The sequence below is a fragment of the Pelophylax lessonae genome (assembly GCF_965119305.1).
Source record: "Pelophylax lessonae genome assembly, chromosome: 1".
Lineage (NCBI taxonomy): Eukaryota > Metazoa > Chordata > Amphibia > Anura > Ranidae > Pelophylax > Pelophylax lessonae.
Window position 1 is genome coordinate 43,628,116 of NC_138768.1, and position 144,179 is coordinate 43,772,294.

Sequence of the window (144,179 nt, forward strand, 5' to 3'; positions counted from 1 at the left end):
TTTACATTTAGGGACACAAGGGACCCATTTGTAAAATGTAATTCTATAAAAAATAACCTCAAAATATCTTGCCGACTACGGCGAACTATGTTTTGCCTGATAAAAACTGTATTTGTTCACTATTATTACTCTTCCCAGAGGTTCCTATGCTTTATGCACAAATGTATAAATGGCAAAACTCCAAAAATTCCATAAAAAGATAATTGCATATGTTTGGCAATGCTGGTGGCCGTGAGAAAACCAGGTGCTGCTGTACTGTCTAATGTTTGCCTGACTCCATACATTTTTAAACCTTGTCCAAAATTCCAGGACGGTTTCACTTGACTTCTGCTTACAGGTGATTGCTGTGGCAAGTGAAGGATATAGACTAGCAATGGGGGCACCAGGGGCATACGAGGGTGGACATCCCGAATGACCCAGATGGGATTTTTCTGTATTTGAGCAGAATCTCTGTTTCTCCACGGCGTGGAGACCTGGAGCTTCTTTGCCTTTCAGGTTACTTTTCGGCCTTTTTGTCCTCTTGTCTGTTTTATTAATCTCTGTCCAGATTGCTAAATTATCGACCCACGGGTCTGTATATGTATATCCACCCGATACCCGGGTGACACACGCTTTGCATGTCTCCCCCCGGTTCAGGTGGGGGGATGTTCTTAGACTGACTTTTCCCCATTCCCAAGGATATCACAAATATCTCTCCCTGACAGAGAATACGTACAGATTATAAAGCTTTCTTTTCTGTGATATACCTGATTCTTAATATCTTCTAGGCTAAAACCTTTAATACATTTCACATAACAATGTATATTAATTCTTAATACTCTAACTTAAGGTAGACCGTTCTTCTACCTTAATTTACTTCCAGGAATATTACTCACCAAATATTCCTGGCCATTTACATAACAAGACAATAAACAAATACCAATATTCTCTCACTCAATAAGACATGTCTCTATGATTTACACATTCACATAATTGCTTGTTACCATGGTAACCCTTTATGGTTTCAAAACCCTCCTTCAAGCCACTGATGTATATAAATTAAACCCATATACTTTTGGACTCGGGTGTCCCTTTTAGGACAAAAAGAAAAAAAACCCTTTCCGAGTCTTGACCAATACCTCCCGGGTACAGTGGCTATCAAGAAAGTTTTCCTACCATTATAGACAAACAATACAAATTATCTTATACTTCTATGCGACAGAGGAGGAAAGCTTAAAGATTTTTCAGACACAAAACGAGCAATTTCTCTAACACTTCTTAAGTCTCCCTGAGACTAAAAATATTTCCCTGAAATATTTCAATTATGGGTCTGTTGCGTGTGTTCCCGGAACACACCAACCCCCTTGGTTCACTTTGATATGATTTTAGTCAGTGTCCCGCCCCGGAGCCACACTACAATCGGCTGTATAGAAAAGGATTTTTCTACTTACCGAATGAGCGTGGTTGTCCGCGAGGGATGACTTTCATATCCCGGCATACGAGCCCCCAGCTGTTAGTTACTGGGATCCCTGATCCCAATGATAGTCCCGGACCATCATTAACTTCTTTTGCTCGCTTTGTGTCTGACAGGCCTGGGAGAGTGGTTTCTGGAAATAACACAGACGGAGACAGATGTATAGTGAAACCAAGCTCTCAGTTTATTATAGGCTCGTTGCGGCTTATATAGTAAAGATAAAGGCATATAATCATAGGTATAGGGCACTTGTTACGTTCTTATTGGTTAAACAGCTTCAGGAGACAAAAGGTCACCTTGGGGAATAATACCATATAGGACATATATCTCGTGTGACTAGAATCACCTGACACAGCCTTATCGCGAACTGCAGAAATTTTCCATGGTACGTAGGCACTTTTCATATCTTGTGTAACTAAGGTCACATACACACAAACACACAGCTTATAATACATTAATGCATACAAAATGGGGTAGGGACATACAAAATGGAGGACACATAGAATTTGATATCTCCCCATCTCCCACATGATCCTTTTGGAATAAAAAGTTTCTCCGGACTGCTGTGCAAGATCCTTGGTGTGCTGGCGAGTATGTATGTAGCACTGCTCCCATGAGAGCTGCTGAGAACGAATTCCCCTGGGTTACCCATGGCAAACAGTCTGTAAAATATCCTCACTTTACACTTGGCTCAGTCAATGAACAGTCCAGGGGATTTGGTTTTTTGTTGTTTTTTTTTTTTTATAGTGAGATGGGAGAAGAGATGAGTGGGATACTCCAACTAGGAACTATGCCCAACTTGAGGACAACTATCTATAGTGTATGCGGCAAGGCCGCTGCTTCACTTTTGCAGCTGAGCTGAAGATCTAAATGGTGAACTGTACTTTAAGCCTCTCTTCAGGGTCTAACTTGGCACCCCCTTTCTTACTCTCCGTGTGCGCTGACTCTTGTCCACTGACTTTCCCTGGAGTGGTCCCCTTCCTCGGCAGACCATTGGCAAGCTCTCTGGTACTCATGGACACTGTTTGTCCTATGGACAGAGTCTCCCACCTCAGCTGTAGATCTCTGCAGTTCATCCAGAGTGATCATGGGCCTCTTGGCTGCATCTCTGATCAGTCTTCTCCTTGTATGAGCTGAAAGTTTAGAGGGACGGCCAGGTCTTCGTAGATTTGCAGTGGTCTGATACTCCTTCCATTTCAATATTATCGCTTGCACAGTGCTCCTTGGGATGTTTAAAGCTTGGGAAATCTTTTTGTATCCAAATCCGGCTTTAAACTTCTCAACAACAGTATCTCGGACCTGCCTGGTGTGTTCCTTGTTCTTCATGATGCTCTCTGCGCTTTAAATGGACCTCTGAGACTATCACAGTGCAGGTGCATTTATACGGAGACTTGATTACACACAGGTGGATTCTATTTATCATCATTAGTCATTTAGGTCAACATTGGATCATTCAGAGATCCTCACTGAACTTCTGGAGAGAGTTTGCTGCACTGAAAGTAAAGGGGCTGAATAATTTTGCATGCCCAATTTTTCAGTTTTTTATTTGTTAACAAAGTTTGAAATATCCAATAAATTTCGTTGCACTTCATGATTGTATCCCACTTGTTGATTCTTCACAAAAAATAACAGTTTTATATCTTTATGTTTGAAGCCTGAAATGTGGCAAAAGGTCGCAAAGTTCAAGGGGGCCGAATACTTTCGCAAGGCACTGTATTTATATATTGTAATTACTTTTTGTAGACTGATGCTGACACATAAAGGCATTGATCCTGAAGAAGCAGGATTGCTGGGAAACGCGTCATTCCATCACAGCAACTGGAAGCAAAATAGATTTGTCTCAATCAAAGATAGTAGACAACTACTAATGGATTTCTTATTTGTATTTATGTTTTCATTGTATAATAAAGATGTTCATTTATTTTTTATAAATTCTATTTTTATTTACATTTCAAAAGTACAACAGTTACAACAAAAGGGCAGCAGCAAACAGCAAAAAAAAAAAAGGAACTAAATTAAAAATTATACATATTAAACAGCAGGACTCTATTGTCACTGTTCCACTGCAAGTACCGGCTCGTACCGGCTCGGCTCTACTCGGCCCTTCTTGGCCCGGTTTGCTTTTCCACTGCTGGTACCGCATGGTACGGTGTTGGAACGGTTCGCTACGGTACGGTATAGGTTTGCTTTTCCACTAAAGTAGTACTAAAGTTAAGTGGGTGGGATAACAACGGGGTGGGTGGGATTCTCTGACCAATCAGTGGCTAGTAGTGACTGCATGCAAAGGATTGTGGGATATGGTACCAGTTTGGTACCTGTTGGAACCACAATCGAGTAGGTACTGTCTTTTCAGAGCCGTACCGTACCGTTCGGTTCCATGCAGTGGAAAAGCAAACCTATACCGTACCGTACCGAACCGTTCCGACCCTATACCATGCGGTACCAGCAGTGGAAAAGCACAAAAGCGTGCCGAACCATTACGGTTCCATGCAGTGGAAAAGCGCCATTATTGCTCCAAAAATACAGTCTCAGATTTGGTGCCTCAGCTACCAATAGTAGGTGTCAAGAAACCTTGTTGGAAAATGTAAGCAGGAAGCAACCATACATTAAACACAAGCAATTGGATCAACTATAAAAGAACATTCTATGCATTAAGATAAAAAAACCTTCTGGGTGTAGCAGCCGCCCCAGCACCCCCCTAAAACTTTCCTGAGCCGCATCTCTTTCCAGTGATGTCCTCGAGTCCCTTGGCTGTCCAAGACTATCTCTCCTGATTGGCTGAGACACAGCTGCGGCACCATTGGCTCCCGTGGCTGTCAATCAAAGTCAGTTAGCCAATCAGGGCCGAAGCCGGAAGGCACCTCCGTGTCTGAATGGATATATAGAGCAGCTTGGCTCGGGTGCCCCCATAGCAGGCTACTTGCTGTGGGGGAAACTCGACAGGAGGGAGGGGCCAGGAGCACCGAAGAGGGACCCGAGAAGAGGAGGATCTGGGCTACTCTGTGCAAAACCAACTGCACAGAGGAGGTAAGTATAACTTGTGTGTTATTTAAAAAAACGAGACTTTACAATCACTTTAAAGAATATGAAAACCCAACATTTCATATTCCTAATATGTTCCTGATATACCATGCACTTGTATTAAAAAGTATCCTATTCCCTTTTTTTGCTTCCTTTGTGTGAAACTCCTGCCAGTCCCTCTGCTTTCCTATTAAAAACTGACCACACTAAACAGGAGAACACATCATGGTCAGTTCTCTAGCTGTGCTGGTAAATTAGCTTGCTCTCCTCCAATGATCAGACTGGTGCTGACACCTCCCCCCCCCCCCTTCACAGCCCTCATTCACTGAGAAGATCGGTGTGCTGCTGTTTCTTCTTCCCTAGCTCTTATACAGCTGGAAACAGAGGGATCGTAATCACTTATATAAAAAAAAGAGGGGAAAAATGTTTATAAGGTTTTTTTTATATACCTACAGTATGCACACAAATGTTTTGGTTTTCATTTCTATTTTAAACTGAATGGGTTGTATTACAAAGTGAGGGTTTACATATACGTTAAATTCCCTAAAGGTCTCCTCTCTTTGCCCATAATTCTGTGGGGGTTCGGAGAAAGTACAATGCATACTTGGTGCACAATACCACCCCATAGTAATGTGTTCTCAGCATATTTGTAGAATCACAGACCCGACTCTGAGAGCCCAAAGGAAGCTCAGCATTCCCATATTCTGGGGGCTGTGATATATGTTTGGGGGGGGGGGGTGTTATTTTTGATTTTCTTGTAAACTCTCCTGAGAAGAATTATCCCCATGCAATGTGTTTTTGTAATTGGATAATAAAATGATTTGAAGGCACAATTTTCGACTTTTTGAGAAATGCAGAGGGACCGTTTCCTCTTTTCACAGGATGATCTAGTGTTGGTCCTCTGTTGCGGAAAAGCAACACACTCTCTTTTAATTAAGAGCCCTCACAGCAAAGGTGAAAACTTCAATTAGAAAGCTGAAACTGAACAGAATATAAATAGAAGTGTAACCCCGGAACGCTCAGCGGAGGCATTGTGTGCGCAACAGGCAAAGAAGAAAAAGAAAATAAATGTGCTACCCTAATACATTAGAGAACTTATAAAGAAAGTATTTTGTCAACTCTTTATTTTATTGTGTTCACCGCATGTCCATTGAAAAATGAACAGAGCTCATTCTAGAACTGATGAAAGGGAATCTTAACCACTTCTGGAACGGAAGGATTTGCCCCCTTAATGACCAGGCCATTTTTTGAGATTCGGCACTGCATTACTTTAACGGGCAATTGCGCGGTCGTGCGATGCTGTACCCAAATAAAATTGATGTCCTTTTTTTCCCACAAATAGCGCTTTCTTTTGGTGGTATTTGATCACCTCTGCGATTTTTTTATTTTTTTTTGCACTATAACCAAAAAGAATTTGAGACAATTCTGAAAAAAAAAACAATGTTTTTCACTTTCTGCTATTTAACATTCCCAAATAAATAAATAAATAAAAATCAAATTTTTTCATCATTTTAGGCCAATTTGTATTCAGCTACATATGTATGGCAAATTTATGGTTTAAATGTAAACGAAATTGAATAAGAAAATTGTATGACGTATGGCCAGCTTAACCACTTGCCGACCGCCGCACGCCGATCTACGTCGGCGGTCAGCCCCTCACAGGCAAAGTGACGTAGGGCTACGTCACTAGCTTGTGAGGGTCTAGGGAGCAAGCGCGCGCTGCCGGAGGCGCGCTCCCGCTCCCGCGTGGTCACGGACCCCCCCGCGCGTGTGACCGGCGGACCCGATGTCCACCGGCCACTCTGCGATCGGCGGGGGAGAGGGAGAAAGTCAGGCAGCTTGTGTAAACAAGCTGCCTGTCATTCTCCCCTCTGTATGAGAGCTGATCATATGGATCTACTATGTAGATCCGTTGATCACTCTGCATACAGCTGAAGCCACAGCCAATCACAGTAAGAATCATGCCCCTAGGGACACACACAGCCCCTCCCTCTCAAATAAAGTTAACCCCTTCACTACCAGTGTATTTTTACAGTAACAGTGCATATGTATAGCACTGATTACTGTAGAAATGTCACTGGTAACCCCAAAAGTGTAAAAAATGTCAGTCAAGGGTCCGATCTGTCCACCCCAATGTCGCAGTACCGCAAAAAAAATCGCAGATCGCCGCTATTACGCGTTAAAAAAAAAAAACAACAAAAATGACAAAAATCTTTCCCTTAGTCAGTAAACGCAATAACTTTTGCGCAAACCAATCAAAATACGCTTTTTGCGATTTTTTTTACCAAACATAGGTAGCATAAAACAAATTGGCCGAAAATGTTAAAAAATTTTGATTTTTACATTTTTTTTGGGGGGAATTTCATATAAAGAAAAGGGAAAAATATTGCTATTTTTGCAAAATTGACGCTCTTTTTTGGTTTATAGCGCGTGATCAAAAAATTGCACAGGTGATCAAATACCGCCAAAAGAAAGCTCTGTTTGTGGGAAAAAAAGGACGCCAAATTCGTTTAGGTACAGCGTCGCACGACCGCGCAATTGTCCGTTAAAGTCACGCAGTGCCGAATCGCAAAATACCCCCTGGTCGTTTAGCAGCCAAATCCTCCGGGGCTTAAGTGGTTAAGACAGATAAGTCCTGGAGGTGACATGCACCTAATTGGACTTAAACCGTTAGTAAACTGCTGTGTGTGTATGTGTGTTTTTTTTTTTTTACAATCTGCAAGGTAAAGCCATAATGTGCTAGTATGCATCGCATGTAAAAATGACCGGAAAACGAAGCCCCCAGAGCCGTGCTGTCACCTCTGAGAGGGCTTCCATCTTCCCCCGGTCTTCCTTCCGAGTTCGCCTGAAGGGATAGTGCCTTAACCACTTTACCACCGGAGCATTTTACTGTCTTACGTCTGGGCCACTTTTTGCGATTCGGCGCTGTGCGAATTTAACTGACAATTGCGCGGTCGTGCGACGCCGTACCCAAACGAAATTTACGTCCTTTTTTCCCCCACAAACAGAGCTTTCTTTTGGTGGTATTTGATCAGCTGTGTGATTTTTACTTTTTGCGCTATAAACAAAAAAAGAGCGTTTATTTTGAAAAAATAACAATATTTTTAACATTTTTTTATATGAAATTCCCCCCAAAAAAGATGTAAAAACCAATTTTTTTTTTAAATTTTTGGCCAATTTGTTTTATGCTACCTATGTTTGGTAAAAAAAATCACAATAAGCGTATTTTGATTGGTTTGTGCAAAAGTTATTGCGTTTACTAAGAGAAAGATTTCTGTCATTTTTAGTGTTTTTTTTTTTAACGCGTAATGGCGGCGATCTGCGATTTTTTTTGCGGGACTGCTACATTTCGGCGGACAGATCGGACCCTTGACTGACATTTTTGACACTTTTGGGGGTACCAGTGACATTACTACAGTAATCAGTGCTATATATATGCACTGTTACTGTAAAAATGACACTGGCAGGGAAGGGGTTCATTTTATTGGAGAGGGAGGTGTTAATGTATGCCTGGTGCTTACTGACGTGTGTGGGGGGAGGTGACTGAGTGACACAGGGACAGATCGCAGGTTCAGCTATGCTGAACCCTGCAATCTGTCACTGTTTGTCACTTAGGAGATCCGCCCGCTCTGTTTACACAAGCGGGCGGATCTCCAGACTCGATTCCCCGACGATCGGGGAAGAGCGGCGGTGATCACCGCCGCTCCTCCCCTGGCCCGACTCCCGCTGTGACTGAAAACAGCGGGAGCGAGCCTCTGGCGATGCGTGAACGCCGCCCACAAGGGGAGGAGTCCAGCGATGTAGGTCTACGTCGCTGGACGGAATCGAGCCACTTTGCCGCAGTACAGTCCCAGTGACTGGTTGGCAAGTGGTTAAATGTAAAGGAAATTGAATAAGAAAATTGTATGACGTATGGCCAGCTTAAGACAGATAAGTCCTGGAGGTGACATGCACCTAATTGGACTTAAACCGTTAGTAAACTGCTGTGTGTGTATGTGTGTGTTATTTTTTTTTACAATATGCAAGGTAAAGCCATAATGTGCTAGTATGCATCGCATGTAAAAGTGACCGGAAAACGAAGCCCCCAGTGCCGTGCTGTCACCTCTGAGAGGGCTTCCATCTTCCCGCGGTCTTCCTTCTGGGTTCGCGGGCTCCTGAAGCCAGGTGGGTTGGTAGTGCCTGAAGGGGTGGTGCTGGGATCAGTAGCCACAGAAGGAGGTTCCTGCCTGTAAAGGGGCATTGCTTTATCTAACTGAGTGATTGTCAGGTACTCTCAGTGTTCCAGCTGGGTTCTGCATGCAAGTGAGTGCTGAAGGGAGAAGTGGAGCTGTATATAGAGACTGTATATAGGAAAAGTTGTCCCTGAAATCTGTTGTTGGAGTCAAATGTCCACCCCATAATCTCCCATCCCTACCCAAGTTATTACCCTCAATAAAACAAACAAACAAAGAAAAAACAATGTCACAAACTGTTCTATGACTTAAGTGTGCCATTGAAGATTTGGTGTGCCTGGCTGTACAGGATGGGGGATCCCATTCTACTTGCAGCTTCTTAGTGCCGGTTCACACTGATGCGCTTGCGATTGTAATGCGAATTTGCGGTGCGAGTTTACCTTGCGTTTTTCCATAGTACAGCGCGATTGCAATGCGAATCGCATTGCGTATAATCATGTTAATTAGCTCAGGTGCGATTTTTGCTCCAGCCAATCCAAATGAAATGGGTGTTAACTTCCGGTGGACTTCCTGGTCTTTATGAGGAGAGTACACCGTGGAGTGTGAGCTGTGGTTTTGTTTGGAGATTACGTTGTGGAGAGTGTGCTGTATTTTGGTGTATTGCCACTATGTTTCATTTGCCTTTGGTCATGGCAGCAGTTGCTACTGCCACTGCTGCAGTCTTGATCAATAAGGACAGGAGGAGGAGAAGGATGAGGATGATGATGATGAGAAGACGAAGGTATTGGGTTCATCCCATAATTTCAAACAGGGAAGAGAGAGGTCAGTTCAATGTCCTCTATCATGATCTCCGGCAACATGAAGAGAAGTTTTTCAACTATACTCGGATGTCTGTTAATAGGTTAGTATGTGAGAGGGAGTCTCTCCTTCTTCTTCTCTCTTTTTGCTGCTTCCCTCTATATCTCTTTTTTCCCCATCTCTCTTTTTCCTCTCTCTCTGTTTTCACCTATATCTACCCCCGAATCATTCCTGAAGCTCCCCACGCCCCCCTTTTGCTTGCCACTTACGTGTGTTGTGTTTTTTTTTAGTTTTGACGAATTACTTGGGCTGCTCTTTTCACGTTTGGAGCGTCAGAACACCACCTTCCGGAACAGTGTTGTGCCTGCTGAAAGATTGCTTGTTACATTACGGTAAGTGTGATATATTTTGTGAAAATTCTTGTATTTTTTTTCTCCATAGTTAGCAATACAGTGAATGCAGACAGATATGATGGCAAAGTTGACTTCAAAAAAAGTTTTTATTTTTTTTTTATTTTGTTGCATGTAACAAGAACAAAGGAACAAAATCCAGAAAAATTAGGTCAAAAAAGACAACTTAGATCAACGTGGCAATACAGTGGCAAGTGTACTATAGATCCAAAAAATTTGGTGAACTCTCCAGATCAAGTGGTGTTGAAGAGCCTGAGGGTGTATGATCCACGGTGTTGGGATATAGCCATGGCACAAGCGGGGATGGAGTTCTATGTGACGGTCCACTTGGGGGCCTATATTGTGGATAGGGTGGAGGTATTTTTGGGGAAAATGCACTAGATTGTGATGGTGGTGGTGGTCTGCTGGAGGGGGGGAAATGGGAAGAAGTGGAGACATCCGGTGTTCTAGTGTGGGGGGGGATTACAGAGGGAATTGGGGAAGGAATAGGATATGGGATTTGGGATCTAGGGGTCTCATGGATGCTCCGATATTGGTCAAAACTTGACGGATAAGGGTTTGTTGGAATGGCAGAATGACTGGGTGTGAAATGAGGGGACCATGGAGTGTCTTGCGGTAACTGTCGTGGTACAGAGAACGAATGTATGCAGTTTTGTACCGCCATTCTCATGTCGAAATACCTTTCAGACGGGACCTCTTTGAGAAGAGGCACCAAGCTATGAGCAAATAGTGTGTGAGGACATTTATGTGCATCTAGTTGCTGGCTGATGCCTGACATAATGTCCACTAAGTGCTTTGTCTGCTCGTCTTCCGCCTCAGCAGTTGCCCTGCTGACTCTCCTCCTGTGGGATGTAGAGCCTCGACTTTGAGGCCTGGTGGAAGGCGTGGAAACGTCAGTTTCCTCAAACTCCTGTTCTGGTTCTTGAGCGGATCCTGACTCATCCAAACTCTGTGACTCGTTAGGAATATTTGAACTACTATTCGAACATGCAAAAGCGACGCCTTCTTCCTCATCAACTTGAGCTGCATGTTCCTCCTCCTCCCCTTCCTCCTGCACATTCTCCACCTCGTCCCAACTTGCTTGTGTGCTGCAATGACAAACATGAAACAACTTTTCATCATCCGCTCCAATATATAATTTGAATGATAGGTGGGGATTGGAAGGTGAGGGGTTTGGGGGTGGGGTGAAGAGGGAGGGGGAAGGAAGGATGGGTTAATAGTGAAAGAGAATTTGACAATAAACTTACTTCCGCATTTCTAGAACCGGTAGCAGAAAATCCAGACATCTGGCAAAGGCATAGGGACGCTTAGGGGGGGCACCGGATCCACTTCTCGCCTCACGTTCAAGTCTCTTGTACCTTTGCAGGGTATCCTTGAGGCTACGCCATCTTGTTCGTATTAGTAATTCTGGAAGAGAAAAACATGACTAATAATAACTTTCTGTTTTTTATTTCAGGTACCTTGGAACTGGTAATTCTTTTGCAAGCCTGCATTACGAGTTCAAATTGGGGAAATCTACTGTGAGCACAATTGTTCGTGATACCTGTATTGCCATCTGGGAGGTCCTAAGAGATGTGGTGATGAGAAAACCAACCAAAGAGGAGTGGATCTCTGTAGCTGATCTTTTTTGGCAACGCTGCAACTTCCCTAACTGTGTCGGTGCTATAGATGGCAAGCACATTAGGATTGTGAGACCAGTTGGTAGCGGCACCAAATATTTCAATTACAAAAAATATTTTTCTTTGGTTTTGCTGGCAGTGGCGGATGCAAACTACTCATTCACCTACATAGATGTTGGTTCATATGGGAGCAGTTCCGACTCCAGTATTTTTTCCCACTCCAGTTTTGGAAAAATGCTGCGTGAAAAAAGCCTGGACCTCCCACATGAACGACCACTGCCTGGAACATCTCAGCAAAGCCTCCCATTTGTTTTTGTTGGTGATGAGGCTTTTGCACTTTCGGAACACCTGCTTCGCCCGTATGCTAATCGCTCACTGACTGTTGAAAAGAGAGTGTTTAACTACAGGCTCACAAGAGCGCGCAGAGTTGTGGAGTGCAGTTTTGGTATTCTGGCAAATAAGTGGCGCTTTCTACACACGCCACTGACTCTAACCACGGATAACGCCATAATTGCCGTCAAAGCTGCCTGTGTACTCCACAACTTTGTAAGATCGCGAGATGGATACCTCTTCGAGGACTCCCTGATGGATGATATGGAAGGCGCAGAGTGGATCCACACCAGGGGAAACTACAGAGGGGCCAACATCAGGGAGAATTTCACTGACTATTTTATGAGTCCTGCTGGTCAAGTGCCATGGCAGCTTGATTCCATACAATAAAGAGTATTAATTAATTTTTACTGTACTTTGTTTCAATAAATAAACTATTGTTCAAATGTTCAACATTGCGTAATGCATTTCTTTTCGTCTGTGGTTACATACTGAGCATGCATTGTCTTCCACAGGGCCCCCCATAGATCCCCATTTAAAACTTGGCCCCCCCACATAGATCCCCATTTAAAACTTGGCCCCCCCACATAGATCCCCATTTAAAACATGGCCCCCCCCCACATAGATCCCCATTTAAAACTTGGCCCCCCCACATAGATCCCCATTTAAAACTTGGCCCCCCCACATAGATCCCCATTTAAAACATGGCCCCCCCACATAGATCCCCATTTAAAACTTGGCCCCCCCACATAGATCCCCATTTAAAACTTGGCCCCCCCACATAGATCCCCTTAAACATGCCCCCCCCATAGGAGAATATATACACATACCTTTCTTTTTGCGCTCTTGAGTTGTGAATCCACTCCAGTCCTCATACAGGCTTGCACAAATTTCTTCCCACCCTCTTTTCTTCATAGCGTTGTTTTTGTACTCTGCAGTACGACTGTCCCATATATATGGCCTGGAACGGACAAGCCTGATCAGCTCCTCATTGTCGATCCCAACACGTTTGGGTGCCATGTTTGTTGATGAAGATGTTTGTGGATGTCACATGCAGGCTCGGGACAGGAAATAGGGGGGTGTAGCTGTCGGGACAAACTATACACATATTCGCACATATCTGAACTGTACATGCGAGTTCAGAGCGATTTACATTGATGTCTATGGAGACTAAATTCACAACGCAGCACTGTAAACTCGCACAAGACCCTTTTTTTCATCGCATCACATTCGCATCTAGATCGCAACGCATAGATGTGAACGACCGTCACGAATGCAATGTATTTTTAAGTGCATGCGATTGGAGACTTTTTAGAACGCAAAGCATTCGCAGTACAAGCGCATCAGTGTGAACCGGCACTTAGAGGTGTGCTATAGAAGTATTTCCAGCTTTCCAGAACAGCAATCAGAAATACAAACAAAGTAATGATAACATTAGTCGAAAATACACCATCACAGTAGTAGCGCTATGTTCTAAGTTCATGCAGGTGGTGATAAACCACTTCAAAGAATAAAGTGAGTGACAGTTCAAAGTGATGAATCATATGTTGAAACAATGCTTGCATGTTCCACCTAGGTGCCACTTCCATCACACCGCATGAATAAACACCCCCTTTAGAATTGCACTCACGAGCAGGAGGCCATTAATGAGCCTTGTACCATATATCACAGGCAGAGACTCCAAACAAAATCCTCTGGTCAGCAGAAGGCCATTAATGAGCCCTGTACCAAATATCACAGGTAGTGATGGACGAACATCGGCCGGGGCGGTTCGCGAACGCCAGCCGCAAATTTTCTCAAAAGTCCGCTAACCACGAGTTTGGGCCCCATTGACTTTAATGGGAGGCGAACTTTAAAAAATTTAGGTCATATTTGCAGCCACAGAAGACATACTAGCTGTGCACAAATAGTCCCAGCACATGGACAATGTCATAACAGAAGTATTGCAATTGAAAAAGTTGCCCTAAATTTTTTTTATTTTTTTTTTTACAGCAAAAAATATATATATTTTTTTCATAAATCGGCCAGAACTGACAGCAGCCGGTAAATACATTGTCTAATACATATAGGGTCCATTCACATTCGACAGAGCGATTTGTGTGTGACTGCAGCCGATCTCTAACTGCCCCTAAAGCAACCACTGGATACCTGCCCCTATAGTAAAGAGACTGTAATAGACCCTAAAATGACTTAGGAGCATTTTAAATGACTTTGGTGGACATTGACAAAGCGATTTGTGTGTGACTGCAGCCAATCTCTAACTGCCCCTACAGCAACCACAGGATACCTCTCCCTAAGCTCTAAAGATACTAGACCTATACCGAAATGCCAGCCCTCAAAAGGACTTTTGTGGACATTGACTGAGCGATTCGTGACTGCAGCCAGCCGATCTCTAACTGCCCCTAAAGCAACCACTGGATACCTTTCCCTAAGCTCAAAAGATACTAGTAGACCTATACCAAAAAATACCAGCTCTGAAAAGGACTTTTGTGGATCTTCACAACGCTATATGTGCCTAGCAAACTCTCCCTGACGAGCACAGCAGACCTCTCCCTACACTGGCAGAAAGCGGAATGTGAAATGGACGCCAGATCGGGTCTATTTATAGGGTAGGAGGACTGTCCATGTGCTGGAATGTTTCAATTGGCTGTCCCATTCCACCTGACGGCTGTGTCACGGTCAAAGTTCTCCCCAATGTAAACAAATATGGCCGTCGCGAACGACGCCATGTGTCCGAAAATTTGGCAGGTAGCGAACAAGCAAAATTTGCCGTGAACCGACCGCCGGGCGAACCGCAAGGCCATCTCTAATCACAGGCAGGGACTCCAACCCAAATCCTCTCGTCAGCAGAAGGCCATTAATGAGCCTTGTACCATATATCACAGGCAGGGACTCCAACCAAAATCCTCTCCTCTTGTCAGTATTAGGGGAGCGCACATACAAGGGGTAAAGACGACATCACATAGTGTGACTCCGTTTCAAACATTTATTGAATCACCAAAGTTAAAAAAAAACACTCACATTTCACAAGATGATAAGGGCATGTAAATGATAATAGAACGAGGCTGTCAGTGCGGGCTATTACACTGCTGTTAGGCAGTGACAACCGGGTGATGCCTCACTAGACGGCCGAAGAAGATGTTGATGACGAAACGCATCCGGGGCATGACCACGTGAACTCTGTGCTGCGAGCGCTGTCTAGTGCAGCATCACCCGGTGAGTGCAGTTCTAAAGGGGGTGTTTATTTATGCGGTGTGGTGGAAGTGGCACCTAGTTGGAACATCTGAGAATTGTTTCAACATATGATTCATCACTTTGAACTGTCACTCACTTTATTCTTTGAAGTGGTTTATCACCACCTGCATGAACTTAGAACATAGCGCTACTACTGTGTGTACAGTATTTTGGTCTTCGACTAATGTTATCATTACTTTGTTTGTATATCAGAATTTGTTTATAGTAGCAGCTGGGTATTCATTACAACACTCTTCCATAGGCGCTGGGTGAATTTTATAAATTTTATTTATATTTTCTTGTGTATTAAAGCAATCAGAAACCCTCATACAGTCGGGGTGTATATACTGTAGACCCACTCTTATGGTATTGGGAACTAATCCTGGATGTCACCTCTGTGACTGCCAACGAGAAGAGGGAATTCCGGTGTCTACCAAGGCTCAGGCTGCAGCTAACTGTGGACCAGAAGTCATGTGGGCTGTGACCTGGATGTGATGTCACAAACTGGCAGAAACACTTCTAGGGAAAGCTGCTGGAAGGGTAAATTGCTGGATGTCCCTGCCAGCCCACTTGCTGGGGATTGACTAAGGACCTCATAAACATGGCAAACAGCTCCTCCTAATCTCCACCCACTATGTCTAGAACATTCTCCAGCGTCCCAGAAAACAAGGGGAGGCACCAGAGAGGCTGCTAGGATGAGTCACAAAACCCTGACCCAGATTCGTAGCTCAGGCTTAGCCCTGAACTAAATTTAAAATTTCCTACAATAACAGCTATACTAACAACCTAGCACACTAGAGGGTGCTACATTTCTTTTAACCTTTTTATGTGCAATGTATTGATTATACCATTTGGATAAATAAACTTTGTTTTTTATTGCTATGCCTGATGTTCTTATGATCTTGGAGATAACATGTGGGGCCCCTGAATAACTTTGTTTCATTGATACCCACAGCAGGTCGCACACCCGGTGCATTTTATGTGGCACTAGAAATGCAAATGAAACGTGGGTTTTTCCGCACCAAGTTTTACTGTAAATGGGCCCTAACAGTTCAATTTTTTGTTTACATTTTATGAAAACCTTTGTATATCATTAATTCTTGGACCTTAGAAGAAGGAGGGGGTAGGCCCCAGAAGCTTGTCCTGAAAATTATACTGTGGGTTCAAGAAAAAAAAATGTCATGGACAATACTCAACTGGTAATACACAGAGAAATTCCATAACTGCAGTTGGAGCAAAACCTATTCCCAGCATTTGCAATGTGCCGGTGAATGCTTTCAGCCCCATCAAAGGCTATGTGAATCTTTATTTAATCCTCTTGTATTGGAAACATTATTTTGTGATGTCATAGTGTGAGGACAGCACAGTCCCCCCATCTCTGCACTTTGTTCTCCAGTGACTGTATGCAAATATACCCCGTCTCTGGTGAAAATCCAATTTTCAGCTCATCTGCTTATATAAAATAGTTGAATCAGAAAAGCAGAGGTAGTCGGGCGACATAAAATGCAGAAAATGAAAAGGAAAGAAAAAAAAATTAAAGATCTGACCCAGAACTCTTCAATCCCGTAACAGCGCCGTAAACACAGCCGCTGAATAAGGAAATTAAAATTGATTTGCTATCGTACCATATCATATTGTGACACATAAAAAGAAAGTATTTTGTTTACCGCCTCTAAGATTATTGTGTCTGCCAAGTGCCTGTCTAAAAATAAGATTCATTGGCTTTATCATGGAATTCCAAGATAGAAAAAAATAATCCCAGCCGCTTACTTAAACAGAAAAGGAGAGAGAATTAATAATAGTAGATGGTGCTTTGTTATTCTGCGCCAGAACGGAGAGTGGGAAATAAAATAAATAATTATACTATCTAAACATATAACCGAATATCGTAATTGGCAAACTTTGTTATTGAACAAGCAATTCCAGAGCAAACAAAATTGATCAGTTAGCTCCGGTTCACACATCTGCGACTTATAATGCGATTTGCGATACATAGGGATTTATTAAAACTGGGGAGTGCAAAATCTAGTACAGCTCTGCATAGAAACCAATCAGCTTCTAACTTCAGCTTGTCAAAAAAAAACTGGATTGATTTCTATGCAGAGCTGCACCAGATTTTGCACTCTCCAGTTTTAGTAAATCAACCCCATAAAGTCGCATTACAATCCAAAATATATTAATATCGATAGTTGCCCTCTTAATCAATGGGACTCAAGCCATTTCAACATAAAAAAAAAGGTTCCTGCACCACTTTTCTGCAACTTTGTAGCGACTTGAGTGCCATGGACTGTAATGGTTAATCAAAAATATTGCAAGAAAGTTGCATGACTTTGGGGTTGCGGCAGTGTAAACCAGCCTTAAAGCCCAACTGAACTTTAAAGTAGAATTCCAGGTTTTAATTCACTTTAAATAGTTCATTTGGGCAAAGCTAGTCCGGCAATGGTAGGGGTGACTTCCCATCTGCTGCTGGAATAAATTAGAGTCGGGCTGAGTACTCCTCTGCCATTCAGGAGGCGCCTTGTATTTTTTTCAGTGAATACAAGGCTTACCCTGATGGGATAAAGTTGAAATTGTGACATCATTTAGCCATCTCTACACCTTGGCCAATCAGAGGAAGCAATTTTTTTTCTTGTGATCTCTTAGACTGGCTGTCACAGGGATCACATGGCCAGGAACATCACTTATTGGTTCCTGGCCAATTGTTTAACCCGTCTATTGACATAACTCTCATCAGGCCTGGGTTTCTTATCTCTGCTCTTTTATGGCACTTTTCCACTGCAAGTACCGGCTCGGCTCCACTTGGCCCTGCTTGGCCCGGTTTGGTTTTCCACTGCATGGTACGGTGTTGGAACAGTTCGGTACGGTTTGGTACGGTTTGCTTTTCCACTAAAGTAGTACTAAAGTAAGAGGGTGGGATAACAACGATTCTCTGACCAATCAGTGGCTAGTAGTGACAAACAGTCAAGGCTGCATGCAAAGGATTGTGGGATATTGTACCAGTACGGCCCTCTTGGCACCACAACGGAGGTGGTTCTGCTTATGGTACTGTTTAGAGAGCCGTACCGTTCGGTTCCATGTAGTGGAAAAGCGCCGCCATACCATACCGAACCATTCCTACACCGTACCATGCTGTACCGTGCAGTGGAAAAGCACAAAAGCGAGCCGAACCGTTTTGTTCCATGCAGTGGAAAAGCACCTTTAGTAGTAAGAATTTTGCTCCTGGAAATTCAAGCTGCATTGGTGCCAAGACCATAACCCCCCCCCCCCACCCCTCCGTCGATTCTGAAGTTAAGAGCAGGAGGAGAAATGTCCTTCCCCTTTGGTTCTATGGAAGCACCATGAGTTGACTACTGCTGCTCAAAGTCTGAGTTTCTGCAAGAACTGTCCTATGTATCATAAACAATTGATTTTTTCTTAAAATACTGTGTTTTTTCATCTTGTTTTTCCAATGCCATTGAACCCCCCCCCCCCACCCCCTTTAGTCAGCTACTTACAGTCTACATGCACTTGCTCCACTGTAAGCTGCTCATCATTGCTCTGGACAGGCTTGTTTGATAGTGGCAATGGTGGACTGTGTCTGCACAGTGTATGTCTTCAACAGGTGTTAATGTGAGAGGGGGACAAAGGAGGAGAACAACTAGGAGATGGCTGTTGCTCTATAACAGGAATGGCATGAACAGGGGCCTTCAAGAAAGGGCTGGAGCAAGAAAGGGCTGAAGTCTACCTGACTACCCTGTCATGTAGGCATAGGACCTACATGGCAGGATAGAAGGGGTGCTAGGTACAGTATGTAAAGGGTTATTGAATGGTGTAAAGCAGGGGTAATGAATTAAAATTCAAGGAGGTCCGGTCTGTAAAATTTTCTGTGGGCCGAGGTCCGAATCTGAAGTCTGTGCTATGACTCAGAAAGATGGGCAAAACAAAAACGTGTCCATCAGCGTTGCTCTTAACATAAAATATGCCCATTTGAGTGCCCCTTAACATAAAATGTGTCCATCAGCGTGACCCTTAGCATAAAATTTGCCCATCAGCGTGACCCTTAACATAAAATAAGGGGCACGCTGATGGGCACATTTTATGTTAGGGGGCACTCTGATGGGCACATTTTGTTAGGGGGCACTCTGATGGGCAAAACAAAACGTGTCCATCAGTGTTGCTCTTCACATAAAATATGCCCATTAGAGTGCCCCTTAACATAAAATGTGCCCATCAGAGTGCCCCCTAACATAAAATGTGCCCATCAGCGTGACCCTTAGCATAAAATTTGCCCATCAGCGTGCCCCCTAGCATAAAATGTGCCCATCGGCGTGACCCTTAGCATAAAATTTGCCCATCAGCGTACCCCCTAGCATAAAATGTGCCCATCAGCGTGACCCTTAGCATAAAATGTGCCCATCAGCGTGCCCCTTAACATAAAATATGCCCATCAGCGTGACCCTTAACATAAAATAAGGGGAACGCTGATGGGCACATTTTATGTTAGGGGGCACGCTGATGGGCACATTTTATGTTAGGGGGCACTCTGATGGGCACATTTTGTTAGGGGGCACTCTGATGGGCAAAACAAAACGTGTCCATCAGTGTTGCTCTTAACATAAAATATGCCCATTAGAGTGCCCCATAACATAAAATGTGCCCATCAGAGTGCCCCCTAACATAAAATGTGCCCATCAGCGTGACCCTTAGCATAAAATTTGCCCATCAGCGTACCCCCTAGCATAAAATGTGCCCATCAGCGTGACCCTTAGCATAAAATGTGCCCATTATCGTGCCCCTTAACATAAAATATGCCCATCAGCGTGACCCTTAACATAAAATAAGGGGAACGCTGATGGGCACATTTTATGTTAGGGGGCACGCTGATGGGCATATTTTATGTTAGGGGGCATTCTGATGGGAACATTTTATGTTAAGGGGCACGCTGATGGGCAAAACAAAAATGTGTCCATCAGCGTTGCTCTTAACATAAAATATGCCCATTAGAGTGCCCCTTAACATAAAATATGCCCATTAGAGTGCCCCTTAACATAAAATTTGCCCATGAGCGTGACCCTTAACATAAAATAAGGCGCACGCTGATGGGCACATTTTATGTTAGGGGGCACTCTAATAGGCATATTTTATTTTATGGGGCACTCTAATGGACACAAATGTGTGCCCCTTAACAAAATATGCCCATCAGTCTGCATTTTATAAAAATGTGCCCCACATACCTTTTGGAGAGGAAAATGCGGGAGCCAGGAGCAGCGAACATCAGGGGGGCAGGGCGTGCATGTGATGTCACGCCCCAGCTCACGGATAGGCTGAGTGTGAGAGTCAGGAGCCGCAGTTAGGAGCAGGGGGGCGGGGCCCGCATGTGACGTCACAGCCCAACTCGCGGCTGGCTAGGAGGGAGCCGAAGAAAGAAGCAGGGGGCGGGGCGCACACACGGAATGTCACTGGTTGCTGGGACACCCGCGGTCCCAGCAAACCAATGCCTACTTACAGTGGCGGCCTGACGGGTACGGGCGGAAGCATCGTGCGGGCCGCTCCTGGACCGCGGGCCGCCATTTAGTGACGGCTGGTGTAAAGAATAGGGCATTTACCTGATTGGATGGGCTGTGTCCTAGTGAAGAAGGGCTACAGAGATGGTCATTGTCCTCTATTTCTTTTATCACTACCAGCATTCAAGCCCTGAAAAAGTTTTGAGTTATGAGCCTCTGAAATGCATTTGATTTTACCTTCTGATCTTTGGATTATTTAAATCTACATTGGGTTTATTAGAAGTTTATGGTGCTCTTATCCTATTTTCTTTGGACTACTCCCGTAATCCATAGAGATACCAAATCTGATATAGAGCTGTTTTTTGAACTTTTCTTACATTTTGGGTCATGAAGGGCTTCAAAGATCGTCTGAGAGGAGGGATGAAGCATCTTTAATCTGAGTTTTGGCTGGTTTTGGGTCATCTACCCATCCAAACCCTAAATTGCTTTGGGCTATATCTACATGTCTGTGAGTCAGGTCAGCCTGTTGGCAATTTGTAAGGTCGTTAAAATTGGTAATTTTGGTTAAGATTTTAAATAGATAGGGGTTCGTCTGGCTTTCCTTCACTGTAGTCCAGGGGCAAAGACCTGGTGTGTAGCGCTACCTCCACTAGGGCCCCTGAGTTGTATCCCAGGTTCTTCTCCCACTGGTAGACACGAGCAGTTCGTTTAGTTCCTGATCGAAAATCTGACAATTTTTGGTTATTTACAAACGTAACAAATTTTACTGAATCCGAAATACCGAAACAAAATTCAGCCGAAATCAAATTTGTAATTTAATTTGAAATAGAAGTTGAAAATGAATAGAATAAAATGGAACAGAGAATAAAGGAACCGAACAGAAAATAATTAAATAGAATAGAATAGAAAAAACAATTGAATAGAATAAAATAGAAACAATATAACAGTCTTCCGAAATTCAAATTTTGAATAGATTATATTAGAATAGAATATTATAGAATATAGAAGAATAGAACTGAAAATATGAAACTAGAATTTTAAAAAACAATAGGATAGAAGAGAATAAAATAGAAAGAATATAACCATCTTCCGAAATTAAAATTTCAAATGGAATACAGTCGAATTTGAATGCCAATTCGAATGCCAATTTAAATTTTCCGAATTCGGTTGAATTTAATTCAATTAGATTTGTAAATTGAATTCAATTCAACCGAATTTGGAAACTTTGAATCTAATTTGAAAAAGAATAAACTAAACAAATTGAATTCCGAAAACAAATTTAACTAAATAAAATTATTTAAACAAGGAATCGAAACAAAATTAATTTTTCGTTCTTCCCACTAGTGCAGTAACAGCCAGGCAAACAGCAACTTTCACTCCCTATTGCAGAATAACTTGCATGGGTTTAGGGAAGCTGAAGGATTCTCCAGAACACTGAAAAGGAATGTGAAGACACTTTTCCTTTTGCAGCTACTTCTTAACACAGGCCTTTGAGCAGTAGGATGTGAAAGGCACAGCACTGGGACAGCATTAGCAATGTTCCAGGCCAGGCATGCTTTAAACTTGGTGTGCCAGGGGTTAAAAGCAGTAACAGACACTAGGATCCCTCTCACAGGTCTGTACTCCCAGTGTCTTTGGGGCTTGGATACCTCCCTTCAGACAGTCTCCTCTGTGAAACTTCCAGACTGGATCCCCCCATAGAACCCCTCTCTCTTGGCTCCAAAAGGAATTTGTCGTAGAATAGGCCCCCCCCAGCTATGCACAGTTTGGACCTCGATGAGACAAGAAGATTATTCCGATGGACTGCCAGGAAGGGCAGCAGCCCTTCTGGCTGGGAACCTCTCCGTATGGGGAAGAGCCCTTCTCTCAAAAGCCATAATCTGGGCACCTTCCCCGAGAGGGATTGGCTGGAGTTGCATAAATATTTAGACTGGTCGTCTGATTCTCCCACTCACTATATTCTGGAAGCCCCCAGTAGACAGGGGGAAGCAATCAAATTTGCAGCCTGCGGAGCCCAGAACAGACCAAAGCAATTACATGCTGCTCTGCTGATTACAGCACTAAATTTGCCAACCCTTACTAGCAGCCTATCCAGGAGGAAGGCTAAAGATGTAAATAGGATGCAGCAATGGTCATTTTGTCCCTGGGAGAAATTGTTCTGCAGATATTAAAATGTGTGTTCTAGTTTGAAGTGCCATTAAGGAACTTTCACCCAGCTTTTTGTTGAATTTATTATTTTTTTTTCTGTTTCGATCACTTTTATTAACTTTTTCTTCCAAACAACAAAAAGAAAGAAGGAACAGGATTAAAAATAGTAACATATATATAAACAATATTTCCACAGTTATTCGCTGGGTTAAAACAGTTTGAACAAGGATACTCTGCAGCATCAAATAATAGCAATATATGTGTATTAGATAATGGTTAACTTTCCTGAATTGGGATCAAGACATATGTGTTGGGTTAGGCCATGATCTGGATCGTCCTCCCGCCCGAGCACCCCTATTGGGACCTAACTGTGCTGTTGGGCTGGGGTGATGTCTCCGACATTGCACCAAGTGATATACGTTAATCAAAAAGATGTGAGCTTAAGAAGCTAAGGAGAGATACTCAAAGATTCGCGGAAGTATCGTTCGTACCAGTTAAACCAGGGGGACCATGTAAGGTTGCTAGAATGAGCTCTACCCTGTAAAGATGCGTACATTTGTTCATAGGAACCATGTGTATGTAACAGGGCGATCACGCTGTCAATGGTGATTGGGTCAGACGATTTCCATCGGCGTGTGATCATTAGCCTGGTTGCTAGAAGGATATGAGTGGTTACAATGCGTTGACTTTTGGGGATCTTGTTAACCCCTATACTTAAGAGGGCTAATGCAGGTGAGAGTGACAGAGGTGCCTGTGACCTCTTGTATTAAGGAGAATACTGCTGTCCAGAGTGTGGTTAGATGTGGACAATCCCAAGGATGTGGAGAAGGGTGTCTTGATTTTCGCAATTCCTCTAGCAGAGAGGGGAATTGGGAAGGTTGAATTTGTGGGACAGCGATGGTGTGATATGCCATCGGAGGGTAAGTTTTCAGATCAATTCCCATAAATTGGCAGAGCGAGTTGCTTAGTATCTAAGTGATAGAGCCAATTGCCATTGGTGATCATCAAATGTTTCGTTAAAGTCCCTTTCCCATTTTACCATCTGGGGTGTTTTATGAAAGGAGATTTTGTTTTTTAATAGATGGTAGAATAGGGTAATACCCTTGCCATTGACTTGTTGAATTGATTTTTATGATGTGTTCCTGGAAGTAGTAACAATAAGCTGCTATGGTCATTAAATTATATTCAAATGTAGTCTGTTTGGGAAGAGAATTGTGCAGGTGTGACAATATTTATGGTTTGTCAAGCAGTAGAGTAACCAACTCCATCTAAAATATATTAGTCATGACAGAATCATCAAGTACTATTTTAAAGTTTAACTCCAGACATCTGCTGAATATCTACCAAAGAATTAATATTTCAGTCCATCCAGTCTTGAGATTTATGCAGCTCTGCTACACAGTTTAGTCCTGTCTGATTTTTCTCTGTGGCTGTTAGGTAACACTTACAGATCTTCTCCCCCCCCCCCACAGCCCCCCCCTCCAGTGTTGCCAACCGTCCGTATATTCACGGACAGCCCGTAAAATCGGGGCACTTTTCTCCTGCCCGTAAATGCCCGTAGCAGGAAAAAAGTGCCCGTTAAAACTATGGCTGCGGCGATACAATCAGACTGCGCATGCGCGGCGTGCGCCTTGGTCTCGTCGCCGGAGTCCGGACACTCTCATCAGTCAGTCTCTGAGTCTCGTCATCATCTCCTCCTCCCCGCCTGACCGCCTCCGCCTGTGCCCTGCCCATGGCCCACCCAGAATGTTCCCGCCACTGCCGCCGCGGCCAGCCTGAGCCTATCCACGGTGAGAGTAGCTGTGTTAGAGAGGAGGACACTCATGGAACTTGTGAGATTGAGAAGGGGGCAGACCGGGCCGGCAGAGCCAGAGAAGGACAGTGCCTGTGGGGATTAAAGGGTACAGGCAGGATATTGGGAATGACAGTGCCTGTGGAACTTGTTAGAAGGGGGCAGACACGGCAGAGCCAGAGAAGGACAGTGCCTGTGGGGACTAAAGGGGACAGGGAAATTGGGAATGACAGTGCCTGTGGGGACTAAAGGGGACAGGGAATGACAGTGCCGTGCCTGTGGGGACTAAAGGGGACAGGGAAATTGGGAATGACAGTGCCTGTGGGGACTAAAGGGGACAGGGAATGACAGTGCCGTGCCTGTGGGGACTAAAGGGGACAGTGAAATTGGGAATGACAGTGCCTGTGGGGACTAAAGGGACAGGGAATGACAGTGCCTGTGGGGACTAAAGGGGACAGGGGATGACAGTGCCTGTGGGGACTAAAGGGGACAGGGAATGACAGTGCCTGTGGGGACTAAAGGGGACAGGGAAATTGGGAATGACAGTGCCTGTGGGGACTAAAGGGGACAGGGAATGACAGTGCCTGTGGGGACTAAAGGGGACAGGGAAATTGGGAATGACATTGCCTGTGGGGACTAAAGGGGACAGGGAATGACAGTGCCTGTGGGGGCTGAAGGGGACAGGGAATGACAGTGCTGTGGGGGCTGAAGGGGACAGGGAATGACAGTGCTGTGGGGGCTGAAGGGGACAGGGAATGACAGTGCTGTGGGGGCTGAAGGGGACAGGGAATGACAGTGCTGTGGGGGCTGATTCTGAAGGGGACACAGAAGGACAGTACTATGGGGTCTGAAGGGGGCACAGAAGGACAGTACTATGGGGTCTGAAGGGGGCACAGAAGGACAGTACTATAAGGGCTGAAGGGGGAACAGAAGGACAGTGCTGTAGAGGGTATATAAAGGTGGGCAGAGGAGGACTCTGCTGTGGGAGGGTGATGTAAAAAGTGGCAGAGGTGGACACTGATGTGGAGGGTGAAGGGGGGCAGATTAGGACACTACTGTTGGGGGGGGAATGGGGGGTGTCTGCTGCCTCTAAATACCTACTGTACCATGTCCGCGGAGCCTCTGACCATCTCCTGTAGAACACCCGCAGTTTGACCTCCTCCGGTATGATGTCCACAGCATCTGACCACCTCCCGTATCATTTCCGCTGCCTCTGACCACCCTCAGGTAAGTGACAGCGCTGCCAGGCCAGGCTAAGGGGGGGTCACTGATGCAAGGGCTGGGTGAATACAATAATGTAAGGGGGAACTGATATAAAGGTTTCCCCCTTATAGCAGGGAATCCCCCCCTTACCTTAGTGTAATTAATCTGTGGAAGGTGGTCTCTGGTCACCAGAGTCCACCCCCCCATCAGAGTTCCTGATATTCCTCTCTACATCAGAGTCTGCAGGATTCTCCCCTTACAGTGCAAAGGGGGAACTCTGCGGACCCTGATGTAAAAGGGAACTCTGATGTAAAGGGGAATGTAGTGGACTCTGATATAAGGCGGTTTCTGGTCACCAGAGCACCCACTTAAATCAGAGTTCCCCCTTAAATCAAGATCTGCAGCATTCCTCTTTACGTCAGAGTTACACTGTAAGGGAATCCTGCACACTCTGATATATGGGGGAACGCTGTGCTGGCTGGGTTATATTAACCTGATATTCATGTAAATGGAGAAATATGGTTTTTGACTTTTGTTTAACCTAAACACATTGCTAATAGCACTATCTACATGTTTATAGTTTAAGTATTGATATTTGCACGGTTTAGCACTGAAAACAGCCTGTTTATGTACATTTTTGCAATGCCAGTAAAAAATTTGTGCCGTCCGTAAATTTTGGACGTTCTGCCAGTAAATTTCCCTCCGGGAGGTTGGCAACACTGCCCCCCTCCCCCCCGTGTGTGTGGTTGGACAATGAAAGGTGAAGCAGCACACTGATGAGTTCTTCTTCCAAGCAACCTACTCTAATGACCCCTATTAGCACATGAGCACTGCAGAACTTACCGTATATACTTGAGTATAAGCTGACCCGAATATAGGCTGAGGCACCCTTATTTTGCCAAAAAAAACTGGGACAACTTATTGACTCAAGTATAAGCCTAGGGTGGGAAATGCAGCAGCTACTGGACCCAACTGAACCACCACGAGACCCAAAACAGGGGTGCAGGGGCTGCGGACATGGTACAGGAGATGCAGGGCTGTGGGCATGGTACAGGAGATGGTACAGGAGATGGTACAGGAGATGGAACAGGCATGGTACAGGCATGGTACAGGAGATGGTACAGGAAATGGTACAGGCATTACACAGGAGATGATTCAGGCATGGCACAGGAGATGGTACAGGCATTGCACAGATGGTACAGGCATGGCACAGGATAATCTTCCTTACCATGCCTGCAGTGTGAACCACTGTGCGATCCGATCCTGATGTGGCTGGAAAAAAGGGTCATGTGCGTGTTTGGTGCGGATACAGTGCGAATTCAGCCATACAAAGTGTATGGCTGAATTCGCATCCGCACCTCCGATCGCATGTAATGAAGGAGCAGTGCGCTCCGAATTACATGCGATCGGCGCACTCGCAAAAGTATGAACCGGCCCTTAAGGTAAAACCAATTTTAAAGTGATACTAAAGTCTTGGTTTTTTTATTTAAAATACCAAACATGTCATACTTACCTGCTCTGTGCAGTGGGTTTGCCAAGATTCTCTTCTTTTTGGGTCCCTCACCAGTGCTCCTGGCCCCTCTCTCCTGCCGAGTGTCACCACAGCAAGCAGCTTGCTATAGGGGCACCTGGGCCAAGCCGCAGCTCTGTGTGTCAATTCAGACAATGAGCCACAGTTAGACTCTCTTCTCTCTCTTCTGATTGGCTGACTTTAATTGACTCAGCCAATCAGGAGGGAGAGTACCAAATGGCCAAGGAACTCTTGCACATCGCTGGATCAAGATGGGGCTCAGACAAGTAATAGGGGGGCTGCTGCAAACTGAATGTTTTACATCCTAATGCATAGAATGCATTAAGATAAAAAACCTTCTGCCTTTAGGATCACTTTAATGCCTAAGCACAATTTTGCAACTTTGACATGTCTTAGTAAAAACCATATATATCGTCACAACTACTTTGTGCATTCAGCTGCATTATACTGCATTTTTTTTTTCAGGACAAATTGGGCTTTTATTTGGTGGTAAATGGTAATGGATATCTCCTTTTTTTTTCTATTATCAAAGGAAAACTGGCCCAAAATAGTAAAAAAAAAATCTTTTTTTTTTTTAATTTAAGCTGTATATTTCTTGCTTCTACCATAACCTACCAACAAAGAACAACCCAAAATAAATTCTCTTGCTTCTGAAGATCGCAGCGATACTACATGTGTGTATGTTAGTTGTTTCTACCCGTAGTACAGCCCAAAAACAATAGTGCACATTTTTCTTTATCCTACCTAAAACACACTGACACTAATATTAGTTAAAAAAAAAATCCTGTAAAAAAAAAACTGACCCTGACCTTCGACCCTGACCTTTTCTTTTTTGTATTTAAATTTTTGAGTTATTATTTTATTTTTTAACACACACTTTTTTTGTATCCATCTGTGGTCCTGATGAAGCTTGCCACGAAACGCGTTGACCTTTATCCCGACTAGTCCTCTGCTGAACATCTTTATATCATAACATGTATTGTATATTGACAATGGCTTTACCCCATGTTGTGTATACTATGAATCTTTATTGAGGGCATCACCCCCTCGATCTTTTAACCTTTCGGTGTTTATTTACACCGTTGTTTTAAGAATGAATTAATAAAATGAAAAAACTTTTTTATTCAATTTACTGTCTATCCAATGATGTGCCCCTAAAGTCCGCATTCTAGGTCAGCCTTCGCTAGACCCCCCTTTTTTGAAAAAAAAAATCCTGTCAAAAAAAAACTGACCCTGACCTTTGACCCTGACGTTTTCTTTTGTTATTTACATTTTTGTGTTATTGTTTTGTTTTATTTTTTAACACACACTTTTTTTAGGAGGGAGGGGGAGAAAACACAGGGGCCGGCTTCATAGTGACTGATCACTGTGATAGTCAGAGGCTCACGGTGAGGCCCTGGCTGGAAGGGAGTCGTGTGGCGCACTCCCAGCTCAAAGGGAGATACGCAAATATGAGGCCCACAAAAAAACCCAGTCTAGTGGGGCCGCATATTTGTGTTAGATTGGTGTGAAGGGGTTAACAATTATACAGTAGCATCTGTTTTAGACTTGGTGTTCTTAGATTCAAGTCCTGGTGCCAGAAATCCTACCCCATCAATAAGGGTTAATCCAATATTTTATTATCATTTTTTTCTTGTAATAAAAAAAAAAAAAAAGAACAGTAAAAGTTAATGATGAAATGAAACTTCAGCGTAAGCCGCTATGAACACGATTTATTAAAACTAATAAATAACCCATATGAACCCATAAGCCACTCGAGCTACTATATTTATTTTTGCGAGCCTTCGGAGATAAGGAGATTTTGATATTTAATTGCGATGGAGAAAAGCTGCCTCTCCCAGCCTGGAAGTAATTAAGTCAAGTATTACAATTTTATTTTATGTTTTTTTATGTAAAGCAAATCGAATCTAGCCAGAATAAGCCTCAATAAAGCAAATCATTTGCACCAGAGAAAACACAACAGAAATCGTTATGGCTTATTCTCTTGAAGGTTGTAACAAGAATTGTACTTTTAGAAAAGTTCTCTTTGGTGTCTCGTATATTTAAAAAGGAACAATAGTCTGGAGTGAGAAAACTTATACATTTACGCTTTGGACCTATTAGAGCCATTTTTCATTTTTTTTTTTTAAACACATGTTAAAATGCACATTTTAGACCTGAATATTACAAAAAAAAAAAAATATACAGTATATCATATATAATTTGAGGAAGCACAACCCTATGGAACAAACTGGTAGTAGTTGCGATTTTTTATTCACACGATAATTGCACAATTGTTTATCAAATCTATATTTTCAGTAAATAATACACTCCAGTTAAATTTTAGTGTGGACTAAGTTTAGACATTAATGGCTGTGTGTTGAGTTATGTTGAGGGGACAGCAAATTTACACTGTTATACAAGCTGTACACTCACTACTTTACATTGTAGCAAAGTGTCATTTCTTCAGAAATAGAAAAGACATAATAAAATATTTAGAAAAATGCGATGGGTGTACTCACTTTTGTGAGATACTGTATGTGATTGAGGAAGGTTTTAAAATAAACTTTTTTAAATGTTTTTTTAATTTATTTTATTAAATTTAAACTTTTAAAACTTTTTTTTTTCCAACGTTATTTCTATCGCAATGGTTTTGATAGGCAGTTGACAGGTTCTTTATTAGTTTAGACCCCTAATGTCACCTCTTCATTTATTTGAAGCTGGCTGAGTACAGACTGTCCTTAATCAGCTTCTTTCCCAGTTATGAGGCTCTGAACCTAGAGGTAATCAGAACTGAGTGCTTCCGGGTTCATTCTTAAAGTGATTGTAAATTCTTGTTTTAAAAAAACAAAACAAATAACAAACATGTTATTCTTACCTCCTTTTTGCAGTTGGTTTTGCACAGAGTGGCCCAAATCCTCCTCTTCTCGGGTCCCTCTTTGCTTCTCCTGTCCCCTCCCTTCTGCTGAGTGCCGATACAGCAAGCAGCTTGCTATGGGGGTAACCAAGCCGAGTTGAAGCTCTGTGTGTCCATTCAGACACGGAGTTGCCGTTCAGCCCTGCCCCCTCTCTCTCCTGATTGGCTCACTGACTTTGATTGACCGTCGCAGGAGCCAATGGCATGGCTGTGGTGTCTAAGTCAATCAGGAGGGAGAGTCCCAGTCGCTGAGAGACTCGTGGACATCGCTAGACAGAGAGGGGGCCCAGCTAAGTATTAAGGGGTGCTGGGGAGGCTGCTACACACAGAAGGCTTTTTATCTTAACGCATAGAATGCATTAAGATAAAAAAAAACTTCTGACTTTACAACCCCTTTAATCAGCAAATGGAAGTTTATTAAAGCGGAGTTCCGGCCTCAAAAACAACTTTGGCCCATCCGCTTGCTGAAAATCACCTAAAAAAGAATTGGATAATCCTGATTTTTTATTTTCATTTACTTACCTTGTTTTTGAAGAAAAAATACTTACCTTCCTTCCACTTCCTCCCTCTGCGGCCGTGGTCCGCGCTGTCTCTTCCTGCTTGCATTGACTCCTGGGAGCTGAATGTCATCTCTCCCAGGAGTCAATGCGCCTGCACCGGCCCCGCTCGTCACTTCCGGTGCAGGCGCATCATTCCCTGCTAAACAGCTTCTGGGCTTCTCTTTCATGTGCCTTGGGTTTTTTAATAAATGGCCACCTTGGTGGAACACTGGAAGACTAAGAACAGTCTCTATTATATCTGCATGCTTTATTGGCTTACCAGCTGAGGTCAAAAAGGTTACAAGCTTTCAAAAATATGACCAAAATCATGTCAATGTAAATGTTAACTCTTTAAAATTCACAGGCCTTTGCCAAAACCATCAGCTGCTTGTGCTTAGAACTTTATATTTAATGCTTCTGCATTCCTTTTGTTTATTTATTTATATATTGCTGTTACTACTGCATACCCAGTTACAGGCTTACCCTCTCCTGTGTATAAACATGATCCATATGCATAAAAGGGTCTCATCAGGGCTTTAGAGAGGAGCCTTTTTGGCAGGGCTCAACGATTCAGATTCTGCCATCATCAGCTCAAAACAGTCATGGGGGGTAAACTGGCTTCAATACATTGCACCTGTTTTATCCAGCAGCTCCTTGCAGGCTGCGGCCTGCACACAGCTGAGGATCCTTTTATCACTGGGTCAAGCTGGCAAGAGACATATGCTACACACTGGATTAATGGGCACTTTATCTGAAACTGAACACTGAAATTTTAACTCAACACAGCATCACTAACAACTTAGTGTTTTTTTTTTTTTTTTAAAACGACTTCCCTTTTCCTTTGAAGCCAGGCAGGAAACCACTCCCACCCCTGCTACTGTTATTCAGTAAACCTTTCGGACTGCTTCTGATGAGACATGCGGACACAGGTTAGCTGAATACCTTATTTACTGTCTATCTTCTGGGGGAGAGGGGGTGGTTGCAATTCTTTGCTCTAATGTCCTGTCTTTACACTATTTGTAGTAGGTCACTTTTTATACGCCCATAATGACAGGAAGTAATGTACTTTTATCTTTCAAACAAATATCCTCTAAAAACTTTGTCCCAAATTTCAAAAATCTGATCAGAGGTTCCCCTTTGGTTATGGAGGATGCCCCTAAAATACCACTTAAATACCATATTTGATGAAAAGTTAATCTATTTTAAAACTTTTGGCTCAGTGCCAATAGGGTTCAATGGTCACGTTAATTGCAGTAACCCTTAATGTCCAAAAATTAATTCTATAACTATTATAGGAGCAAAGATAATTACGTTTGAACCCCTTTGGCAAGCAGCCAATTTTCAAAATTTTCACCAAAGATTCCCTGTTTCAAGGGCAACATATTATTTTTCATCTTAGTTTTCATTTAATACAAAATAACCCCAAAAATATCATACGCCGTTCATTTATCAGATAAAGAAACAATCTTTTCTCCGTGCTTACAAACTCTGAGAAATACTTCCTCTTTTTATACCGAAGACACAGCCTGCTTCATACATCTGTCACTTAAGAAATTTAAAGGGCACTGCTCATCCTTACTTTCTTCTTATGAATACAAGATTTGCTGTGTTTTCTCATGAAACAATTCAACACACCCCAACTCATTTACAATACATCCATACTCATTCAACTTCATACTCTCCTGCTTCCATATTCTGCAACTGATTTTAAGTTTGTTCTTGCCAAATCTGTTTCATACATTTTACAAAAAATCTGCCAAATCCTAGTATCAAAGGTACCTTCTTGTCTTATCCTACAACTAGGATTATTAGCTGTCCAACTACAGAACTTTTTGATTGGCTGTGTAGCCCACTCACCATGCTTCCGAAGCATGTAATCTAAGGCGGTGGTCCTTGTGACCTTTTTTAATCGACCCCTGGTCAGTATCTATGGAAACCCAGTTCCTTATTTCACTGTTATCCAAAAAATAGAATAACTGCTTATAACTTTCCAAGTCCCTGACCTGGACTTCGGCCCTAAGCCGGTATCCTATAACTTCCAAGTCCCTGACCTGGACTTCGGCCCTAAGCCGGTAACCTATAACTTCCAAGTCCCTGACCTGGACTTCGGCCCTAAGCCGGTAACCTATAACTTCCAAGTCCCTGACCTGGACTTCGGCCCTAAGCCAGTAACCTATAACTTCCAAGTCCCTGACCTGGACTTCGGCCCTAAGCCAGTAACCTATAACTTCCAAGTCCCTGGCTACTGGAATTCCCAGCCGTTGTTGAGAGCTCCCGCCTCTCCCCTGCAGACACCACTCGCTGACAAAGGGGATCATGTGACCGGATAAAATGGGACTAAAAATAAGTAGGTATACACTTCTTTTTTAGAGGATATGGTGGATAGGTAGCAGGAGAGGGGAGGGAATATTTTTAAGAATTCTTAATGTTAGGCTGGAGTTGGCCTGATATCATTTTTCTATTGTGGCAATGTTCTGGTAAAACCTTTTGCCATGTTCCTCACTGACTGTACCTAGAGAAAGAAGTCCAAGTGTGAATACGGAAAATTAATCTTGTGACGTATTGTACTTCATGGACTTCATACTTCATGGTATGCTGTAAGAAATTTATCTCCTAGCTAAATGTAGTTTGGTGCACTGTAGTTGCGAAGAAAATTCTCAACAACATCAATGAAAGCTTTCCAGCTATTTTTTTGTCCTCACTAACAGATCTTTGAACCACTAGTCACTGATAATTTGTCTGATCTGTGGACCAACAAAAATGGCTTCACTAATCTTGCCATCATTATTCTTTGAAACATCTGTATTGGATAACGAAAATCTTCACCTTCCTTGTTTATCGCTTTCACAAAAAATGTTGCATGTGAAGCTGTGGCACAAATATCTTTGTTGGGTCAAAAAGTGGTTCATGTGGCACATTTTTCTGTACTGGAACCAAATTCTTTCAGAATGGCCATTTATTATTAATATAATGTAAACCATTTTTGACAGCTGTCCAATTTGCATATGTAACAATAGTACTTGGTATACCCGAGCCACATTCCAAGCAGTAGAGCCACTACTGTTAGATCTCCAAAGATATTCCCGCTGTACTTGGTATACTGGATATGCTTCAACTCTTCCATTTTTTTATGTTTCTTTCATGTGTTCAGCATAGCAAACAGGTATTAAAAATTGCAAAAAACAAACATTTCTATAAAACAGTATGTGATAGGTTAAATTAAAGGTTATGTTCATGATTAGCAGGCAGAAATTTATAAGATGCACCAAAACGTTTTCAGTAAGCAAAATATTTGTTGCCTGGTGTTATTTAGAGTTCTAGGGATGACCCCTAAATGTACAACTTCTATTTCTTACTGCACTCTTACGCCATCTGCATGAAATGGCGATCTGGCTGACAATCTAACTCCCTTATGCCCAGATTTAGACATTAAAGCCAAATTCCATTATTACAGCTCTGTATTCAATACCTAAATTTGCCTCTTGCAGTCCATAATACAGTAGAGTTCAGGCAGAAGCAGCACAAGGAGTCAATCAGGTATTCTGCAATGGAAGGAGCATGCTGAGAACAGGAGAGAGTAGAGTGAGAGTGTTAGAGCGTTGAGTTCATTAGTCTGCTGCTTCTCCTTTCACTGCCCAATTATAAGTAGGGGGGTCAGGAGATTACTTGTAAGTGAAAAGGCAGCATACAAAAATTAAGTCTCTTGCCCTGCCAGACTGGGATGTGCTATGTGGCAGGGATTTGTAAATCTGCAGGCTGGATAGACAATACAAATTCTTCGGCAGAAAACGCTCCCATATTGTGGGTAATAACCTGTTTGCCTAGAGTCCAGCTTTAATTTTTATGGCCGCTATTATGAATTTTCTGTCTGGATCCCTTAATTGCCGTATTGAAATTCCTCACTCACATCAGTTTGTGCAATGAGTATCATCATGAATTCATAAGTAAACCTCAGGTGGACGATATTATTTGGAATGCGCACATTTCTATTACAATAGTTTGCTTTGATTCCTCCCGGCTACTGATTCACATTTTTTTATTTATTTAATGTGATTTGTTCTATTAGGGTGTAATCAGGCCGAGCACCTGTGTCTCCACGCGCTAAAATTCTAAACACCAGCGCCGGTTTATCATAACGTGCGCACGGCCCAATACCCTTTGGATCATCCACCACATTATTCTACGTCAGGCAGAGCGAGGGTGACTGATGGGCTCTTTGTCGGAATAATCCATGTTACTTGGCTGGAAACACATCAGTCTGCCAAGCTATAAATATTACCTGGCTGTAAATTCCGTCATCTGAGCTAATTGGTCTTTGGATTGCCGTGGTGAGGTGTGCGCTATTAATGGTAATTCCTCACGGGAGATTACAGATGTAGGTGCGAGGAAAAAAAAAGTTAACTCACCGAGGAAAAAAATGTCATTTTGATGCAAAAAAGGAAATGAGGAAAATAATTGAAAGCCTCCGATGGACTGAATCATCGCTGAATGGCGTAACTTGAGTTTGGACCCCTGTAGATGGCAATATTCTCAGATCAGTATGATACCATTATGATCCAGATTTGTTTATTGCGTGGTTTACCTCCGATTTGCACATTTAATGTCTGGTTTCTACAAACAAATGTGTATCAGGGGGTCTATTAAGCTTCATTCTTTTGACATTAAACTGTAAGTATGAAGGAGAGACCGGTGTATGATCATAGGTCTTGGGGAAAATTCCTGGACTCATGGCGAACTGTCCCAAGTTGGAGTTTGGTCTGTGAGGCCAAGTCATTGCGTTTTGAAAGCAAGTTGGGACAAGGTCCATTAGCACCCAAGGCAAAAACTGGATTTTTGACTTACCGTAAAATCCTTTTCTCTTAAGTTGATTGACAGACGCAGTTCTCTCTGATCCATATCAGTAGGGTAATACTGCCCCCTACAGGAGTAGGACACTAGGCAGAAAAAAGTTCTGGCTACGCTTATGGACAGTCCCGGAGGGTACACCCTCTCTCTTTCTGGATAGGATGTCAGCTTTGTATCAAAGCAGTGTCAGAAAAGTAACACCAACCCAACTCAAAATAGAGGGGCGGTGTCACGTACCTGATCCGAGGCCGAGATCAGGTACTGAAGGGCAGGTAGACCGGAAGCAAGTCTATGAGCCAAGCCGAGGTCAGATAACTGGAGAGCCAAACTGGAGCAGGGATGGTCAGACTAAGCCAAGGGTCAAAGCCAGGAGAGAGAGCAGACAGGTCAGGAACAAGCCGGGTCAAATTGGAATCCAGGAAGTAGCAACGCTCAGGACACAGGAGGAGCTGAAGACAACCCAGCAATTTGATGGGCTGAGCAGAGTCCTTTTATAGGCCAATGAATGTGTCTATGGCCTGAGTCCATTGCGGCCATGGGAAGTACTGGCAAAGTTGCCAGTTGCAGCACAGCCATTTCTCTGACAATGAGTCTATGACCTGAGTCCATTTCAGCCATTGGAAGTACTGGCGGAGTTGTCAGTTGCAGCATGGCCATTTCTCTGACAGGCGGGCACTGCGTCCATCAATGAACTTAAGAGAAAAGGATTTTACGGTAAGTCAAAAATCCAGTTTTCTCTATCGTTCATTGACGGATGCAGTTCTCTCTGATCCCTATCAGTAGGGCTGTCCCATAGCAGTGCCATAAAATGAGGGGTGGGAACAGCAGAAACGAACAAGTCCCCAAGGCCAAACATAGCCGACCAGGCAACATAGGACTCATCAGAACCAAAGATGAGGCCCACCTGAAACAAACAGTAAACACCCTCAAGGAAGGTCAAAAGCCCTCCAAACAGCAGCCAGCAAAAAACCTTGCGACCGAAAAGAGGCATCTGCAGATGCCAACACATCCACCTTATAAAACGTGGTAAAGGTGTGAAAAGACTACCAGGTAGCCGTCTTGCAACCCTTAGCACAGATGCCTACAAGCGAAAAGCCCAGGAAGCACTAGTAGAACTCGCCAAAACAGGGAAAGGTAGGACCTGACCCTTAATTGAATAAATCTGCACCACCGTCTGTCTGATCCATCCTGGAATAGACACAGTAGACGCAGACAGTCCCATTCTCGCGCCATCCGTAAGTACAGAGAGCAAGCCTGACTCTAAACAGAGTAAGCAATGCATATTCCTTAGGATTTGAGGGCTCAGGACACAAGATGGGAATACATAGAAACCACCTTCGGAGGGAAGGACGGATGCGGACGAAGTACCACTTGGCCCCATGATCAAAATATAGGGAGAATGACAGGACAATGTTGCCAGTGCCGACACCTGCACGCAGAGTGACAGCACCCATGAAGGCCACCTTCTGTTATAAGGTAGGCAGGGGATACTCTCGAATACTCACAAACAGAGGGTCTAAAAGAACTGACTGCACCAAATCAAGGTCTCAAGTGGGTGACGGAGGTCGCACCAGAAGTACCAAGTGTCGCACCCCCTGGAAGAAGTCACACACCAGGGAACAAGCAGCCAACGGCCTTTGGAAGAAATTTGCCAAAGCCAAAACCTGACCCTTGACAGGACTCAAGGCCAACTTGTGATCAACTTCCCGTTTAAGGAAGCCAAGATCCGGGCCACCGAGTAAGAGCGAGGGGGAGCCCAAGCAATATTGGACTGTCTCCTTTGATGAACATAAATCACCCTAGAAGTCGCTTCCCACACTTCAAGCAGGGTGAGAATCACTGAAGCAGCCAAATCCCTGACCTTCAGCACCTGGCATTCAACAGCCAAGTCAGCAAAGTCAGAGACCATAAAGTCGGATGGGAGATGGGCCCTGGAGACAATAACTCCTCCCTGAGAGGAATTCTCCAAGGAGCGTCTGCGGCTAGCCTGACCAGGCTGGCATACCAAGCTCAGTGAGGCCAGTCCAGAGCCACGAGAAAGACCGGAATCCCTTCCACCTTGATCCAGCGATAAATTCTCGGCAGCAACTTGGGAGGAGGAAAGGCAGACCGCAGCTGATACTGACCTTGGCCCATCCGTGAGCACGCACACTCGACCAAGCCGCTGGCAGTCGTGCGCAGGTGACCATGCTAAACTCCACGGCATTGGTCAAGTTGAACTTAGCGAATGTTCTTGCCCATGACAGAACCCATGGTGCCACCATTGCACCCACCAGAGGTTCCTGAGAGTGGGCCACAAACCGCTGCACTATCCTGTAGATGCAACGCCAACAGGTCCACATCTGGATTGCCCCCAATGAAGGCACAACTGCTGAAACACCTCTGGATGAAGGGACCATTCCCTTGCATTCAAGGCCTATCGACTGAGTCAACCCACCCGCCAAGGTTTCCACACCTGGAAAGGGAACAGCGGAAGAGCTGTAACAAGGCACACTGCCCAACAAAGAATTGACACTTCCAAGGCCGCAAGGACACCCTTGGTGCCCCTTTGGCGAAAGACATGCACCAGGCAGCTGCAGATGCCTGATCCAGTGAACCAGGCAATGCCGGATAGCTCTCAGCCCCAGGACATTGATCGGTAACCTGGATCCTCAAGGGACAATACTCCCGAAGCAGAGAACCTGCCAAGGACTCCTCCCCACCCGGACAGGCTTGCATCCACAGGGATAATTGTTCAGGAAAAAGACACAGGCTACAACAAAATGGTGGCCCTGTGCGGTAATCGTGGTAATCGGGACCCACAGGGGGACCCCCAAACTCCCATCCACACCATCCTCTGCAGAAAACCCCACCAAACCCCACCAAGGCCCCCCGCATGATCGGTCAAGCACCGCAGACGGAGCACTTCCCCGGCCACCCATGGGGCCCGCACACAAGGCCCCAGCCTCGGGTAGGCCCAAACCGCCCCCCACGTGGGAGGGGATAGGGGTGGTGGTGGAGAGGAGGAGGGGTCACAACAGGACAGAGGGAAACCCAGAAGTATGAGGGTCCGACCATCCCAGGGAAAGGGCCCGCCTCAACCCCAAAATCCGCCAGTGAAGGGGGGGTATGTTTACTCACCATACCGGGAACACAGGCGGGCGCCATCTCCTGACAGGACCCCATGCCACCAGAGTAGGGGGGCTGTCAGCCAAACAGGAATGCTGCGACATAAGCCTAGACCCTGTCGTGTGCGTCCTGGCGAGACGTTTAACTCACGGGGCCAGTCCCCATCCAGTGGGACTATGTGGACCCAGTGCAGAGCTACGGTCTGCACACGCTCACTGGCCAGACTGGGGGGACCACTGGATATGGGGGTCCAGTCTGTCGCCCAGTCCGGCATAATTGCTTGAAGATCTCACAGGAAAATAAGTTCCGGAGAAAAAAAGGCTAGCTAAAAAAATCTACACAAAAAAATAAATACTTTATATGCCAGGACCAGAGATCCCAGCAAGGAACTAGGTCCTTACTCCTGACTAGGCAGATTTAAACTGACATCCTATGCAGGAAGAGAGAGGGTGTACCCCATAGGCATAGCCAGAACTTTTTTCTGCCTGGTGTCCTACTCCTGTAGGGGGCAGTATTACCCTACTGATATGGATCAGAGAGAACTGCTTCTGTCAATGAACAATAGAGAAAATGTAAATGATTTTTTCGCCTACCCCCCAGCCTGGCTCCGAACATAAGGTAGTCACCTGTCTGGGTTTATTGGTCTCATATTGGAGAGGAGTACAGCCAATAAACCCCAGTCACAAAATACAACCACTCCACTTCCCCTGCTCCTCAGCAATATCTTTTTTTTTTTTTTTTTTTTTTTTTAAGGTGTAACACCTAATAGTACATACTTTACATTATATTAAATGCTATACTTTTTAAAATTTTGGATAGAATGTTGAAGAGCTAGAATCGTTGTTAGGTTTTTACTACTGTCTTAGTTTTTACTACTGTTTTTACTACTGTGGGGAGCTCTCTCCTACTATTGGCCCTGTTGACTTGCCACCTTCACACAATGTGATGGAAAATTCCAAATTTTTGGTTGTTACAGGAACAGGGGTCAGAGAAAATCTCTCCTTGGGGAATTTTGTTATGCAAAAATAAAATAAAAATGTCAACCCCAAGATTTTTTAACTAGCTTTTAGAGTAAGGTGTAAATGGTCCTGTTGGCTTGCCACCATCATACAATGTGATGGAAAATTCCAAATTTTTGGTTGTTACAGGAACAGGGGTCAGAGATAATCTCTCCTTGGGGAATTTTGTTATGCAAAAATAAAATAAAAATGTCAACCCCCACATTTTTTAACTAGCTTTTAGAGTAAGGTGTAAATGAAAGGGCTTTGCACAGCGCAGACAAAACCGGTTCTGCAGGAACCGGCCTGAGATTCGAATGGTAATGGGCAGGCTAAATGTACAAAGTTGATCAATCAACCAGCCAGCCTGATTCTCTTGCGATTATTTCTAGCGGCTGCAATAGCCAGTAGCGAAAATCACTGTCTTCACCCGGGTGCGGGTAACTTCCCCCGCCTGCCCCCGCCTCTCCGCCGGGAGAAGACAATTGCTGATTCCCCTGTCAGCACTGCTTGTGTTAGTGGAGGAATCATGCAAATTTCTTTCCTGCAACCCATGTTTGCAGGAAAGAAATTTGCACTGTATATGGGAAAGAAATTTGCACTGTGTATGGCCTCTCTTACAAAATCATGGGCTCTGAGACCTGAAAAAATATGACTCCTTTTGGGGTAAGCGCTACAGACAGGACAGGAGGGGCGGTGTGAAAACCTGTCCTAGGCTTCATGAATGTTAATACTTTCATTTACATGCCTGAAGGTGTAAATTGTCAAAAACACCATGGTAGATATGTGTTAATGACCCCCACCCCTGTTCAGTGATGGTTATTCCTATTAGATGTAGATGGTCTCTTCCATGGCCCTTGTGAACCAGTTGTCTTCTCGGTCCAAAATGTGCTCCTCACTGTCCTCAAAAGATGTTTTTTTTCTTAAATGTGGAATGCAAATTTTGGAAAGAGAAGACAACTGGTTTACAAAGGCAGTGGAATAGACCATCTACATCTAACAGGAACAACCATCATTGAACAAGGGTGGGGGTCTTCGACACCATCTGTCTTTTAGATATAATGCCTTTTTAACATCTTTAACCCAGAGTTTTGATACTAATTCTGTTTAGGATCTAAAAACAGTATTTTACGCAAAAAGTCAAACATAACAAACATGCTATCAAGTTATGTTTTGTGAGTTTGTGCCAAGCATTTCCGCAAATAAATTCCTAGTCAACGTACTTTACTTATCACCATTGATTGACACAAGCTAAAATGTTGGGTGGACTTTAAGCAAGTCAAAAGTAGCAGAAAGTTCTTCTTGATCATTAGTAAGATTTCTTTAAAAACTCTTTCCCGTCTCCCCGCTCACGTGTCAGAGACTTAAAAGCTGTGTCAGCCCTTCAAAGCGCCCTGCTTTCCTATATATTCATAAATACATGGATTGTACATGATAGAGATTTCGTGACTACCTAATGCCTTTTCATCTCTAAGCAGCTGAAGCTTTGTCCTCGCTTTCACCCCTCTTCAAATGTGCCAAGGAAAAAAAAAAATATCAAGGCACATCGAAAATATTTTGACATTTACGATCGGGCCATCGCTGCAAACGCCGCCATGCAGAGTTTGTTAGTCGCCCACTGGAAAATAAAGAAAAGTAGCTCGCTTGAGTACCAGAAGGATGCTTTAATGACACAGCGGCTGGAACAAATGAAGGCTTGCTGGTAGTACACATAGATTGTTGTCGCCGTGGCAACAGGTTCAGCAACAACGCAGCCCTGACCTTCTCCTAATCCGCTGTAAATCTTTACAAAGCCGTATTAATTTTCACTTCTATTGAAACTCCTGCTTTATACGGATGCGCTGCCTGTGACAAAGTCATTAAAGTGCAAACATCAATTTTATTTTATTCTCCAAAAGACGCTTTGATGGTGCGAAGGAGGAACATTGATGTTTGACGGTGGGCCTGCCAGGATACCTTCTGGTGCTGTGTCACGAGTTTCCATTGATGCAAAGGTGATCAGATGACCCCGCTTTCTGGGGACAGCCCCTGATTTTAAGTGGGAAAAAAATGCTCCTAATTTCATCCCCAGTTACAAAAATGGGTCCCTGATTTCTTTTTAATGTTAAAAATGGTGTCCCCGGCCTGGGTGGCTGCAGTATAATCTATTTAATGTGGTTCTAAAGGTTTTTTTTTATCTTAAAATAAAAAAACCTTCTGTGTGCAGCAGCCCCCCTCAGCTCCCCCAATACTTAACTGAGCCCCATCTTGATCCAGGGATGTTGCACGAGAGACTCGGATGTCCTGGACTCTCCCCATTGTTTGGCTGAGCCATTGGCGACCACTGCTGTGAATCAAATTCAGTGAGCCAATGAGGAGAGAGGGACCAGGGCTAAACCATGGCTCCATGTCTGAATGGACACAGGGAGCTGCAGCTCAGCCCGGGTGCCACCATAGCGAGCTGCTTGCTGTGGGGGAACTTGGCAGAAAGGAGAGGCCAGGAGCACTGGCATGGGACTCGAGAAGAGAAAGATCTAGGCTGCTCTGTGAAAAAACACTACACAGAGCTGGTAAGTATAACATGTTTGTTATTTTTAAACAAAACCAAAAAAATGAGACTTTAGTGTCACTTAATGGAACATTTCTGTAATTGGCCTAGAGCAAGAGGAAGGAGGGGAAGGGTGTTTCTGCCCCTGGCTGTTTCCAGGATTATTGATGATGTCACATGCCAATAATACGTGGTCTTCCCAGCCCCTCACCTGTACAGCTGCACCTAACCATGAGCAAAGTAGGCTCAGGTGTTTTTAAACCATACACATTTTTTGTTAGGCATATGCAGCACCCTCTGGTGTGTGCTACTAGTGGTGAGAGTAGGAAAAACATAGCTGGCTCTGGGTTAGACCTGAGTCATTACATCTGGGCCAGGGTTACTAAAGGCCCGGGCTGGATGACTTATCCTGGCAGCTCTCTGGTGCCCCCCTGTTTTTAGGACAGTGGAGAATGTTCTAGAACTAGTGGGTGGATGCTAGGAGGGGCTGCCATAAATAGTTATAGGCCCAGAAGTAGGCCTGTCAGGGGACTGGGAAACTCATAAATAGATATAGGCCAGGGAGCTGGATGGAAGATGGAGATGCACACTGCAAAGGGAAGCTGTGGGTGGCCCTTTGGGGGACCCCTTACAGGGTGGGGGTTGCCTCGGGCTGGGTCTCAGGAGGCTGACCTAAAAGGATCCAACCACCGGAGGCAGTTGGAGGTATTCAAGCCGGAGAGGCAGTGGAGAGAGCAAGGAGAGACTGTGAAATTCTTTCAGCTCCAGTACCTGCTCTCTATATAGTTCTTTGCCTCCATTCCATTAATCCTGAACCTGACTTGACAATGAGGCATATACAGCCCCTAAACGAGTAGCCACATCCACATAATCAGAGTGTGTTGTCACCCGCCCAGCCGGACCCGGAACTTCCAGCCCTCACTTCGAACAGCTCGCGTTCAAGCATGGTCAACTCTATGGCCGCCTGTCATTGAGCAGCTTCCTGGCGCAGCTCTGCAAACAACAGTCACTTCTGTAGTGAACTTCGGGCCGTTTCCCTGCCAAACTTTGCTGAACAATTGGTGGATGTATAGTTTACATGCTGATTAAATTACCCTACCTCATGCAGCGAGTGCACACATTTTTATGACATTTTTTTCATTAATAAACAGCTGCATTTAGATGGTGGTGCCCTCTCGCTTTTATTTATTGTTACTAAACCATACCCCTTTATGCCCCTCCCACATTTAGCACAATTGGACCACACGCAAATTTTGATGTGGTGCATTTTTTGCACTAGGCAGGTGGTGGGGCTTAGCACTTCTAGTAAAGTAACTAAATTCACATAAAGTGGAACTATAGCTTCCTATCCATGAAAGTCTTGGTGCCCAACTTGTGGCCAGGGGGCCTCGTGCAGCCCTTTGGCATTTTTTCTGTTGCCCTCAGGAAGTCAGATTTACATGCAACAGTACCTGTCTATATGCAACATTATATGACATACCATTATGTTCAATCACAAGGAACAGGCTAGGTCAGTATAGGGGTGGGCTAGGGTAGTATTTAGGCAGGCTAGGGTAGTATATAGATAGGTTAGGGTAGTATATGGACAGGCTAGGGTAGTATATAGACAGACTAGGGTAGTATATGGACAGGCTAGGGCACTATAGGGGCAGGCTAGGGTAGTATATAGACAGGCTAGGGCAGTATAATGGTGGGCTAGGGTAGTATAGGGTGTGTTGGATAGTGCTTCCCCCCATGGACACAACCTTGACTTTGTGACCAGTGGGGGAAACGAGTTTTGTGTTTTCTGCTGCCCATAATTCCCAACTCTGTTCCTGTTCACCTGGGAGTTTTGGATATTCCTGCCCATCTTTGTGTGTTCCAGCTACTCCTGTTACATTCTCAAAAATATGGCATAAAACTGAAATATAATTTTTAAGATGGATTGCCCCTTTAATTTTGGGAAAGCAGATTTCTCACCTCTTTTCTTGGTAAAACGTATGTGAAATAACAAGGAAAAATATCATCTTGTGAGGTAAGGTGAAACATGACCACAGGCATCAGTGAGTCACCGCCGCATGATCTAAAATACCTGCATGTTGTTTATTTCTGTATACTAATTAATGCCAAAAAAAGATACTTAAGACAGATAGAGAGACAGACAGACAGATAGATACTGTAGATATGTAGAAAAACATAGACAGACAAACAGAAAAATAGACAGTAGAGTTGGTCCCGAAATTTGGAGGACATTTAATTCAGACTGAATAGCATGAATTTAATGTCCCATGCCATATTTCAGTGTGATTTTGCCAGTTCAGCAGCTTATGCTTGTGCATCTTTACCTACTGCTCTAGTTACCTTGCCATCCCAAGGCTCCTGCCACATTAGTCATACCATACTATTCGAAGCACATGTTTTAGAATTAGTGGCTTATGCTACTTCTTACACTTACACTTCTCTTTGCCAAACTCCTATTGCTTCTGTCAAAGCCAAAGCAGCCCACATTCCCTCCCCAAACCCATGGGAATACATTTTTCCCCCAGATAATTCACCATTAATCTGCTTTCAGGCCTTCCGGAGATGCTTTTTTACTGATTTCCCTAGATTTCCCTAATATTTTATTTTTTTTGGCCCTATCATCTTGTTAGGCAGGTCTGCCCATTCTCCACAATTTTGTGTCAAGTGCAGCTCTGTAATAAGTATTATTGGAACCTGGTTTCTGATTACTTCAATTGGACCTCTGGTTTGGAAATTGTGAATTTCTGCAAATGATCAAACTTTTCAGAAGTTTGCCCATGATAGATAGATAGATGGATGGATAGATAGATAGATAGATAGATAGATAGATAGATAGATAGATAGATAGATAGATAGATAGATAGATAGATAGATAGATAGATAGATAGATAGATAGATAGATAGATAGATAGATAGATAGATAGATAGATAGATAGATAGAAGATACACCTGTAGGAATGTAAATTGCACAAAATAATTCTGTAAATACTGTGCTGTGTAGTGGAGGATTACTTCCACTATTTCAATTGTTGAGGCCCACTTGGGTAATCTATGTGGAGTCCCCTTGCTTGGAATTCCTAGGGTTCTCCTGACAGAGGAGAGCAAACCAGTCTGACATAATGGAGATCTCAATGCCCTATACCAACTCCTTTTATCTTGATCTTTTCTTTTCAACAGACCCCACCATACCCCAGTGCAAAGGGTTGTTTCTGGCATACGCTCCCATGTACACTAGTTTTAGGAAAGGAGTAGTCCATACCAGAAAGGCATCCCAGGAATTTACTGAATAAGCAGTGAAACATACAAGGGGCGATGACACACAGCTTCAAGGTAGCAAGTAGAGTACAGAGGAAAAAAGAGGCCTTTACCTGAGAGTGGTGTCCCAAAGTTAAGAATCCCCAAACAAGATTGCAAAGTCTTTCCACACCACCCAGCTTCTCTCAAGGGTGAACCACCATGGTAAAAGCCTTGTCACTATATTGTTAGCTATGGTGGCCCAACACCACGAAGAATGCAAAAGACTATTGACCACCCTCCTAGCTTCCCCAATCTTCTACTGTCAAGAACTGGGTCTGAACCTATGGACTCTGCTTTGTCTGACGATGTTTCTTCTTGCTGAGCCACCTTTGCCTTAACCCCTGTTTTTCCATAAACCTTGAATTCTTTGCTCCTCCCATTAACTTCCTGATTTAAGCCATGCCTCTGCACTTCCTGTTTGCCATATTATTGTGATCTCTCCAGCCAGTATATTGCTCTTGTCATTCCTGCTGCCATCCATATCTTTACTACCACTTTTTGCTGACCTTTGGCTTGTTTCTCAACTATGTTTCTGCTTGATCCCAACCTGCAACCACTCTTTACTGACCTTTGGCTTGTTTACTGACTAAGCTTCTGCTTATCCCTGCCTGCTATAAGTGCAACTGGACCCCAGCTTGCTCACCTCCTGGTGGGGCCATTCTGAGGACCAAGACCTGGTACTAACATGCAGCAAAACCCATTTTCACCATCCGGAGCTCTGGTGAACCTCGGTTGGTACTTAGACTCAACACCTAAGCTGAACCGGTGTTTTCTGCCAGGGTGCTTCTGTACTCATCCAGCTGGTCTGTGGGTGATTCTCTACTGCTATAGCTACTGGCCTCCAAACCTACTTCCCATGGTGCCCCTCTAGCAGGACAGGGCCACCAGTTAATCCCAGTCACTCCTAGAGTAAAAGCTAACCCTCCTCCTATGGGAACATCTAGTGGCCATCCGAGACCATAGGTCACATTCGTGCCCCTACACTAACAGCATGTTTTTGAATATTTAGATATATACATTTGATGGCATTATGTAATTTATGCTTTTGATTACAATAAAGTGTGAAACAAACTGACATTTAGAGAGTTTGTTTGAGCTGAAATGATGAACTTCCTATCAATTGTTTAGGGTCAAAGGCACCATGACCACCAGATAGTTAGGAAAGACACTGGCAAACTTTGTCATATGACTTATGAAAACAGGATTTTATTCAAACATAATGCCCAATAATAGTTCAGTCATTATCAGAAGATGAGCATAGGACGGGACTATGACAAAAGAATGGCTGACCAGGTCACCTGATTTGTCTCCCACGGCTGCGATATGATTGTCAAATGCGCTGTTAGAAATGATCGCCCGGCTCAGAATATTGGAGAGCTAATCAAGTGATCCAGCCTGAAAGAACATTTCTCAGAAAGCCATCAAACGCCTTTTCATTTCATTGCATAACAGAATAGATTGATGTATCTCTGCAAATGGAAGCCATACCTTTTATTAGCTTCCACTGAATAAACTGAATGAAACGCTTTCAAATCATTTTGAATTGCAGTCATTTATCCTAGGTACTGTATGTTGTTATTTTGCGAAGCTCAGTCAGTAACTATATATTACCTATGGGTGTTTTCTTTTCCGACAGTATCGAGATTGATAGTCTTTATGTAGTTGCCTTCCTCTTACACAGCAAGAGTTATCTGCTTGTATAGTTTAGGGCAGTGGTCTCCAAACTGCGGCCCTGGGGCAGGATGCAGCCTTTTGCCTGCCTTTATCTGGCCCATAAGGCATATTTCCTGCCACTGACACCAACAATGGGGCACTATTCCCTCAATGGCAGCAATGATGGGTCAAACTTCCTTCCACTGACAACAAAAATAGGACACTATTTCTCACAATTTCTCCCCCTATTTCTCCCCCTAATACCAAAGATTGAGCAATGTTTATTCCAACTGGGCACAGTCCTGCCCCCTAAATGAAGGACACTAAACTGGTCTAGGGGTAACAAACAAAGTGAAACACTCACTCCCACAGGCTTCCTCCCATGGGCGTAGGAACCGGGGGGGGACGGGGGGGACACATCCCCCCCAGGAAATAATGCGGGGGGGACAGGTATGGTGAAATCCCCCCCAGTTTAGTGGGGTTTACGACCCAGAAAGGCGCCAATTGGCTGCCTTCTGGGGGGCGTAACCTGGGCGCAGGAAAGAGCGCTTGTCCACCCCCACCTTCGTGATGTCCTGGCTGTGATTGGTCCAGTCTCCAGCCTGCACCAATCATCATCCAGGACATCCGATCGCTGACGTCGCAATGGGGGCGGTGCCGGTGCATGCGTCAGTCACTCACCGTCACCGCCGCTCACCGCCGCTCACCTTCCCGCCGGTTCCCGCCGCAGAGAAGAGGAGAGGCCGCTCGCCGGTTCCCACCGCAGAAGAGGACGAGGGAGAAGCCGCTCACCTTCCCACCACCGCCGATAGCCGAGCCGCCGCCGCCAGGTCTCTGCATTGATTGGGGGACAATACTGTGGCACTCTGTAATCATTGGGGTACAATGCTGACTGTGGCACTCTGCAATCATTGGGGTACAATGCTGTGGCACTCTGCAATCATTGGGGTACAATGCTGTGGGCACTCTGCAGTGATTGGGGACAATGCTGTGGCCCTCTGCAGTAATTGGGGACAATGCTGTGGTGCTCTGCAGTGATTGGGGACAATGCTGTGGCACTCTGCATTGAAAGGGGCTCGCGCGCTGAACTCTGCATTGATGGGGGCACGGAAAAGCATATACCTGGCGAGTAAAAATGCTGTCCCCCCCAGATTTGTGTGGGTTCCTACACCCTTGCTTCCTCCACATCATGCAACTGGTCCCAAAAGGTTGCTTCTCTTTAAGGTTTGTCTGGTCAAGGCCCCATCAATGTCATCATCACATACAATGCAAGAACATCAAGGGTCGATCTACAGAGTAGTACATCCACTGCTAGGGGAATGAGGAATAGGTAAGAAATTCTTCTTATTCCTTTCCCCCTAGACAAGGGGTAGGCAACCTTGACTCTCCAGCTGTTGTAGAACTGCAAGTCCCATAAGGCACTGCAAGACTCTGACAGCCACAGGCATGCCCCCCCCCCTCCCCAAGGCAGAGGCATGATGGGATTTGTAGTTTCAGCACAGCTGGAGAGCCAAGGTTGCCTACCCCTGCCCTAGACTAATAGGCATACCTCTCAATTTTCTGGGATGGGAATGAGAGACACCTATTAGCAAAAGTATATAGGCATAGGACACATCCCCTGCCACGCCCCCCCCCCCCCTTTAAAGTAGAAAGGAGAATTGTACAAAAAAAGAAAAAATTAGTTAAACCCATAAGTGCTTTTCTACCTACTCCTATTATTTCTTCATATTGGCTTCTGAAATTTACAAATGCAGCAATTTAGAAATTGGATGAAAGGGTTTAGAACTGTAAAACACCTTTGATCAATAAAAAGTGCATTTTATATACAAATATACAGACTTGTATAAAGTACTCGAAATTTCTACTTGAGTAAAAGTACAAGTGCTCGATCAAAAAATTACTTGAGTAGAAGTGGAAGTGCTCGCAGAAAAGGTTACTTAAGTAGAAGTACTAAAGTATTCAACATTTTTTTTACTTAAGTATTGCAAGTAGTTTTTTCAAAAAATTTGCTACTTAAGTACTAAAAGTAAAAAGTACCAGTAGTTTTGAAAAAAAATTTCTACTCAAGTACTGAAAGTAGAAGTACAAGTACTGTGTTATGTAGTTATTAAAGAAAGAAGTCAAAAGTATGAACATCATATTGTTTTTATTATTTCAAATGATTTATTCAAATGATTAACCTGTGTTTGTTAGTAGTTTCTTGATGCACTTTAAGCGCTGTAGCACCATTTATTTGTTTGTTTCATATTTTCTTTTTATTGGAAAGATTTGGTATAGCAGCTTTTATTATACACAGCCTTTATTTTCGTATGCGCTGATTTACAAATGACATTATACACATTTTTTTGAGCGTTATGCAACCTGCCATCTACTGTTCTGGCAGTGGTAATTTTTTTAAAAGTAACGAGTAACTATGCAGCACAAAAAAAAAATACTTGAGTAGAAGTATCGAAATCATCGAAAAAATGTAGTGAAGTAAAAGTAGAAGTAGGAGAAAAAAATTCTACTCTAGGAAAGTACAGATACCGCATTTCGGTACTTAAGTACAGTACTTAAGTAGTTCTACTTCGTTACTATACATCTCTGCAAATATATAGATCAGACCAAAATGAGGGACAATTGAGGAAGTAAGAGGGACAGAGGGACTTTGTTCCGAATGAGGGACAGTCCCTCAAAATCAGGGAAAGTTGGGAGCTATGCTGATAGGGGGCAACTAAATCAGACAACAAGAGGTAAGTACTTTGGATGTACGATTGGTGAAGGAACACAGAGCCGGTTCCAGTCAATATAATTGTAAAAGACTCTATGCAACTCCACAAATCATTTGTGTCAGGTTCTTACATCACCTTCTGCCATCCAGATCCACATTTGCATAACATTTTGAAGCCCTCCTGAAGGGGACCCTTTAGAAACCCAAAAAATTCCTTTTCTATTGAATAATGTGAATAATAAATGATATTCACACTCACATTAATCCTGTACTTCTGACATGGTGATCCAAGAGCCTCAGAGTGGTCCTTATGTACCCAAGAGATGCCTCTTTAACCACTTAAGCCCCGGAAGATTTTACCCCCATTCCGACCAGGGGGTATTTTGCGATTCGGCACTGCGTGACTTTAACGGACAATTGCGAGGTCGTGCGACGCTGTACCTAAACGAATTTGGCGTCCTTTTTTTCCCACAAACAGAGCTTTCTTTTGGTGGTATTTGATCACCTGTGCGATTTTTTGATCACGCGCTATAAACAAAAAAAGAGCGTCAATTTTGCAAAAATAGCAATATTTTTCACATTTTTTTATATGAAATTCCCCCCAAAAAAATGTAAAAATCAAAATTATTTAACATTTTCGGCCAATTTGTTTTATGCTACATATGTTTGGTAAAAAAAATCGCAAAAAGCGTATTTTGATTGGTTTGCGCAAAAGTTATCGCGTTTACTAACAAAGGGAAAGATTTTTGTCATTTTTGTTGTTTTTTTTTTTAATGCGTAATGGCGGCGATCTGCGATTTTTTTTGCGGTACTGCGACATTGGGGCGGACAGATCGGACCCTTGACTGACATTTGTGACACTTTTGGGGTTACCAGTGACATTTCTACAGTAATCAGTGCTATACATATGCACTGTTACTGTAAAAATACACTGGTTGTGAAGGGGTTAACTTTATTTGGGAGGGAGGGGCTGTGTGACAACTACCTAACAGCCCAGTGCTCACACAGCTCTCCACATAGCACAGGACCACCGCCGGGGTCCTCTGTTGATCACATTTTATTTAGCTTCACTGTGATGATCCTTCCTGACAACGCACAGGCTGATGTGGGACTTTGGATTTTATACATGTAAGTTACTACATTAAAGTTATTGTTGTTCACTTTATCCCTGGTGACCTGGCGCCCTTGTGTTCTTCTTTTTCAGGACAAATAGAGAGGATGAATCTCCCTAATTGGGGCATAGACAGAAATAAAAACCTTACAGGTATTCTAATTCCTCTCCTCTTTTTTCAAAACTAAGAAAAAAGTTTTGCCTTTAGTTATACTTTAAGTAAGATATGTCCCTTGTGCTGCTGTGTCATCCTTTTGCCGAAATCTTCCTGCTCTGATATTCACCCCCCACTCGTGCTGCTGTAATCTTTTGGTACGGTGGGGGGTAATAGGACTAAGGAGTTGTGACAGGCACTCATAAAGAATGCCTCACTTTGCCTGCCCTTGCCTCTCAGCTCCTTCATTCAGAGAAGCCGTTACTACAGCCTCTATGAATGAAACACAATCTATGAATTGAGGGGGCTGACCTATCAATCATCAACCTATCTTCTATTCTTAGACTGTTTCATTCTTGGAGTCTGTAGCAATGGCTTCTATTAATGGAGCAGCAGGGTGGAAATGGTGGGCATAGTTGGCACTCTTAATGAGGATCAGTCAAACCCCCTTGGTTCTATGAACCATTGCCACACTAGAATATTATGGCACAGGGCCAGATTAACGTAGGGGCTATTGGAGCTGCAGCTCCAGGCCCCTACCTTAATATAGGCCCCGGGTTGGTCATATTCACTGTTACCGCTCTTCTGTCACTTGTAAACACAGAAGTCTGGCTTCTATGCTCGCTTCCCCAGGCAGCACCCTCAGAACCTCCCCACACAGCGTGAAGGCCGGACAAGGAGGGACAGTTGGCGATGCATGGATGTGGTTATGGGCTTCAGAGACAGCATCCCATGTTGAATTAGGCATGCATGGCTGCACCCTTCCTCCTCTGGGTGCATGCCAAGGCACGGCCCTTAAGGCCCTTCAAAATCCTCAGCACCAAGCCCATGATGCTCTTAATCCGGCCCTGTTATGGCAGCAGGGGCATCAGGGGAGGAAGATTTTGGCAAAAGGATGCAGCAGCACAAGGGACACATCTCACTGAAGGTAAGTAATACCCCTGTGCTGATTTTATATATTTTTTTATAGGTAAACTTAGCCTTTAACCACTTGCGTACTAAGCACTTATACCCCTCCCTGACCAGGCCAATTTTCAGCTGTCAGTGCTATTGCACTTTGAATGAAAATTGCATGGTCATGCAACACTACTCATACTGTATATAATTTTTATGTTTTTTTTTTTTTTAGACAGATAGAGCTTTTTTTTTTTTTTTTTTTTTTTTTTGGTGGTATGTAATCACCACTGTTTTTTTTTTGCTAAACAAACAAAAAAAGATAGAACATTTTGAAAACAAAAACCCAACCTTTTTTGGTTTCTGTTATAAAATTTTGCAAATAAGTAACTTTTCTCCTTCACTGATGTGCACTGATGGGCACTCATAGGCGACACTGATGGGCACCGATGAGGCTGCACTGATCATCAGGGCACTAATGATCAGTGCGCTAATGATCTGTGTACATGTCCCCTGTCAGAATTGCCAGTTAATGGCTCTCCTCCCCTCACGCTGTGGCAGCGCATGAGAAAGGGAGAGACGATAACCGGCATCCCTGTTTACATTGTCATCAGCTGTGATTGGACGCAGCTGATCATGTGGTAAAGAGCTGCTGTGATTGGCCTTTTACCACGATCTGTGATTGACTGTGTCTGAAGGACCTAGTGATCACAGAGCACATCAGATGCGTGTCCCTGGGGGCACGTGAGGGATGTGGTTCCAGGAGGACATCCATGGACGCCCTCCCAGAACAACAGAGCCACGCTGTAGCCGTCTTTTGGCTATAGTGCATTAAGGAAGTGGTTAGGGAGACCCATGCAGGGCAAAATAACAATGTCTCTGCAAAGAGCCCCCTATACTCTCTCTGTACCTGCACTTCTTTCTTCTTAACAGCTGGCACTGAAATGACTGGAGTCAGTGATTCAGCAAAGTGGTGATTTCACTCCCCTGGTCATTTCATAGTGCTCAGACCTAGTAATTGTCTGCTAAATACCAAAAGTACTGTCCCAAATATGGAGGAGCATGTGACCTCATATGTTGTAAGTGCTGGGTATGGTGGCTGGCTGAAGAAAAGGAAGGAGCATTGAGGACCTCTAGTAAGATAAGCATAAGGGGATTGGGGGTTGCCCTCTGCAGTGACATTGTAACATTACCTTGCATTGGCAAATTCTCTCCTAACCTTAACCCCAACTCCTTGACATAACCCTCTTCAGTTCACGTCTTCATCAAAAGCATCAGCACCAAAATGTATGAGCAATGAGATCTCCCTGGGGACAGTGTCATATAATACGGTGTGTGTGCGTTTCAATGACAGCTCCCATACATTAGTGAAGGATTTGCATGACAACCTTGACAGACTCCATAAAATAAAACAGCTAATTAAACATCTGGCACCAAGTTTCCATCACTTCTGTGAATGTCACAGTTATTACCGTTCCTACAAGGAGAACCATATATTGCGTGCAACCGAGGTGTCAGGACATAACGTTTGAAGAAGCCTCAGATAAAATACTGTATGGGCCTCTAAAGATGGAATGTTTTAATCATCACTTCTCTTCCTTTGGCTAGGTGTATTCCTACTTCTGCTGTATACTCTGACTTGTGAAATTAAAGGGGAGCTATCAACATAGGAAAAACATTTTCATATAGTATCATACTGTAGCTGCTTCAGAGTATCTGTGTGTCTTTCTAATCTACATTTACATTTTGGCACCTTGGGGTGCCTTCTGGGTTCTTCAGAATTGCCTTGGCAAAATGCCTAAAAAAAGGGACAGCGAGTAGAACAAGCCTGTGTTTCTGTTACACAAAGCCACATGTTTTATTGTGTAGCATTACAACCTTGGGCACTGTCTGGAACAGCCATTGGTATCCAACAACTGATGATGTCATTGGTTTATAAGGAGTTTGTTGGTGCCTGCATTATTGTTTGTCTCGTCCCAACCTCTCTCCATTAGCATTGGCATCACATTAGCTCAGTAAGGGAGTCAGTACCAGTGTGCAGGGCCGGTGCTCGACTATTTTGCGCCCTAGGCAAGACTAGCTACTTGAACCCCCCCCCCCCCAAAAAAAAAATACTGTACACATTGCCCCTCTTCCTGCGCATAATGCCCCCCCCCTTTAACCCTACACTGCCCTTCCTGTATACACTGCCCTCTTTAATCCTACACCTCCCTTCCTTTACACACTGCCCCCCCCTCCCTGCACACACACTTCCCCCTTTAACACTACACCCCCTTCCTGCTCACACTGCCCTCCTTTACCACTATACCCCCTTCCTGCACACACTGCCTCCATTAACGCTATACCCCCTTCCTGCACACACTGCCCCCCTTTAACGCTATACCCCCTTCCTGCACACACTGCCCCCATTAACGCTATACCCCCTTCCTGCACACACTGCCTCCATTAACGCTATACCCCCTTCCTGCACACACTGCCCCCCTTTAATGCTATACCCCCTTCCTGCACACACTGCCCCCATTAACGCTATACCCCCTTCCTGCACACACTGCCCTCCTTTAACGCTATACCCCCTTCCTGCACACACTGCCCTCCTTTAACGCTATACCCCCTTCCTGCACACACTGCCCTCCTTTAACGCTATACCCCCTTCCTGCACACACTGCCCTCCTTTAACGCTATACCCCCTTCCTGCACACACTGCCCTCCTTTAACGCTATACCCCCTTCCTGCACACACTGCCCCCCTTTAACGCTATACCCCCTTCCTGCACACACTGCCCCCCTTTAACACTACACCACCTTCCTGCACACACTGCCCCCCTTTAACGCTATACCCTCTTCCTGCACACACTGCCTCCCTTTAACGCTATACCCCCTTCCTGCACACACTGCCCCCCTTTAACACTACACCACCTTCCTGCACACACTGCCCCCCTTTAACACTACACCCCTCTTCCTGCACATACTGCCCCCCTTCAATGCTACAACCCCTTTAACCCTACACCCCCCTTCCTGCAACACTTCCCCCCTTTAACACTACACCCCCCTTCCTGTACACACTGCCTCCACTTCTAGAGGTGACATCCACCGGGGATGAGGAGGTGACAGGAGAGGAATGTGGCACTGGCCATGGCTGCGCCCCAAGGTGGCAGTGCACCCTAGGCGGCTGCCTAGTTCGCCTAGCGGTAGCTCCGGCCCTGCCAGTGTGCAAAGGTGTATTTGCTTTGTAAGAATAAATCACCTCTAATGTTGAGTGTCCTACATGAGTGGATGTTGCTGCACTATGTAAAACTATTAGTTTAGGTTTTTACATTTTAGAATGGGGTGCCTCAAGATTGTGCAGAATTTTAAAGGGTACCTTGCCTGAAAAAAGGTTGAGTAACACTGCTTTACTGTTTTATAGTTAATAGTTTATAGTATAACCACCACACCTCCATAAGCTTGTTGGACATCTCATACTAATTTCATGGACCTCCCCTGCTTTGAGAAGATTTTCCACAAGATTTCAGGAGGTGACTATAGGAATTTGTGTCAATTCAGCCAAACAAAAAAATTGTGAGGTTACATACTGATGATCGTAGAGATGACCTGGCTCACAGCCAGAAGTATAATTCATCCCATAGGTGTTCAGTATAGTTGAGGTCAGGTACTCATGTTGGATGAGAAGACCTGGCTCACAATCTGCATTCCAGTTCTTCCCAAAGATGATCAGTAAGGTTGGGGTCAGTCACTGTTGTTGCAGGAGAGGACCTAGCTCACAATTGGCATTCCAGTTCTTCCCAAAGGTGTTCAAAAGGGTTTGGGTCAGGTTCTAATGTTGGATGAGAAGGAATTCCAATTCTTCCCAAAAGTGCTCAGTAGGGTTTGTGGTCAGAGCTCTGTGCAGGATAATTGAGTTATTCCACTGAGACTTATCAAACCATGTCTTTTTGGAGCTGGCTTGTGTACAGGGGCACAGTCAGGGCTACTGATAAGGCAGTACAATGGAACCTGTTGTACTGGGCCCAAGCCCCATTAGCTAAACAGGGGGGTTCAGGGCAACTGATTTTGCTTCTGCCTAAATTAATAAATGCATTTTACTAGACCACATCCCCACTCCTCCTTGCTTACCAGAGCTTTTATCAGGTCAACTGGAGGTGGGAGCAGAAGAGGGACTTTTTTCGATTTTGGGATGTAGACAGATAAAGTCAGTGCCTCTGTTCCACTGCATCCCATGGGTGGGGTGTAGGAGTGGTTGGGGGGGCTCTGCCAGGAAGTCTGTACGGGGCCCCATTATTTCTAACAGCGGCCCTGGGCACAGTCATGGTGGAACAGAAAAGAGTCTTCCCCAAACTGTCGCCACAAGGTTGGAAGAACATAATTGTTAAAAATAACCTTTCAGGGCAGTAATATTAAATCTGATAATACATGTTCCATGTCAATTATCTTCATCATTTCTTCATCACAAAGTAAATGATTTTTACAAAGTTATAGTGCTGCAGTCTGATCACTGGGGGAAGAGGAGACTGAGGAAATGCTTCCCCCTGCTTGCAGCAGATTGATGACATAATTTCAATCTAAGTAAAGTCATTGATTTGAGCTTAAGGATGGCTTTTAATCATTAAAGTTGCTGAAAGGTCAATTTTATGGTTAAAGGACCACCATGATAAAAAATATTGTTTTCTGCTATCTGTAAGGTGTTGTAATGATCATATTTAATATATGATTTACTTTTTTCACTTCTTGTGTTTATCATTTTGCAGACCAGGATGTCCAGCAAAGGTGACAGGTACACAGTTGGGACAAACCATAGAACACTGCCTGCAGTGTTTAGAATGTTCCATTTTAATATCCATTTGTCTAAGAACTGGAAAGCCCCTTTTCACGTGGGCATTCCAATCAGGTCCCCATGACAGTTTTTCAGGCGGACCTAATCGTAAGCTCCATGTAGGTCTATGGGCAGGTGGATATAAACAATAATGGGTTTGTTTACATCTGCTTGCCTTCATGTCTATCCAAGTCCTGAAAAAAAAATGTGAAAGGGCTGCATCCTTTTCCATTTATTCTGGACGGAAATGTGATGGATTGGAGATATTCTGATGTAACTGGATGCAAGCCTATTTACATCTGGATGCCCATAATGCTAATGGAGCTCAACCCCTTAGCGCCAGCTGGTCCTGGCCCATTAAGAGATTTCAGATGCCGGGAGGCGTGGCGGGGTTTCTGATCATGTGACCTGTGTGATTGGCTAAGTAGAGATTGGAAGCTTTCTGTTAGTTGCCAGTAACTGTAGCAGGGCATGCACTCTTGCCACAGCTCTGTTTATCTTTAGGTATGCATATATGCAACCTTTCTGCATTAAGGCCCACCTGCCAAGAGGCTGCATACATGCGTACAGTCGGCGGGAAGGAGTTAAACTTTGGATGGACACGGATGTCACAAAAGTGATATCTGCCCCATCCTGCTCTGAATCTGATCTGATCTGTTCACAAATTCCCTGCAGAATGGATTTAGAAATGCCCATGTGAAAAGGGTCTAAGACCTTCTTGCCCATGTAGCGCTACCCCCGAAGCAGCAGCTGTAATTTTACTTGGTTCTTCCCCAGAGTTAGTGAAGAGGCAGCCAGGCACACAGCAATAGTCCATCCTGTCCTTTTACCATTTTTATTGCTAATCAACTTGGATAGGGCGGAGGGTAGTTTGGGATACTCCAGATTTATTGAATATTTGCAAGAGGACACTTCACTTTCCTAAGTCGCTCTAAACAGTCTTCATACGGGATCAAGTACAGATGGCAAACTGAGTCCCTTCTTTTAGAAGTTATCCCAGGCAAGAATACTACTGACCTCTCCACCCTGGAGATTCAGCACACAGGCACAAGAACCTTGCGCCCAGGTCAGTACTCATAATGTCACAGGATCACTGGATGCCTCCTTCCAATATGCACCAGACAATCTTCAGTGAGGGATAGGTTAATGCTCACAATGCCACAAGACAGTCAGACTCCTAACCTCCACCGGGCAATCTTCAGTTCAGTTCTCAAGTCCTCAGAAAAAAGGTTCCCTTGACTAGCTTCAAAGGTGGATTATTGGGAGTACCCCCCCCCCCCCCCAAAAGGGGCCACAGCTGGGATCTTGATGATTAATAGCTGGAACAGAGGTGTAACCACAACTTTAAGGGCCCTGTTACAATAAACCATGAAGGGCCCCCCCAATGACCCCATCCTGGAGCCCTTTCTCATGTTCTGCAGTGGGCTCCCTCCTGCCGTCTTGAGGCCCCATATGGTGGTGGAACACCAGGGCCCAGTTACAAGTGTGACCTTTGACACCCTAGTTGTTCTGTCACTCACCTTACTTATACTAGGGGGCATTTTGGAGGATGTAAGGGAGCACTCTGGAAGATATAAGGTTTAGTGGCAGTGGTGAAATCCATGGCAGAGGGAAGGTGGTGGGGGATTGGATCAGTAGCGGAGGAATTGGATTAGAGGCAGAGGGATGGTGTTGGGATCAGTGGCAGAGGGATGGTGATGGGGGATGGGATTAGTGGCAGAGGGATGGTGGTTGGGGGTGGGATCAGTGGCAGAGGGATGATGGTGGGGGATGGGATCAGTGGCAGAGGGATGGTGATGGGGGGATGGGATTAGTGGCAGAGGGGTGGTGGTGGGGGATGGAATCAGTGGCAGAGGGATGGTGGTGGGGGGATGGGAGCAGTGTCAGAGGGGTGGTGGTGGGGGATGGGATCAGTGGCAGAGGGATGGTGATGGGATTAGTGGCAGAGGGATGGTGGTGGGGGGATGGGATCAGTGTCAGAGGGGTGGTGGTGGGGGATGGGATTAGTAGCAGAGGGATGGTGGTGGGGGGATGGGATCAGTGTCAGAGGGGTGGTGGTGGGGGATGGAATCAGTGGCAGAGGGATGGTGGTGGGGGGATGGGAGCAGTGTCAGAGGGGTGGTGGTGGGGGATGGGATCAGTGGCAGAGGGATGATGGTGGGGGATGGGATGGTCCCATTGGCACTCACCTGTTCTCTGTGTCAGTCGATCCCCTCCTTGCTCTCAGTCTGGACTTACAATGCCTCCAGTAGCAGCTCTCCCAACATGGGGACTCTTCCCTTCTGCTCACAAGGGGAAGGGCTCCTCCCTCTTCATTGAACTGGGCCATCAGCTGATCAGCTGACTCTCTCCTCCAGTCCAGTTTCCTCCTCCCAACGTGAATCTGCTTGGAGGAATGGGTGGAGCGCTGTGCCAGTAACAGTGAGTGAACATTAAGGCATAGTGTATACCGTCTTGACTGACATAAACGCTGCCTGTAATTAGCGGTGGCTGGTGGTGCACCCCCCCTCACAGTGTACCACTATGTACAGGACCTAGAGTCCCAAACATGGCCTAGAAGCGGCGGCAGCGGACGCCCCCCCGACAGTGGTGAAACGCCAGGGCCTGGTCGCAAGTGCAACTGCTGTGACCCAGGTGGTTCCTCCTCTGAGCTGGATTGAGAATAGCTTCTATAGATAGGGGTAGCCATCTCCCACCCAGACTAGTGGATTCCCTCCAACAGGGAGAAGAACCCTTCAGCTCTAAATCTCAGGCTATTTATATGCCTCTCCAGACACTTTCTGGGCACCCCTGCCCAGGTATTGGCTGGAGAGGCATATAAATAATGAATTCAGGCTGCCAATTTGCCTTGCTCAACCCTTCATGTTCCAGGAGCCTCTGGAAGGCAGGGGAGAGCAATCAAACCTGCAAAAAAGACTTGTAAAGCATACAAGAACCGCCAGCGCTCAGAGCTACAATGAGAGCAGAAAAAGTATATATAGTTCATATAGTTCATACAATTCATTGTAAGGGATGATCAAAGGCAGGTGAACGTCAAGCTCTAGGAGCTCCTGACAAATAGACCTGGGACAGAGCACTCATAAGCATGCAAATGAAGAAGAGTAGGGTGTCAGATAAAATAAGGATACACTCACCACTTTAATGTGTAGCTCACTTACATGTAAAATAATTGTATAAATCTCCAGTGGCTGAGACGGAAGGTGCACAGTAGAGCAAAAAGCAGTCTGGAGGGACCAATAATTGGCTGCAGGGACATTGATAAATGCTCGCTGAGATGGAAGTGAGCAGTGGCATTTATAGCCCTTGTTCAGACCATGTACTGGAAGCCGTGACATGTAGAGGAGACGCAATACGTTTCTGAGTCCCCACCTCCTTTTTCAAGCTGACACTCCCCAAGAGGGTTGGCAGAACGAGATACAATAGACACCACAAGCAACCGAATAAAAGCTGCCGATTGACAACTAAGTCCAAAATAAAAACAAATGAAGTATACACAAGAGTAAATATATATATATATATATATATATATTTATTAGGGTTTAACCAATTATTGGCAAGGCCGATATATCAAGGGCGATATGCACTTTCCCCGATATATCGGAATCTGCCCCAGAAGTTACCGATATTGCCGAAATTGTTGTGATGTCATTGCGTATGTTGCGCCATGCGCCTCTGGGCACTGGAACAGCTTCTGCCTTCGTCTGGGAGTCGGGACAGTGAGTGTACAGTGTGTACAGTGCATACAGTGTGTTTACAGCCACCATACAAACACCTACCTACAGCTGTCCAGTGCCAGCCAGCCACCCACATACCCACAGGCCTGTACCAGCCAGCCACAGGCCCTGCCTGTACCAGCTAGCCAGCCACAGGCCCTGGGCCTGTACCAGCCACCCACCACACAGGGTGCTAGACAGTCACCCACCACAGTCTGCCAGCCAGCCACCCACCACAGGGTGCCAGCCACCCACCCATCCACCAACAAAAGGGTGCAAGCCAGCCAGCCACCCACCACAGGGTGCCAGCCAGACAGCCACCCACCCACCACAGGGTGCCAGCCACCCACCAAGGGGTGCCAGCCAGCCACCCACCAAATGGTGACAGCCAGCCAGCCACCCCCGACAGGGTGCCAGCCAGTCAGCCACCCACCACAGGGTGCCAGTCAGACACCCAACCACCAAAGGGTGCCAGCCAGCCACCCACCAAAGGGTACCAGCCAACTAGCCACCCACCACAGGGTGCCAGCCAGCCACCCACCCACCCACCAAAGGGTGCCAGCTAGCCAGCCACCCACCACAGCAGGGTGCCAGCCAGCCACCCACCCACCACCACAGGGTGCCAGCCAGTCACCCACCCACAAAAGGGTGCCAGCCAGCTAGCCACCCACCACAGGGTGCCAGCCAGCCACCCACCAAAGGGTGCCAACCAGCCACCCACCACAGGGTGCCAGCCAGCCAGTCACCCACCAAAGGGTGCCAGCCAGCCAGCCAGCAACCCACCAAAGGGTGCCAACCACTCATCCCCACAGGGTGCCAGCCAGACAGTTTTTTTAAGCCTATATTCAATTTCAGTAGTTTCAAATTTCAATGGAGATGGATGCAGATAGAAAAATTAAAAGTGTGGTCTGGGACTATTTCTCATCTTCATCTCCAGGAAAAGCAGCAGCAGCGTGCAACACATGCACAAACAATGTAAGCATGGGATCAATAACTGCAAAAACCAAAAATACGTCAAATCTTTTGGCCCATCTAAGAGTTCATCATGTTGAATTATATCATGCAGCACAGAAAAAACAAAATGAATCACAAGGTGAAACATCACTATCCCAGGCAACAATAACAGATATGTTTCAGAAAAAACAAAAAAAACAGGTGTCTTAAATTGGATGGATGTTCCCAACTGCTGGACAGAGTAATCACAGAGTAAATTGTATAAATCTCCAGTGGCTGAGACGGAAGGTGCACAGTAGAGCAAAAAGCAGTCTGGAGGGACCAATAATTGGCTGCAGGGACATTGATAAATGCTCGCTGAGATGGAAGTGAGCAGTGGCATTTATAGCCCTTGTTCAGACCATGTACTGGAAGCCGTGACATGTAGAGGAGACGCAATACGTTTCTGAGTCCCCACCTCCTTTTTCAAGCTGACACTCCCCAAGAGGGTTGGCAGAACGAGATACAATAGACACCACAAGCAACCGAATAAAAGCTGCCGATTGACAACTAAGTCCAAAATAAAAACAAATGAAGTATACACAAGAGTAAATATATATATATATATATATATATATATATATATATATATATATATATATTTATTAGGGTTTAACCAATTATTGGCAAGGCCGATATATCAAGGGCGATATGCACTTTCCCCGTTATATCGGAATCTGCCCCAGAAGTTACCGATATTGCCGAAATTGTTGTGATGTCATTGCGTATGTTGCGCCATGCGCCTCTGGGCACTGGAACAGCTTCTGCCTTCGTCTGGGAGTCGGGACAGTGAGTGTACAGTGTGTACAGTGCATACAGTGTGTTTACAGCCACCATACAAACACCTACCTACAGCTGTCCAGTGCCAGCCAGCCACCCACATACCCACAGGCCTGTACCAGCCAGCCACAGGCCCTGCCTGTACCAGCTAGCCAGCCACAGGCCCTGGGCCTGTACCAGCCACCCACCACACAGGGTGCTAGACAGTCACCCACCACAGTCTGCCAGCCAGCCACCCACCACAGGGTGCCAGCCACCCACCCATCCACCAACAAAAGGGTGCAAGCCAGCCAGCCACCCACCACAGGGTGCCAGCCAGACAGCCACCCACCCACCACAGGGTGCCAGCCACCCACCAAGGGGTGCCAGCCAGCCACCCACCAAATGGTGACAGCCAGCCAGCCACCCCCGACAGGGTGCCAGCCAGTCAGCCACCCACCACAGGGTGCCAGTCAGACACCCAACCACCAAAGGGTGCCAGCCAGCCACCCACCAAAGGGTACCAGCCAACTAGCCACCCACCACAGGGTGCCAGCCAGCCACCCACCCACCCACCCACCAAAGGGTGCCAGCTAGCCAGCCACCCACCACAGCAGGGTGCCAGCCAGCCACCCACCCACCACCACAGGGTGCCAGCCAGTCACCCACCCACAAAAGGGTGCCAGCCAGCTAGCCACCCACCACAGGGTGCCAGCCAGCCACCCACCAAAGGGTGCCAACCAGCCACCCACCACAGGGTGCCAGCCAGCCAGTCACCCACCAAAGGGTGCCAGCCAGCCAGCCAGCAACCCACCAAAGGGTGCCAACCACTCATCCCCACAGGGTGCCAGCCAGACAGTTTTTTTAAGCCTATATTCAATTTCAGTAGTTTCAAATTTCAATGGAGATGGATGCAGATAGAAAAATTAAAAGTGTGGTCTGGGACTATTTCTCATCTTCATCTCCAGGAAAAGCAGCAGCAGCGTGCAACACATGCACAAACAATGTAAGCATGGGATCAATAACTGCAAAAACCAAAAATACGTCAAATCTTTTGGCCCATCTAAGAGTTCATCATGTTGAATTATATCATGCAGCACAGAAAAAACAAAATGAATCACAAGGTGAAACATCACTATCCCAGGCAACAATAACAGATATGTTTCAGAAAAAACAAAAAAAACAGGTGTCTTAAATTGGATGGATGTTCCCAACTGCTGGACAGATTAATCACAGAGATGATGGTCACTGATAATCAGCCATTTACAATGGTGTCTGACTCTGGATTTAAGAGGTTGATGTCCATAGTTGAGCAAAGGTACACACTGAAGAGTGACAAGTATAATTGAATGTATTGGCCAAGGCAAAACAATGGCTGACAGAAAATATTCAACAGGAAGTGCAGGAGGTTCCTGCCGAAAAGAAAAGTCAAGAAGAGCAGGTTTCTAATGTGGAAGAGCAGGATGCTTCAAAAAGAGAAAAATGTCCAAAAAGACAACGGACAGAAGAGAAACTTTATCGTGGTCAAATAGATACCATGTTCAGTGTTTTATTGGGGCCTCATGCAGAGGAATCTTCTGATTGGAGTAAGTGGACTACTGCTGCAGTAGTGCGCCACTCACTGCTGCAATAATTACAGTAGTGCAGTAGTGATTTAAAATTATTGCAGTGCGTGAGTACTACTGCAGCAGTAGTCCACTGACTCCAATCCACTGTCTAGCTTTTTTTCTAGCAGTTTTTCACTGACTGTAGTTAGTGATTTAAAATCATTGCAGTGAGTGCACTACTGCAGCAGTAGTTCACTGACTCCTCCAATCCACTGTCTAGCTGTTTGTTGTTGTCTAGCTTTTTTTCTAGCACTTTAATTTGCACTGACTGCAGTAGTGATTTAAAATCATTGCAGTGAGTGCACTAATGCAGCGGTAGTCCACTAACTCCAATCCACTGTCTAGCTGTTTGTCTAGCTTTTTTTCTAGCAGTTTTGCACTTACTGCACTGCAGTAGTGATTTAAAATGATTGCAGTGAGTGAATGCACTACTGCAGCAGTTTATGCATCATTCACAATCAGATTATGTGAAACTGATGTCCCTGCAAGTGCGGTTTTCCTATCAGTTTTCATGCAGTTAAGGTGTGAAGAACGAGCCCTTAATGTTAAAAATGTTAATAAACAAACATTAACATGTTAAGTAACAGATTTGTGTCGAAAATTGTGTTTATTTTGCAAAACTTTAAATGTTCAAAATATCGGCCCATATCAAAATATCGGCCCATATCGGTATGCAATGAGAAATAATGCATTCATGTAATGAAACAATCATTAATCCATGAATGGTTCAACTACCAATAAGCAATAATGATGAAAGCATGTTTATAATTTAGTGCCTCATAAAGTGAAAATACTAAATATACTATATAATGGTATTAATTTCCAGTTCCTCATTGAGACCCCCTGGGTGCTAAGGTGTTGAGAGTTTTTATCCAGAAGGTCTCTCTGGAGCAGTCTCTGGATTCTCTTTGCTGCTGAATCACAGGTAGGAATGGACTCGACCATCCAAACTCTTAAACCCTCAGTGGACTCATTGTGTGGGATATTGTCTGGGGACACTGTGTTCTTCCTTGCCGTCTTCAATAAACCTCCTTTGCTCCTCAAAACGAGCCCTCACGGTACGAACCATACGACCCACGTTAAGGAGACCCACAGGTGCAGGACAGGAAGTCGACCATGAATGCTGTGAAACAGGTAAATGACACATTTTGCACCTGATATTCTTGCACTGATACATGCCAGTGAGTTTGCAAAAAGTGGTAAGATAAGAAGGGATACGGACCGAATGATGCTACTAGAGGCAACAATTTTTTTGATTATTGCGTGCTTTTCTGTAAACTCTCCTGAGCCTGTCAGCAAGAACTGGACCTAATTTAGGATCTTGTAGAAAGATGCCCCAGAGTCATCTGATAATATTCTCCATTTGTTTATGTTTTGTGTGATATTAGGGGGATTAATTTGACCCCAGAACTAACAGTGGATGGTACAGTATGTGACTATTTTTAGAGATAACCCACTGGCAATCCTGGTAGGCACTGGTAACCAAATCCAAGTCATTGCCTTTACCAAGAAATCTGTCTTTGAGAACCTGTCCCTGCTGAGCATAGTTTATATCCAAGGTACAGTTCTTTCCCAACCTACAAAACTGTCCCCTTGGGGATATAGTTAATCTATTTCCGATGGTGACAGCTATCAAAATGCAGGTATTAGTTAACAGTGGAAGGTTTGAAATCTGTCTTAGATGTTTCTCTTACATGTAGATATGACCATCCACATGTAAAAGTTCTAGGTCCAGAAATACTATGAACTCGGGACTCTATACGTGGGTAAAAGAAAGACCCAATTGATTACTATTGCAATAGTCAACAAATGTGGTGATGGATGATGAAGGATCATTCTAAATGACTATCTATATACCTCCCATAAAAGACGATGTGAGCAGCAAAAGGGTTATCCCTACCAATGCACGACTACTCCCACCAACCCATGGACAGGTTTGCAGACAGAGCGGGAAGGCAGTGGGAGCCTTCATAGGGAGTAGAGTGTTTTTGGGTTTTATTGGGCATATTGATTGACGAAAGATCTACTTTGGGGGACATTTATTTTATTTTTTAAAGGACTTGCCAAAAAATTTCTTTTTTTGCACTACGCTTTTTTTTTGGTGAATGAGTAGGGATATTATGTGCCTCATGCTAAATCACATGGGGGAGGGGGGGCAGGTTCTGAGGGCCCACTTGTTAAACGGGGCTTCCAGATTCTGATAAGCCCCCCACTCACAGACCCCCACAACCACCGGCCAGGGTTGCGGGGAAGAGGCCCTTGTCCTTATCAACATGGAGATACAGTGCTTTGGGGCAGGGGGGTTCTGCCTCCCCCCCCCACCCAAAGCACCCCCATATTGAGGGCATGTGACATGGTATGATTCGGGGGGGGGGGGAGATGCTCGTTCGTCCTTTCCTCATTCCTGGCCTGCTGGGCTGCATGCTTGGATAAGGGTCTAGTATTGATGTTGGGAGGAACCCCAAACCTTTTTTTTTTTTTATTAGGCATTGGGTTCCCCTTAAAATCCAAACCAGACACAAAGGGCCTGGTATGAATGGGGGGGACACTGTTTTTTTTTTTTCTGCATGTTTATTGCCGGCAGTTTTTTGTTTACATTTCATCTGTCAGTGGGGAAGCCCACTGACAGATGATGACTCATTGGTTGTTAAGGGTGCAGTGCAGGGCCAGATTAACGTAGGGGCTATTGGAGCTGCAGCTCCAGGCCCCTACCTTTATATAGGCCCCGGGTTGGCCATATTCACTGTTACCGCTCTTCTGTCACTTGTAAACACAGAAGTCTGGCTTCTATGCTCGCTTCCCCAGGCAGCTCCCTCAGAACCTCCCCACACAGCACGAAGGCCGGACAAGGAGGGACAGTTGCCGATGCATGGATGTGTTTATGGGCTTCAGAGACATCATCCCATGTTGAATTAGGCATGCATGGCTGCACCCTTCCTCCTCTGGGTGCATGCCAAGGCACGGCCCTTAAGGCCCTTCAAAATCCTCAGCACCAAGCCCATGATGCTCTTAATCCGGCCCTGGTGCAGTGGTCAGCTTCCTGGGCCGCTCCCTAACAACCAACTATTCTTCAAACAGCATTCGAACCGGTCGATCATTTTTTGACCCACCTGAGATTGAATCATCCCGAAAATTAGGAATTTGTTAGAATATTAATAAAGGAAACAAAACTAAACAAAACTAAATGCATTCCAAAACGAATCAACAAAACAAATTTAGTAACATAACGAATCTATCAGAAACTAAACACATTTTTCCATTCTGAACATGTCTAAGAACAAAGTAAGAACAGCGTTGTCACCCTCTTACTTGAAAGCGAAAAGTCAACAGATCTACTGATAGGATTAACAGGTAGAGATGGCCTTGCGGTTCGCGGCAAATTTTGCTTGTTCGCTACCCGCCAAATTTTCGGACACATGGCGTCGTTCGTGGCGGCCATATTTGTTTACATTGGGGAGAACTTTGACCCATGACACAGCCGTCAGGTGGAACGGGACAGCCCTATAAATAGACCCGATCTGGCGGCCATTTCACATTCCGCTTTCTGCCAGTGTAGGGAGAGGTCTGCTGTGCTCATCAGGGAGAGTTTGCTAGACACATATAGTGCTGTGAAGATCCACAAAAGTCCTTTTGAGGGCTGGTATTTTGGTATAGGTCTAGTATCTTTTGAGCTTAGGGAGAGGTATCCTGTGGTTGCTTTAGGGGCAGTTAGATATCGGCTGCAGTCACACAGAAATTGTTCTGTCAATGTCCACAAAAGTCATTTAAAATGCTCCAATGTAGTTTTAGGGTCTATTATAGTCTCTTTAATATAGGGAGAGGTATCCAGTGGTTGCTATAGGGGCAGTTAGAGATCGGCTGCAGTCACACAGAAATCGCTCTGTCAATGTCCACAAAAGTCATTTAAAATGCTCCAATGTTGTTTTTAGGGTCTATTACAGTCTCTTTACTATAGGGAGAGGTATCCAGTGGTTGATGTAGGGGCAGTTAGAGATCGACTGCAGTGACACAGAAATCGCTTTGTCAATGTCCACAAAAGTCATTTAAAATGCTCCAATGTCATTTTAGGGTCTATTACAGTCTCTTTACTATAGGGAGAGGTATCCAGTGGTTGCTTTAGGGGCAGTTAGAGATCGGCTGCAGTCACACAGAAATCGCTTTGTCAATGTCCACAAAAGTCATTTAAAAAGCTCCAATGTTGTTATAGGGTCTATTACAGTCTCTTTACTATAGGGGCAGGTATCCAGTGGTTGCTTTAGGGGCAGTTAGAGATCGGCTGCAGTCACACACAAATTGCTCTGTTAATGTCCACAAAAGTAATGTAAAGGGCTGCAAATGTTTTGGTATTGCTGTGCAGTGCACTAAAAAAAGGGGGGGGGGGTAATCCACAGTATAATATACTTTGTAGAAAGCATATTATACTGGATTAGTACTATTATTGTGCACTGTGCAGCATTATGACAGGTGTGGTGGTGAGACTGAGCGTTTCTGCAGCAACACTACACACAGTGACAAAAGCACTTATAATGTATTATAACTGGTGTGATAGACCAATTGCCCCCCCCCCCCCCCAATGCCACATATTGAAGTGGGGTGTTATCTGAGTAAACTTTTTCAAGTTAGGCAAAAATATTGCCTAGTTTGCTGAGTGAAGTCTGGTACACACAGCGCCAAACTCACTGGCCAATTTTTTGAACTGGTGGGCTACACCAATGCCACCCCCCAATGCCACATATTGAAGTGGGGTGTTATTTAACAGTATAATTTTCTAAGAGTGCATTTTAGTCCTGCAAAAATTTGGCCTCTCGCTGTGTAAACAGTGCTACACACACAGTGACATCAGTTAATGGCCAATTATTTGTAGAATTGGTGTAATAAACCTGTGCCCCCCCAATGCCACATATTGAAGTGGGGTGTTATTTAACAGTATAATTTTCTAAGAATGTATTTTAGTCCTGCAAAAATTTGGCCTCTTGCTGTGTAAACAGTGCTACACACAGTGACAACAGTTACTGGCGTGATAAACCTGTGGCCCCCCAATACCACATATTGAAGTGGGGTGTTATCTGTGTAAACTTTTTCAAGTGTATTTGTGTCATGCAACAATACTGCCTAGTTTGCTGAGTGAAGTCTGGTACACACAGCGCCAAACTCACTGGCCAATTTTTGGAACTGGTGTGCTACACCAATGCCCCCCCCCCCCAATGCCACATATTGAAGTGGGGTGTTATCTGAGTAAACTTTTTCAAGTGTATTTGTGTCATGCAACAATACTGCCTAGTTTGCTGAGTGAAGTCTGGTACACACAGCGCCAAACTCACTGGCCAATTTTTTTAACTGGTGTGCTACACCAATGCACCCCCCCCCCCCCCAATGCCACATATTGAAGTGGGGTGTATAGTATAATTTTCTAAGAGTGTATTTTAGTCCTGCAAAAATGTGGCCTCTCACTGTGTAAACAGTGCTACACACAGTGACAACAGTTACTGGCCAATTATTTGTAGAACTGGTGTAATAAACCCATGGCACCCCCAATGCCACATATTGAAGTGGGGTGTATAGTATAATTTTCTAAGATTGTATTTTAGTCCTGCAAACATTTTGCCTCTTTTGCTGTGTTAACTGTGCTACACACAGTGACAACAGTTACTGGCCAATTATTTGTAGAACTGGCGGACTGACGGACTGGCAGATAGGGAGGAGAGGCAGTCAGAACTTGCATTGCACAAGAGGTAGAAAGCAGACTACAAATATCCGAAAGACCGCCATCCACCCACAACAATTCCTGGTCCTTGGCTTCGCTAAATACAGCGGCATAAAAGGCATTTCAGGTCTATTGAATGGCTAATTTTTGCAGCCTAAACAGGCCGACACCCACTGTTCTGTGTACTGTGAATGCCTACTGTACCTCTAGCCATCATATACTACGTTCTTTGCTGTCAGTTCAACCCATGTGAGCTCATTTTTGGGGCCTATAGAGGCTGCCACCTACTTCTGTATACTGTGTGAATGCCTACTGTACCTCTAGCCATCATATACTACGTTCTTTGCTGTCAGTTCAACCCATGTGAGCTCATTTTTTCAGCCTATACAGCCCGCCACCAACTTGTGTATACTGTGAACGTCTACTGTACCTCTAGCAATCATATACTACGTTCTTTGCTGTCAGTTTAACCCATGCAAGCTCATTTTTGCGGCCTATACAGCCCACCACCAACTTGTGTATACTGTGAACGCCTACTGTACCTCTAGCCATCATATATTACGTTCTTTGCTGTCAGTGCAAACCATGTGAGCTAATTTTTGGAGCCTATCTGAGTATACTTTTACAAGTGTATTTGTGTCATGCAACAATATTGCCAAATTTGCTGAGTGAAGTCTGGTACACACAGCGCCAAACTCACTGGCCAATTTTTTGAACAACTGGTGTGATAAACCAGTGGCCCCCCAATACCACATATTGAAGTGGGGTGTTATCTGAGTATACTTTTACAAGTGTATTTGTGTCCTGCAACAATATTGCCTCTTTTGCTGAGTGAAGTCTGATACACACAGTGCCAAACTCACTGGCCAATTTTTTGAACAACTGGTGTGATAGACCAGTGGCCCCCCAATAGCACATATTGAAGCGGGGTGTTATTTAACAGTATACTTTTCTAAGATTGTATTTTAGACCTGCAAAAATGTGGCCTCTTTTGCTGTGTTAACTGTGCTACACACATTGACAACAGATACTGGCCAATTATTTGTAGAACTGGTGTGATAAACCTGTGCCCCCCCAATACCACAGATTGAAGCGGGGTGTTATCTACACAGACACATGGTCTAGCAAACATGGGCAGGAAAGGTATATCACTTTTACTGCCCACTGGGTGAACCTTCTGATGGCCGTGAAGCAGGGGCGGACTGATCATTCGGGCAGTCGGGCACTGCCCGAGGGCCCGTGGCCAAGGGGGGGCCCTATGAGAGGCTCAGCAGTCTGTCCCGGGAGGTGCCTACGGAGCTTGCACTGCAGAATGGAGGAATGGAGGCTCCAGTGAGGCAGTGAAGAATGCATCATTGCCGGCCGTGGATGCGGCTATAGGAGAGGAGCCAGGTGCTGGCTGGGATCAGAATGATTTAATGGAGCTTTGGGGATGATAAAGCAACAGGCGCTCGGGCCACCTCAGAATTCAGCTGAGGGGCGGGACCACACGTTCCCGCCGCGGGGGGCAGCCAGGAGATCGTCGCATGCTGCAGTGGTAGACTGCAGTGTGAAGAAGAGAGGAAGACTCTGACTCGGTCACTCAGAGGAGCGAGCAAGCCAGACACCCACCGACCCACCCTGACTGAGGGTCCCTGTGTGTGTGAGTTCGGAAAGGAGAGTCCCAGGTAACCTCTTTCCCGGGAAGAGGAGAGCGGAGCCCGCTGCCCGGCTCAGCCTTCCCTTCTTCACATCAACAGATGAGACTGAGCCATGAAATGAGTGGAGGAACTAGGCTTGTCACTGATTGTACGGCACTCTGTGTGCTGTCACTGGCCAATGATGTATGTAGTTAAAAGTTCCGATCCTGGTTTCTGTCTCCCCCTTCCCCCGTAGTGTCCTGACCTGCACTTGCTGTGTGATCTCTGAGCTTCAGATCCCCGCCCCCCCTCCGATCTTCAGTGCTGCTGTGTAATGAGAAAATCAGGAGGCAGAGCACACTACAGGAAGGGCGAGAGGTGAACTGAATTGTTGTGGGGGAAGTCTGGAGGTAAGCTGCAAAGTTTCTGCAGTGAAGGGTCCTAAGTGACAAGGAGAAGACTGTGTGTGTCTGTCTAAGACAGCAGCCCCCCCCCCCCCCCCTCAGCAGAGCTGACCGACATTTCCCAAACTGACACACAGCCCTATCTATACAAACTTACTCCAATCCCTCTGTCCAGTTAATGTGCATTTCATTTATGACCATCATATTATCTTATTTAACCCTGTGTCAACCAAACTCTGTACAATCAAAAACTCACCACCTAACTAAACACTCCATGTGTGTGTGTATGTGTGTGTGTGGGGGGGGGGGGGGGGGTACGATTCTCAAAAACCTGGTTTTGCCAACATCCCATATATATGCATATTTTTGAAGGGGGTTTGGTGCCTCAGGCCAAAGGTACTTGGGACTTCATGGGCTAATAACAAGAATTTTTAAATAAGGAATATATAACAATTTATGAAATACAGAAAACATAGAAATATTACACACAATGGTGGTGTATTGGGTTATAGACCCATTAGTGAGGGTGAGTACGTTTAGAAATTGGTGACTTTGGAATATTGCTCTCTGCTGTTCCATGCTTGTTAGCCAGCTTGGAGTATGCAGAGAAGGAATATCCTGAATTCCAAAGCATATCACTCTGTCACCAATTTCTAAACGTACTCACCCTCACTAATGGGTCTATAACCCAATACACCACCATTGTGTGTAATATTTCCATTTTTTCTTCATTTCATAAATTGTTATATATTCCTTATGTAAAAATTCTTGTTATTAGCCCATAAAGTCCCAATTACCTTTGGCCTGAGGCACCAAACCCCCTTCAAAAAAAAAAAAAAAAAAAACTAAACACTCCATAGATTCTGCCACACAGGCGTATCGTGGACTCAGTTTTGCTCAGTGGTGATCAATCCGCTGATCCCCGCCAAGCAGGTGGATGACAGGTCCATCTCCGCTCACTGTGCAGAGACGGAGCTGTCAGATCTCCGTTCTCCTCTATGGGAGATCTAATGAAATCAGACCATCTGTCCCCATCCGATCCGATCCTCTATGGATGAAAAATAGGATTTCACGGAAAGGATCGGATCGTAGAGCAGTGGGTGTCAGTGGATATGTCACCGCTGACATCCACTGCTCCTTAGAGGTGCATGGAGCATCCAATCAGGTCTGCCTGAAAAACTAAGAGGCAGACCTGATCAGAAAGTCCGTGTGAAAGGGTCATAATCAAAAATAACAGTCCTTAAAGTGGAGTTCCACCCAAAAGTGGAAGCTTCACTTGTCTGCTTCCTCCCCCACATTTGACACCTTTCAGGGGGGTACCAGTCCCCACTTCCGGGAGACGGCGCCGTGGTGACGTCCTTTGGAAGTTCAGCCCCCCCTCCTCCTTCCTCCGCCGAGAGGCCAGTTGGAAAGCGCAGCCAGCTTCGCCCATTCGCAGTAGGGAACTGGCTGTGAAGCCGAAAGGCTTCACTGCTGGTTTCCCTCACCGCAAATGGTGGCGGGAGCACCCGAGAGCCAATACAAAAATCAACTGGGGTGTCGACATTGCGAGATCCCTGGACAGGTAAGTGTCCTAATATTAAAAGTCAGGAGCTACAGTAATTTTCCCATGGGGGGGGGGGGCAGAACTCCGTTTTACCACTTTCCGCTGGCCGTACGCATATAAGTGACCTCTTGACGGGTAAGCTTTAACACCGAGAGGCCACATATATGCGTCCTAAATGTAAAGAGTGTGTACCCTTCACACTTCCAGCACAATTATCGGTGAGAGCCAAAACACTCCCAATGCTTCCTTCCAAACATCTCTCCCTGGTCACCCCTCAGACATTGCCTCTAAAAGAAATATCTCCCCAACTAAAAGATATCCCCCCACACCTGTCTTCATGCTATCTGCACTTCTCTCCTGCACATACGATTTGCCATCATATCTTCTGCACTTCTCTTCTGAACACAGTCCTACATTCCCCACTAATCTCCTGCACACAATATCCACCAGTATACCCTCCACACTCCTCTCCTGTACATACTGCCCATTGTTATAACCTCCACACTCCTCTCCTGTACATGCTGCTCACTGTCATACCTCCACACTCCTCTCCTGTACATACCGCCCACTGTCATACCCTCCACACTCCTCTCCTGTACATACTGTCCACTGCCATACCCTCCACACTCCTCTCCTGTACATACCGCCCACTGTCATACCCTCCACACTCCTCTCCTGTACATACTGCCCATTGTTATAACCTCCACACTCCTCTCCTGTACATGCTGCTCACTGTCATACCTCCACACTCCTCTCCTGTACATACCGCCCACTGTCATACCCTCCACACTCCTCTCCTGTACATACTGTCCACTGCCATACCCTCCACACTCCACTCCTGTACATACGACCCACTGTCATACCCTCCACACTCCTCTCCTGTACATACTGCTCACTGTCATACCCTCCACACTCCTCTCCTGTACATACCGCCCACTGTCATACCCTCCACACTCCTCTCCTGTACATACTGCCCACTGTCATACCCTCCACACTCCTCTCCTGTACATACTGCCCACTGTCATACCCTCCACACTCCTCTCCTGTACATACTGCCCTCTGTCATACCCTCCACACTCCTCTCCTGTACATACTGCCCACTGTCATACCCTCCACACTCCTCACCTGTACATACTGCCCACTGTCATACCCTCCACACTCCTCTCCTGTACATACTGCCCACTGTCATACCCTCCACACTCCTCTCCTGTACATACTGCCCTCTGTCATACCCCCCCACACTCCTCTCCTGTACATACTGCCCACTGTCATACCCTCCACACTCCTCTCCTGTACATACTGCTCACTGTCATACCCTCCACACTCCTCTCCTGTACACACTGCCCTCTGTCATACCCTTCACACTCCTCTCCTGCACATACTGCCCACTGTCATACCCTCCACACTCCTCTCCTGTACATACTGCCCTCTGTCATACCCTCCACACTCCTCTCCTGTACATACTGCCCACTGTCATACCCTCCACACTCCTCTCCTGTACATACTGCCCTCTGTCATACCCTCCACACTCCTCTCCTGTACATACTGCCCACTGTCATACCCTCCACACTCCTCTCCTGTACATACTGCCCACTGTCATACCCTCCACACTCCTCTCCTGTACATACTGCCCTCTGTCATACCCTCCACACTCTTCTCCTGTACATACTGCCCACTGTCATACCCTCCACACTCCTCTCCTGTACATACTGCCCACTGTCATACCCTCCACACTCCTCTCCTGTACATACTGCCCACTGTCATACCCTCCACACTCCTCTCCTGTACATACTGCCCTCTGTCATACCATCCACACTCCTCTCCTGTACATACTGCTCACTGTCATACCCTCCACACTCCTCTCCTGTACATACTGCCCTCTGTCATACCCTTCACACTCCTCTCCTGCACATACTGCCCACTGTCATACCCTCCACACTCCTCTCCTGTACATACTGCCCTCTGTCATACCCTCCACACTCCTCTCCTGTACATACTGCCCACTGTCATACCCTCCACACTCCTCTCCTGTACTTACTGCCCACTGTCATATCCTCCACACTCCTCTCCTGTACATACTGCCCACTGTCATACCCTCCACACTCCTCTCCTGTACATACTGCCCCCTGTCATACCCTCCACACCCCTCATGCACACAATACCAACCAGCATACCCTCCTTAGCATGTGTCCTTAGTCCCTTTCTCTGTATCAAATGTGAGACTTCAGGGGTCTGTTTATCTTGCCAAAGCGCCCACCAAAAATCAATAAATTAAAATGAAAAAAAATAAAATAAAAAATGGAAAAAAAATAAAAAATGGAGAAAAAATAAATCACACTAAAATGCCACACCCAATATGTGGCATAATTTATCCACACCCACTGTGTGCCGCAAAGCTCTGTGCACACCGCTGGTCACCCTGCTAAGGGTCCCAGTGCAATACTTTGCCCAGGGGCCCATGATGCTAGTAAGGTGGCATTGACCATGAGAGGCTCCTTGTTTCTTTATTGGGTCGCCAGCTTTAAGTCTTCTGCCTGTCTGCATGTTCATGACCTTCATGTCCTTCCACTTAGGCCTAATGCATTATTGTTGCATCATGAAGTGTGGCAGCCATCTTTAAACCTGGGGGCCCCATGATTTCCTATTGCCCGGGGGCCCCATGAGTCATCAGTCCGCCCCTGCCGTGAAGCATGTAACCCGTGGCACCCGTGTAGATTTAGTTGTACCGCCATGGATTGCAAGCAGGCCTGCCTCTTCTTCTCCTCCTCCTCCATCCTCCCTCTCCTCCTCGGCTGACTCCTGCTCTTCCGCTGCTACCGTCCCTTCTCCTGCGCCGCCCAAGATCCCCAGAACCTATTCCACATGCCAGGTGAGACGTTGCCATGCTGTGCTGTGTCTGTTGTGCCTGGAAGCCAAGAGCCACACTGGTCCTGCACTCCTTTCAGCTTTGCGTTCACAGGCAGATCAGTGGCTGAGATGGCTGAATTTGTCGGTTGGTAAAGTGGTGTGCGACAACGGTGCCAATCTGCTGAGCGTGCTGAAACAGGGCAAAATAACACACGTGCCATGCATGGCACACGTCCTGAACTTGGTGGTGCAGCGATTCGTTGGCAAATACCCTGGGGTCCAGGACGTCTTGCGGCAGGCCAGGAAAATCTCAGGCCATTTCTGAAGATCTTACACAGCCATGGCTCGCCTTACTGAGATTAAGTGGCAACACAACCTGCCCCTCAGGCGTCTTATTTGTGACTGCCCGAAGCGTTGGAACTCAACGTTGCATATGCTCGATAGGCTGCTCCAGTAGAAATGTGCAGTTAATGACTACCTGTTCGGACTCGGCGGCAGGACAGGTTCTGGGGAGCTTGGGTTTTTTTCACCTCGCCAGTGGCTACTCATGCGGGACGCATGCAGACTTCTGCGGCCATTCGATGAGATCACCAAACTGGTCAGTCACGGCCAGGGCGCCATAAATGACATCATACATTACGCCTTCTTTCTGGAGCGTGCATTGCGTCGTGTCATTGATCAAGCCGTCGAGGAGCAGGAAAATCAGGAAGTCGCAATGTTGGATGAATTCCCAGTGGGTGCTACTCCATCTGAGACAAATCAACAGCAGGAGTCTGAAGAGGAGTCAGAGGAGGAGGATGGTGCTGGGGGGATGAGGAGGAGCAAGAAGAGCATGATTTAAACCTTTCTGGGATCCCTGGTGTTATCCGTGGATGGGGGGGGAGGAGAACTAGGACGACATTATCCTGGATGATGAGCTGGAAGCAGGCCACTATACCGCTTACAGTTTAGTGGGAATGGGGGCCTACATGCTGCAGTGTTTTAAGGGGGACCCCCGTATAAAACACATAAAGGCCAAGGACCAGTACTGGGTGGCAACGTACTTAGACCCCCGGTACAAACACAAAATGGCGGAAATGTTACCACAATCCCAGAGGGCGGTCAGAATGCAGCACTTCCAGGCCTTGCTGAGGGAAATGCTGCATTCTGCTTTTCCGTGCACTGGCAAAAGAATTTCCAGTCACAGAGAGACAGTTGCGGGTAGCAGTCCAACAGCACCTGCAAGAAGAGGGCAGTTGGAAGATGTCTTGGTCACTTCAGATATGAGATCCTTCTTTCAGCCGAACCATCGACAGCTGCACTCCGGATCCAGCATGAGGGAACGCCTAGACCGACAGGTGTCCAACTACATCGGGTTAACGGCCGATGTGGACGCTCTGAGGAGTGATGAACCCCTGGACTACTGGGTGGGCAGGCTTGACCTCTGGCCAGAGCTTGCACAATTTGCAATGGAAATGTTGGCTTGCCCCCCATCCAGTGTCCTGTCCGAAAGGACGTTCAGCGCAGCAGGGGGGATCGTGACCGATAAGCGCACTCGCCTAGCTCATGATGATGGTGTAGACTATGAGGCATGGATCTCTGAGGAATTCAACACATGTGACCAGAAGACCAGGCTTCATCGAAATTCCTCCACCCACAACAATTCCTGGTCCTTGGCTTCGCTACATACAGCGGCATAAAAGGCATTTCCTGTCCATTGAATGGCAAATTTTTGGGGCCTTTCAGGGCCGACAATTATTTTTTCTGTGAATGCATAATGTACCTCCAGCCACCAAATACTAAGTTCTTTGCTGTCAGTTCAAACCATGTGAGCTAATTTTTGGAGCCTATACAGGCCAACACTTACCGTTCTGTGTACTGTGAACGCCTACCATACCTCTAGCTATCAAAAATTAAGTTTTTTGCTGTCAGTTCAAACCATGTGAGCTAATTTTTGGAGCCTATACAGGCCGACACTTACTTCTGTATACTGTGAATGCCTACTGTAACTCTAGCCATCAAAAACGAAGTTCTTTACTGTCAGTTCAACCCATGTGAGCTAATTTTTGCAGCCTATACAGGCCGCCACTTACTTTTGTATCCTGTGAATGCCTACTGTACCTCTAGCCATCAAAAAATAAGTTCTTTGCTGTCAGTTCAACCCATGTGAGCTAATTTTTGGAGCCTATACTGGCCGCCACTTACTTCTGTATAATGTGAATGCCTACTGTACCTCTAGCCATCATATACTACGTTCTTTGCTGTCAGTTCAACCTATGTGAGCTAATTTTTGCAGCCTATACAGGCCGACACTTACTTCTGTATACTGTGTGAATGCCTAATGTACCTTCAGCCACAGAATACTATGTTCTTAGCTGTCAGGTAAACACATGTGGGCTAATTTTTGGGGCCTGAAATGGCCGGCACTTACTTCTTTATCCTGTGAATGCCTAATTTTTCATACTGGAAATGAAAAACAATGGGTCTGCAAAGGTTCCGCCAAATTATGGAATGGATGCGGACCCATTTTACAGATATGTGAATGGACCCTATATGTATTAGACAATGTATTTACCGGCTGCTGTCAGTTCTGGCTGATTTATGAAAAAACTTTTTCAATTGCAATACTTCTGTTATAACATTGTCCATGTGCTGGGACTATTTGTGCACAGCTAGTACGTCTTTTGTGGCTGCAAATATGACCTAAAGGTTTTTAAAGTTCGCCTCCCATTAAAGTCAATGGGGCCCGCCGCAAACTCACGGTTCGCGGACTTTTGAGAAAATTTGCGGCTGACGTTCGCGAACCACCCTGGCCGATGTTCGTCCATCACTATTAACAGGTTTGAAACTATGTTGCAGGGGGGACTCAGAAAACCAATAATTGTTGTCTTATGTACTTATAGCCCCCTCCTAGGTAGGTGCTAGATAGAGAAAGTATTGTTTTGAATCCTGTCTGCTTACCAGAAGTATTGCAGGTAAAACTATATTGTTCTCTGCCTACCAGAGAGCAGGATCTGTTAGTGAGGTCTGCTCGATGTGCTCAGCTGCAACTCAGTCTGTCTGCAGAGTGTTTCACACTGGTTCAATAGGGAGGCATTTTGAACAGTGGGAGGAAACCTGGGACATGAGTGCACAGGTGTTTGATACAGCCCTGGTGATCTGGCAGAGGAAAGTGCCTCAATGCATGCTGGGATACTGTATAAGCGTCAGGAGCACATGTGCTCAGGGTCTTTCATGTGGATAGCGGACTCCCAGAGGGAGGGGGCGGCTGCCTCCTCCTCTATGGAGGTGCCATGTGGCCTCAGGTGGTCGACCTGAGGGCCTAGAGAGAGCTGGAGAGGAACTGAACCTAGAGGTCCTGTAGAGCTGACTGGAAGGTGAGACACCGAGGGATCTGATTCTGCAGTACAATGAGTACAAATCTGTGTCAAGGGGCCTAACCTGAGGGGGGCCACCCCTGCAGCTAAAAAGTCAGTGGACGGGTGTCAGTAAAGGGTATCCCAAAGATAATGTAGTTCACCAAGTCTATTGCTGGAGAGAGAGAGACTTAACCCTTTCCATACATGTGGCAGTATGGCTTTGTATAGCACTGGACCAAGATTTAACACACACTATATCTTCACTTGTGCATGTCTCTGGATCTACTGATGAAGGCCTACCTTTGAAGGTGACCTCTTTTCTGCATTTTTTCATCGCATTATGCATCTGAATTGACCAGGCTTGTGACAGGAGCACAATAAAAGTTTTTTCCAATCCAGTAACAAGATTAATGGCAGCACTTACCCCCCCTATAAACCAGCATCGGTAGCATACACAAATACTACTTACTTTTAACTACAGCAATTTTTTGGAGGCGGGTTTGACTCCTTCCAATCAATGAGGTTGAAGAAATGGATACACTGTGCAGAGCTATCCATACATCGGCGCAGCGCCTGGTATGATATGGATGTCAGGTTTGGGCTGGTATTGATTTCTGGAAAAGATAATTATTGCAGTTATTCTCCTTGATGTTCTCATTAAGAACGCATTGATTCTTTCCTTCACTCCGCCGCAAAGTATCCAACAAAAAGCCATTGTGGGCATTTCCTATTCTGGAGAACAGAGATAAGGAGGAGAATGAAGACATATATATTGAGACTTTCCTTGTCTTCAAAGTTACTGCTTTATGTGTTTCCTTTTAAAGAACAGAGGTCAAGTTTTGTTCTGGGTATTTGCCTAAAGCAGAACTCCAAAAAAACAGACCAGTAAATGTAACAATACAAAGGAGCTTTTGCTGCACTAGTTACCTTTTAATAAGGAGCCGTGCTGCCTCCCACAATAATTTCCTTCTGCCACTATGCCCAGTCTTCCTGGTTGAATGGAGGTCATTGTCTCTCAGTCTATATGTCCTTGCCCACGCTGTCATGGACCTGCCCACTACTGCACTTAACGGCGTTCACATTTCATTAGGTGCGCACTGTTAATCGTTTTGCTGCAATGAAAGTAAGGCTTATGGTGGAAAATAACTGCTTCTAGCTGGCCAGATCAGTAAGGTTGCATTCTCATCTGAGCGTATCTTTTGCGTGTTTTTTTTTTCTTGCATTTTTGTGCTACACACATATGGCACAATGAATGGCACTGCAAGCATGATGCTTTTGCTCACATTCACAGGAAACCAAGATGTGAATGGAACCCAAGCCTTACATCTGCTTCCTTCTCTTCTGGGTAAGCTCATGGCAACTTCAGTGACCATGAAGAGTTTTCTAGACTCTTCTGACTAAAGCCTCGTACACACGCGTCAAAATTCGGCCAGGAATTTTCGTCCGACGACCGATCCGCCGATTTTCGGCTTGTTAGGATGATGCTTCCGACAACCGACTCCGACTTTTCGGCCGAAAAAAATCTGGTGTGCAGACTATAAAATTTTTGTCGACCGTCAAAACACGTCCGATTTTTGTGCAGTCAGTACAGATTTCGACAGGGAAAAATCTTATGAGCAAGACTGGGCTTGCTCAGAGAAGAAAGAACACAAAGAAAGCAAACCAACTCATGAAATCAATTCTGAAGTCGAATTTTGTCGTGCGGGAAAATTCGTGTGCAGTCTAGAGCACATTCCAACCAACAAAACACAACTCTGGACAAAAGACGGACGACCGATCGGCGGAAATTTGTTGCGTGTGTACTAGGGTTAAGGCTTCATTCACACCTGAGCGTTTCGTAAAAGCACGCATAAAATTTGAGATGACATTCATTGTTAATGGTATCACAAAAACGCAAGCAGACGCAACAAACGCAACTAAACGAGATCTTAAAAACATGCAAGACTCATTGCAGCAAAAAGCTACATGAGCTTTTTTATGGTGTTCAAAATAAATAGGCTGACCTATGCGTGTAGCATGAGAATGCACACAAAACCTTCACAAAGGCCGCCGGATTTTGCACGCATTTTCAATACGTCTAGGGGTGAATGCAGCCTAAGGCAGGCCATACATTATGCAATTTTCTGTCTTTCAACCACAGATTGAAGGAAAGAAAATAGCTTTATTTCCCCCATCAACACAGTCAGTGTTGATGAGGGAATACCTCTTTCAGCACTATTCTGTTCCCCTGGCGGGGAGCGCAGGGAGCCATCCCCACTGGCAGAATACAATGATCACTGCTGCCCGGCTTTGGCTGCCGGCAGTGATAGGGGGAAAAAAAACCTGATAGGCTGGTTGTCAAAAGATCAACTTTGTACAACCAGCCTGTCCAAAGATGGATTGACATTTGGCCAGTTCTTGCTGAACCGCCTGAATTTCGATCTGTTTAAGGCTGGCTTAAAGGGGGCCATTGATAACCATTGGGCTGATTAAAAAAAAAAAAATGAATGGATTTCTCTATTCTCACAAATGAGGTGGATGGAGGAATCTTCCCTGCCGAGACATTGTATTCTGACAGTGGGACTACTCCACTGCCAGAACACATTGATCAGTGTCTGCAGCCAACAGGCTGCAACCGCTGATCGAAAAAAGTTACGACTTCTGTCAAACAGGGACAGCCATACATGCACAATATATCCTCCCTTCTCCATGTCTCTGGATCTACTGATGGTTTTCTTTTGAAGGTGACCTCTGCTTATTCATTTTTTTACTAAGTGGCTGCAGCTAATGGAATAAAACCACTGATCAAAAAAAGTTTTCCCAAAAATTGGGACAGAGATACATGGATAGAAGTTTGTTCGGGCCTTGCTGAACTTGACAAATGTTGATCCATCTATGGCCAGCTTTATTAATATTTGTGAGACATTCGTTATAAAATGTGACTGCCCCCTACAAATACCTCCCACCCAGTGCCCACAATATGCTCCACCTGTTAGTGATCCTCCCCACTGTGTGCCCACTGTCTCCTCTCCTCCTGTATTCTTCTCCAATTCCTGTTGTCTCCCATATGCCTCCGATTCATGCTGATCTTCCCCCACCTGTACTTCCAGGTATAGCAGGTTGTGGAGTGAAGACACGCAACAAGGAGGATTCAATTCATCCTGTATGGTGATCCAAGAATCTGGTCCCTTCACTTTCCTGAAAGAACACAGGAGTTTTCATTCATAACTGAATAGATAGTGGACATGAATGTGACTGAACATGGAAGCACTCTATACTGAGCACTTCAGTGTTTAGTAGTAAGTACTGGCCTGCAGAGGAGAAGGAATTGGTGTCCTTAAACTCTTTCTCTATTTCAAAAGTGAAACATCCCTGATATTTCACCAGAGCCCCCTGATGACAGTATTGCTAATGTAGCACTACCCCTGAAATGTAGTGCTACCCCTTTGAGCTTCCTGAAGACTCCTGGGATAGATAATGCCAATATATTTTCCAGGAGTCCAAGGGAATCCCCTAATGATGTAATCACCTAGGCAGACAGGAATGGAAGTGCCATCAAATTACATTAAAAAGGTATTTATAAATAGTAAAAAAAATTGAGAATATCCATTTAGCACTTTTTTGCAGATGGGCATTGTGATATGCGTAAGATGAAAAAAATGCCTGAAGCTCTGCTTTAATCGCTTGCAGACAGCCCACCGTACACATACTGCAGCAGGGCGGCTGCTCTGCACTGGATCACGTACCTAGTATGTGATCCGCACGCCGTGGTAGTGGGGTGCGCTCACTCACACGTGCCTGTCGTCTCAGCTGTGCTGCGATTCGCTGCAGTACAAGTCAATCAGCTGATCTCCAGCACCCGCTGATCGGCTCTGGCAATTACCAGCAATGTAAACAAATACGGGCTTTCTTCTGATAGCAGCAAGGTGCCGTTTTTTTTCTCCCTGCAAAGCAGAGAGTAAAAACCTGCACATTACTTAGTGAAAACAGTACACAGTACACACATTAACACATATTAGGCACACAGGTAACCCTATGATCACCCTAGATATTTAACCCCCTAACAGCCAGTGTCATTAGTACAGTGCATATTTTTAGCACTGATCGCCATATTAGTGTCACTGGTTCCTGCAAAGTGTCAAAAGTCTCAATTAGTGTCAGATTGTCTGCCCCAATATTGTCCCGCTATAAGTTGCTGATCATAGTCATATAGCTAGCGAGGTTGAAAAAAAGACACCAATCCATCCAGTTCAACCTATGATCAGTGTGTGTATGTGTGCTGTCAATAGTACTTTGTATACCCCATTATGTTATGGTTGTTAAGGTGCCCTTATAATGTTTTTTTTAAAACTATCGATGCTCTCTTCTGATACCACTGCTTGTAGAAGAGAATTCCACATCCTTACTGCTCTGTCGGTAAAGAACCCTTTATGTATTTTAAGGTTAAACCCCTTCTTTCCTAATTTTAGTCGCATGTCTTTTTAAATTCCCTTTCACTGAAAAGTTTGTTCCCTATGCTAGGGTCCCCAGCATTTGTACATTGATATTATATCCTCTCTCAAGCATCTCCTCTCCAGAGAGAATAAGTTCAATGCTTGTAGTCTTTCCTCATAGCTGAAGTCCTCCATTCCCTTTATTAGCTTTGTTGCCCTTCTCTGAACCCTCTTCAGTTCCAGCACATCCATCCTGAGGACCGGTGCCCAGAACTGGATGGCATTCTCAAGGTGCGGCAGGACCAGAGTCTTGTAGAGTGGGAGAATTATCATTTTACCTCTGGAGTGAATTCCCTTTTTTATACTTGCCAGTATTCTGTTGGCTTTGTTTGCAACAGCTTGGCATTGCATGCTATTGCTGAACTTGTCCTCTACTAGGACCCCCAGGTCCCTTTCCGTCTAAGATTTCCCCAAAGGTTCTCCCCCTAGTGAGTAACTTGCATTCGTATTTCTGGCATCCAAATGCATTACCTTACATTTTCCAACATTAAACCTCATCTGCCATGTAGTTGCCCACCCCATTATTTTGTTCAGGTCTTCTTGTAAGGTTTCCACATCCTGCGTAGAAGTTATTGCCCTGCTTAGTTTAGTATCATCCACAAATACTGAGATTGAGCTGTGTATCTCATCCTCTAGATCGTTTATGAATAAATTAAACAGGATTGGCCTCAGGACAGATCATTGGGGGACCCCACTTTCCACTCCAGACCATTCTGAGTACTCGCCATTTATTACCACCCTCTGGACTCGCCCCTGAACCCAGTTTTTAATCCAGGTACTCACCCTATGGTCCATACCTACGTACCTTAGTTTGTACAGTAAACGTTTGTAGGGGGTCAGCCCCTTGAATGACTAAACTCCATTACACTGTACTTCTATTGAGAAATTCCCACAGACTGGCATACATCTTTCAGCCACCAGATGTCACTGTTGTTGTTAATGAGAATAAGCCACAGTTGTTGGTGTTTTTTTAGTGAAGGGATCTTTTCTGGAAAGGAGGAGGAAACAGGAAGTTCCTGGGACTGTGTGGTGTTCATGTCTCTATGGCTGTGCTGAGCTGAGGAAAGGCACTACATGCTGTGGCCTTGAGAGGGCATATAGACTGTATAATCCAGGGACAGAGCAACAGGATTTTGCCAGAGGAAACAGAGCTGAACTGTGGTACTACGGACTGCAGCTGAGGATCAGAGAAAGAGAGGAGAGAACATCTCAGAGCACCTGAAGCCAGTTACAGAGCAAGGGGCCAGACTGCAGTGACCTCCAAGTGACAGAACAAGATAAACAACCTGCAAAGAAACCTGGACCAGTGCATAAGAGACTGCAGCTACAGACAGCAAGGGACAGATCCAGAGACCTGACTGCATCCACCATCACAGAGACTGAGATAAAGCAGCTGTACCTACAGAACTGTGAGTGTGCACCGGTGATAACCTGTGGTAGGGCATAGAGCAGGTTTCTGTAGACAGAGCGTTGCAGCAACGTGTCCCGGTTAGCGGGAATCAGATAGGATCATATAGCAGAGTAGCCTGTATTTCTGTGTGTGCGTTGGCGGGAGCGCCATTTTAAGTATCACGTTGCAGTTAACTTTGCTGTAAAACTATGTAATCTGTTATTACTGTTAACATCATTCTCCGGCCATTATACTCTGTTGGTTAATAAAGCCGGTTTCTGCTTCAGCCTCTCTGTCTGCTGTACCGTACTTGAAATCTGCATTGCGGTCCCCTAAATTTGCAAAGTCCAAATACCCCACATCCACAGGCCTTCCTTTATCTAGATTACAGCTAACTTCTTTGTAGAAGGTTAATAGATTGGTCTGGCAAGAACGATCCTTCATGAATCCATGCTGATTACATGATACTCTTTTTATTACTAAAATCTTGAATATAGTCCCTTATCATCTCCTCCAATAGCTTGCAGACTATTGATGTTAGGCTAACTGCCCTGTAGTTCGCAGGGATATATCTCCGCTGTTTTTTAAATATTGGTGCTACGTTGACTTTTCTGCAATCAGCTGGTACCATTCCCATTAGTAGACTGTCCATAAACATTAGGAACAATGGTCTGGCTATCACCTGGCTGAGTTCCTTAAGGACCCTCGGGTGTAAACCATCTGGTCCCAGTGTGACTTATTTATGTTAAGTTTTTCAAACTGGGAGAGTCTGTCTTCTGTAAACCATAAGGGTGCTTCCTATGATGTGTTAATAACATTGCCATTACAATCTAGTACTGTATCCCCCTGTTTCTTTTGTGAAGAACGAGGAGAAGAATTTATTCAGAACATTTGCCTTTTCTCTGTCCTTTAGAAATTCCCTTCAACATCCTTGGTAGAAAGTCACATGGGAATCCGAAAGTGATGAATCCCTGCTCTTTACCTTAAATGAAAAATTTAAAGTGTATCTAAGTGTAGATACCTACTGTCAGGGCTTACCTTGTTGGAGTCTGTAACGCAGAGATGTACGCTCACCCTTGCAGATATCCACAGTCCAAGGTGACCAGGTAAGAAAGCCACCTGGGCTGTGAATCTGTGCACGGGGGCTTGGCAGGGAAGGTGCTCCAATAAGCAGGGCCGGCAGGAATACAATGGAAAGGGAAGTCCAGGAATAACTGTAGTCACTGGATGACACGAGTCTGGACAAGGATCAGGAGATGAGAGGAAGATAAGGTCGCAGGAACACCAAGGATGGAAGCCAGAGTCAGTCTGGAACACACGCTCAGGAAATAGGAACACAGGAACAAAGTCTGTTAAACAGGAACAAAGATCAATGAACTGACCCTGCTCTAAGCGAGAAGCAGTGTTTTATAGCTTGCTTAAATGAGCAATTAGCTTCAGGTGGACAATGAGAGACAGAAGCATACTCAGGTGAAGTCCAGCCACCTAGTGCTGCAGGCAATACCAGATTAACAAGACTGGATCCATATGAGCTGAAGTGTGGCTCAGAGGCAGGATAACAGGACAGAACATCAAAGTACCCAGGTTCAAATCCCATGTTAGCTACTTAATGGCAGCCACGCCTGGCTGTCTGTAAGGCATGGCGAGAGCCGTGACACCTACTTTCCTTTCCCTCTCTGATTTACCTACTCAGAAAATCTAATTTGGCTATTTTAGGGCTGAACAATATAAAACATATCCAGAGTTTAAAAAATATTAAAAACTATATGTTGGACTAACAGAAGAACAGCAAATGTTTCCTTTCAAAAGCACGGGAGCGGGCATGAACATCAAACTTTCCTTTCCAAGAGTTTAAAAGCGTAGAAACTTGTTAAAGTCCTCCATACCTGGTGATGGACAGTAGAGTCTTAGACATCCGGTGATGTCTAATGCTGCAGAACTGGAAGAACTGTAGAATACAAAGTCTATATCCTCTGGACTATTGCAACTCACAAGTCATAGACATGCAGGCACATAACCACATAGCAACTGGAACTTTACAGACAGTTTAGGCACCTGGCCATCAGAGCAGATAAAACAATTCAGGTACTTTACCATCAGAACAGACAGAACAATTCAGGTACTTGACTATGATAGCGGATGGAACAGTTCAGGTAATTGACCACCAGAACAGGTGGAACTTGCACCAACAGTTTAGCTTCTGATTAGTGGCAAAGTGTTTATAGACGGTTGCTGCTGTCAAAAGCATTTGTCTTCTTTGTCCAATATGCTTGTGGTTGATGTCAAGGCAGGTGTGTTACCAAGACTGTCAGACAAACATTCCATAACTAACAATAATGCCCATATAGCCCCTCATAGATTTCTGAACATTTAAATCCACGATCCCTAACGACCTGGCCTAACACTAAAAGAAGAACTCAGCTTTTCTCATTCAGGGTGAAATATTGGTACAGGAACACCACCACCCATCTCCCACCTGAACTCTACAATAGTTTGTATCTAAATTAAACAATATCCAACTATAGGCCCAACTTCAAACTACTTAATTTATGCATTTCCTCTGTGTACTCCGGTCTCCTCCCACACTCTAAAGACATTCTGGTAGGCTAACTGGCTTTTGTCTACATTTACCCCAGTATGTGTGTACATATTACCCATACATATACAGTATCTCACAAAAGTGAGTACACCCCTCACATTTTTGTAAATATTTATTATATCTTTTCATGTGACAACACTGAAGAAATGACACTTTGCTACAATGTAAAGTAGTGAGTGTACAGCTTGTATAACAGTGTAAATTTGCTTTACTCTCAAAATAACTCAACACACAGCCATCAATGTCTAAACAGCTGGCAACAAAAGTGAGTACACCCCTAAGTGGAAATGTCCAAATTGGGCCCAAAGTGTCAATATTTTGTGTGGCCACCATTATTTTACAGCACTGCCTTAACCCTCTTGGGCATGGAGTTCACCAGAGCTTCACAGGTTGCCACTGGAGTCCTCTTCAACTCCAGCATGACGACATCATGGAGCTGGTGGATGTTAGAGACCTTGCGCTCCTCCACCTTCCCTTTGAGGATGCCTCACAGATGCTCAATAGAGTTTAGGTCTGGAGACATGCTTGGTCAGTCCATCACCTTTACCCTCAGCTTCTGATGCAAAGGCAGTGGTCGTCTTGGAGGTTCAATTTGAACCCTATTTTGCAGATATATATTTAACCACAAGATGGCAGTGTTTAGCATTTCTGTTCATCGTAGCCTTAAAGAGGTTGTAAACCCACCTCACAAACTTTTACCTATAGGTAAGCCTATATTAAGGCTTACCTATAGGTGCTATAAATATCTCCCAAACTTGCACCGTTTAGGAGATATTTAGAGTGCATACTGCCGATGACGTCATTGGCGCAGGCACTCTGAAGGAACGGCCACCCGTGCCGTTCCTTCAGCGCTCAGTGCCGTGAACGCCGGCTCCCGCGCGCAGGCGCGGGAGTGATGTAATCGCGCCTCCGGCCAGTCAGATGGCCGGAGGACGCGAACCCGGAAGCAGGACGGCCGGACATGTCGCCGTCCAGTCGCTGAGGTGGCGGCATGGCGGGGGCTTCGTTTTAAGGTAAGTACTACATAATGAGCTTGTATGCGATGCATACTAGCTCATTATGCCTTTCTCTTTACAGGGCTTTTTTTTTCTCGGTTTTTTTGGGGGACTTTACTTCCTCTTTAATACAGGTGTTCAGGGACTGCTGAGAGTTGTATGCTGAAAGCAGAACTTTCTTCATAATAAAGCTGAAACTGAACAACATAGTCCAGGAGCAATCACCAGTGGGGGGAAGCATATAAAAGGAAAAGCCCGGGAAGACGGAGGGGAGTTGGAGAGTGACTTTGCCCGTGAAAGGAGCGTGTGAGATCTTGTGCCGAGCTGTGTGGTATTGGACCGAACCGTGTTTGGGCCCGGAAAGTTCAGAGTACAGTAGCTGGAAAAGCTGAGGAAGAGGCTGCCTAGCCAAACAGACAGAGTGCTGTTCCAGGGAGACCTGACAGCTACAGGAGTGCATGAGCTTCATGCACCACCTTCGCATCTTCAGAAAAAGGGGGTCCCCTTTTAAAGAATTACTGTCGATCTCCTGGGTTTTCGCAAAAGGACTGGTGGGAGGGCTTCTGACACACACATCGCTTACTATCGTTTAAGTTTCACCCTTGTTGCCAGCTGAGCCAGTAGCATTCTTCAACATTTGCCCATTATCAGAGACAAATACACTACTACTCCCTTATTGCTTTAAGATGCCATTTCTTGCCACTGTTGCCACTGAAAGCAGGTTACTGAACTTGTATTGGGGGGAATACTGCTCTTCAGGGATATTATATGTAATCAATAAATTCACACGTTTTATATAGTGTGCTTACTAAAAACTTATAAATAAAAACATCAATCCTTCACAGTAATCTTCAATAATATCCTAAAAAAAAGTATTTTCCTAGTATGTATAGCTCAACTAATATAGAAAGACATGATAGTAAAACAATATTAATAAAGTGCACAGTGACTTCAGTGCGATAAATAAATATTCAATATAAAGTGCATACAATGGTTATGAGCTGCGGTGCTGTACAATAATGCAGGATTCCAGAGTAATAAAGTGTACAGTGCACAGTGACTTTCGTGTAACAAATGAATATTCAATATAAAGTGCATAAAATATTTATAAGTTGTGGTGCTGTGCAATAATGAAGGATTCCAAAAGGCGTTAGAATAAAGTGCATATATACTGTAGTAGTGCTTAAAATTAATTGAAAAAAGTGTTGTGCACAGATATAATCTTTAAATGGTGGTGCTTAAATAAATCAGAGTGCCAGTGTTTTTACACAATTAATAATCTATTAGGCTCCGTTCACATCTAGGCGTTTTGGGGCGTTTTTGGGGCGTTTTTCTGCTCTAGGATCAGCTCTCAAAACGCCCAACAAGACAAATCCTATTCATTTCAATGGCCCCTGTTCACATCTGAGCGTTTTGACGCTGTATACAAAACGCCCAATGCTCAAAAAAGTACATGAGCTTCTTTTTGGGCAGATTACAGGCGTTTTCCATTGATCTCTATTCAATCTAAAAACGCCTGCACAAAAATCGCGGTAAAAATCGCGGTAAAAATCGCGGTAAAATCGCGGTAAAAAACGCCGCAAAAATCGCGGTAAAATCGCGGTAAAAAACGCGCGAAAAACGCTACGCTCAGGTGTGAATGTAGCCTTAGAAACCAAAAAATAAAAATAAATAAAAGTCCATATAATCTTCTGATTTCAAACAAAACAGTTTTTCACAGTGCTTCAGTGTTAAAGACACGTGGTGATGTCCCAATAAACAATCCTGTATCCTCTAAGTCAGTGGTTCTCAATTCCGGTCCTCGGGACCCACTAACAGGCCAGATTTTAAGTATTACCTTGGGGGATGCAGACTAGAATACTGCAATCACTGAGCAGCAAATGAGATCACCTGTGATGTAATTTAGTTATCTTGCAAACCTGGCCTGTTGGTGGGTCCCGAGGACCGGAGTTGAGAACCACTGCTCTAATACACCTCTTTACTGCGTGAGTGCTGGTTCTCTTCAGTGTATAACCACCTCTAGGTGTGTAAACCGCACACCTTATTCCTGAGAATAATACGCTTTTGTATTATTTCCAGCGTGATTGCTCCACTTTTTACCAGACTCTTGGTGCCGTTTTCCACTTCTCTGGGGTACTGCGGGGTGCTGCCTGGGTGTCCTGTATCGCACTATCCTTGCATCTGCATCGCAACTTTTTACTAAGGTCTCAGAAAACATTGGGCCATCATGGTGTAGTAAATCCAAACTTTTTTATTTATAAAATAGTAGCAACTTACAGTTAAAATCTCAACGTTCGGCTCGTACAATCAGCCGCGGGACTCGTGTGTCCCATATGTCACTTCCGGTGTGCGCTTTCCTACGTGTTATGTCACTGTATCACGTGACTTGATCCAGGGATGATCAAGGTTACTGAACTGAGTTAACCCTTTGTTTCCTGTTAGGCAGAACCTTGTCTCTGCAGCCACATTTATTTCTGTTCAAGCCTTTTAAAGAGGGTGCTTTTGCCACTTAAGTTTAAATTCATTTTTAAATATTCGCCTACTATCCCCCCTCTCCTAAAGAGACTATTATTCACAACTCAACTTCCAAAGTGACCCGACCCAACAACTTCACATTTTAAAGTGATCTGTGCCAACCACTTTGCTTCTTAAAGGGATCATCCTGTTCTTCCATATCTTATAGGGACTGCACCTTTCACTGCTTGCCAACCTAAGGGCCCCGACTAAGCCAGCAGAAGAATCAGATTGTTCATATTCAGGAACTATCTTTGTAGAAGTACTGGTGTGCTGGAGGTCTTACAGATTTTTCTGTGCTTAAACCTAGACTCTCCTGATTGAGGGCATACAAGTGAGCTAGCCATATTTTCTTTATATGTCTCACGTAGGAAGTGATTTCCCAGTAGGTGGGCTATCATTTATGTTCTCAGTCCTGCAGGCCACACTTAAAAGTGTATTTTGCCCGTACCGTACTGTACTTTTCATCATGTGTTAACACATTTTTGCCTTTTTTAATCACTTCAGCTCTAGAAGGATTTACCCCCTTAATGACCAGGCCATTTTTTGCAATTCAGCACTGGGCTACTTTAACTGGTAATTGCGCTGTCATGCAACACTGTACTCAAATGAAACGTTTGTCCTTTTTTTCCACAAATAGAGCTTTCTTTTGGTGATATTTGATCACCATTATGTTTTCTATTATTTTTGAGCTTAAACAAAAAAGATCGACAATTTATAAAAAAAAAAAGAAAAAAAAAACAATATTTTTTACTTTCTGCTATAAAACATAACGAATAAAAAAATTTAAAAACTGCATGTTTTTGGTAAAAAAAAATGCCAATAAGCATATATTGATTGGTTTGAGCAAAAATTATAGTGTCTACAAACTATGGTATATATACTGCGTTTTTTATTTATTTATTTATTTTTTTAATGCTAGTAATGGTGCGATTATTTTACCAGCAGGTGGTGCTTTTACATTTTTGCAAGGAAGCGGAAGTGCAGATGCCGACACTGTGACAGTGTGGAGTGTGTGGAGTTGAGAGCTGCGGACCGGACCCCCCCCCCCCACTACTGAGACCCTGAGAGGCAGCGGCGGGTGACCCGGGGACTAAGAGCGGCAGAGGCACAGACCATCGAGAAGGCGGAACGGGAGTGACAGCAGGACGGGGAAACTGAGAGGTGACAGGTTGACCGGGAGAGGCGGCAGATAAGTGAAACCGCAGAGTGGAGGGGGAGTGTTGCAAGCAAACCAGGGAAGTGGTGGGAGCAGTGAGAGGCAAGTTAACCTGGGGGAGAAAGAAGCTGCTGACAAGCCCTGCAAGTGTCAGTTTACAGGGGCGGCTGAGCAGGGGCAGAGAGACATAAACTAATTGAAAAGACTGTGACAAAAAAGACTGACTGACTGTGGGTAGTGGGGAAGCTGGCTGAGGAGGGTGTAATGTGAGTAACTGAGTACTACTTAGTACTGGTAAGTAACTGAGTATTGTTGAATAACTTAGTGCTGTTGAGTAACTGAGTATTGTTGAGTAACTGAACATTGTTGAGTACTGTACAGAACCTGTGTATTGTTAAAGCGGAGTTCCACCCAAAAGTGGAACTTCCGCTTTAGGGAGTCCTGACCCCCCGACATGCCACATTTGGCATGTCATTTTTTGGGGGGGGGAGCGGGTACCTAGTTTTGACAGGTACCCGCTCCCACTTCCGCTCGGAGCGCCGCGGCGCCCTGAGCGGAAGTTCTCCTCTCCCCCTCCCTCCCTGCAATCTTCTGGGACACGTCAGAGGTCCCAGAAGATTGCCGGCCAATCACGGCGCGCAGCGCGACTCGCGCATGCGCAGTGGGTACCCGGCTGTGAAGCCGCAAACTGTAACAGCCGGGTGCCCACAGCAGTGATGCCGGCGCCGAGGGAGAGGATCGAGGCTTCCGGCGGCCGCATCGCTGGACCGTTGGACAGGTGAGTAAATGGCTGGAACTCCGCTTTAAGTACTGTGAGTAACTAAATATTGTTGCGTAACTGAGTTTGTTGAGTAACTGAGTATTGTTAAGTATTGTTGAGTCCCTTTGTATTGTGGCCTACTGTTGAGTAACTGAGTAGTGTTGAGTATTGAGTACTGTGGATTATTGTTGAGTATTGTTGAGTTACTGAGTATGGTTGAGTAACTGAGTATGGTTGAGTAACTGAGTATTGTCGAGTAACTGAGTATTGTCGAGTATTTTTGAGTACCTGTGTATTGTTGAGTACTGTTGAGTAACTGAGTAGGGCGGGAGCGAGGCTAAGGGTAAGGAAAGACAGATTCTGGTGGTAGGGGACTCAAAGGTTAGGACAGAGAGGGCAATTTGTCACAAAGACTGTAAGCGCTAAACTGTATGTTGTTTGTTTAATGGGCGCTCGGGTTCTGCACATCAAGGATTCGGTGGACAGATTATTGGGTGGGGCTGGGGAGGACCCAGCTGTCATGGTACAGGTGGGTACCAATGACAAAGTTAGAGGGATATGGAGAATCCTAAAAATCTATTACAGGGACTTAGGAGCTAAATTGAGGAATAGGACCTCCAAGGTAGTATTCTCAGAAATACTACCGGTACCTCGAGCCATGCCAGAGAGGCAGTGGGAGATTAAGTAAGTTAACAAGTTGCTGAGGAGCTGGTGTATAAATGAGGGGTTCGGGTTCCTGGAGAACTGGACTGACTTTTCAATCGGCTACCGACTCATTAGCAGGCATGGACTGCACCTAAATGGGGAGGGTGCAGCTCTACTGGGAGAGAAGATGACTGAAAAGTTAGAGGGGCTTTTAAACTAGGTGATGGGGGAAGGGTCCAGATGTAGAGCTAGCCAGCGGTGAGCAAGGTCCAGCAGGCAATATTGGAGGTATTAGTGGTAGGGTGACTAGAGATCCGAAACCCAAGGTAGGTAAGTTGACAAATCCAAAGTGCAGCCTCATAATATCTAACAAGGATATAGTATGCGACCAGACAAAATGACGAGGATTGTATACCAATGCTAGAAGTCTGGCTAACAAGATGGGAGAACTGGAGCTGTGAATGTATGAGGAGGATTTTGATTTTGTGGGAATTTCAGAGACTTCATTCGATAGCTCTCATGATGGGCTGGCAACCATTCAGGGGAATTCCCTTTATCACAGAGATAGGGAGGTAAAAAAGGGGAAGGGGTATGCCTGTATATCAAGAACGATGTGCAAGTGAATATGAGGGACAATGTCACTAATGGAGCTAGGGAGGAGGTGAAACCCTTATGGGTAGAGCTTCAAAGGGAGGAAACTATAGCCCCCCCCCCCCTCATCCAGAGGGAGGAGGGGGGAGCAGACCTCCTATCACAGTTTGGAATGGCAGCAAAGATGGGAAATGTCATTAGAATGGAGGATTTTAATTATCCAGATAGAGACTGGGCAAAAGGAACTGCGTATTCGTCTAAGGCTTGCTATTTCCTAAATTTTTTACAGAACAATTTCATGGGTCAGATGGTGAAAGCACCCACAAGAAACAATGCGTTACTAGACCTACTGATTATGAATAATACAGACCTGATGGCAGATGTAGAAATACGGGGCAACTTAGGAAACAGTGGCTCAAAGGAAACATATATGTTTAAATTGGCATCCATTTTGTATACTGCTTCCATTTTAGATGTGTAATAGTTTCTAGTTTCACTTCCTCTCTGTAAAGGAATACTCAAATGAGACACTTTGAGTTATCCTAGTTTCTGTTTTACATAGGAATACTGATAAGAATGTAATCTTTAATTGGTTATTCTAATTTTTAACAAACGCTTAATTGCTGCATGTTAAGAAACTGTTAAGTAGATATTTGTGTTGCCTAAAGCCCCGTACACACGTACCGATGGTCGGCTTACAAATGTTCCTCTTTTCTCCCCGGGATGTCGGTGTCTGCTGAAAAGTGCAAAGACAGCACAAGGACAGCACAAGAATTTTGTCCGCCGACTGCAGAAGTGATGTCATGTAATGGTTAACTTTCCCTGTGTTTTCTATTTTCTGAGCATGCCCAGTCTTGCAAATCTGCGGTCTGTCGGCCGAATTGTGTACTGACAGGCGAACAATCGTCCGTTCTGGTGTCGGCATACAAATATTTTCATGTTTGCACGAAAGACTTTTGTCCGCGGATTGTGCGCAGACATCTGTCGGAGGCACCATACTAACACGCGTACAATCGGCAGATCCTTCGTCCACCGACGTTTGTATGCCGACGATCGGTACGTGTGTACGGGCCTTTAGAGTTTCAGCTGCAAGGGATGCTCAAAGGTAACAGAATAGGGTTGTTGCGGTGTCTGCGTATTTAAGTGTTAAACTTCTAAATTAAAAAGGTATCGGGCAATGTTGGTCAGTGCATGCCAGCCTTCCAGTGAAGAAGAATACACTGACACCGTAATACGTAGTGGTTTGCTTAACCGCTGTTCTGCTTTAACCACTTAAGCCCCGGAAGATTTTACCCCCTTCCTGACCAGGGCCTGTTTTGCGATTCGGCACTGCGTAATTTTAATGGACAATTGCGCGGTCGTGCGACGCTGTACCCAAATGAGGTTGGCGACCTTTTTTTGCCACAAACAGAGCTTTCTTTTGGTGGTATTTGATCACCTGTGTGATTTTTTGATCATGCGCTATAAACAAAAAAAAGAGTGACAATTTTGCAAAAATAACAATATTTTTCAAATTTTTATTTTATATGAAATTCCTCCAAAAAAATGTAAAAATCTAAATTTTTTAACATTTTTGGCAAATTTGTTTTCTGCTCTATATGTTTGGTAAAAAAAAATCACAATAGGCGTATTTTCATTGGTTTGCGCAAAAGTTATTGCGTTTACTAACTAAGGGAAAGATTTTTGTCATTTTTTATTGTTTTTTTTTTTTAACGAGTAATGGCGGCAATCTGCGATTTTTTTTGTGGGACTGCGACATTGCGGCGGACAGATCGGACCCTTGACTGACATTTTTGACACTTTTGGGGTTACCAGTGACATTACTACAGTAATCAGTGCTATACATATGCACTGTTACTGTAAAAATTACACTGGCAGGGAAGGGGTTAACTTTATTGGAGATGCAGGGGTTACGTGTGTCCCTAGGGGCGTGATTCTAACTGTAAAGGGATGTGGCTGTTTGTGTAACTACAGAGATATACGATCCTACATAGCAGGACTGTATGATCTCTGCACTTACACAAGGGAGAATGACAGGCGGCTGTGTTTACATTAGCCGCCTGCCTTTCTCCCTCTGTACCGGACGATCGCGAGTGACCGGCGGACATCGGGTCCGCCGGTCACACGCGCGGACATGTTAGGGAGCGAGCGGGGGTGGGAACGTGCCTCCGGCGGTGTGGGCTCGCCCCCTAGAGGCTCACATGGTAGCGACGTAGCCCTACGTCACTTTGCCTGTGAGGGGCTAACTGCCGCCGTAAATAGTCGTGCGGCAGTCAGCAAGTGGTTAAGTGTTAAACTTCTAAACTAAAAAGGAATCGGCAGTGTTGGTCAGTGCATGCCAGCCTTCCAGTGAAGAAGAATAGACACTGACACCGTAATATGTAGTGGTTTGCTTAACCTCTGTTCTACTTTAAGATAGGTAAAGTCTCTGGTAAGGGGCCTCTGCCCAATGTGCCTAAGCCTCCGCGTAAAGTAATAAGTGATATTATAAAGAAAAAGAAAGAGAGTGGAGCAACGGAGTTAAGAAAAAAAAGCAACATGAAAAGAGTATGTTATGAGAATCTCTGCATAATATCCACAGGATGGAGCAAATGATGAGTTCCACATGAATATGGTGAAGGGATTGTGTTTGGGGAACAGAGAAGCACTCCCATGGTTTTCAGGGAATCCAGAGTGGGGTATGAAGTATTTGACGGTGGGAGGACTAAGTTGGTTGCAGTATGCCCCAGGATATACTCCTGAGCCCCCACAGGTATTTTCTAATGTTCCCTCAGCCGCTGGACCATCCCCAGCTAGTTATGATGCCGTACTGTATATCCCTTTCTCTTCCTCCAAAGAAAGAGGATGATTTAACCACTTAAGCCCCGGAAGATTTTACCCCCTTCCTGACCAGGGGGTATTTTGCGATTCGGCACTGTGTGAATTTAACGGACAATTGCGCGGTCGTGCAACGCTGTACCTAAACGAATTTGACGTCTTTTTTTTCCCACAAACAGAGCTTTCTTTTGGTGGTATTTGATCACCTGTGCGATTTTTTGATCACGCGCTATAAACAAAAAAAGAGCGTCAATTTTGCAAAAATAACAATATTTTTCACATTTTTTTATATGAAATTCCCCCCCAAAAAAAAGTAAAAATCAAAATTTTTTAAAATTTTCGGCCAATTTGTTTTATGCTACACATGTTTGGTAAAAAAAAATCGCAAAAAGCGTATTTTGATTGGTTTGCGCAAAAGTTATCGCGTTTACTAACAAAGGGAAAGATTTTTGTCATTTCTGTTGTTTTTTTTTTTTAACGCGTAATGGCGGCGATCTGCGATTTTTTTTGCGGTACTGCGACATTGGGGCGGACAGATCGGACCCTTGACTGACATTTGTGACACTTTTGGGGTTACCAGTGACATTTCTACAGTAATCAGTGCTATACATATGCACTGTTACTGAAAAAATACACTGGTTGTGAAGGGGTTAACTTTATTTGGGAGGGAGGGGCTGTGTGTATCCCTAGGGGCGTGCTTTCTACTGTGATTGGCTGTGGCTTGAGCTGTAAGGACACTGATCAACGGATCTACATACTAGATCCGTTTGATCAGTGTCTTTACAGCGAGGAGAATGACAGGTGGCTTGTTTACACAAGCTGCCTGACATTCTCCCTCTCCCCCGCCGATCGCCGAGTGACCGGCGGACATCGGGTCCGCTGGTCACACGCGCGGGGGGGTCCGTGACCACGCGGGAGCGGGAGCGCGCCTCCGGGGGCGCGCGCTCGCTCCCTAGACCCTCACAAGCTAGTGACGTAGCCCTACGTCACTTTGCCTGTGAGGGGCTGACTGCCGACGTAGATCGGCGTTAGGCAGTCGGCAAGTGGTTAAGACCAAATTGTACTGTGTCTATGCCCACACAAGCACGTCCTGCCCCTGTTCATCAAGTAGAACAACAACTCCCATATAACCAGCATGGTGCGGGAGAGGAACAGGGAGCAAAAAGGAGAATAAATTATAAGGGAAGATAAGGGTGTGGCAAGTACCCCATCGCCTAACTCCACAGTGGTGTGTTTTTTGCTTTGTAACTCTAGGATTAATTTAAAACAAAGAAAGTGAAAAGCTGATTGAGGCCAACGCCCTTTAAATTCCAAAAAGCAGCCATTACTATTATAATTATTCAAATCTTTAGTTCTCCATTCCAGCCTACTGGGCATGGAAAGGGAGAAGTCTCCACCCACTTATAAAAAAAAACCGGTGTATGCTTTTCTAATGGCAGTTAGTTGAACAAGATAGCTGACTAGACTAGACAAGTTCTGTATAACATGTTATCCACTTGCCGACCGCTCACTGAGCTGGTACTGCGGCAAAGTGGCTTGTTATCGTCCAACGACGTAAATCTACGTCGCTGGACAACGCCCCCTACACCGGAGGCTCGCTCCCGCTGTATTTAAACACAGTGGGAGTCGGGCCAGGGGAGGAGAGGCGGTGATCACCGCCGCTCTTCCCCGATCATCGGGGATCGAGTGAGGAAATCCGCCCGCTTGTGTAAACAAATCGGGCGGATCTCCTATGTGACAGGCAGGGACAGATTACAGGATTCAGCATAGCTGAACCTGCGATCTGTCCCTGTGTCACACAGTCCCCTCCCCCCACACACGTCAGTAAGCATGAGGCATACATTAACCCCTTGATCACCAATAAAAGTTAACCCCTTCCCTGCCAGTGTCATTATTATAGGAACAGTGCATATTTATAGCACTGATTACTGTAGTAATTTCACTGGTACCCCCAAAAGTGTGAAAAATGTCAGTTAGGGGTCCGATCTGTCCGCCGCAATGTCGCAGTCCCGCAAAAAAAAAAAAAATCGCAGATCGCCGCCATTACTAGTAAAAAAAAAAAATAAACAATAAAAATGACAAATCTTTCCCGTAGTTAGTAAACGCGATAAATTTTGCGCAAAGCAATCAAAATACGCTTATTGTGATTTTTTTTACCAAAAATATGTAGCAGAAAACAAATTGCCCTAAAATATAAAAAAAAGCTGATCATAAAAAATTTTTGGGGAATGTTATATAGCAGAATGTGAAAAATGTATATATTTATTTTTTTCAAAATTGTCGCTCTTTTTTTTCCAAAAATTAAAAATCGCACAGGTGATCAAATACCACCAAAAGAAAGCTCTATTTGTGGGGAAAAAGGACATAAATTTAATTTGTAGGAGTTATAGTTCCTGAACAGCTGGAGGGTCAAAGTTTTGACACCCCTGATATGGACAACAATGAATGATCACTGGAGATGTATGTCTGCTTTGTATTGTCCTTATTAGTGATTATATTGAAGTGTGATCCTGTAGAATATAACACTAATGATTGTTTTATTCCTTTTTTGTTAATACAGAAGGAGCCAGATCTGTTCCTAGAAGTTTCCAAGATCTGTATAGTTGGGATTGAATAAGTGGCTGAGATCATTAATCTGTATGGATGGTGATGTATAATCTTTGTGCACAATGTGATGAACACACTATAAATGTTATCCTGAATGTAATTTTAACCATGGTGAATTATTGACAACTTTTGTTCGATGTCCTTTAATAAAAATCCATGTGGTGATAATTAATATAAGCTCATTTAATATGGGTAGAAAAGAGTGCACTGATTTAAACACCATGGCAATATGTTTTGCATTTTGTGATTATTATGTGTTTGTTGTTAACCATTTGTTTATTTTTAGGTGGGAAATATAATGATAACCTACTAAGATCATTAATTTTGTTTAGCTTCTAGATAGTACTGAACAGCATCAATCCACCTGTCTGATATGGTTTATTGTCCAAGAACTAAAGATTACAGCCAGGGGCGTAACTACAGGGGTTGCAGGGGTCTCAATCGCTACCGGGCCCCATGCTCCAGGGGGCCCGGTAGCAAACCAGTGGGTGAACTTCCAGGATCGCAAAGGTCACACTTGCGACCGGACGCTGGCATTGCACCACTGTGGGGAGGCCCCAAGATTGCAGGAAGGGGGCCCACAAGATTGCAGGAAGGGGGCCCACTGCAGAACCTGTGAAAGAATCCTGCTGCGGGACCGTAATAAAAGGCCATGCAACGAATGTAAAGAGCCCCAGGATTAGTGGGAAGAGCCCTGGGCTTGAAGGTAAGGGCCCCGGCCAGGGGTCTGGGGGGCCCTTCATGGTTTCTTGCATCAGGGCCCTGAAGGTTCTAGTTACGCCTCTGATTACAGCATACAATGACAACTTGCGTCACCTTTTGTTGTTGATATTTTCTTTGTTTATATGAATTCAATGACAGTTTGTGTTAGAACTGGTTGTAAAAAGAGCAGCTAAATAATTTTAATGCTGTGTGATGGGTATTCAATTTTTTTTTCTCTGATTAAAGCGGAGTTCCGGCCATGAAAAAAAAATTTCAATAAAAATACCCCCGGGACAGTCAGGGCTAGTACATTCCACAATGGCTAGCCTCTGTACTGTTCCGGGTCGCACTTGCCTGCAAGAAGAAATACTTACCTTTAAAATTTCTTCTCCAGCGTTGCCATCTCGGATGTGGGCAGCTGAAGCCAGCGCGATCCTCTTCTGCGTCCTCTTCCGTGTCCTCTTCTCCCAGAATGCGCCTGCATCGTCCCCGCTCTTCACTTCCGGTGCGGCGCCGCATTCCTCCACAGCTTCTGGGCATGCCCAGAAGCTGTTTAGCAGGGAATGCGGTGCCGCACCGGAAGTGACAAGCGGGGCCGGTGCCGTTGCATTGATTCCTGGGAGCGATGACGTTCAGCTCCCAGGAATCATTGCAAACCGGAAGTGACGGCCGCCGAGGGAGGAAGTGGAAGAAAGGTGAGTATATTTTTCTACAATAACAAGGTAAGTAAAAAAAAAAAAAAATCGTAACTATGCATTTTTCTTTTCAGGTGACGAAAAGCAAGCGGATGGCCACAAAATCGATTATGTCGATTTTGTGGCCGGAACTCCGCTTTAAGTTGAATCTGAAACAATAGAGAAAAATACTAGGGTTTGATCAATAGTAATATTGTATTACATCTGGGACAGTTTACTTATTTCTAATACTTAAAAAGTGTAAGAATACTCAAACATTTACATTAAGGCTCCGTTCACATCTAGGCGTTTTTGGGGAGTTTTTCTGCTCTAGGATCAGCTCTCAAAATGCCCAACAAGACAAATCCTATTCATTTCAATGGCCCCTGTTCACATCTGAGCGTTTTGACGCTGTTTACAAAACGCCCAACGCTCAAAAAAGTACATGAGCTTCTTTTTGGGCAGATTACAGGCGTTTTCCATTGGTTTCTATTCAATCAAAAAACGCCTGCACAAAAAACGCCTGTAAATCGTGGTAAAAATCGCGGTAAAATCGCGGTAAAAATCGCGGTAAAAAACGCGCGAAAAACGCTACGCTCAGGTGTGAATGTAGCCTAAAAATGTTGTTGTATATCTTTCTGTATTGTCCCTTCCTGTGTGTGTATTTAGCTTGATTATAGCAACATCTACTTTGGTATATTCTGTCAGGATTCTTGTAGTTGCCTATAAGGTAGAACCACTTTTGATGTGCGCAAACAATTAAAAAAACAGAATCCACAGGACGTGCACAGTATAGGAAGAGAAAGGGTTACACTAAAAGTTAAAGGTTTAAACTTGGGTTTTACATACATCTGAGATCTGATTTCAAGTACATTTGTCTACATGAATGACAGTTTGAATTCAAGCAAGTCATGTCATTCATTATGGGAAAGGTAATTTTATGTCCACTCATAAATGTTGGTTTCCATTAGAGGTAATCATGATTACTGCAATGGTTGCGAATTTTAAAGCAAGTCCTTAAAAATAAGGTGCTGTAAATTTTAATATACTGTATACATTGTTATATCTGACACTCAGTGATCCTTTGGCCATTATGTTTGGTACACTTGATTAAATTTCTTGGCAAACGATTATGAAATGAAATAGGTTCCCATATATGGTTTTCTTCAACCCTTCCCGATTGCTTGGGTTTGGGACAGGTGTGTAGAGTAGGGTGACACATACAGTATCTCACAAAAGTAATTACACCCCTCACATTTTTGTGAATATTTTATTATATCTTTTCATGTGACAACACTGAAGAAATGACACTTTGCTACAATGTAAAGTAGTGAGTGTACAGCTTGTATAACAGTGTAAATTTGCTGTCCCTTCAAAATAACTCAACACACAGCCATTAATGTCTAAACCGCTGGCAACAAAAGTGAGTACAACCCCAAGGGAAAATGTCCAAATCGGGCCCAATTAGCCATTTTCCCTCCCGCTGTCATGGGACTCGTTAGTGTTACAAGGTCTCAGGTGTGAATGGGGAGCAGGTGTGTTAAATTTGGTGTTATCGCTCTCACTCTCTCATACTGGTCACTGGAAGTTCAACATGGCACCTCATAGCAAATAACTTTCTGAGGGTCTAAACAAAAAGAATTGTTGCTCTACATAAAGATGGCCTAGGCTATATGAAGATTGGCAAGACTCTAAAACTGAGCTGCAGCATAGTGGCCAAGACCATACAGCGGTTTAACAGGACAGGTTCCACTCAGAACAGGCCTCGCCATGGTCCACTAGAGAAGTTGAATGCACATTCTCAGCGTCATATCCAGAGGTTGTCTTTGGGAAATAGACATATTAGTGCTGCCAGCATTGCACATATGGATCAGCAAAATAGGGTTCAAACTTATTCTATGATTTACTGCTCCATCTAGTGGCCACAATGCAGTATTTTCCTGATTTATTGTGTTCTAAGAAGGAATACAATTCAGCCTGGAGAGAAAATAGCCTAAAAATATTCAGTTTTGCCCTCATTTGCACAAAACAAATGTCCATGCATGTCCATGCAATGGATAGATCTGAAAATTATGTAAATTATGTAAAAATACACCCCAAGGTATGTATAGGGCTGAAGTTCTGGTAGAGAGAATAATCACTTGCGTAAATGTATCCTTAACCACTTTACCACCGGAGGATTTTGCTGTCTTCCGTCCAGGCCACTTTTTGCGATTCGGCGCTGTGCGACTTCAACTGACAATTGCGCGGTCGTGCGACGCCGTACCCAAACGAAATTTACGTCCTTTTTTTCCCACAAACAGAGCTTTCTTTTGGTGGTATTTGATCACCTGTGCGATTTTTACTTTTTTCGCTATAAACAAAAAAAGAGCGTTTATTTTGAAAAAATAACAATATTTTTCACATTTTTTTATATGAAATTCCCCCCAAAAAAGATGTAAAAACCAATATTTTTAAAAATTTTTGGCCAATTTGTTTTATGCTACATATGTTTGGTAAAAAAAATCGCAATAAGCGTATTTTGATTGGTTTGCGCAAAAGTTATTGCGTTTACTAACAAAGGGAAAGATTTCTGTCATTTTTGGTGTTTTTTTTTTAACGCGTAATGGCGGCGATCTGCGATTTTTTTTGCGGGACTGCGACATTGCGGCGGACAGATCGGACCCTTGACTGACATTTTTGACACTTTTGGGGGTACCAGTGACATTACTGCAGTAATCAGTGCTATATATATGCACTGTTACTGTAAAAATGACACTGGCAGGGAAGGGGTTAATTTTATTGGAGAGGGAGGGGTTAATGTATGCCTGGTGCTTACTGACGTGTAGGGGGGGAGGGGACTGTGTGAGTCATGGACAGATCGGATGTCCAGCTATGCTGAACAGTCCGATCTGTCACTCCCTGTCACTATGGAGATCTCCAGACTCGATCGGGTAAGAGCAGCGGCGATCGCCGCTGCTCCTCCCCTGGCCCGACTCCCGCTGTGAATGAAAACAGCGGGAGCGAGCCTCCGGCGGCGCGCAAGCGCCGCCCAGAAGGGGGAGTGTCCAACGACGTTAATACTACGTCGCTGGACGATAACGAACCACTCTGCCGCAGTAGTATTACTGTGAGCGGTTCTAAAGTGGTTAAAAACTCCCTTCCTTACACACACAGACGGATCTCTTCATAGAAAAAATGCTGTGCGACTGTCTCAAACATTCACACAACTGTCATGAGTAATCCCTGTAAATTGTGTAATATGCTTATTTTCTATGTTCATCAGCTCCATCTGGTGGCCATAATATGGTATTTTTCTAAAATATCTCAATAAGGGAAATACTGAATCATGGCTACTACATGGAGCTGACAGTTATAGGAAGTCAACATAACTACAGCGATTATGTGTGACAGCTAAGCGAAGGCTTGAGACTCTTAAACACTCTTTACATTGTTTAATCTTCTGTGGATGTATTGTTTTTTTCTATGGCAAGTACAGAAGTGTTTAATTTGTTTTTGATTTATTAGACACCCCAGCAAAATTGGATGCATTTTAGGCATAGATTATAGTTCATATGTGAACGATTATTACATTTTCTTTAGGACGTCTGCAATGAATATTCATTATGTGACAGGATCTGGAGGCGCTGGGTTATTGGTGCTCCTACGGCATGAATATCAGGGTCTCAGCACCAGATTGTAAGATAATAACATATTGATATGAAATAGGAAACAAATATTTGCTCGGCCTGGGGAGAGCAACAAACTAATTATGTGCAAAAATCCACATGGCAAATATGGAGTAAACTGTTAATACCACGCTCCCTGTGAATTACATCCCTAATTCTGTTTTTGTCATAGTATGACAAATTAGACTTTTTTTAATACATTTACAAAGTACATATAAAAGAGCAACGTGTAAGCAAAATAAAATCTTCTGAATATTCACATAGCTGTGACTGATATTAGCCCATACAAAGCCAGGCTTTCACGCTTGAGAACTGAAGACAATTATGGGTGTATTTATAAAACATTTGCATAGCAATTTACCTGATGGAAGTACATGGACATTCGTACTGTGCAAATGTGGAAAAAAAAAATGAAATGTTAATAGGCTATTTCGGGTGCTGGATGAATGTTTTTCATTGTTTTAAAATGGACAATACCACATTTGGCCACTAGATGGTGCTAAATATTATAATAGGAAACCCCTTGGATACTTAGCAGCACCATCTAATGGTAAAATGTGGCATAGCCCATGCTAAAACAATGGAAAACTATTGACCAGAAGAAGAGTTAAGTGAACCTGTTGGTTTGTCCTGCATGGGCAGGTTACATTTAAATAAAAAACTATCAATTCGGAGTTAGCATATTCTTCATGGGCTCATGTGGATTTTCTTTGGGTGCTCCGGTTTCCTCCCACACTCTAAAGCTGAATACGCTCCTGCTTAAATTTACCCTAGTATGTGTATGTACATCATGCATATGACCTTAAATTGAAAGCTCCTCAAGGGCAGGGACTGATCTGAATGCACAATATGTAAAACACTGGATACAATTGCTGGTGCTGAATAAAGCCTGTAAATATATATATACACAGTGTATATATATATATATATATATATATATATATATATATATATGCACACACACACACACACACACACACACAGGTGCATCTAAAAAAATTAGAATATCATTAAAACTTTAATTTATTTCAGTAATTCAATTCAAAAAGTGAAACTCATATATTATATAGTAACAAAATGGACTGGATTGGTATAGGAGGCAAAATGGGAATTTTAAGGTACTACATAGAAAGCTTGTAAAGCAATATATATAAAAATATAAAGTTTAATAAATACACATTAAAAAATACAATACAAGCTGTGCTTATATGAAAAAAAAAAGCATAGGACAATATTTGAGATTGTCTAAGACAAAAGACTGTACATATATACAATAAAGACTGTTCAATACATGATTGTATCTATATTACCAGGCTACTCCTCTAGAAATAAAAAAGGTCACTGCTGGAGGTAATGAGACCCATGCCAGGATTACTGGCGTATGCTAGTAGAACCAAACATGTTTCGTGGGAATGCCGCTTCTTCAGGGGTTAAACGAAAAGAGTGTATATATGAGTTTCTGCAGATAACAAAATGATTTCAGAAATCAAATATATACAGTATATACATATAGACAACCACAAAGGAATATGTTTAACAAAAGAGATAATGCTATCAATATATACAACACAACAATGTCCAGAGAATTGTGATGTAAAAAGGTTCATGTGAAGTATGGTGGAAAATGGGTCCCTAGCACCCAAGACGTAGTCCCTCAAAAGAACCAAATCAGTGGTGGATGGAACGCCTCCCCGGCGAGTATGGGGGGGGCAAAAAAGTTTAGTATACACAGGCGCACATCCACAGAATGCGCGCACGTGTACACCATTACCCTAAATAAAGTAAATAATGTAAATAACCAATGACAAAAATTATCAATTAAGTATATACAGTAATCATATATATGAAAATACAAAAGTATCACATATATGAAAATAAGGGGGGGGGGGGAAAGGAACCCCACAAGGTTAGATATACAGTAATCCCCCGCTACATCGCGGTTCAGTTTTTGCGGTCCCGGTAATTCGCGTTTTTTTTTGTAATGTTATTTTACTATATAAATCATTAAAAATGAAAGATTTTTGTGTTTTTCATAGCTCTTGCTCTGTCTCTAAGTATCTTTTATGTGTTTAAATGAGTTTCTATTGTTTTAAAAGTGTGTTTAAAGACCTTAAAATGCTTCTACATGTACAGTGACAGTAAAAAAAACATGCCTACAATGCATTTTAATAGGGTTTTTCTATTTTGCGGAATTTCACTTTTCGCGGCTGGGTCCGGAACGTAACCCCCGCAATGGAGGGGGGTTTACTGTATAAAGAAAAAAGAGGTAATAAACAACATACCGATATCCAGTTGGGTAAACAATATCTGTCAATTAGCAAATCTAGGAGATGGAGGGTACAACACCACAAAAAAAAGGGGGGGGGGGCAGCTTCAGTTAGAGGGTAACCTAGGGTAAATAAATAGATATAGCATCTAAAATACACTACAGCAGTGGTCATCAACCCTGGCCCTCAGCGCCCACTAACAGGCCAGGTTTGCAAGATAACTGAAATACATCCCAGGTGATATCATTTGCTGTTCAGTGATTGCAGTACTCTAGTCTGCATCTCCCCAAGGTAATACTTAAAATCTGGCCTGTTAGTGGGCCCTGAGGATCGGAGTTGTGAACCACTACACTACAGCACCCGGATATAATAAAAACATTAAGGAATAGTAATAGTAAAAAGAAATATATATGTGTGTACTAACCCCATAAACAGGATCAACCACAAAACGGGGCAGGCCACTCAAAAATAGAGCTGGAAGTAGGTGAATATATAACGTTCAAAAGATGGCAAACAATGTATCCAGATCACATAGGTTAAGCATTTGCATCCACCACCATTCTGTAAAAGTGTAGATGGATAAACCAATGAGACGATAGTTAAAATAGTCTATAGGGAAAAGGTTCAAAAACTATGATAAAAAAGGAAAAGATTCATCACCTATTGCGTAGATTTACAATCATAAATCACCACCAATGGGATATGTGGGCCTTGAGCCAGGTCTAATACATAACCACATAAGGTCAGCACTGAAACAGCCCCTCTATGATAGAAGAAAAAATACCATGGCATACGATAAGCCGGTAAAATCCAAAGGAGAACGATACGCAGTTCAAATAATGAATGGGTGAATAAGCTTACCCATAAAGTGGTATATAGATGTATGCCCCGGGGATCCCTGAGGGTTGTGCCAGAGTCCAGCCTATATATAGGGTATTTAATGCATGGAAAGAAAATATAAGTGCACTTCCTCAAAAAAATGTATATACATGTGTGAACTAACGCCAAATGTATATCTGGATAATAATCAATTGAAATAACACCAGAATACAACGTGAGAAATATATTGGTGATAATAAAAATCAATAAAAAAAACAGTATATTGGTGATTTGCCAACTAAATCCTGGGAAAAACGTGTAACACAATTCCAATAATTTCTTCTCAAAACGTGACAAGTAAAAGAAAAGTCCAAAACACCAAATTCTTCACCCAGGTATTGGAATAGGTACTGTGGATGGCTTCTTACCAGAAAGAAACTGCTCGCAAGCAACATTAAAGGTGACTCTAGGGTTAATTCTTAACATTATATCTTCCCATCCTCACCACACACACCTCATGCTCATGGGGAAAATAATAATGTATGGTTCCTTACCAGAGGTAACATATGTTGAGCTCAAAAAAGTATTTCTCGCCTATAAAGTAGTTCCCCATCCAGCCAATGCACCCTGTCCGCCAGCCACCAGAGCCGCGGAATCGCCGCACTCGGATGATGTGGACGGACCCGATCCCGTGCACCGAATTGGCGGATGCGCAGTCCGCAAAACGACACCAGTAAGGCCATAGCCCAAAATGGAGCGGTCCATCAAGCTAGGCCACACCCATCAAAACCCCAGAGCATCACGAATGCAATTTAAGGGCTGAGAGGGGACTGCCTGCTAAAGAGGATCTGACACTCGCCAGGGGGTACACCGAGTGGCAATCAAGGGGGCCAAAACAGGATGACATAAAGGACAGAGGCCACCAATGATCACACGAACCAACAGAACAATCTGTGCATGTTATTGAAAACATCATACATAACATATTAATGTGTACAAGGACAAAACATCATCATAAATGTATATGAGTATATATATATATATATATATATATATATATATAAACGTCAAATAAATAAAACAATTGTAGCACCCTCCAAGGTAGGTGCTAGGCAAACTATAGTTGGGCCTTGTCTGCTTAACAGCAGGGCCATGTTTTCAGTTAGGTTGTCATGGTTCCCAGGTGTGGCTGTTGAGACTGGGGAGTCTCCCCACTGTGCTCAATGAGGGCTCTCATTGGGCAGTGGAGGAAACCCGGCCAATGGCACACCCAGGCTTGTATCTACCCCAGAAAGGCAGATTTTGCCATACAGCATTCTGGGAGTGGGTATAAGTTTGAGGGGAGCGCATGACGCAGCGTCTTTGGCGGGGAGCAGAATACCAGGAGGGAGAGTAAGGCTGTCTCTTCTCCCGTCAAGAGGAATCGGGTCTCCCAGGCGGCTTGCCTGAGGGGACAGAGGGCTGAGCTGAGCTGCAGAGAGGATCCGGTGTGCTTAGGACCAGCGGAGCGGAGAGGGGTCGAGTTTCAGGAAAGCATTCCCAGTCGTAAGTACTGCAAACTGCCCCTGGGGGTCTGCCTAGTGAGAGGGGACCACTCTGGAGAAGGACAGAGGGATCCGGGAGCTAGCTAGCCGGTGCAGGAAGAGTAAAAGGGGGTGCCAGTGTTGATCCTGAAGAGTAAGGGGGTGCCAGTGGTTGGGCCCTGAAGTATTTAGTGTACAGTGGAAGTGTACAGCGTGCAGTGTACAGTGTTGAGAGTTGCAGCAGCAGCAGTGTTAATAAAGGCTACATCAGTGAGGAAGGACTGGAGGGAGCAGTGTCAAGGACTTTTGAGCTAACCAGAATGTCAGAAGTCAGTCTTCAGGACAGTGCAAGCAAGTCAGTGATTTCAAGCGCCAGCGAGCGTTGGTCGGCATCCAGCCGGCGTCAAGTCAGCGCTGAAAGGCATTTTTTCTCAAGTGTCCCAATTTGTAACTAGTTGAGCCAGAGGAGTATCCCACTCATTCCCTTCTCCGATCCCTAAATCAAATAAACAAAACAAACCAAAGATGCCGGACTGTTCTTTGATTCAGAATTCACACGTGGGAAATCAGTTTAAATGTGCTGTTGGTGTTACCGGTGACCATGGCAGACCCACGTCAGGCCCAATGCCTGGAAATATTGCTACACAATAATACAGTAATAGTCTATTAGTTCCACAGCTAAAATCAACATAATTCGATTTTAAAACTGACAAAATAGACAAAAGTGTCTGAAGATAAGGAGAGACTTAATGGCAAAGTATGGCATATTTACATATATGCAACAGGGCGATTATTCATATAAAAAGGGTTTATATGTATTGACCTCATTGATGCCTGGGGGGATAGTGGCAGATAGTTTTTCATTCCAGAGAGTTTCAGCACATAGGATTCAGTTATCCCAGTCGCCACCCCTTGGATTGGGGGGGACTACTTCAAGTACAAAAAATAAAACTGTTGTATTATCACAACTTGTGATGTAGACCAATATGTCTAGTCACTGGGGTGATAACTTTACCATTCCCAGAATAATAAACATGGTCTTGAATCTGTTGGCCGAGCTCTCTGATAGTTTTGCCCGCATAAAAAGCCTGGGATTTGCAGGCCAAAAACCTACCGTTAGTAGACCGATAACGGTGTTTCTACGAACCTTCCAGGACGGCCAACGCATGAGAGATGATAGGCTCCTCCCTACCGGAAACACAATCCAGATACAATTTGTTAAAAGGCCCACCCTTCCCCTTGTACCTCAGTTGTAAAAGAGTATCTTCCACAACCAATTCTCAAGGGAAGTGTTCTTACAATTCTATAGGTACTTACCACCTATGATATAAATTTCTTACCACACCCTTTTAACAGGGCGGGAAGTAGGCCGGCCGTCCTGGAAGGTTCGTAGAAACACCGTTACCGGTCTACTAATGGTAGGTTTTCTCACCTCACCTTCCAGGGGGGCCAACGCATGAGAGGATAATAGATTATCCATAGGCCTACCTTAGGGTGGGACCACTGCCTGTAAGACCTTTCGGCCAAAAGCTAGGTCTTGTTGAGACAGAACTTCTACACAGTAATGTTTCAGTAATGTGTTGTAAGAATATTTAATAATAAATATCTCGCGCTCGTACTTATGTCAGAATATTTATACTGCTCTGAATATAGCAGTGTATTTATTTATGGTTAATAAGCAAAGATCTGTGAAAAAGGAGAGTCTTCACCTATTGCCATAAATCAATGTCGTGAATTCTTTTTAATTGATTAATTTCTTTTTAAAAGCATATACCAATCTTAGTGAGTACAGTCTACAGCGTGGAATATATATAAAAATATTTATTCTCAAGACATGCAAACACGATATATGATCAAACAAGAAGTGACACAAAAAGATAACTCTACAGAAAAATACTAACTTCAAACAATCAATGCAATGTGATGTTTAGCTCAATAATGAAAGTGAAAGTATAACAAAGTGAAAGTGAAAGCAAAATGAAAGCAAGATTACCATTTCTTCCCAGGTATAGTATAAGCCATAAATTAATGTTCTATATAAACAGACTACAATGGTCTGCGAATCACAGGGCCCAAAGTCATTCCACTGCAGAAGGAATGAGAATAAGCCATGCAAAACGGAAGACTTAAAATTGCAAATAATGCACTTAATCTGATTTTACTAAAAATGTATAAAAACAAAAATCAGCTTTTTAGAGAAAAATCTACCATGGTTTATACGGCTGGGATTGTAATCTCATTACCCTTAAATATGCAATATAAAACATATAAGGAAGGAATAAACAATTGTTGAATAAAATCAAATAACATAGCAAGGCATATTTACCACACTTATGGCTGCTAGCTTCAAATCATTACCAGAGTCCTAAGATGGATGCCTTTCTTAAGATGGTGGCTTCCCTTCAAGTTTCAGATGAATGATGGACAAATATGGAGTATGTCTGGATGAGTCTATTGAGTAATGTAATAGTGTGTGTGATGTAAGTGTATTGTCTGATGGGCAGTGTAATGTGTCCTCTCTCTCATCTGGGTTGGTCTTTTATATGGTAAGAACAAAGAGCTATAAAAATTACCATAAGTTAAACTCATAGGGATGAAACATTATCCCAATTGGTCAGGATATTCTATACCTAAACTGGTGAGGTCATAGACACGCCTCTTTTGATAATTAACCCCATACTTGGATAATAAAGTTAAATGATGATTTCTCTATATGTAAGATTAATCATATAACACAACATAAAGCTTTGTCCAGACTTCCAGTACATACATAAATGTCCACCTGTGTCTCCATCATTCACCTTGGCAAGTAATGCCATTTCAATAATTATATTTTAAAGACAATATAATATTTTTATATGGAAATATCTAAAATTATCTCAAGACTGCACCTGGTATTTCGCCTCCAGAGGGCAGTATCGTACCGTTCATTAGATTTTGTATTTAACATAATTTGAAACAATTACCCATCCTTCTTATCTCATGACCTCTGACCTGTCGGCTAGTGAGAAGCCATTACTTATATGACCATGCCAAAGTTGTCAGGCATTTCGTCTAAGTTGGTAATATTTACGACATCTTTGAGCACTTAACTAGTCTAAAGCAATTCTTATATAAACACTCCTACCACATGCCTTAACATGAAGTAATTCGTTTTTAAGACGCACAAGTCCTTACACATTTACACATCATAGAAAAGTATACTTGTGTATATATATATATATATATATATATATATATATATATATATATATATATATTATATATCTAGTACTATATAAGTATCAAGTTCACACTGCTATATTAATAAGAATACAATGTATTATCGTTAATATACATCTTACATATGATGATGTTTTCTAAAACTTATATGGTTCATCTTTAAATGTATGCTGAAAACCACTGAGCCATTGTCTATTGTTAAATACTGATAGACAGACTGAGATATCACCCCCTTTAACATAGCGTCAGACTGACTAAGTTTTATCTGATCGAGATGTCAAAAGGGATCTTATTTACGATTACATAGAAATACAAAGATCTCTGTTGAAACCATAGACCCTTTGTAAGCCTGTGAGAGACATTTTGTTAGAATACATATATGAACAAGATGGACGCCATGCAGCACCATTCAGAATCTCTTATGCATAATATGAATACATGGCTTTTAAAATCACTTTTCTTCTTACCTATTATTATTTTAATCAACCCCCAATAACCCCCGACAGTGTCATGACTGGACCAAGTGGCTGCACTGCAGATCTGTTCCCAGGATGCTCCAGCCTTCTCGGTCCAGGAAGTTGCCAGGGCTCTTGTTGAGTGTGCTTTCAGTTTTGCTGGTACAGGAACACCTGAGACCTCATAAGACATGGCAATTGCTTGTCTAATCCACCTAGAGACTGAAGGTTTTGAGGCCTGCAGTCTCTTTCTGGACCCAGAATAGAGGACCAGAAGATTATTTGACCTTCTAAAATCTTTGGTCCTCTCTAAATCTTCTCACATCAAGACTGTGAAATTTCATTCCTTTTCATTTTTGGGGCTATCACAAAAGAATGGTAAATTTATTTCCTGTGCTCTGTGAAATGAAGATGCTACCTTAGGCAGATACAATGGATCTGGTCTAAGGACAATTCTATCTGGAATAATTAACCTAAAAGGTTCTTTTATAGATAGACCCTGTATATCCCCTACCCTTCTGGCTGTCGTGATGGCTAGCAAGAAGGCTAATGTAGGTGACAAAAACTTAAGGGGAACCTCCTTTATAGGTTCGATAACGCCTCTAGAACCCTCGTCGGGTCCCAAGGAGGGAACCTGTTTCTAATAGCAGGGGTAGCCCTTTGTCTAGCCAACAAAAATCTTTTGACCAACGGCTCTTTTGCTAGACTAGTATCCAAAAATACTGAAAGAGCCACTATTTGTACCCTGAGGGTGTTCGTTGCCACACCCTTATCTACTCCATCTTGTAAAAATTCCAAAACCATAGGAATAGAGGTGGAGGCGAAGTTCCTTTGCCTACGCCAGGTACAAAATTTTTTTCCAAATTTTAAGATATATATTTCTAGTGACTGGTTTTCTGCTCAGTAAAAGTGTATCTACCACTCCATCTGAGCAACCCTTCATCTTTAGGATCTTGTGCTCTCTAACCAAGCTTTCAGATGGAAGAATTCCGGTTTTGGATACACAACCGACCCCTGAGACAGCAGGTCTGGGAGATTTGGGAGTTCCCATGGGGGAGCTACTGACATGGCTTTCAGAGTTGCAAACCATGCTCTCTTTGGCCACCAAGGGGCAATTAGGATAAGTCGCAGGCCTGGAGACCGACTTAGTGTCTGTAAAATTCTGGGAATTAGAGCCAGGGGAGGAAAGGCATAAGCCAGCTTGAATTGCCATGCTTGAGCTAGGGCGTCCAAGCCCAACATCCCTTTCTCCTGCGTAAGGAAAAATAATGCTTTTACCTTCCTGTTTTGCAGGGTGGCAAATAAATCTATATCCGGGTACCCGAACCTTTGGACCAACAATTGGAAGATTTTGGGATTTAGCTCCAACTTTCCTTCTCTTATGGGGTGACGACTGCGGAAGTCTGCTTGCCAGTTGTTCTTCCCCCTTATATGAATGGCCATCAGGGAGATTACCTTCCCTTCCGCCCACCCTAGAATTTCCTTTGTCAGTGCTAAGAGGGAATTTGACCTGGTACCCCCTTGACGATTTATATAGACCACAGTTGTGGTGTTGTCGGACAGGATCTGAACTTCCCTGCCTAAGATGGAGCTTTTCGAATGCTTTCAGAGCTTCTCCCACTGCTTTCAACTCCCTGAAGTTGGATGAGGCCTGGGCTATTTGTTTTTCCCAGACCCCCTGAGCTTGGGCCCCTTCCAGGTGAGCCCCTCATCCCCACGTGCTTGCGTCTGTGGTGATTTTTACAGGGTTCCACTGACCCCATGGTCTGCCTTTCCCCAAATTGCTTGGGTCCAACCACCACTCAAGTGATGCCTGGACTTGAGGTGTGAGGTTGACATTCTCGTCTATTGACTCCATCTTCCTGTCCCAGGAGGACAGGTGGAAGAACTGAAGGTCTCTTGAGTGGAGCTGAGCCCAAACAACCGCTGGGATGCTGGCTGACATGAGTCCCAAGACTCTTAGGATTTCTCTCCTGGAACAAGAGGATGCGCTCTTGAGAGCTCCAACTGGAGAGACTACTTTCTCCACTTTTTCCACCGGAAGAAAGAGCCTTTGTACCTTTGAGTCTATACAGTACCCCAGATAGGTTTGCACCTGGGTTGGTTCCAGGGAGGATTTTTCTAAGCTGATTAGCCAGCCTAGTTTTTGTAGGAATCTTATCACCTGCCTGTGTCTGAGTTTACCTGATCTGCTGACATGCCAAAAATCAGCACGTCGTCCAGATAGGGGATTAAGGCTATACCTTGGAGATGGGCCACTGCATCTGCTAGAGTTTTTGTAAAGATTCTCGGGCTGACTGCTAGCCCAAAGGGAAGTGCCCTGAACTGCCAGTGTGCTGTTCCCTCTTTGGTAACTACCGCAAATCTCAGAAAGGGCTGATGTTCCTGATGAATAGGAACATGCAGGTATGCATCTCTGAGATCCAGGGTAGTCATGAAAACATCTTTCAGCAGGTTTTTTCGTACTGAATAGATGGTTTCCATTGAAAACTTCTTGTATAGTAAAAACTTGTTCAAGTTCTTTAGGTTAATTATTAGGCAATGTTTTCCCGAGGGTTTGGGGACCACAAACACGTGGGAGTAGAAGCCTTGGAAGAGCTGATCTTCCGGTACAGGGACTTTAACTAAGTGCTCTGCCAGTTTTTGAATTCCTTGCAACAGGGCTTCCCTTTTTTGAATTTCCATCATTAAGGGGGGTATTGATGTAAATTGCAGACGATAACCTTCTTTTATGAGGGAGTGGATATATGGGGTCACTGCAATTTCTTCCCATTGGGACAGAAATTGGCTTACTCTGCCCCCCACTTTGATTCTGGCGTCACTTATTATCTCTTGTGCCAGATGAGGGAAAAAGTAAACTGTTTCTTTGCCTCCCTTTTCCAAAGCCCCATCTTTTAGCAGGTTCTTTCCTCTTTTTTTTGCTGCCTTTGTCCTGGGGTGCCACGAAAAAATGTTCTGCCTCTATCCCTCCTGGGTTTGGCAGGAAACTTTTTCCCCTTTTCTGAGGATCTAATCAGAACTTCATCTAGGCCTGACCCAAAGAGTAACGACCCCTAAAAGGCAAACCACAGAGCTTGGTCTTTGAAGTGAAGTCACCTTCCCATTCCTTAAGCAAGGTGGCACTTCTGGCTGAATTCAGAAGAGCCCCCGCTTTAGCTGAGGCTATAACTGATTCCACTGCAGCGTCAGCCAGATAGGCAATACCTATAACTGACAGGGAGTCCTGTAGGTCTTGGGCTTTAACCAAAGACAGGTGTTTAGTCAGTCTTTCTACCCAACAGTTAGCGTTTCTTGCCACACAAGAAGCAGCTAGGGCTGGGGCCATTGCTGATGCATTGGCATCCCAAGCCTTTTTAAGTAAGTACTCTGCCTTCCGGCTCATGGCATCTTTAATATTGCCTGTATCCACAAAAGAGAGGTCAGAACTCTTTGTTACTTGTGACAGTGGGGCATCCAGTTTGGTTTTTTTTAGAAACCTTTCCACATCTTCCTCCTTAAAGGGAAATGTTCTTTTCCGTGACTTTGGTTTGACTAGCTTGCTTTCTGGAAACTGCCACTCTTCAAAGATTAATCCTTTCAAGGACTGATGCACAGGTACAACCTTTGAAGGGTTCTTTCCTAGACCCTTATACATTCTGTCCTGTGCTGAAGTTTCCTTTGGGGGTTCAGGGATCTCTTCTGAGGCATAAATGGCCTGAGGGTGTCCCTGCATATTTTCCAACCCGAATAAATTCCTATTTACTCCTGAGTCCTCGGCTTCACTTTCTGAGGCCCCTTTCTCCCTCACCTTCTGAACTGGTTTGGGAGTCTGAGCGGTTTGCCTTAATTGTCAACCTTTCTTCCTCCCTGCTGGGGGGAGGTTCTGGGAAAATGATAAAAACCCTGAAAGACCTGCTCTGGAAGCTGAGCTTTCCTGGGAAGAAACACCCTCCTTAAGGGTAGGCTCACTGGATTCTATATGACTTGGGGGGAAAGCACAGAGGAACAAAATGACTGAATTGTAGCCAGCATTTCTTCCTGGACAGATTTTAAAAAAATCTTTCATTAATCCAGATGCCTCTTTACCAGCTAATTTATTGATGCATTTATAGCAGAAAGGCTTAGTGCGGGAGCTAGATAGTCTATTCCCACAATTACCACACTTTTTTGAGGTACCAGCACCTGTAGATAAGGGGGGTACAGTACTAGAGGTTTCTTGTGGACCGCTCACGGACTCTGGAAGAGAAGATACAGACAAAAAGACAAATGTATCACTCTTCCATAATAATAAAACATTAGAAAGGACAAAATATGGGTCAGACTATGGTTCAGGGGAAAGGACGTTCCAGGGTTCTTGTTAACACCAGCAATTAACATTTGCAATCAGACAGTCAGCACTTACCCGGTTCCGACCTGGGTTTGGCTGCAGTCACCTGGACCGTCCTTCACTCCGCCTTCTCCGTGAGGTGGGTAGTAGTAGGCTTCATTTCCCCTGAAGCTGTCCGGGCTCCTGGGGTCTGCGGGTCCTGTGTCTCCTCCACATTGCTTCTCCTCTTCCGTGTGGCACTGCGCATGCTCTGCCTCTGACGATACGCCGGAAGTTTTGGTTTCACAGTGAGGCTTGAGACGCCCGTCCGGCGGGCTTTTATAATTCCTAGCATGGAGGAGACTGCTGGATAGCCGGAGCCAGGCCTAGAGGGACACCCTGGTGACCGACGGCCTGTGCAAAATGGAGGCGACCTGTGAGAAGCCTAAGGAGGCGGCAGGTAGAGTGCAGCTCTCACCGGCATTCCTAAACCTGGCTCACAGGGGGACCATCAGACTTCCAAGTCTTCAGGTCAGTGAAAACAACAAACGTTTCGCTGTAGGAAGAAACACAATCTAAACTGAGGGACAAGGGGAAGGGTGGGGCCTTTTAACAAATTGTATCTGGATTGTGTTTCCGGTAGGGAGGAGCCTATCATCTCTCATGCGTTGGCCGTCCTGGAAGGTGAGGTGAGAAAGATAGATAACGCCCTGGGTTTTACAATTGGCATGACTACGTGATTAATGCCATTGTCCATTTGGTAAATGAATACCTGTGCCTTTAGTGACCCAAGGGCATCGGTGGCAAGAGCCACATCTATACGTGCCATTGGGTTCTATGGTATAATTGGAAGGCATTTGATAATGACTAGCTGTCAGAGAATCCCTCAATGAAACTGCTGTTCTGAACACTAGTTCAGGACTAGAGCGTACACACTTAGACAAAGTGTGTTCCCTGAGTTAGTAGATGCCAATGACGTGAGATTAAAGATCTCAAGGTTGATTCATGGGCCGAATAACGAGTAATGAATTTAACAATATTGGACTGAGATCTAGGTGTACTACCATATAGGACATCTGTTCTAGGTCATGCTTTAGCTCTATTAAAAGCTTTTTTAGGGTACCCACGAGAAGTTAATCTTTGTCGTAGACACTCAGATTGGTGAAGGAAGTCCTCCTTCTCGGAGCAATTCCTACGCACTCGCAAATACTGAGTGGTGTAGATATAATTCATATATTATATACTGTAAACTGAATACACACAGAGTAATATATTTCAAACATTTCTTTATTTTAATTTTGATGATTATGGCTTATAGCTAGAGGAAACCCCAACTATTTAAGTCTTTGCAGATGACACCAAGCTTTGCGAGAGAGAGAGAGAGAGAGAATTTTGCCCCTGTACAAATCATTAGTAAGACCTCATCTGGAGTATGCAGTTCAGTTTTGGACACCAGTTATTAACAAGAATATCGGGGAACTGGAGAAGCTGCAAAGAAGGGCAACCAAACTGATAAGAGGCATGGAGGAGCTCAGTTATGAGAAAAGATTAGAGGAACTGAATTTATTCTCTCTTGAGAAGAAGAGATTAAGGGGGGATATGATCAACATGTATAAATACATAAGGGGTCCATATAGTGAACTTGGTGTTGAGTTATTCACTTTAAGGTCAACACAGAGGACAAGGGGGGACTCTTTATGTCTAGAGGAAAACAGATTTAGTCTCCAAATACGGAAAGGTTTCTTCACCGTAAGAGCTTTGAAAATGTGGAATAGACTCCCTCCAGAAGTGGTTCTGGCTAGCTCACTAGATTGCTTTAAAAAAGGCCTGGATTCTTTCCTGGGTGTACATATTATAAATGGGTACTAATATTTATAGGTAAAGTTAATTCAGGGAGTGTCCCATTGCCTCTCATTGGATCAGGAAGGAATTTTTTTCCCTGCTATAGCAAATTGGATCATGCTTTGCTGGGGTTTTTTCACCTTCCTCTGGATAAATTGCGGGTAAAGGATTGTGTATATGGGATTGTATGGTTGGGTTTTCTTTACTATTTAAAAAAATAAATACATTTATTGGTTGAGCCAGATAAATGTAGCTGCATGATAGCGTAATTCATTCTCAAATGTCATAGCAGAAGCGCTGAAGTAATTGTCTCAGCAGATCAGCTTGTCCTGCTTCCCCTTCCTGCCACTGACTTGGCAGCTCATCTCACTCTGTTTTTTCTCCCAGTAGTGCCTTAGCATCTCAGCTCCCCTTTTAGCTGTGGTTCAGCATTCCAGCTGTCCCCTCCTCCCTGCAATAACTTATCATCTCAGCTTACCCCCACTTACCCCTTTCAGCAGTGACTCAGCAGCTTAGCTCACCACAGTTGCTCAGAATCTCAGCTCAACCTACTCCCCCTCCCAGCTGTTACTTGGAATCTTACCTCCCCCTATTTTAGCAGTGCCTCAGCATCTCAACTCCCCCTGTTTCCCCTTCCAAGCATTAGATCAGCATCTCAGCTTTCCCTGCTCCCACCAGTGCCTCAGCATTTCAGCTCCCTTTGCTTCCCTCCTTTAACAGTCACTCAGCATCTCAGCTCCCCCTGCTCCCTCCTCCAAACAATGCCTCAGTTCCCCCCTTTCAGCAGTGACTGAGAATTTTAACTCACCTTGCTCCCCCTTCAGCAGTTCCAATAGCATCCCAGTGCTCCCCATTTCCCCCTCCTAGCAGTACCTCAGCAACACCTGTTCCCCCCTCGCAACAGTTCCTCAGCATCTCATTTCTTCCTTCCCCGTTTCCTTCTCTCAGCAGTTCCTCAGCATCTCAGCTCCCTCCGCTTCCCTTACCCAGCAGTGCCTCAGCATCTCAGCTCCCCCTGCTTCTCTCTTCCAGCAGTGACTCAGCATCTCATCTCCCTCTGTTTCTCTCTCCCAGCAGTGACTCAACATCTCAGCTCCCACTGCTTTCCTCTCACAGCAGTGACTCAGCATCTCAGCTTTCCCTGCTTCCCTCTCCCAGCAGTGCCTCTGCATTTCTACTCCCCCTGCTTCCCTCTCCTAGCAGTGCCTTTAGTATCTCAGCTCCCCTGCTTCTCTCACCCAGCAATGCCCCAGCATCTCAGCTCCCCCTTCTTCTTTTTCCCAGGGGTGCTTCAGCATCTCAGTTCCCCTGCTTCTCTCTCCCAAAAGGGACTTAGCATCTCAGCTCCCCCTGCCTCTCTCTCCCAACAGTGACTTAGAATCTCAGCTCACCCTGTTTCCCTCTCCCAGCAGTGCCTCGGCATCTCTACTCCCCCTGCTTTCCTCTCCCAGCAGTGACTTAGCATCTCAGCTCCCCCTGCTTCCCTCTCCTAGCAGTGCCTCAACATCTCTGCTCCCCCTGCTTCTCTCTCTTAGCAGTGCCTCAGTATCTCAGCTCCTCTGCTTTTCTTACCCAGCATGCCCCAGCATCTCAGCTCCCCCTGCTTCTCTCTCCCAGCAGTGACTTAGAATCTCAGTTCCCCTGTTTCCCTTTCCCAGCAGTGCCTCAACATCTAAGCTCCCCTTGTTTCTCTCTCCTAGCAGTAACTCAGCATCTCAGCTTTCCCTGCTTCCCTGTCCCAGCAGTGCCTCCGCATCTCTACCCCCCCTTCTTCTCTCTCCTAGCAGTGCCTCAGTATCTCAGTTCCCCTGCTTCTCTCACCCAGCAATGCCCCAGCATCTCAGATCTCTGTTTCTTTTTCCCAGGGGTGCTTCAGCATCTCAGCTCCCCTGCTTCTCTCTCCCAAAAGTGACTTAGCATCTCAGCTCCCCCTGCTTCTCTCTCCCAACAGTGACTTAGAATCTCAGCTCCCCCTGTTTCCCTCTCCCAGCAGTGCCTCAGCATCTCTACTCCCCCTGCTTTCCACTCCCAGCAGTGACTCGGCATCTCAGCTCCCCCTGCTTCCCTCTCCCAGCAGTGCCTCAACATCTCTGCTCCCCCTGCTTCTCTCTCCTAGCAGTGCCTCAGTATCTCAGCTCCCCTGCTTTTCTTATCCAGCAATGCCCCAGCATCTCAGCTCCCCCTGCTTCTTTTCCCCAGCAGTGCTTCAGCATCTCAGCTCCCCCGCTTCTCTCTCCCAAAAGTGACTTAGCATCTCAGCTCCCCCTGCTTCTCTCTCCCAACAGTGACTTAGAATCTCAGCTCCCCCTGTTTCCCTTTCCCAGAAGTGCTTCAGCATCTCTACTCGCCCTGATTCTCTCTCCTAGCAGTGCCTCAGCATCTCAGCTTCCCCTGCTTCCCTCTCCCAGCAGGGCCTTAGCATCTCTAGTTCCCCTGCTTCTCTCTCCTAGCAGTGACTCAGCATCTCAGTTTCCCCTGCTTTCCTCTCCCAGCAGTGCTTCAGCATCTCTGCTCCCCCTGCTTCTCTCTCCTAGCAGTGCCTCAGCATGTAGGCTCCCCCTACTTTTCTCTCCCAGCAGTGACTTAGCATCTCAGCTCCCCCTGCTTCCCTCTCCTAGCAGTGCCTCAACATCTCTGCTCCCTCTGCTGCTCTCTCTTTGCAGTGCCTCAGTATCTCAGCTCCCCTGCTTCTCTCATCCATCAGTGCTCAGCATCTCCGCTCCCTCTGCTTCTTTTTCCCAGCAGTGCTTCAGCATCTCAGCTCCCCCACTTCTCTCTCCCAAAAGTGACTTAGCATCTCAGCTCCCCCTTCTTCTCTCTTCCAACAATGACTTAGCCTTTCAGCTCCCCCTTTTTCCTTCTCCCAGCAGTGACTCAGCATCTCAGCTTCCCCTGCTTTCCTCTCCTAGAAATGCCTCAGCATCTCAGCTCCCCCTAATTTCCTCTCTCAGAAGTGACTCAGCATCTCAGCTCCCCCTGCTTCCCTCTCTGACTCAGAATCTCAGATTCCCCTGCTTCCCTCTCCCAGCAGTGCCTCAGCATCTTAGCTCCCCCTGCTTCCCTCTCGCAGCAGTACTTCAGCATCTCAGCTTAGTCTGCTTCTCTCTCCCAGCAGTGTCTCAGCATCTCAGCTCCCCCTTCTTCCCTCTCCAAGCAGTGACTCAGCATTTCAGCTCCCCCTGCTTCTCTATCCTAGCAGTGACTCAGCATCTCAGTTCCCCCTGCCTCTCTCTTCCAGCAGCGAGTCAGCATCTCAGCTGCCCCTGCTTCCCTCTCCCAGCAGTGACTCAGCATCTCGGTTTCCCCTGCTTCCCTCTCCCAGCAATGCCTCAGCATCTCTGCTTTCCCTGTTTCTCTCTCCCAGGAGGGACTCAGCATCTCAGCTCCCCCTGCTTCTCTCTCCTAGCAGTGACTCAGCATCTCAGCTCCCCCTGCTTCTCTCTCCCAGCAGTGACTCAGCATCTCAGCTCTCTCTGCTTCTATCTCCCAGTAGTGCCTCAACATCTCTGCTCCCCTTGCTTCTCTCTTCTAACAGTGCCTCAGCATCTCAGCTCCCCCTGCTTCTCTCTCCTTGCAGTGACTCAGCATCTCAGCTCTCCCTGCTTCTCTCTACCAGTAGTGCCTCAACATCTCTGCTCCCCTTGCTTCTCTCTTCTAACAGTGCCTCAGCATCTCAGCTCCCCCTGCTTCTCTCTCCCAAAAGTGACAGCATCTCAGCTCCCTCTGCTTCTTATTCCCATCAGTGACTTAGCATCTCAGCTCCCACTGCTTCCCTCTTCCAACAGTGACTCAGCATCTCAGCTTCCCCTGCTTCCCTCTCCCAGTAGTGTATCAGCATCTCAACTCTATGGATGAGCTTCGAGTTCGAGTCGAACATAAGTTCGACTCGAGCATTCGCTGTTCGATCGTTCGCCGACAGAAGAACAAATGGGCTTCTTCGCGGGAACTTTGAGTTACTGCATTATCATGGACTCTGAGCTCTGAATTCCAATAAATCACTTGCTGGCTGGGGGATTCAAACTCACAGCCCTCTCTCATTGCAAGTCTATTCTACCGCCTATTCTACCACCTACACCACCGTTAAGCCTGCTTACGATGAACGCACTCTCCCTAACTTTTATCTCATCCACTGTGTGTAGGAGTTAGTTAGGCAGGGAAAGTGTGTTTAACCTAAGCATTCTTGATGGTTGCATAGCTGGTACAATACCAGGCCTGCAATTGCAAGGTTGTGGGTTTGAATCTCTTGGCCATCATGTGATTTATAAGTGGAATTCTATAATTAATGACATTGCTGGCAGGGAGAGAGATTTTTGCTTTTTACAATCTGTTGAGATCAGATAGTGCAGTGTACACCACAAAGTTATATATGTATGCAGTTCAGTTTATATCAGTTTATGTCAGTATTGCTGGAAAAAACGCGCCAAAATAAAAAAAAAATGGCGTGGGGTTCCCAGCTCTCCCTGCTTCTCTCTCCCAGCAGTGTCTCAGCATCTCAGCTCCCCCTTATTTCCTCTCACAGCAGTGACTCAACATCTCAGCTCCCCTTGTTTCTCTCTCCCAGCAGTGACTCAGCATCTCAGCTCCCCCTGCTTCTCTCTCCCAGCAGTGACTTAGCATCTCAGCTTAGTCTGCTTCTCTCTCCCAGCAGTGTGTCAACATCTCAGCTCTCCCCTGCTTCTCTCTCCAAGCAGTAACTCAGCATCTCAGCTCTCCCTGATTCCTTCTCCCAGCAGTGACTCAGCATCTTAGCTCCCCATTTCAGCAGTGGCTCAGCAATTTAGCTCACCTTGCTCCCCTTCAGCACTGGCAACAACATCTTAGCACCCTGTTTCCCCCCTCCTGTCAGTGACTCAGTATCTCAGCTCCCCCTATATGCTGATTACTGAATGAACTGGGTCCAACTTTCATGCCTATTGGACTGCACAGTCATATTTAGACTTGAACAGTTTTTGTGCCAGGAAGGTATCGGTAAGACTCTGAAAACTGAAGTTGTTGGTACAATGTCTTGAATTGGGCTTTCTGTTTGGAGTGGGGTGATGATACAACGGGGTTAAAAGTGGAGTATCAGCTTGAGGCGTGTGGATTATGTTGTGTTTGGTCTCTTCGCTCCAGGCACACAATGCAAAGACTTGGATGTGAAGCGGAGAATGCCGCATTTTGAGCTCAGATATCATTTGAAGTATACTGACACTTCTTTGCTTCTCCTCATTTGGCAGTATTATCCCCCTGAAATGTTTTTCCTTGTCTTGTGTGTACTAGCGGCAACATAATGAGCCAGAAGTAGCAGCTGCCATGGAAACAGCCTGAAAGCACAAAACAGCATCCAGAATGCAGGGAAGAGTTTCCACTGTGACAGCAAAGAATCTGCGTTCCATCATCACATTAAAGAAAGTGACACCAATTATCTGCCTTCTTTACGCCAATGACGATTTTAGATCTTACTGGTGAGCAAGCGAAAAAACCTGAGACGATGTATCATCTTTGTTTCCCTTCTTTTATTTTCCAAAGATGAAGAATTTTATTGTTTGTAAATTTAAACTGCAACATTTTGATTTCTTCTTTCTATTTTAGGGAGAATTAAAAGACTAAACATAACGAAAAATAACTTAAACACACCTTTGATGCATGTTGCTAATACTTGGAACCTGAAAACCGAATTTCAGCCAAAAATAAACATAAAAATGAATAGTCTATTAAATGTAAATAAATAAAGAAAACTTTGCCCTGCTCTGCAGTACTTCCTTTTCGCCACTAGATGTCCTCAGTCTGATGGCCAGCAGCTCTGGGTGCAGACTGTCCTGGATCGCCTCCAGCCTGAGACTGGACAGTGAAAGGAGAAGAAGCACAGTGATTAGCTCACTTCTTGGTCACTCTGCTCTCTCCTCCTATCAGCATGAACTCATTAGCTTACAGAACTCTGTTAATTTGTCCAAAGAAACTTTTTTATTGCAAAAGGATCACATCAGGATCGGTGCAATGTTTCAGAGTCACGCAGGACCCCTTCGTCAGGCATGTGATACATGCCTGACGAAGGGGTCCTGCATGACTCCGAAACGTTGCACCTATCCTGATGTAATCCTTTTGCAATAAAAAGTTTATTCGGACTGCTGTGCAAGACCCATGGTGTGCTGGCAAATATGAATGTATCTGTGATAGATCCAGTGTCCAGCTGGTGATCGCTGCAGCACCCACAACTGATGTGCCTATATCCAGGAACGTGTGCGATGGGAATATGAACTACTCTTTTAATTTGTGTCTTTCATCCCTGCCTAGATTTCAGTTTTAAAGAGGAACTTCAGTCCCCTTTTGCTTTGGCTCTTCCCCCTGGCGCCCTCATCTTTGTTACTCTGATGCGTACACAGATATGCTGAAGGGTCATATGACAGTGGACTTTTTTGTGAATGGGTGGGATAAATAGGGGCAAATTTGTGGCACATTTTCATCAGGACTGGATTTAAAATGTAGAACCCTCAGTGCACAGAGTAGGAAAATTTAGTTTTTGCTCCTCTGTAGGCAGAGGAGCTGGGGTTAATTTGTTTGTGTTAGCTGGGCAGAGCTCCAAGGGCTGGGTCTCTGTTACCTCCCCCTGGCTTCTAGAATTTTCTGCATAGTTCTGGAACTATGGTGGAGAAACAGAGACTAAGCATGAGTCTCCTCCAATCCCTGGGTAGGTAAGGCCAAGTAGGTGGGGAAATAGGCCTAAAAATGTTTTCTGGAGCCTGGTTATGTGGGGCAGAGTCCAGGGTCCAGTTGCCTGGAGGAGACCCCTGTGTCGGGGGGCTCTGCCCCTAGAAAGAAGGAAGAGAGAGAGAGAGAGCTGAAGACTCATCCCTTTCCAGCCTCAGCTAGGCTTAGCCTGAGCTCCCTGACAGTCAGGAGCTGGGCCCGTTCAGCAGGAAGCCTGTGCAGCAGCCACCTGGACTTCAGGATTAACGCAGGAGGTATTAAGTGAGTAACCTTCATTTTTCACACCCTGAGCTTGGACAGAGAAAGGGTGTCAAGGTACAATACTCTGCTTGCACATAACCATAGACCTCTAGCTTGGGTCCAAAGTCAGCCAGGTGCATCAGTGTTTCCTTACGGATCAGCTCAAGAAAAACGAAGAGATTTCCAGTCACAACTTACCAACCAGCCAGCGACCAACTGAATTGACCTGTATGCGTTAAAAACAGGGGTTTAGTTGCACACATTTGCAAATACATGCATAAGCTGCAGGCCCCGGCAAGGCACCCTGTTATCTGCAGTCCTAACTCTACAATTTAAAGAGTCTCCACACTGAGAGCACATGCATTTAATGGGATATATGGAGGACAGGTGACTAGAGGGAGCCCACCCCTCCTTAAAGGCACAGGGTCACACTGAACACCCAGCACATCGCACAATGGCGGCAAAGGTGTCAGTGCGTTGCCTGACCAATATAAATATCAACTATAATACAAGAAGTGGTCACCACCTCCACCTATAACTGGTCTTAATGGTAAGGAGCAATGGAAGGGCGGACGCAGGTCAAGAAAAACGAAGAGATTTCCAGTCACAACTTACCAACCAGCCAGCGATCAACCGAATTGACCTGTCTAACAGTATGCGTTAAAAACAGGGGTTTAGTTGCGCACATTTGCAAATACATGCGTAAGCTGCAGGCCCCCGGCAAGGCACCCTGTTATCTGCATCAGTGTTTCCTTACGGATCAGCACCTGCACTCAATAGTGGGGACTTTTTTTTTTGTTATTGAGTCAGCTGATCCATCAATCTAAAAGGGTAGAATAGCATTTGGACATTAATTCCTAGCAGCCAGAGACAGTATCAGATCACCAAATTTGTTTTCGAGTTTCACAGTTCTGGGCATCCCATACTTTCATTCCTCAACAAAGTTTTAACCCCCTAAATAAACAATGAAAAAACAAAAAAATACCCTGAACTGGTTCTTGAAGTCTGTGTGCATTGCAATACATTGCAAAATTCCTGTTGCCTGGCTGTGTGTGTAAAGGAGGACCCGAAAATCCAGCAGACCTTGTGGGGGTGAATGAATGGAAGTGAATGAGGCAGACAAATTTGCTGTTTGTGTTTCACTGAACGTTGGTTTCAGACATCAGTAAAAACCATGTTGGAACTATCAGCAGATATAGGCAGCTGAAGTTATACCGATATCTTATGTTTTCCTATAAAGCTTATCTTTTCCTAGACCACCCTTCTCCCCCCAAGCCTTTTTATTAGTCAGCGAGGCCACTAAAGCACCAACAGGAACCCTCAAGAGCAGGGGAGGACTGGGCCAGGGGGGCAAATGCCCCCTGGGTCGCTCTGATTCCCTGTAATAAGGCTGCACCACTTCTGCCAAAGACATGTCTAATGGATTCCTGGTGAAAAGAAGTAAAGAGTTCCTGCTGCTGACCTACTGAGTGCGAGTTGAAGACAAGGACAAAGCACAGCCCCCACCCCCCCCCAGAGCATGCATGGTGTAAACTGTGTCTGAGTGAAGGCTGGTTCCATGCCCCACTGGAGACTCTTTTGCCCCGACAAGCCCCAACCGAGCTGTCCCAGCTCCCCCACACCTCCCCCTGCTGGCCAGCTCGGGAACCCAGATTCAGATGGTAAGTAGAGAGTATCTGCAGCAGGGCTTCAACTTGGAATGGGGGTTAGGAGGAGGATTGGGAGAGTGGGGGGTGAGGGAAAATGGGAGGGGGGGCCAGGTCGCTGCACCATGGGCCTCTGGTTTGTACTTGCCCCCTGGGCCGAAAGTGGCCAGTCTGCCCCTGCTCAAGAGCATGGGGGAGTAAAGCCAAGCTTGACTGAGATTTCATCTGTCTGCATCTGGATCCACCTGCCATTTGGATATGCGGTTTTCATTTAAGGTGACATCTACTTATGCTTCTTCTCATCATTTGCTCAGTTTAAATTGCCCTGGCTAGCTTTCCTCCCTGGGTGAGGCCGGGCCTTTATTATGCCAGCAATGTTGTCCTTCTTTAAGAGTGTAGCGGGGTCTCCCATTATACAAGTTCTAAAAGACTGCTGTTTGACATTTGAGAGGAACTCGGCTCCATCTAGTGGCCAAAAGGACACTTTGCAGCGGCTATGGAATTTCTTTTGATGTGATTTTCCTTTCAGGAAGTTGAGCAGTCTTCATTGCCCATAGTGCTTTGAGAGTACCAGGGTGCACTGCTGCACCGCACAGCCTTCTGGGGGAAGCTTTATAAAGGAAGGGAGGAGCCAGGCTCACTCTCTTGGGAAAGACACAGTGAGACAAGCAGGATGCCAGTGCTGTGGGCTGATGCTGCATGCTAGGCCGAAACTCCTGGGCCTTAAGTGACTAAGTTGCAGTGTTTCATCTCCAGTAGAGGATCCCTCCTGGAGGTCCCATCGATGTTCTACAGAGACCAGACTCATCCACCCCAAATACCTAGTGCGGCTGGTGACAGAGGCCGGAGACTGAGATCGCAGCGGAGGCTTCCTGGGAGACAGTCCTGTTGGTGAGAGGGCACCTGCCCAAAAACTGACTCTATCTATCAAAGAAGTAACTTTAGTCAGGATTAGCCTTAGAGTAGTAGAAGGCAATATACCAGGTGGCCCAGTACATCTCTCACAGAAGTTTTACCGCCAATCCTGCACAGACACCCCGCGGTGATTACTAACTGTTTGCTGCCATTCTCTCTATTGATCACCCATCCTCAATGTGGATTACAAATCGCGAGTGCACCAACGTTGCTAGCGAAGATATAGAGAAGAAACAGCGGACTCAGATAGGTCTGACATTCTGGTACTGTGTCTAACTGAATGCTGAGCCTTATTTCCAAAAGTATAATAGTGATTAAGATGGTGGTCCTATAGGCTCTGAGACATTTCCTGAAACAATTAATGTGCCGTTGAGGAGTGATATCACAGTATTTATCTTATCTTTGATTAATTAATCAGTATATCCTTTTACAAAGTCATATTTTACTGTATCGAAACTGTTTATTTGATTTACAGTAAATAACTTTCCTGTTTAAAAGCAAGCTTGTGTGTGGTCACCTTGTATTACCCAGAAGGACTGCAGCTGGAGAGAGGTAACAGGTCATTATTATTTATTGAAGTGTTATATTCCAATCTGTGTAGCCATTTGGTATTCCAGTCCTATTCTGGGTCAGTTGTGCCTAGGGAGGGTTCGAGCCAATTCTGTGGGTTGTTAGGCAGGACGTAGACCCAATAATCTAATCAGCAGCTCCTGCGGGGGTGGTGCTACACGTGGGGGCTCGTCCGGGATATCTACAGTCCTGCAACACAACCCTCTCAGCCACAGAATCCCCCTCAATGCAGAAATGGATCCTACCGCTGCAGCCGAGTGGTGCAGGGAAGAGAATGTCGTAGTGGAAAATGGCCTGGTGGTTGAAATCAAGGGAGAGGTCTGGACTGAGGAAAAACTTCTCCCAGTTTTAAGGGCACTGTCCACAGACAGGAAAATTTGGGTGACTGACATAAAGACAGACACCACCGTTCCACACACGTATGCATTGTGTGAGTGGAGGAAGGGGGTCCCTGATTACTTTAAGGGAACCAGTGTAAAGACTACTGACCAAACAGAACTTTTCTTAATACATCCAGAAGTCCTTACTGAAGGTCCCTCATCCACCACTCCTGGGGGATCCAGCAAAGAAAAAGGTGTCCAAGAAGGGAGTCCAGAGTCACCCCCTTTGTCTACCTTTAGCTCAGAACTGTGTGCTGTTCTCGGGGAAATCGTAGCAAAATGTAGTAAGGACTCCCCAAACTATCTGATGACTGGATATAGGAAGCTCAGGACATTCTCTGGGAAACAGCCTGTGCCTTCGACAGAAGATGGGTTTGAAGAGTGGTTAGATACCGCCACTCAGGTTTTGGAAGAGTGGGAGGTACCAGAACAGCACAAGAAACAGAGAATCACAGAAAGTTTAAGGGGACCTGCACTAGAGGCCGTACGTAATCTCAAGCTAAGCAAAAAGAACTGTACTGCACAGGATTATCTAGACATTCTACAAGATGTATTTGGTCGGACGGAGAACGTGGCTGAACTTCTTTACCAGTTAGACCACTGTTACCAAGAAGAGGAAGAGAAGTTGTCCGAATTTATTAGACGCCTGGATAAGATCATCCACCAGATCTTGTTAAAGAAAGGGATAGACCCCCGGAAGGTAGATGAGACTCGTGCACGGCAGGTGCTGAGAGGGGCTCAACCCTTAGATCCCATTGCCATACTGTTGCGAACTCGCCAAGATGGTGGCATTCTGGAATACCCTGACCTGATCCGAATGGTCAGAGAAGAAGAGGTCATGTTGGACAACAAGAGGAAGAGTCGGCAGTTTGACTCAACTGCTCATGTCAAAGTGATAAGTGCAAAAGAAAGTGACTCGCAAGTTGAACTCCTAAAGACCCAGGTGTCCCAGTTGATAGAAATGGTGTCCATCCTGACTAGTCAGGCATCTACTCTACCTGATGGGAACGCGTCAGAGAAGCCGGATAAACCTTCTAACCTTAGAGTAGACCTGGAACCGAGACCTAGGAGATCGCTAACTTGTTTCAACTGTGGGGGAGTAGGACATGTTAGAGGAGTATGTCCCAGCCCAGGAAATGTCACCTCAGAACCTCGCAAGCCAGCGGAAAAACTTCAGAGAGCACCCGTGAAGGAGTCGACCGGGTGCCCGCCAGTTTCAAGGGAATCCAAGAGACTCAATGATTCAGGGAATCTGAGTCAGGGAGTCAGATCCAGGTACAACGCCCCTAGTTCTATACTCCAGGCTACTGAGAGGAGGAAAATCAATGCACACCGGGCCCAGAGGGGACTGAAGTCCAGAAGAAAAAAAAAGAAAAGAGCCTGGGTGCAGAGAACTGAATCAGACAACAAGGCCACTTCAAGAGAATTCCTAACTAACTTGGTCGGGTCTTCCCCTGTAGTCTCTGTCCAGGTAGAAGGAATTTACACAAGAGCCCTCCTTGACACTGGGGCTCAAGTGACTCTTCTGTATAGAGACTTCTATGATAAACACCTTACCCATCTACCTCTGCAGAAGTTGGAAGATCTGGAGATATGGGGTATCGGGACTCAAAGTTTTCCCTATGACGGGTATCTGCCAATCAAGTTGACCTTTGACCCATCAGTGGCTGGTGAAGCTGAAACCTTCGACACCCTAGCGGTGGTCTGTCCTCGTCCGCCAGGGGCCAACAAAAGCTCTCTCATCGTAGGGACCAACACTGACCTAGTAAGGCGCCTCCTGACACAACTGGGCCAGGGACAGGATGCTCCAGCGCCAAGGATTCACCCCATGCTACGGCAGGCCTATCAACGATTAGTATTGGAGCAAGAGACTCCTGCAGAAGGAGTTGGAAGACTCTGGAAGTTGGACAGAACGGAAAAGGTCTTGCAGCCAGGAGAGGTGGCTTGTCTGAAAGCTTCCGTTAAACTCACATGGAAACAGCCGGGCCCTTTTATCATCTTTGAATCAGGTCCACAGGAAGAGGAGAGAGGGATAGAAGTAATCCCTGAAGTGATCCCTTTGAAGGTGTTACAGAAAAACCATGGAAGGGTTTTAGTGAGTGTCAGAAACACCTCTACTACACCGGTGAAGGTACCGGCCAGAGTGCTGTTGGGCCAAGTTAACCCGGCTACCCCAGTTGTCCCATCTGATCTTAAAGAGGAGGAAAGGGGTGAAGTTATCATAGAAGAGCTCTGCTCTGGAAACGCTGCCCTCCCACCGGAATGGGTGAAGAGGGCCAAGGCACAACTTGCTCGATGGCGAGGAATATTTTCTAGGGATGAGTTCGACGTGGGATGCGCCAGGAGTGCCACTCATAAGATCCGCCTGAGTGAGGACAAACCTTTCCGAGAAAGAGTCCGGCGAGTTCCCTTAGGTGACTTAGAAGATCTACGTCAGCAGCTGGCGGAACTCAAGAAGACTGGGGTTATTCGAGAATCCAGGAGCCCATATGCTTCTCCGATAGTGGTAGTCCGGAAGAAAAACGGATCTCTGAGGCTTTGTATCGACTACCAAACCCTGAACAGAAGAACCATCCCAGACCAGTATACCACTCCTCGAATCGAAGACGCCCTACAGAGCCTGTCAGGGGCAAAGTGGTTCAGTGTGATGGACTTAAAGAGTGGGTATTATCAGATCCCCATGCACCCTGAAGATCGGGAGAAGACAGCCTTCATCACCCCTGTGGGGTTCTTTGAGTTCAATCGCATGCCTCAGGGGTTGTCAGGGGCCCCTGCTACCTTCCAAAGGCTGATGGAAAGGACCGTTGGAGATATGAATTTGATAGAGGTACTGGTATACTTGGATGATGTTATCGTGTTTGGCAGAACTTTGGAAGAACACGAGGAGAGGTTGGAAAAGGTCCTGAAGAGGCTACATGAAGAAGGCCTGAAACTTTCTCCTGAGAAGTGCCAATTCTATCAGTCCTCGGTCCATTACCTGGGCCACATCGTGTCTGAAGAAGGGGTGGCCACCGACCCGGACAAGCTGGATGCTGTCGCCTCATGGCCGAGACCTACAAATGTGACCGAACTTCGGTCGTTCCTGGGTTTTTGCTCCTATTACAGGAGGTTTGTAGAGGGGTTCGCCAAGATTGCCCGACCCCTCAATGAGTTACTAAAGAACGAAGAAGATGACGTTCCTGAACTGGTCAAGCCAGTGAAGTCCACCATGGGACCCCGGAAGGCCAAGGAGTCCATCCAGGATCAGTGGACCCCAGAATGTGAAGGGGCTTTCATTCAGTTGAAAAAGAATCTAACCACTGCCCCTGTGTTGGCCTACGCAGACCCCACGAAACCATATGAACTACATGTCGATGCCAGCCGAGATGGGCTGGGTGGGGTACTCTACCAGGAACATGAGGGTCACCTGCGACCCGTAGCCTACGTGAGCAGGAGTCTACTACCTGCTGAAAGGAATTATCCTACCCACAAACTTGAATTCCTGGCCTTAAAGTGGGCAGTGGTCGACAAACTGAAAGATTACCTGTACGGAGCTGAATTCATTGTCAAGACGGATAATAATCCCCTTACCTATCTGTTGACTACAGCCAAGCTTAATGCAACAGGACACAGATGGTTGGCTGCCCTCTCTAGCTTCAACTTCAGCCTGAAGTATCGGCCAGGAATCGGGAACAGGGATGCAGATGCCCTATCCAGAAGGTTGCATGCACCACACGAACCTGATGAAGAATGGACCCATTTGGCTCCAGAAGGGGTGCGTGCCCTATATCAGGGAACTGAACTTCGATCCAGAGGAGGATCAAGAGCCGAAGAGATTGGGGTTTCGGCTGTCGGAGTACCCAAATACTATTGCAGGGTGACCCAGGTTGAAGGGGAAGATTTACCCCGGCTGTCCAAAAGGGACTTGAGGAAGGAGCAGCTGGAAGACCCTCTGGGAAAACTTCTTTTGGAAGCCTTGGAGATCCAGCGCCCTGAGTTGCTTCTAACCGACTCTCCTCAGGGGGCCCGTCTGTTGCATAGAGAGTGGACCCGGTTACAGATCCGAGAAGGGGTGGCCTACCGAAGAGGCCCATCTGAAGATCTGGAGGAGAAGTGGCAACTGTTCTTACCAGCTAAATACAGGGAGAGAGTTCTGGCTGCTCTTCATGATAATCATGGCCATCTGGGACCTGAAAGAACTTTTCAGCTTGTCAGAGACAGGTTCTACTGGCCCTGTATGAGGGCCGAAGTTGAAGGATACTGTCATTCTTGTGTCCGATGTATACAAAGGAAGACTCTGCCACGTCAAGCAGCCCCAATGGGCCATCTGCAAAGCCAGGGACCAATGGAACTGGTGTGCATTGATTTCCTTTGCCTAGAGCCTGATCTGAGTGGCCAAGGGAATGTCCTTGTGGTAACAGACCATTTTACCAGATACGCCCAAGCATTCCCGACAAGGGATCAGAAGGCCTCTACAGTAGCCAAAGTTCTTGTAGAAAAGTTCTTTGTACACTATGGGTTACCACAACGCCTCCATTCAGATCAGGGGAGAGACTTTGAAAGCAGACTGATCAAGAGACTGTTAGATCTGTTAGGCATCCAAAAGACTAGAACTACTCCCTACCATCCACAAGGGGATGCCCAGCCGGAATGATTTAACAGGACTCTTTTGGACATGTTGGGGACTTTAAGCTCAGAGAAGAAACAGCATTGGGGCAAACATGTAGCTGCCATTGTGCATGCCTACAACAGTACTGTCAGTGATGCTACTGGATATTCCCCTTATCGTCTAATGTTTGGACGAGAGGCTCGGTTGCCAGTGGATTTGGCCTTTGGCATCTCACCCGATCACACCTCTTCAGCATCGCACAAGGGATATGTGGACCGACTGCGGAAGAGTCTGAAATCGGCCTATGATAAAGCTCAGGCCACATCTGATCAACGTGGACTGAGGAATAAAAGGAATTTCGACTTAAAAGTTCGGATCCAAGACTTGCAACCAGGGGACAGGGTATTGTTGAGGAACTTGGGTGTCCCGGGAAAACACAAGTTGGCAGACCGCTGGAAGTCCCAACCTTATGTTATCTGCAAGCAACTACCAAACCTCCCTGTGTATCAAATTCGGCCTGAAGGAAGTGTGGGTCCACTGAAGACTTGGCATAGGAACCATTTACTGCCTCTCTCTGAAGCAGTTCGCATGCCTCCTGTCGTAGATTCGTCAGAGACCCCTTCGACCTCTCGCCTGTCCAGACCAGTCACCAGATCTCAGTCGACACTCCCAGATGTGAGGGAGGGAAATTCTCCATCTGAAGATCTGGAAGATGAAGAGGAGGTACCTGACTGGATGTGGTCATCTCAGTTACCAGAACCCACACCTGCCTCCCTGTCTTCATCTGAATTGGCTGACAGAGGAACCCTTCGGGCGGAAGCCCCCGAATTCATACCTTTCCACATGCTTCCAGAAGAAGTAGTTGATGATGAAGATCCTGAGGAGGAGGTTGCACCTTTCTCTGAAGAAGAACTGACCGCTCTTGAAGCATCAGATTCCTGTGTGTTGGAACATGAGGAGGAGGACATTGAAGAATCCCCAGAAGTGGCTGGTCCTAGTACCTCTGAGATCGTGCATCCCAAAGAACAGAGGGAAAGAAGAGTCATTCACCCACCCAAAAGACTGACCTATAACCAATTGGGTGAATGCTAGGAAGAGGCTATCTTTACTTCCAAACGAACTCTTGATCAGCCTAGTTCTTCCACCGCAGATTTGGTGGAGGACAATCCTAGCTCACCCCCAGGCACATCTGTACAAGCCACTCAAGTGTCGGGGGTCTGTGAACAGAATTACCTTCCCTCCCCCGACAATTGGTGGGAGGTTCCTATGTCAAACCTGTGTTGTAATATGCAGTTGTTAAGTTTGAACTCTGCTTATGAAAAGGAAGATGATTCCCTGTTATGCATATGTTAATGTTTTTTTTTTGGTGTACTGCCAACATATGCACTGGAGTACATGCTGTTGTCCTCTTTGGGGACCAAAGTTTCTCAAGTGGGGGGAGTGTGTAGCGGGGTCTCCCATTATACAAGTTCTAAAAGACTGCTGTTTGACATTTGAGAGGAACTCGGCTCCATCTAGTGGCCAAAAGGACACTTTGCAGCGGCTATGGAATTTCTTTTGATGTGATTTTCCTTTCAGGAAGTTGAGCAGTCTTCATTGCCCATAGTGCTTTGAGAGTACCAGGGTGCACTGCTGCACCGCACAGCCTTCTGGGGGAAGCTTTATAAAGGAAGGGAGGAGCCAGGCTCACTCTCTTGGGAAAGACACAGTGAGACAAGCAGGATGCCAGTGCTGTGGGCTGATGCTGCATGCTAGGCCGAAACTCCTGGGCCTTAAGTGACTAAGTTGCAGTGTTTCATCTCCAGTAGAGGATCCCTCCTGGAGGTCCCATCGATGTTCTACAGAGACCAGACTCATCCACCCCAAATACCTAGTGCGGCTGGTGACAGAGGCCGGAGACTGAGATCGCAGCGGAGGCTTCCTGGGAGACAGTCCTGTTGGTGAGAGGGCACCTGCCCAAAAACTGACTCTATCTATCAAAGAAGTAACTTTAGTCAGGATTAGCCTTAGAGTAGTAGAAGGCAATATACCAGGTGGCCCAGTACATCTCTCACAGAAGTTTTACCGCCAATCCTGCACAGACACCCCGCGGTGATTACTAACTGTTTGCTGCCATTCTCTCTATTGATCACCCATCCTCAATGTGGATTACAAATCGCGAGTGCACCAACGTTGCTAGCGAAGATATAGAGAAGAAACAGCGGACTCAGATAGGTCTGACATTCTGGTACTGTGTCTAACTGAATGCTGAGCCTTATTTCCAAAAGTATAATAGTGATTAAGATGGTGGTCCTATAGGCTCTGAGACATTTCCTGAAACAATTAATGTGCCGTTGAGGAGTGATATCACAGTATTTATCTTATCTTTGATTAATTAATCAGTATATCCTTTTACAAAGTCATATTTTACTGTATCGAAACTGTTTATTTGATTTACAGTAAATAACTTTCCTGTTTAAAAGCAAGCTTGTGTGTGGTCACCTTGTATTACCCAGAAGGACTGCAGCTGGAGAGAGGTAACAGGTCATTATTATTTATTGAAGTGTTATATTCCAATCTGTGTAGCCATTTGGTATTCCAGTCCTATTCTGGGTCAGTTGTGCCTAGGGAGGGTTCGAGCCAATTCTGTGGGTTGTTAGGCAGGACGTAGACCCAATAATCTAATCAGCAGCTCCTGCGGGGGTGGTGCTACAAGAGTAATGAAGACGACATGTCAGTAATAGGGATAAGTGAATCTGTCCTGGTTTGGTTTGGGAATGATTGGCACCAAACTTCTTGAATCACAGGGATTAGCTGTGAACCTATGGAAGCAGCAGACCTGAACCCCATTTCTAGTCAGAGGTATCATGTAAGGTCATCATCTTTTTGGGCAAAAATGCAATTTGAATTATCCCTTCCTTATTAGCAACATTGGCAACGAGCCCTTGGCGATAAGCCACTTCAATATGGTCCAATGTTTTGGCTTATAATAGAGAGGTCAACCCAGGGCTTTTTTTCTCAGAGAATAGGTGCAGGAACTCCCCCTTCTAATGCCCCGTACACACGCGTCGATAGTTGGCCTTGAATTTTCGGCCAACGTCCGATCGGCCGATTTTCGACTTGTTAGTATGATGCTTTCAACAACCGACCGCGACTTTTCGGCCGAATAAAATCTGGTGTGCAGGCTATAAAATTTTTGTTGGCCGTCACCACAACGGCCGATTTTCCGTCAGTCAGTACAGATTTCGGCAGACAAAAATCTGATGAGCAAGACTGGGCATGCTCAGAGATGAAAAAACACACGGAAAGTAAACCAGAACATGACATCACTTCTGAAGTAGATTTTTGTTGGCCGAGAAAATTTGTGTGCAGTCTAGGCACATTCCAACCAACACAACAACACTGGACAAAAGTCGGCCGATCGGTCAGCCGATAATCGTTGCGTGTGTACGAGGCATAAGTTACTTTGTGTCTCCACCCCCTACCCACCTCTGAGCACTAACCCTTGGTTCCACCCCTACCCACCTCTGAGCACCGACCCTTGAATCCACCCCCTACCCAGCTTCCAGTACAGTCCCTTTTAGAGAATATAGAGCCAAGTATAATTTTGTAGTGGAATGTATGGAATTTGTTTATGATAACAAGAAAAGCAATAAAATAGATCCCCCACAGCCAGCAGCAATAGACTCCCCCCAGCAGCAGCAAAAGATCTCCCAGCAGCCAACATCAATAGACTCTCTAGCAGCCAGCAACAGTAGACCCCTCTCTAAACAGTAGATCATCCCTTCCAGCAACAATTAACCCCCAGTATCAAAAGATCCTCCACCAGCAACAACAGATTGCCGTGCAAAAACAGATCCCCTCCATCATCAATAGATCCCCCAGCAGCCAGCATCAGTAGACCCTCCAGCACCCCTTGCCATGGCATACATTCAGTGCTGGAGGTGCCGGAACTGCGTTCCCCCACGTTCCCACTGAAAAAAAGACCTGGGTCTACCACATCTATTTCATGTCCAGCCCCTTGTGGCAGATTGTTGAACCAGTGCCTGCCACATAGTCTACTGCACATTTTCAGTGTTAAGCCCCGTACACACGTACTGATCGTCGGCCGAACGATCGGCCGTCTTTTGTCCAGGGCTGTCGTGTCTGTTGAAAACTGCAAAAGACTGCACACGAATTTTGTCGGCCAACAACAGCCGACTGCAGAAGTGATGTCATGTGATGGTTAACTTTCCTTGTCTTTTTTCTTTTCTGAGCATGCCCAGTCTTGCTAATCTGCTGTCTGTCGGCCGAATTCTGTACTGACTGGCGAACAATCGGCCGTTCTGGTGACAGCCAACAAATATTTTAAAGTCTGCACGACAGATTCTGTTCGGCCGAAAATGCGCTGTCGGCTGTCGGAAGCATCATACTAACAAGCCTACAATCGGCCGATCGGTCAGCGGCCGAATATTTACGGCCGACAATCGGTACGTGTGCACGGGGCTTAACAAAATCACCACTCCGGTCCACTACTCCTCTTTGGGAAATGCTTGTTTATAAACACAAATGGAGTCCTTCAGCTTACAGTAGTTCCAGACCTATTCCTTTGGGTGGTCTCGTTGAATTCCTGGGCCCATGTGACAGAGGCCCCAAGTTTACAGGCTCATGGTACTATAGGGAAACACTTCTAACCACCTTCTGGCAGGCTGACCCGTCTCTACTATGCCACCACTTGTTTCCCAAACAGAATTGGTCTCCAGTCTCTGCTCCCCATGTGTAGGCCCACCCAAACATCCACAGGAACTAAAGAAGACTCAATTCTCCATAGGAGTTCTTTATAACAATATTTACTCCACTTTTCCTGTTTTCTTAGCTTCCATGATCCAGATACACTGCCCACAAAAGGGTAGCTTTCAGGCAGTCCGAATCTACTAAGGCTTTTCAGCTGTCCTGCCTCGACAACTCCTGAAGGGTAGGCTGAATAGTAAGCTTTTCACATACAGTATTTCAAAAATAGACTTCCTATCCTACTAAGGCAGTAGTTCTTTACCTCATTCCTCAAGTACCCCCAACAGACCCAGTTTTGAGAATTTCTTTTAAATAAAATAGCTATTATAAATACCAAGTCATTGACATTGATTTCAAGCACCTGTGTAAGAAGAATGAAATCCTGAAAACATGACCTGTTAGGAGTACTTGAGGACAGAGGTTGGAAACCACTGCACTCCGCCAAACACCCCCCTCTCAGGACAACCCAACCAGACTCCTCCCAAGGTAAGTCCAAACCTATAGGGACACCTAGTGGCCAGCATATGTAATGCAAAACAACCAAGTGAAGACATACTGTACAAAGCAGCCCTACACCTGCCACACATCGGTCTTCTTCTCTCTCTAAATGAGCCCAAATTCATAAAGTCTACTACCTGTAAGCGCTGCCTGTCATGGACCCACCCACTTGGGCATTTCAGCATGATGGCTTGAGCTCATGGTATTCCTTGACAGGAGTAAAGGCTGCCCACTGCTGCCAGAAGAGAAGAGGATGACCCCTGATATCACTGGACAGGCCAGAAGGCTGGAGGCATATAATTTGTTACAAAAAATGGTCAAAACTTGTGAGCAAGGTGCAGTATGGCGGAACGGACTGTGAACACACATAGTCCAAGTTAGGCAAAAGCTTTATATTGTAGAAAGGTCCAACACAACTCAATCAGGCTCAGTGGATAGGCACACCAGCCTGGAGCCACTTACAAACCGTGACAGCAGTCTGAAGACTTGAAGTTGCTGACAGCATTTGCAACGAGAAGCCGAATGTGGCCTGGCTGGTCCACACCCAAAAGAAAAGGCTTCCTGGAGCAAGGTAGATGTAGTCCCTGCACTGTCCTTACTGCTCTGAAACCTCTTCCTACCTCTAAGTACTGTTCCAGCCAGATGGGGAACCTACAGTATCCCTACACTAGCCACTCGCATAAAGAGTGACAAACCAAGGAGCCAGGAGTTTAAAGAGGAACCAAGTTCCTCACAACTTTCTTCTCCTTCTGCATTGCCATTTTGGTTGAGTGCCACCTGCAGTGAGGAGTACAGCCTGCGTTTAAACAATGCTCAGTTAGTACTAAGGGGCCAAGAAAATATCCCTCACACCATTACACCACCAGCCTGAACCGTGGATACAAGGCAGGATGGATCCATGCTTTTATGTTGTTTATGCCAAATTCTGACCCTACCATCTGAATGTTGCAGCTGAAATCGAGACTCATCAGACCAGGCAACCAGGCGGCAATCGGAGGTGCCTGCCCAGTCCTTCGGCTTCCCTGCTGACGTGCGGGGGCAGGAGCGCGCCGGCGGCGGCATGCGCTTGCCCCCTAGCTGCCTGCGCGTGACTGACGTATACCTACGGCGGTTTGCCCAGGAGCGGCTGCCTGACGCAGTACAACAGCAGCGGGCGGTCGTAAAGTGGTTAAATACGCAAATCACGGCAAAAAGCAAAAAAAAAAAAAAAAAGCACAGTTTTGCGCTTAAAAAAGTCCATGACCCTTTCCAAAAACGCAGAGGCACAAAAATGCATTGATGTGAACCCATGTTAAAAAAAAAATTCCTGAATTTCTGCAAAAAGCATGAAAAAACGCATTGGTGTGAATAGAGCCTGAAGGGGTGCAAGGGCTGGGTGGGAAGGAGTTAAGTTAGCAGCAGCGTGCAAAGCAAAACCGCTCCAACGCCTCGCAGGCAGTTCCGCTAACAGTATTTTAAAAACAATTTAATGACTTCTTAATTAATATGTATCTGCATTCTTTTTTCATATTTGCTATGACACTCGATGTGAACTTACTATTTGATATTTGACAAAACCCTGAATGGTTTGACATTATTTGGATAAACATTTATAAAAGGAAAATTCTTATGATCTGGAACACCTAATTAAAATAAAAACCAGTGCGGAACGGTGGTGTCACGTGACCGCGTAACGCTCCAAGAAGCGCTGTAGCTGATGTTAAACTAGGTCACGGCGGTGAACGCTGCGCCTTTAATGTCATTTTTTTTTAAACAAGTAGCATTAAAAATCTCTTTAGCTTTCAAGCTTCACAGCTGGAGATCACTTGTGAGCGTTGCATCAATTACGGAGGGAAGAGAACGGCGAGAAGAGGCCGAGGACTCCGCTCAGCTGTAACTGGGGAATCTGGGCTGTTTTTCTTCCTCGGATCCAATTTACTGAGTCTGAGGGCCGCGAGCCAGATGTGATGATGTGGAGAGGCTCGCCGATACTATCCACTATATGTCTGATTTTATTTATGTTATCTGCTGCTAGACAGCGCACAAAACAAACACCGTACCCATTGTTTCCTTATCTTACGCGTATAGCGCTAACAATGCTGCTTTAAAGCAGAGTAGATTCTTAGCCTTGCTGGGAATAAAGGAGATATTTCTGTGCTTTTGCAGGCGTCCCAACCTACAAAAACTCATTTCAGGGAGGTGGCACTCCGCGCTCTTCCCGCATCGCCGCACCCCCCCTAATATAACCACTTCCTGCCCGCCCACCGTCAAATGGCGGAGCGGTGCGGCTCTTGTCCGGGGGCGCGCAGTGCAGCGATCGTGGCCACGCCGTGTTGCTAGGACACGGCGTGACCCCGATCTTGGTAAAGAGCCAATGACTTGGCTCTTTACCTACGTGATCGGCTGTGTCCAATCACAGCCGGTCACACGTGAATGAGGAAGTGCTGTTTATCGGCTCTCCTTGCCTCACACTGTCAGTGTGTGGCGAGGAGAGCCGATCAGTGGCTCCTCCTCAAAGGGGAACCTAGGAAAGGTTATCAGGGCACTGATCATCAGTGCCCTGATTACAGATAAGCTAAAAAACAGTGCCCACCATCAGTGCCCACAATCAGTGCCCATAGTGTTGCCAGTCAGTGCCTGCTCATCTGTGCTGCCCATCAATGTCCATCAGTGCCGCCTGTCAGTGCCTATCAGTGCTGCCTGTCAGTGCGGCCCATCAGTGCTGCCCGTCAGTGCCCATTGGTGCCGCCTATCAGTTCTCATTAGTGCCACCTATTAGTGCCCACCAGTGCGGCATATTAGTACCTCCTCATCAGTGCCCATAAGTGCCACCTCATCAGTGCCTATATGTGCCACCTCATCAGTGCCCATCAGTGCAGCCTATCAGTGCCCATCAGTGCCACCTTTCAGTGCCGCCTATCAGTGCCACCTATCAGTGCTCACCAGTGTCACCTATCAGTGCCCATCAGTGTGGCATATTAGTACCTCCTCATCAGTGCCACCTCATCAGTTCCTATAAGTGCCACCTCATCAGTTCCTATAAGTGCCACCTCATCAGTGCCCATCAGTGCCGCCTCATCAGTGCACATCAGTGAAGGAGAAAAATTACTTATTTTCAAAATTTACTCACAGAAAATAAGAACGTATAATATAAATATATATATATATATATATATATATATATATATATATATATATATATATATATATATATATATATAAAACTTTTTTTTTCAAAATTTTCTGTCTTTTTTTTTTTTTGCGTAAGAAATAAAAAAACCCAGCGGTGATTAAATACCACCAAAAGAAAGCTCTATTTGTGTGAAAAAAAAATTATACAAATGTCATATGGGTACAGTGTTGCATGACCACGCAATTGTCATTCAAAATGTGACAGCGCTGAAAGCTGAAAATTGGCCTGGGCAGGAAGGGGGAGAAAGTGCCGATATTGAAGTGGTTAACACAACTAGAGGATGATGAAATGAAATGGAATCAGTATACATAGGTTTACTTCTTCTGGGAGATATTAAAGGGTCACTCCAACCACCATGACCACTTCAGTGATCCCAGTGCACTTGGCAATATTCACTATACAGTACACGGCATTTGTTAATGAGCACTATGTGCTGTTATGACTTCAATCTGCATTGGGTTTGGACTTGAAAATGCTGATGCAGTATAATAGCCTTGACCTGTGAGGACTGCTTATCAATAAAGGTACCATATACTTTAAAAATATTTTAAAAATAGTAAAATAGGACTGCTCTAGTTGTTACCACCCCCCCCCCCCCTTTTCCTAATCCTATGCACTGCTTTATGGCTTTACATCCCAAAATCACTATGGTTAATACTACTAATTCCTACACTGTTTCAAGCCAGTTTAATTAAATTAAATTTATTAACTAACACACACCTCCTACTTCACTTCTGGTTTCTAACGATCTACAGGAGGAAGAGAGGTCCTATGTGATGCATACAAAGATGCCTGCATCATAGAGGACACTACAGACAATAACGCTACACCCTACAGAGCCATATAAGTGTAGCACTGCCCCCTAGAGGACTGCTGGGTATTGCAATTTCTGGATTTTCCTGGGTTACCCTTAGCAACTGATAGCAGAAAATTTGCATCAAAAGTCCTTGGCTCGGTCAATAATCAATCCAGGGGATGTTGGTTTTTGTGTTTTTATTTGGAACTGGGATAGGAAAAGGGATGAGGGGGATACTCCAACTATGAACTATGCACAATCTTGAGGACAACTAACTGTAGTGTGCGACAAGGCCGCTGCTTCACCTTGCCACTGAAGTGAAGATAGCAAATATGTTCCCGCTTGAATCACTCTTCAGGGTTCTTGGCACCCCCTTTCTCACTTGCTGAGTGCGCTGACACCCGTCCACTGACTCTCCATTGGAGTGGTCCCCTTCCTGGGCAGACCCCTGGCAAGCTTCCCGGTACTCACGGACACTGTTTTTCCCAAGGTTGCTCTGCCGCCAACTCCACTAGTCAGTTCTCCTGGACCTCCTGGCTCAGCTCCACACTCCTGGTCCACAAGGCCGACCGCCTGTCTGTGACCACCATCCACTGCAGCAGAATGAGAGGCAACTGTCACCCTCCTCCTGGGACCTGGCTTCCCACCCAAAGACACCCAGTCACAT

General features: G+C 45.0%; 1 protein-coding gene across 1 annotated transcript; it reads left to right on the plus strand.

Moving 5' to 3' along the window:
* Nucleotides 1-11,434: 11,434 nt before the first annotated feature.
* Nucleotides 11,435-99,824, plus strand: LOC309569269 (uncharacterized protein; the record flags this gene model as incomplete). Its single annotated transcript, XM_082275037.1, has 3 exons — nucleotides 11,435-12,019; nucleotides 96,972-97,142; nucleotides 99,768-99,824. The coding sequence occupies 3 exons, from the start codon at nucleotides 11,435-11,437 to the stop codon at nucleotides 99,822-99,824; spliced, it is 813 nt and encodes a 270-aa protein (XP_082131163.1).
* Nucleotides 99,825-144,179: the final 44,355 nt, after the last annotated feature.